We start from the raw sequence: 133,452 nt of genomic DNA, 5'->3' as shown, positions 1-133,452 counted from the left end.
CAACTCGAGCATCGTAACATTCATTCATAACAAGTAGAGGCAGAAAGGAAATTTCTAATTAAAAATTCCGTTACATAAAAGGATGGTTCGAAGTGATGTTGCGCGTTAAAAACAATATTAAATGCAACACGTGTCGCGTTGTCGGCCTAACATTGTGGTGTTGTTTGACCGTTTTCGTTATCTGCTTCACACAACGCATAAACGTGAGGGTTTGACTTGCCGAAAGCCTTCAATTTGGAGGGTTTAACCTCAGATCCAATTGTTGCATTGTTTCTCTCGTGCTTAATGTTGCAAACTGCTAACTGTTTGTAGATTGTCAGCTAATTTCTTTCTTTCGCGGTACTCACACACGTTCCTTTACAACAACAATTGCCTAAATCGTGTGAATTTGGTGAATGAATGACGGTGACGCGTGGCTTCCAAATTTTGGCTTTCGTTCGCCACCATTTTAATGTGCGGTTTATGCCGCTTGATGCAGCTCTCCAAACCAAAACACCGGTAGTTGAGGAAGTTGGACCGTACAGGTAGCCGGCTGGCAGGTTGATAAAGGTCAGGTTGATGCATACTAATTAATTAATTATTTTTTTCCCACGCCACCCAGCAATGGGTGGAGGTGTGGAAGGTGATGTTGGAGAGGAATATGTTATTACATTAATTATTCAACAATACGTAGTGTTTAACTGCACAGCATCGTGCGCCGTTGGAAATTATGTAGAGAAGATCGGTTACAGAATGTTTGTTTCACGCTAGAAAAGGACAATGATGTAACTATATTGTTTGATTTAATTTTAATTACAAAAGCCTTGAAATAAAGCAAAACGATTAAATGATTTGTGTTGTAACTGGCTACCATTAATGCTTGTCATATGTAGCTAATTATAAATTGGGTTCGATCAGTATCTGTTCGTTATATAAATCTCACCACAGTAGAAGGAAATAGTTGATCGAACCAAGCTACAGTCCGTAGCATTAGTATAAGTTCATATCTTTTTTTTTGAGAGAAGAATAATTTGAAAAAAATGCGTAATACCGATATTTGTTAGATTACCAAGTAAATACGATAATTATTTAATGTGTGTCAATAATTGCTGCTTGTAACCTACAAAGACAATTATCAACTTTTTTGTAGTTTTAATCATATTTAATATTCATACAAAAATACTATAAGTAGAAAAAAAACTCAAGTTAATTAAAGAAACTTTCATCTTTCAAGTGAGGTGCCTGTCATGTAGTTATCAGGGTCTCATAGTAAGCTTTAACGTATTCTATTTCTTGGCGTGACAATCCCCTAGGTCGTAGTTACCTTTTTTTTACTTTGACTAAACTTATTTTATAGGGTCGGCCCGGTGACATGATGGTAGAGGTGCCAGTCGTCATACGAACTGAACGGTCCAAAATCCCATCCGACTGATTATCCAGCTACGGGTAAAATAAAGTCACCGAAAGCCAGAAATGGCAGGCCTTTAGACCTCTTGAGGTTTTGTGCCGATAACGAAGAATAAACTTATTTTTAACATAACCGAAAAGCCACGGTCTGGATAGGATTTCGTACTGGTGCTGTCGTGTGAAAGACATGCGCCGCTATCGCGTACATTAAGTAGGTCCAGGTACAACAGCAGTAGTGTATTGCATTTTGTTTTTTTTTGTATCTCACATTTAAGTCCCAATTTTGTTTCTTCATTATGCCGTATAAAAAGCCTTTATAACTATGGATTTACAACGTTTTTTTCTATCCAAACAAAATTTTCTAAGTACTAATCGAATCAGGTATTTTCATAATTCATTAAATACCTATAAAAGTATTGTTTAACTTATCATAAGTTCATTGAATATCCCAAAAAAATAATTCAAAAGACAAATGGTTTGTATAAGTTTTATGGCACGCACTGTACAAACGGTAGCGCTAACCCGTGGTCGAGTGTTTGGAAAATCAATTAAGCTCGAAAAGCCGATTACAATCCATGGATTACATATTGCCCCCGTGTTCGTTTCGAACCAATCGAACTTTCGTAGCGCTAAGAGGTGCAGCTCGATGTGGCAACGCAACCCAGCAAATTGTTCTGCCTTATTGGTTGTGAAAAAACAAAAGAAATACCTCAAACTCATTTGATCAGCTGCAAGACGAAGAGCCGCGACGGGATCTCGTGTCGAATGGGCCACCATGTACGAAGCGCCAGCATGCATTCCATACATCGATCGTGTGCTAAAATGGGTATCAGATGCAAACAGTTTCTTGCACAGTGTTTCTTCCGTTGCTTGCGAAGCGGTGAAACGTGGTTTGCGGCTTACATTGGGTGTATAATCTGTTTAATTACCATCTGCTCGGCTCGCCGAAGTCACCCATTAGCCGGTGCAGAGGGAGGTGAAGGTCTTCTCTGGTTCTCTTGGTGTTGGATGGCGATAGAGTGCGTGGACGAGCTTGAAACAAATCAAGCAGCATGAATATGAATCGCACACGGGGTGAGCATTGACTGATGAGCAGGCACTAGCAGGCAACAGTTGTCACCGTTTCAAGGGGAGATATTTACCACCCGATCGTCATGGTTCGATCACAACGGGTCTGAACTGTCACAAAGACTTTGCGCGGCACCCCGGAGCTTAGTGTTTTCCCCAATCTAGTAGGCGCCGAAGGACGCCCGTTCGTGCAACGCAAAATCGTTGATTAATGATTGTTTCGAAGCGGACAATTGTGGGGATGTGTTGGGGTGAAAATCTGCAATCGGTACACATGTAGCACGCAGATTCATATCAACAATCTCATCATAATTAAATGTGATTTAACCTTATTTTCAACCTCAGCCCCACTAGAACGTGACAGTGCAGGATGGTAAGGGGGTTGTTAAGCTGCATCAGATCCAGATTGGAAGCGTCTTCAAGCGTACTATCTTGGGACCTTGGGAAACATTGATCTTCGCGGCCAAAAAATTATAGATTTTCAATTCGTCTCATTTACTGATGTGTGTGTGTGTGTTGCTTTTTTTTAGAACGCACTTTATTAATGGACTCTCAACCCTCTTGCTGATTGGCTGACGTCAGCTCTGGTCCATTATAGATGATGTTAAGCTGTCGGTCTACAGTTTAATGATTGTTAAACCAAACACCTGTTCAATTTTAATAAAATAATCGACAAGCATTCGTTGCCACTCTCCTCCTCCATTCTTTTTTTAACTAAAGTTCCCACTTCCTGCTGATTTAGTTGGAGCATGCGGAACGTTTTCTCGTACCAATATTTTTTATCTTTTCCTTCCTGATAACCATCCTGATTTTATGATTGAGGGCTTTGTTTGATGTTTAAAATATCTAACTCGTTTTTACAAACGAAGTGATTCCAACATGGCCGGCTTGTAAATTCACATTTTTTTTTGCTTAAACTATATGGTCGATTGATTACGCATGGTGCGCGCACCACGGAACTCTCATCGACTGCGTACATGCCACGAGTTGCGGACACGGAAGAGCTGCAAGGGACCATCGCCAACTGCATGCACACGCCCAAGGTCAAGTTCATACTACGTTCGGCGCGTTTTGCGGGTTCCGTATTGAACATCTTGCTTTGGGATCTTGTGCGTACCAGCTTTTTCGCTGAATCTTTTCAATCGGGGCTCCCCTGCTGTTCGTTTGCGCCTAATGTGCCTCGCGAACGATGCCACAGAAGTTCGCAGGTCGGAACAGAAAATTTAGCAAAAGCGGCAATAAAAGGCTTATTATTCGACCCGAGGTCTTAGGTCTGCACCGCTGCAAACCGGTGTCCACGGTGGGACGTGATGGTGTGGAACTAATGTGATCTCGTGTTGGCTGCCATGACAGTGAAGCTACGAACCGTTCTCTAGTGCCAAACAATACGTTCACGAACGCCTTGAGAAATGAACTTCTCACCGTGCCTGCTCGACGCATTCAAACAGCACGCACCGAATGCAAACGGCACGCTCGTATTGTTTTGTGCGGTGGTTGTTACGTGAATGCATTTTCACTCTCGTTTGCCATTGCCATTGATCTTCAAACGGTCGAAAAGCAACACTAACGACCGTCGGTACAAACCGTACACCGTTGGCACAGCGCGGAACGGTTGAGGTGCAGTAACGTTGTCGATCGTTTCCAAGGCCGTCCTGGGAGGGGGCCGCCCTTGCTTGGAGTCAGTGTGTCACGAGCTGATGATGGCCGGGTGAGTGTGTGAGCTTTGTACCTGCGCTGAGCGTGGTATGTTTTGGATTGGAACCAGTACTTCCTAAAATGATGAACGCGCGCTGAAAGAGCGGTGACTTGCGTACCACGCCACAAAGACGCAACTGGAGCAGGTAAAGGCGTTTATTTATACATTTTTTTTTCTCTGTAATGCTACCGCGTCAATGGTGATGTTGAGTGGAAAAAAATGGCCGTGCCGATCGATAAGTGGTTTGTAATTATTGACATCAATTAGAGAGGTTTGTAGAAGAATGTCGACGGGAATAGAAAGATCAATTTATCAGTGTTGAAATGTTGTATGTCTCGTTGGTCGTTGTTGTTACTTCAATCAGTACTTATATTATAATTTTATGTTAATGTTTTATGTCGTGTCTTATCGTTCAAAATACCTAATTAATTTGCTTCCCGCGTTGCAGAGATTTAGCAGCCATATAGTTGGTGAATGTAAAATCAATAAACCTCAGGATAGGAATGTTCAAAATTACATTAAATGAAGTATGAAAAATGTGGAATATATCGGTAATGTATTGTAACTTTTATATTCTATAATTTTCTTCGTCCTGTGACTTAAGAAATTCTGAATTAAGAATGTAAACCATCAAATTTTATATGCACAATGAATGAGACCACAATGTTGTAAACATGCACTAGAATAATTCAAAAGAACTTGAACTGAAATTTGTTTTCAGATGTTATCGCATATGGTTATTTGAAAAGGAGAAATGGTCAGACCATCAAATTTATTTCCCATTGTGCGCAATGCATTCATTCAAAGCATTTCAATTTAAAATTCCGAAATGTTTCATGCGGTGTTGAAATATTTCATAAATATTTCGGAAACGCTTCAACTTTGGGTCAGTATAATTCAAATCATCGCGTGAAATAATTTATGTCCGCTACATTTGACAGTTGCCAGGTCACTGTGCAGATGAACAATACAACTAATTATAAAATGTTTTCTTTCGATTCTCCGTTAAACTTTTATAATTTTTATTCAATTATTATGCGAACAACAAATGAGTCGTAAATTTTCAACTTTTTTGATATTTTTAATGAACATCTCTCGCGTCTGGAAATTGCCGTGCACAATTTGGAGACTGCACTGAAAGTGTTTGTAAATCAAACCACATTGGAGCCACCAATGGAGTGTTTCAAACAGACAAATTAATATAAAACAAACACATAATGTTGTACAAAACACCATATGCTGCCTGTGTTTCGATCGATTCGATTGTTTATTAAATTTCCATACACAACTACCTATCGATTCAATAATGCAATACACGGTCAACTGAAAGAATTTTCCATCGGGCACGCGATGGAAGAGAAAATGTTTCCACATAAACAGTTTCTGCTCTTGCACGAAGGTCAATTTTTCAGGATTTCCAATTTCACCACCATCGCCGATCGCTCCCGTTTGCTAACTCATCCTTCCATTCAAACAAAACCAATGGCACAGGACCCGAAACATGCTGGACAAGACACAATTTATGCATACATTATTGGCATAAATGTTTTATCTTCGGATTTTCGGTTTTCTTCTGGGGAGTATTGTTGGGGACTTTGGTGGTTTTTTTTCCGGCAAGGACTTTTCGAATCGAAACAGATTGCATGGAAAAGGCGAAAAGATTGACCACAGGAATGGTGGTCCACACATTCAAATAAGGGTGAATGATGATGAAGAAGATATCGGATCTTTTGGAGATTTGCTGGTTTTGTGCGGCCGTTTGTTTTTTGTTGCTGTTTGCCCACACCGTACAATGCCATACCTTTTTATGTGTATTTTTATTTATTTATTTGCAAAAGGGGTTTCCACTGGAAAAAGCGCCCAGCCATGGATGGCGTTGTGGATATTTTTGCAAATTAAGCTGGACATTCTTGAGTTTCCATGATGGGGATGGGACATTTGGTCGGAACAGGAGGATGGTTTCGGGCTTTGGTCTATCCGCTTCCCTCCATTACAGTGCTGTGCGGTAGATCCAATGTCGAGATGTATTTATTCATATATCATTGGATTTTTCCCCCTTTTGCTTTTTATGAGCTGGTGGACAAAAAGGAAAGCACCAGCCAATCTGGAACGGGTGATCATTGTTGGTCCGGGGTTTTCGGGACAAAACAGACCTGACCGGTCGGATGGCATTGGTTATCCCAATCTGGATGATGAAAAATACGATTAGACTTGTAAAATTTATGCTAATTTTGCTAAGCGGTTTGGTGTTCTGAAGTTGGGCAACCCGGACCAAGTACTTGGTGAAACTTGCTGAGTAAGCAATGCGCGCAGTTGATATGGGTTCGCTGAATATAATTGACGAATGAAAGGGATACACAAGGGCAGGTGCACGCTCCTCAGGGGACATCGGCACGAAAGTGGGAGATTTGTTTGATGCCTTTTTGTTAAGAACAGTAAAAATGTGGGATAATAAATGAACGTGGTTTCATCTGGGAGACGGGGAAGGGATGCAAATGTTTATCAAATTTAGTTATAAGAAAGATGGATTACCGTACGATACCATGAATATGGCAAAAACATTTTCTCTCTTTTTGTCATGCCGGACATGGTGACTTGATATTAGTTTAGGAAAATTTGTTGTTTGCAAGCAAATGGATCAATCTCAACAAGTGTGGAGTTATGTTGACGGAAATGACGCGAAGCAAACCTGGTTTTTGATATTTCTAGAATGGATTATTGTTAATTTAATAAAAAAGATTTTGTTTAAATGAAGTATAAACCTCTTCTGTTTTCGACTTTTGCCTTTTTTTAGTGGTACTGCAGCTGAAAGAGTTATGAGTGATAAGGTATAATTACTGTTGTTCCTTTATTTTTTGCTTACTTACTTACTTACTTACTTACTTACTTACTTATTTGCTTACTTACTTACTTACTTACTTACTTACTTACTTACTTACTTACTTACTTACTTACTTACTTACTTACTTACTTACTTACTTTCTTACTTACTTACTTACTTACTTACTTACTTACTTACTTACTTACTTACTTACTTACTTACTTACTTACTTACTTACTTACTTACTTACTTACTTACTTACTTACTTACTTACTTACTTACTTACTTACTTACTTACTTACTTACTTACTTACTTACTTACTTACTTACTTACTTACTTACTTACTTACTTTCTTACTTACTTACGCACTTACTTACTTCCGCACTTACGCTGCTTTCGATCAACCTTTCGTGCTTGTTTCTTGTGTTTGTTTTGTTTGGAGTTTTGTTTTGAGGGTTATTTAGCTAGATTCAAGCATTTTATTTTTTTTATGCCCAGCCCCATGGGTCCATAATTCTTGTTTCAACAACCATTTCCACTATTGAATCTAAGACAAATTAAGCAAAAGATAAACTTTTCTTGCTGTTATTTTACTGCTTGTCGACACTTCCGTTGGTTTTTCCGTTGATTTTTTTTAACCAACATTAAGTGCATCTTATCTTCGATTGTACTCGACCGGGTATTCATGGTTGTAACAGCAAAAGAATTGGATGCTCGAACTAAAATGAACTAATCGACGAACAGTCGATTCCAAGCCGAACAAAGGAAACAGTCGACGTAAAATAATTTAACTTGCATGTGAAATAAAATAAACCCACACAAAAACACAATAAATAACACTAATAGCTAAATTATATGGAAAATTAATATGGCACAAATTAAATCAACTTCGTCGTAGTCTTTATCGACCTCGTTAAAAGCTAGGTCACTCCAGGCAAACAAAAGAGCTTTCGAGACGCGTCCCAACGGACTCCCCTATTTCGGGAGAAAATTGATGCATTTTCTCGTCTAAATCGTGTCCTCATCCGGACAACTCACTTCCCAGTGGAATAATCACAGAAACATCGGTGCGGTGCGTGTTCTTAAAAATGGCTGCTTGTCTTGCTCCCTGAGCGAATTTAACGCATTGTCCCATTCTCCTGGGATTGAATTAGACTACGGGGAGAAAGGGGGAGGATGGGGCGCCTACACACGCAGGTCAAACCACAAATGGGGGCATTTTCCGTAAGGTATAGCAAGCAGCTCACCACAAGAGCGAACACAAAAGATGGAGACGCCAAATACATGAAACTGGCGAATTCTTGAGGAAAGCGAGCGGTCAGGTTCCATGATGCTTTTATGATGATTGGAGCTGCGTTCATTTGTGCCTCTCCTCCTCGCACGCCCACAATCGACCCCGTAGGGAGTTTGGCTTTTGTTTAGCATGTAGTTTTTATTTTATTTTATTGCACGCCTTTTCTTTCACTACCGAGATGGCTGCTGTTGGCTCTTCGCTGAACGCTAATAACATAAAAAGGCTCCCATGCGTACGCACGCTAAATAAAAGCGCACACAGGCAAAGCGGCGGAAGGGCTTTGGTGGACAGTGTCTTGCTGCTTGCGACGGCCATTGACCGGAAAGGGAGAGGAAATTATCGAATTAATTCGTTTGATGAAATTGTTTTCGAAGCGTAAATAAACCGTCCGCCATTGTGCCAACATTCGATGCGTGTCATTCGGGTTTGGTACAATTACCGTGTGCCCGAGGTGAACCTTTTTGTGGTTTGGTTCTTGTGCTTCAGCGGTTCTTTTTTCTTTTAGCGTCCTAGTTTCTTGCGCTTCCTTGGAGGTGTATTTTGCAAGCTCTATTTCATTAGCTCGGTCACGGCGCAGTGCTTTCACCGGGGAGCCATCGATCCAATCAAAAAGGACCCTTGGGGATTGGGAAGCCTCGGACCACCCGGGAACGGGCAGAGGTTCCAAAACCGGAAACGGTCTTACCGGATGGTACGAACAATCAACAGTATCTTCCCGTTGCCGCGGCTAACAACACCCAGAGGCGCTAATTTTAAAGCTTTTCGGGCAGATCGCTAATGATATGTATGGAAAAAATATGGTGTGGCGCGCTTTAGCAGTTCGGGCAGGCATGACCGATCATTAACATATGGGCAGTGCCGGTGGCATGCAATCTCATCAGCAGGTTTCAAAACGCCCGAAGGACTGCGTGCACGCGGTTACGCAAATGGTGTAAATAAAAAAAACAAAAGAGTTGAAGGAAAAAAAAACTAATAGCGAGAAAACAAAGCAAGCCATTTTTGTCATTAAACATAACCAACTGTGGCATTCTGTGTAGCTGGTTGCCATATGTGAAGCGAACGCTCCAAACTAGCACCTCTATTTTTGCAAGGATAAAGGGGCTGACAGCTTCTTATATTTTTATTTTTTTTGCGGTGTGCGAGAAGGACGAGCATGAAAATTATTATAATTAAGAGAAACTCCATTCAATTACAGAAATTTTAGCTTGCTTAGCAAATGGAAAGAAAATCACAAATTATTTTTCCTGTGGTGCCACACATCGCATGTCGGGTTGGTTTTCAGTCACACAACAATCAATTGCGCCTTGGTTAATCAATAAGCTGGTGCAGTTGTGGATAGTGACAACAGGTGACAACTATTGAAGGGTAGTTGTCCCCAGGGATGCAAACGTTCACGGTTGCAGTCAGTGGAAGGTGATTACGTGTATCTGCTTCGAAGCTGCGCTCGTGTCAATTGATTGGTTGCTAGTTTACCATTGCCTGGAAATGAGACACCACAGATTGGTAGTGTTAGCAGATGGTATACAAAAGGTGTACACGAACAATGTAACTCCTTTCAAGAGTACTTACTTAGTACTTAAGTAAAAATTATTATTTAACACTACAATATAGTACTGCTCGAAACCTTCAACTGTTGTTACACGATTTGTTAATTTATTTGATTATTTATTGATGTATTGCTTAAGTGATTGATTGATTTATTTGTTTAAACGTTTACTTATGTATCCATTCATTCATTTACATGTTTATACATTTATTCACTTACTTTTGTGATTACCACAACATGACTATTAAAAATAAAGTTCTAATGCGTTATCTATGTTTTTATAAACAAAAATGTCGTATGGCAAACAAAATATTTAAAACACTTAATAATGTAATATGGACGAACCTCGATATAAAAGCATAACATATGATAGGAATAGAAAAAAACACATGAAACAAAAAACAATACTGAATAGTAGTTCAAATAATAGTAAACTGTAACAAAACATGGCACAGATACCAAAACAACAATAAAAAAAGAAAACTTAAACTAAAGAAACTTTATTGAACATATAAATCTACTGTAACAAGGCATCTGAGTATAATATAATGAGTAAACAAGACAAGATCAAGGCATCTGAGTATAATGTCAATTCAGCCTATGAAGAAGCAAAAAGAATGAAAAAAAATTGATTGAATTGTCCTCATATATTCACGTGTAAAGATATGAATGGTTAATCGAAGAAAGAACACTCCAAATGAGCGGCGATTTTTCATATTGGTTTACTGTTCATTTTTATAATTCATATTACATTTTGTACTCGCAGTATCAATTAGAAAAGCTTATTTTGCCCAAGTGTTACAAAATAAACAGAAGGACCACCACTTTATTCACATAACTACAATTCCAACAGGAACAGTATGAAACTCTGATCCTCTTAGGTCAGAACGATCGTTTGAGGATGTCGAATTAGCGATCCAGCATGGCTTTCTCGTAAATTACCTATTTGTCCGAATGCTTCCTTTTTCCAGCCACCGTCAAATATCGCGTGTCCAATTACATGCACCGAAACGTGGTAATTGAGCTGTAACCTGTGCCCCGGCCGGCACGTTTCCCTTTCATCCTGTGCCGAACCGTCGCTCGTTGCACACAAGTCCTTGGATAATAATACAAACAAGTCGAACAAAACCCCAAGCAGCCTGCTTAATCCGGCTGTCGTTCTGTGCGGAAAAGGTTTTACGGCTCGGCGTTGGCGCAATATTCTAATGCACCCGCTTCTTGGTTGGCCACATGTGGATGCGGCCCTGAAGGAGCGTCTTCAGCAAAAGGTGGCTCATTTCACAGGCCCAAACACTTCAAAAGGGAGTCACTCTTAATTTGCTATCGTAAATTAATACCTCCGGTGTGCCGACTGGCTCCAAACCGATGAGGCCGATGAATTCCGGTGCTTTAGTCAATTGAACAACTGTTGCGCCCCGTGTTTTTTTTGTGTTTTGCCATTTTCGACACACATCGGAAGTAAAACGCGGGTAGCAATGGCCACTTCAAACGTTCCACTCGCACGGTGGTAGTCGGATGGAAGCGAAGGCAGCCGACGTTTGCTAAATAGCTACCACTTAGGCCACACGTTCCATTTCCCCGGTGCTCGGATTAACATTATGTCTACAAAGTGTAGCGCAGGTTGTGTTTTGTTGTGTTTCGGTTTCCTGTTATCCTAATTCTCTCACGCCACATTAGCCCGGTCCCGGTGGATAAAAAAAGTACCAGATGTGCATCGGCACTACGCGGCGGAATTACTGCAGAAGCGTAGTATAAGTATCTTCCAAATGGACCCGAACGAATACTCACACGTAAAGGGTGAAAAGCTTTGCGCGGCACAGAACAACCGGTCGTGCCCTCTCATTCTTTCCCGTTAGCATCGTTCACTTTCTTAGCCATTTTTTTTTTGTTAATTTAAACCAAATCTTCGAACCCGAAAAGAGCGCGGCAGACAAATAAAGCGAAACGTGCGAAAGATAAGGGCGCACCGGGCTCGCGTATGCGCAAGCGCAAAGACCGCGATCCCCGTGGGCCGGCTTGTAATAAAGGAGAAATCCATCTTGATAATGAGGGTAATCAGCGTTTCGCAAACCTACCATTAGCGACCGGCCGGCCATACCGCGTCGGTCAGCTCAAAGGGAATTGCGCGCGCGAAAAATCCACCACCACCGGTCCTACGCCGGCGTCGGAACATCGCGAAATCGTGGTGGAGTTTTTCCGCGATCCAAAATGGGGAAGTGTGTGTGTGTGAGTGCCCCCGGGGTGAAAAGGATCGATGCGGCATCGAACCTCGTGGCTGTGAATGGGCGTTTGGGTTGAAACTGGTCGGGAAACTGTAGCTGTGGCTGAGATGCGCTTGGCGAGGAGTGGAAACATCAAATCGAACATTCGATCGATCGATCGTTCAGTGTGAGGTCCTTTTACAACGGTTTCACACTACTGCACGGTACAGTTGGTACCAAAAAAGAGCATGATTTATTTTTTTTTATGATACGAATGGTAGATTGGGATATCTTTCACAATAGTTATAAATATTTTCCCAATGATCTACAGTAGAATAATTGAATGTATGTTTTGCAGTTGTTTTTGCAGCTGTTTTTCGAGTATAATTATTAATTTAAAAATTCCTCAAATGATCGCACATGATCACAAATCGTTGCTCAAAATAAGTAAAGTAATGGGAAAAGAGGCAGCTTACATCCCCGCATTTTAGAAGCGCACTGTATTCTCACCTCTTTCCAGTGTCAACGTTTCATTCTCTTCTTCAGTTGCAACGAGACATTGCACGAAAGCCGATATCTTCACACCGTGAAGACCCACCACCACCACCGATCGATGCAGTGCGATTGATTTATTGTTTCGTGAGAAGTGCTAATTAAATTATAAAACCTAAAACCATCCCACCGAGAAGCAGTGCGGAGTCGCAAGGGAATTGGCGGAAACACAGATCCCCACCACATCGCCCAACCGTCTTGCACGATGGGACAAAATCACAACCTTGCACACCGAGTCGCATAAATAAAACATAAGCCAAAAAGCTCCCAGCACCACCCGATCAGCCCAGGTCACCAATGGAGGACGGAGAAATGGTGGTTGGATGCAGCGTTTGCTGATTTCGGTCGCACCGCGGTGCGTCCGTTCGACGCAGATCGTTCTGTTAGCGAGGCGCGATCATAATTCGATCATGGGACGATCGTGGCCCCTGTACGTCGGGCCAAACGGGTTCTCGCTCCGTCTTTCCGACGCTTGCTCGACGCTTACAAGTGTTAAGTAAATAACTGCCCGAGACGCGTGGTTTTCTTTGCCCGCGATCGCGATCGTATCCGGTGACCAATCATAATGCTATTCGTTTGGGGATATTTTTTTTATCAGCGAGAGGCAAGCGATTAGAGCGGAAGGTGCACGGGCATCGCTCGGGGTGGCATTGCGCCTGTTTTTGCGTGTATTGCGTGATTTATGGCGACCAGATTGGAGTGTCCCGCAGTTTCCTGTGGACAACGGGTCGATGTAGCGAATGGTTGGCTGGAAAATGTGAGTTTAACTCGAGAGCCACTCGGGGCTAATAACGGAGCACGAACTGTTATGATGCATATTAGAAGTCGTTCGCTGTCGCCTGAACGACGTGCAGGGGTTTAGTGTTGTGAAACAGTTGGGAAATCACCAAAGGATGGTCGATGCTGCATTAAATCAATCAGTTTGCGGACGGCTAGTGGACTGTTATAGACCACAACGATTTAATTTGTCGGAGATGGTTGGAGATTAGGATTTTGATACTTCAAACTTCACATTTTTCTATTTTTTCTATGGAGTAATGTATATAGGAGGAGTTATAATAAAAATGTTGGTGCGCAGTCCTCCTTAAAGCTGTCAAACCATTTTTAAGTGTTTCGTGAAGGTGAAGTAATACAATAGTCTAGATAGTCTCTGGAAGCTTCTTGACCAGAAGAATTCCTTTGAAGGTAGATCATGCTTGTTCGCATGATCTTTAGACGTTTAATAAATTTGCGCTAGGCTTTCATCAACAGCTCCCATTAATCTTACTCCGATGTTACATGTGATAGGATAGTATAGCGCATCATGACACACACTTCGTATTCTTGCTTTGAAAAGAATATGAATAAATGAGGAACCTCAGCAGATGCATTTAAAATCCATAAGCTGGAAGCAGAGAAATAGATATTCGAATTAGAGACATTCCGGTGAACTGGAAGCTGCCTTGTGTGAGAATGTTTTATAAATGCACCATTATAACAGATAACAAATTTGTCCTTGATATAAACTTATAATTACAAGTGCTAATCCGCGGAGAGTCCGTCAATCAGTCCTTATCAATCTTTAGTACCTTTAATACCTCAACATATATCCTAAGTTATCGTTAATATTTCTCATAGCTATTTCAAGAACCTGTAGGACGTATTGAGTATATAATAACTATCAATTATCAATGGAATGATCCAGCGGCAAAATATAAGCATGATACTTGATCAAAGATATCCATGTGTTAAGGAGAAATTATTTCCTCTGCAAAGATATTTTACTACAGTTTATATTAATCGTTGAACAAATTGCTATAAATACACACTCAGTATAGTTATTTTTCGGGAGCATTCACCCCTCAAATAACTGTAAAGTTTCTCATCTCTACTATATCATAAACAATCGGGATTATTTTTTCGGCCTTATTATGAACGGGCAAATTGCTTTTTTTCTCTTATCACTTCCATGTGGCTCAACATTTATGCTTAAGCACTGCAATGTCATCTCGGGAAATAATAACTTCGGCCGCCCACGAAGTATTATCGTGACAGATTTTTTGTTTGCCACTCGAGCTGGCGGTAATACAGGCATTCGGGCGGCTTAACCGAAGCCGAAGGCTAGAAACAAATTATTCCCAGATAAATCAGCCACAGCAGGAGTATCGCTGGATGATTACAAGATGTAGGAAAGAAAAAAAACACCTTGGAAAAAAACACAAAAATCCTTCTTTGACCAGTGCGGTGCGGTGCGCAGTTTCCTGTTTGCAGCTACCAAACCAAAGACACCATACTGTACCAAGGGGAAATACCGCGATCGAGATAATCGCGATGGGCAGGACGAGATAAGGTTAGGCTGGAAGTTTTCCCGCCTGATAATAGACCTCAATTAATCAGTTGTCGTTTTGTAAACATTCACCAGGCAGCGAACCCTAATCCCTTATTCCGTTTGGGGAAAGTGGGAAAACGTACAACGAAAGCGATCCAGGGGACAGACCAAAGTGAGAGAAAAATGAGCTGCATCCTCATCCATCCCAGGCTAATGGGCAGAAGCGAAAGAAATCCTTTCCCCAGGAGCTGTACGCGACGGGCTGTGCTGGGTTTGTGCGATAGAGCCAAAAAAAAAGAAGTCAATTCTCGGACTTGGACCGCAGGTGTAAAAAGGATTTCCAACCTGTGCGATCACAACGACAACGATGGATGGGAGGGCTTCAAGTAAGTAACCGTTTAAGAAAGGATTTCCTCGCTAGTCGCAGCAGTTGAAGGACTTGAAAACTTCCGAAACTCATTCGTGGCCCGTGTCCGGGATGGGTTTTTTTTTGTGTTGCCCTCCTCGTTCACATTCATTTACCGCCAGCGCGAAGGACATTCAAGCGCGAAGGTGGCTTAGAGTCGGATTTATTTGGCCTTCATTCTTTTCCCCGTAGTGTCCCATTCGGTGTCCGGTGAAAAGAACACCTCGGGATAAGGCACAGGACATGACAGTTAATGAGATTTTTTTCATCCTCCTTCCCCTTCAAAATTCCTGCATCTTCCCGGCACGACCTAACGCCTTCGAAAGACACCTTCCACCACGGTAACACCGGGAGGGAGGAAAAAAAGAACAAGCCTGCCCTTAATCTCATGTCTGCCATTCTTTCTTCGTAGAGCCGTTTTCTGTACACTGCCGTCGAGAAGTCCAACCGCTGCGGTCGTTTCGTTGGAGGTTTTGTTCGCTTTTCTTCTTCACCGCAAGCGCAAACACGCAGGGATATGTTTTAGGGGGTGTTTTTGGGCTTTTCTGTTTTGTTCGGTAAACCATTACTGGGCGCATTGTTGGTGAGGTTTGTTGTGGCAACAATTGGTTGGCATTATCCTGATTTGTCGAATGTAAATAAATGTAAATACTGTCCCGATTTTGCTGTTCGGCTGCTTCTTCTTCGGCGTCAATTTGGTTAATTTTTGTGCATGTCACCGACCGACCGACTCGATCCGGTTGTACGGACGGACAACCGAAACGCCCTTCGAGAATGGGTGGATTAGGCCAGCCTGTTCGGATCGGTACCGATACCACCTACAGGTGTGAAATTGAGCTCCAGGAAAACCGATTCCTTCTGGATGCTTCGTGTAGTGCCACCTTCTGCAACACCTAGCGATCGCCCACCGGGAACCACGGGTTTGTTTTGTTCCGCATCCTTCTTGGGTACGGCACGGGGTTTCGAAGGATTTATGGTGATTTAAAAGTCGATTCTTTCGAAAGGCAAAAAATACAACACAAAACAAGGCGTTCTTTTCTAAGCCCTCATGCCCGCAGGACGCTGTTGCAGTTGTCATCAGAAGGCAGCGGGATACGAAGAAGGATCGATTTCAATTGTTTCATGTACTGTTTGCTGGTACACAAGGAAAATGTTGTCAAATGGGTTATGGAATGGGATCTTTTTTTTACAATTGTTATAACAAACTTTGATAGTTTTTAGGAGAGAATGCCACATGTCACGAACATATGTCTTTTGATTAATTATTTGGACAACATTTAGGAAACACTTGGATTATATTGTTTGGTCGTTGTAAAACGAAAAAAGCTATTCAAGGACACTCTTTTCCCGTGATATATGTAGAGAACGTTTCGGCATGTGCAGCACATTCGATGGAGGGGGTTTGTTTATCCTTTTTTGCAATTAAGTTTTAATCACCGCAAAGTTTGTCCCTCGAATGCAACGCGTATTCGCTCGTTCTGCAACACAATAAAAATGTTTGTAGAAGCATGTACTGCGAATAAAACTTTCTATTGCTGGTACGATATCTACCAAAAACTAGATGAACGAAACAAAAAACCTACAACTAATAACAGCAAAAGTGTAAAGTTTTGAAACATTAGAGCCCCGTGGAAAAAGTTTCTCCCCCTTAGCGTGGAACATAAATTCGCCCGAAGGCAAATAAATCATAAAACTTTGCTCTTACCTTTGGCGCTTTAGACCATCGACCATTGGGTGGCTAGTTTGAGGTTGGATCCTGGCAGGTAAAGGGTACCTACGAACGGGTACTCGTGTGTTTGTACGACGAACAAACCTGAACCACCATCCGTCCGCGTGTGTACCCACCAACATGCTGGCTGGAACTTGATATAAATCGTTCATATGTCGCCATTCTCGCTGGGGGTTTGGTTCGGTTACATTTTAATTCCCTTCACCGAGCTTTCTGCGGATGTCGGGTGGTCGGTTTTTATTGCGTGCCAGTGTGGCACTTTTGGGGCAAACTTTCCGTTTACCGGGCGGATCCGACATTTTCCCCAACGGAACGCTGGAAAGCTCATCGAAAGCGTGCATGCATTCCAATAAGCATGGAGGATCGTTTGCGTCTAATTGGTGCGAGAGTTTACATACACGAACCGGTTGGACACTCTGCTGGAAGGATGTAACTTTGCTATTGATAAAATTGTGTAGCATGATTGATGATTACCTTGTCGTTGTTGTTTCGCTGTTTACTGTGCACAAAAAGTCTGACAATGATAAAAATTAGAATGAGGAATTAATTGTCCAATGAAGATAATTTATTTGTTTATTCGGGAGATGTACGAAGTCGTTCATCGATAGGAAAACTAATGCAAATTTCATTTGTTTAGAATTAATTGGCTTTGTTTTGCTTTTGCAACACGATATGTACGAACCATGATGGTTCTTTATTGCTTTTGATCATTTTGATTTATTATGTTATTTTTAAATTCAACTAAGACCGCCATCAGAAGCTAATGTAGCAACGTGTTTAATATGCATAAATAAGTCGAAATAAGTATAAATATGTATAAATAAGTCAAAAATTTTACCTTTCATAGGTCCAAGGTGTGTATCAACAACAGCATTGATGTTAAGATAGAAGATTCCTGTCACGACGAACAGTAAGAGTCGCAAGACTTCGATAGGCAGATCATGTCATTAGAATAACACCGGACGATCCAAGCCTCAATATCCTTTTAGATTGTTCATAAGACAGAGGAAGACATTGTAACAGAGGAGGCATTGTAGGCCCAAATTGAGATGGAGTATGAAGGGGGATGGAGCATAGAATGTGAAAAAGATCGAAATATTGTTCTGGAATATGACAGTGCTTGTCTGTTTGTTGTTCAGAGGACTTCAGCAGCATGGCATGATAGCGACTGTGCCGTAGAACTTCAATATAAAATAACAAGAAATAAAGGTGCGTGTGTTAATATAAAAAAAAAAACAATACAATCTATGTGTGAGGCAAATCGAGGAAGAATTATTGTATTTTGAATTTCTTATAGAACATCTAGCTTAATAAATCTTTTTGCCGAAATGAAATTATCTGTGGTTGCATGTGTGCTCTGCTATGCTATCGAAAATTGCTATCACTAATGAAATAATTTAAATAAAAATTAACAATCGAAACGGAGTTTTGCGCAAGGCGGAACACGAGCAGTTTAGCTAAGAAATGATATAAAAACCTCATTTAATGGGTGATGACTTTTAACTGCTAAGCAGCATTTTTTTTCGCGTGCTAACTGCTGGTGGATGGTTTAATTAACTTTTCTACCCATCACATTTCACGGCCTACCGAGATTCGTATTCGGGGCGAACTTAAATCACTGGTCTGCAATGTACGATCGATCGGCCGGATTTTCACGCATCGCCGCTCGCAAAGATCAGTGGAATGCCCTCATGGCAAAACAATTGGACGACCAGATGACAGACGTCACATATCGGCCGACTCTTGATTTTTGCGCTTTTGTTCTGCGCCCTGCTTTTGGAACGGTTTAATTTGAACGTCAAACATCGGTTCCCTAGCGGTTCGATCGGTGTGGTCCGTGTGCGTGATGAATTGTTAACTTGAGATATTGTTAACTAGAGACCGGGAGATTTGCCTTCGTTTCGGAGACTCCTTTTCTCACCCAACCGATCTGACAGCTCTCATTGATGATCCCGTTCCCGGGAGTGTGCAGCGTAAAAAAATGGCTCTCGTGTTGATTTGTTGTGAGGGAAGGAATTTTTCACACACAATCCTCATGAAATCGGAACAGACTGGAGAACAATAGGGCTAATGGATGTCTCAGCATCGTGACCCAGAAGGTTTCCCTTCGTCCTTCGCACACCTCAATCGTTGTTTTGACATTCCAGATGACGGGTGTGACGGGCACGGTGCCGCAATCTTGTAAGCTCCGTAAACGAGGTCCCGCCATGAAGAACCAGTTTGGCAAGCACAATAGAGCAAGGATCAACCAAAACAGATCCCTTACGGGTAGGGTAAGAAAACACTCTTCTTGTAGCGTGAGGAAACTTTTGCGTAATTAAGAACGTATTTAACAGAACCTCGGCTCGGTTGATCGTACCGTAGAATCTGTTATGTGCTACGGAAATTTGCCCCTTGTTTCCGGTTACCATGGTGCTTGTTCACTCTTGCAACTGCTCTCCATTGACGAAGCCTTATTTATGACATGCATTGTTTATTTACCGTCTTTGAGTGACCCATAAAAAGGCAGCAAGCTGCAGTGCGACTGTTGCACAATGCGGTATGTTACACCTAGATTTGCTGTTCTTGTGGCCAACTATAATGCGGCCGAAGGATACGAGGGTTGTACGCAGTGGACGGGAATGAAACGTGTTCAGCATTTTAATGCAACCCTAATTTAACGGCACTTTGAAGAACGATTGGCAACAATGATAAGCGTGAAATAGAAATTGGCATGTAGCTGTGTAGCTTGCGATTTTAACAAGGCCTTGGGTTTTAAGGATATAAGAAGTTCTCCTGGAAAAGATTCTTTTATATGTATATAAGCTTCTATTATAGCTTCTTATGTATGTGCCGTGGCGTTCGTACCTATGCTACCGATGATACAAGATGGCCTAAGGTTAATTCCAGAGTCAAAATTAAGTTTTCTCAAACAAATTATTAATATGTTTAATGATAAACCTTATAAGAAATAGGCGAATTAGGCACATTGAAATATAATATATCGCCCTACCATAGTTCTCATAATGCCTTACGCCACGGCCATTTTCTAATCCCCTACAAATAGTGTCTTTAATCATTCAATTATGCAACAGATAATGCAATGTTAACGGTCTCACATACACACCGTCTGACCGACCAAAGGTAGTGACATTCGGTGATGAGCTAGATATTTTTTTTCACTCGCGCTGTCCGGTTCGATTGAAAAGTTAAAAAATGGCGTCATTTGGAGTTGCTCGCACGGGTGGCCCAAGCTCGGGTTGAAGTCTCAATTTTCCCTCTTTAGCGATCCACACCGTCATTACGCCCATGCAGACATGATAATTTCCTATATTCAAAAACACAAACGGACCAGACGGACGCACCTGATTCTTACTACGCAGGTAAAACTAGGAAGAAAAAAGCGAGAGAAGAATTGCGGAGTAAGAACTAAAAAATAAAGGATGTAATCAAATAGAGACTCCACCCGGTTTCGAAACGGGGGGAGAACAGACGATAGATACGCAGATCGCGGTCGAGTCGAGGGCCTAGTCTAATGACACGTTTCGACCGTCGGCGTTCGGTTCCAAAACAAACAACGCATGGCCGGAAACCGACCCATGGTACGGCCTCCATTTCGGCCTGAGACCCAATCCAGGTGGTGTACCATAAGGGGCACTGCCCGATGATGGTTAGGATGCTCTAGGGTGGAGCTTGGAGGAGCGAGTGAAGCTACAGACACATAGAAAAGATGTTCCCGCTTTTTTCCGTACGTTCAAACGGCTGGCAAATCAACAGTGTGACACAGTAATTTTGCCAAACCGGGTAGAATCACCTTGTTTTTTTTTCTCGTAAGGAATTGCGGGAAAGGGACCTCGCTATCTAATAACTTAATCAGACAGTAATCGCTGGGAATGGAAGGTGCTTGTCGGGCGCCATTTCCCGCGTTTAGTGACTGACGACTGTGACTCGATAACTGCAGGTTGGTTGGATTGTTAGTAGGTACGGATTGCTTTTGTATACTGGCCAGCCGGACCCAATTGTTTGGCTTTGGTTGTAGAAGATCCGCTTGGATTCGTGCGTCTTGCAAGCGGGGTGAAATTAAATGTAATTAAACGACCTGCTAATTGCCAGGTGGCAAAGGTTCGGACAAAACAAGCGTAATTGTTAATTCTTTGTAGTGGGTCGTGTGGAGTTTTGAGCACTTCTCAGGAGAGATGCATTGAGGGTGGCAATTGAAGTATGGCTATGTTCGAATTGTACAAATTTAGAGTAATGAAGATATTTCCTGGGAAGTTGTTGATTCGAAGACTGAACAAGGGGCTTTTTAACTATTATGTTTTACCTTTAAATAGTCAAATAGTTAAATCAATAGATATAATAAACATTAATTCATAAAATTAGAAAACTATTCTTCATTTTATCTCTACTTTAGTCAGCCCAATTCGAATTAATACAGTATTCCATCAACTTTATCTGCTCAAACTCATTGCAGTGGAATTTGTCCAATGTCCTCCTTCTGTAAAATGGCCTGGGCACTATTGGATCTATTCGTAGCAATAATGGAGACTTTCGGGGTTTGGCGAAGAAAGGAATAGGTTACACAAAATAAAATTTGTGAGCACATTTGAAAAGGGGTTTGTTGCTCAAGTTTCGATCGTGCAAATGTTGAGAGGAACCGAGTACGTTCATCAAGAGGACATGTAAGGTTAAACGCCTGCATTTAATGGAACAAAAACCGCTCAAATGGAGAATGGTTTGTAAATACAGGAATTAAGGAAAATTGAAATTGGAACCGCAAATGGTTAAGTTTTTCCGAAGTATGCGACAGGGATCTGACCGCAAGTGAACTCTCTTAATCTGACAGTAATTTAATTTCGATGGGCTCGTTTCGATTAGCTTCAGTTTAAATTCTTGCAGGCAACTTAATAGCAGTTGTATTTTTTGTTACGAAGTGTTTTGAACGTTGAAAAACGCACCTCGGTACTTATCGTGCACTGTCGGAAGGGTTCCATTCTCTGGTGCCTATTGTTAATAAGACTGTTCGTGCTTGTCTAATACTACTTACAGTGAAATGCATGACGTGTGGTAGCATCTTTCGGAGTTCCGGTTATAAACAACCACGAAACGGTAGCTGATAACAAGCCGATAAAAGTGCATGTGGCTTCAAAATGGCGCTCTCATAAATGGCGTCCATGTAATGCGTTCCATCTCGATTAGTCGATGCTGGCGCAGCAAGGTACAGCCCTGTTTTATGCGAGGTGGTTAATATGTGTGCACTTATGATAACTTTTTGATGCATTTGTGCTTTTTTTGTGCCGGCATGATCGTGACCGGATTGGCGTTGCTGTCGTGCTGTAGGTAGCCGGGGCACTAGTCGTACAGCCGGGGCCCAAAGAGATGGTTTAGCAATTTCGATAAATTAAATCGTAATTAATAGTTTGGCGAGTGAGCATTATTTATGCGTTCTTCGTGCTGGTAGAGGTGCGCGTGAGTTGCGTGGCGGGATGAAAGAAGTGGATTATAGCGAAAAAAATGAACCAATCAACGTGCACGGCCCACGCGAATGGAAATGGCCTCTCGTTGAGGTTCCTTTCATAGACAGGTTTGGATAAGTGGTTTGTTTTTGTTTTACCTTTTGCTTGCGTCTACTTCACTTGGGTGTTTGAGTCATCTTGTTAATAGCACTATCACAGAGAGTGCTACTGCTTTTTTATGTAATTGAGGATTTTTTTTTCAAAATATCACATAGGCATAGTCACAAAAAGCATACTTGGATGTGTTAATCAAAATGTCTTCTTGGATGGTGTTGAATATATTATATGATTTATATATGAGTATAATTTTTATAGCTTTTAACTAAAAAAGACGATACAGGCCGTTTTAACAAAAAATAAAAAAAAAAACAAGAAAAAATTAAAGCCGAATACGACCACTTTGAAAATGTTATCTAAAACGTAATAGAGCAACTAACATTTTTCTATTTGACCTCATCAGTTGTGGTCAGACATCAAGCGAAGTTCTCCAAGGACCACCTCAAAATGGATGTCCTGCATGTTCTTTCAACAGAATATACTTTAATTAGGGTAACGGTTATTTTCTGCGGTTCAAAACGAGATTTGATTTCTATTTCCGGCCAGGGATTGTGCTGTTGGAAAACAATCGTACGAAACAATGGCAAAACGAAATGCCGAAAGGCACCCCTAACTTTGAATGCCAAAGCTACCCGTAAAGAGGATAATTACATTATTTTTCCACTATTCTACGCACAATAGAACGACGGTCAGTTGTTTTGGGTGGGTTTTTTTTCGTTCTTTCTTTGGTTTAAGGACAATTTTTATCGCCCTTGTGTGTAAAAAAGCCCACCAAAGCGACCGATGGACAGCTGAGGCCAAAATGTCCTCGTGCCATCCTAGGGGTTTGTTTAATTGTTCACGCGCAAATGTGCAACTCTCTAGTTTGCTTGAGCGGCAGGAAGGCATCCAACAGCAAATAAGCGTACGTTTGTTTTTCGTGATGAAATTGAGAAGAAATAGAATGAAAGGAGGTGTCCGCTTCTTGGTGTTGTTTAATTGTCCAATCAAGAAGGTTGTCTAAAGGTCAGGCGAATACAAAAAACGTACCAAAAAGTACCAGTTTTTCCGTGTTCTTTGTATACTTCAGTCAAGCAGCCGACCTTTTGTAATCAGCACGTTTGTCTGCATGTGTCCCGTGAAAAGCGAGTGAATACTGAATTAAATAATTACAAAAGATCACTTGAACAATCCTCGAGGTGGCAAGAAACAAAAGGAAAGTCTTTCACAACGGCTACATCAGAGAGCGGTTGCAACGCTGTTGACCAACTTTCCAATTTCCGTGCGTCTTTTCGGTGTCGGTGTCTATTGGTAGCGGCTGAATGGTGCCCTGTAATTTGACAAGGTGTCCACAGTGGCACCTTTGTACGATTGTGTAGCGTTCCCCAGTTCTTTGATTTCCAATTTCCGTGTTGCGTGAAGAATGAATCGGACTTGAGTGTTGTTTGTGAAAAATGCCGCTGCGGTTATTTAATAATATTTAATCAGTTTACTTCCGGGATGGGCCACCCGCAGAGAAGCGTACACGTTTGCCGACAAAGATAAACCTTCACAGTTTGTTCATCATAATTGGTCCAGTCCAGGCGGGCTAAGAATGAGTTGGTGGAAATTATTTGTTTAAAGAATAACACATTTTTAATGTATAAAATGCAACGAAAAATGCAATCTTTTATTATTTGCTATTTCCTCTTCACAACTTAGAGAGGAAGGTGTTGGCTGAATGGCCTTGGCTCAAAAAATGGCCCAATGCTAGATTAAAAACATGTCATACGACATTTGTTAACAATATTTATAGGAAATATGTAAAAAAAAAAATCATGAAAATAGTAAATGTATCTTTCATAAATGTACTATAAAATTTAATCACACATTTAAAAATTGGCATTTTAAAAAAACAATCGAGAGTAAACTATACATGCACCTTAATTGTATGAGTAATGTTAATGAAGTGCACGATTGCAATAGCATGTACGTTAATGGAACCAAACCTGCTTATTACTTTTTCACACTTCGCATACTCCCTTGAAGCTATGTGCTAAAAACTGATCAAAAGAGACGTTGGCAAATTAGCTTGGTGCAGCGAGCGACAATCAAAACCAGGCGTTATGATGATTGACGCATCCCCATCCCCCCAAGAACTACCAGACGTAGCCGGAAGGATCACACAATACGCTCGTTCACCGGTTGCCGATCGCTGGAAGAATATAGATCACGAGAAGAACATGCGTAAATTGATTAGGACACGGTCGAGAGACCGCACAGGAAGCTTACATTCGACGATGGAAAGCGAAAGCGGCTTATCATCAGATAAAGCTTCCCCCCTCCACCATTCAATCGAGGAAAAACGAATGAAATGAGATTGGAAGCAGGACGCAAGACAGCTAATGAAGGTTAAATGCGAAAACATGATAAATTACCTGACCGAAGAAATTGCATCTTTCGCAGCCAATCGAAAGGGAATCGATGCCGGAGCTGAAAAGCGACGTTCGATCGCTGGATTCGATTGAGTTTACGCATTTTCGTACCACTTCCAATAAAGCGGTTTGGAGGTGGGCACGCGTTCGGACGAGGGTTACAAGTTGAAAAGAAACCGACTTAGTTTGCCATCCGGCACTTTCAGTGCTCAGTAATGTGGCATGCTCATTACTTTCATCCGTAAGTCATCCGCCCGGCCCCGCGGTCGTAATTAGTTGGCAGCGCTTCCTTCGGGAGAATTGCGACCGACCGTTGAAGGTCCTCAAGCTATTGCCGTGATGGGCAAGGGACGATCGAAATAGAGTGGGGCAAGCAGTGAACATAGTTTCAATTTCTGGAACGTAACCTAATCGATTGCTTTTTATTGAGCTGGCATGTCATATTACACGCTATTGATGGGATCATGAAGGGAAAAGCCCATTACACGATGACGATCGTGGAAGATGGTTGCAATTTTCCTTTGCCACCCTTACCGATCGCCCGCAGCCCGTAACTGTAGGTGTTTACAGCGTTAGTTGCAATGTTATCGAACGCTCTTTCATCTTCGTGCCGGCAGCGGCACTCTTCAAAGGAGTTCGGGGCCACGGTGCCGATAAGATGAGGTCAGGCAAGGAAAACTCGATCGCCAAAGCAGCATCAACTTGGAGTGGAAGGGAAAATTAAAGATTCGCCAAAGTATGCACTTAAATTTGCGTTTGTTAACAGTGTGGCAACGGCTGCAATGCTCAATCAAGCAAATTATTCGAGAGGTGGTTGGCACAGGAATAGCAAGGATACAACCCAACAGCAAAAAAGTCTGTTCAATGTCTTCTAAAAAGGCTTTTAGTCTTCGGACAGAAAACAGTACATTGAAAAATTGCAAATTAAAGAAAAAGATGATGCTGATTAATTAATGATCATTTGAATTTAGTCCATCATTTAGATACTTAATGTATAATAGATAAAATATTCAAATATTGTGATTATGTAACTCGTCCGGCAGCTTGGCCTTTTTACGCTTAACTGAAAACGAGCGTAGGACAAATTGTATAACAGTCAGAAACTCTATTTATAACTCAGGAAATTGAACATTGAATTGATTGAACATATTTTTAAATTATTTTTAAACATTGTAACCCTTTAACTTCAGTTTTTACTAAAGTAAATGTTATGGGTTTTAAATCACATTCGCAACTAAAAATGTCGCGGAGCGTTATCAAACAACCGAATGCGAACGTCGTCGTGTATAACAGTTCAGCTTGCTGAAACCCACTGAAAAGAAGGCCATGAGCACCAATCTAGGGGAAGATAAACAAAAATAAGAGTGAAAAATCACCCGTGGCGACACTTCCCGGAACGAATGAGTTACATGATCGCACCAATTAACATTTAAAAAGTGAAAATTAACATATTAAAAAGCGTAAAAATAGCAACCTAATACTAATAAAGTAATTTGAGGAAAAAAAGTGATTGTTTTGCAATGAATTGATGATCGAATTATTTGTACATGGAAACTGCCCAGCTTGCTTTGAGTGGAATTTTAAAGACACAAAAGGGGAGATAATTAATTTCTTATCTTCCATTTTGGATCCCCTTGGTGGCGTTAAAGCGTTAAGATGGCGTCTATATTTATAGCAACCTTTACGAGATGTGTTGTGTTTACTGCTACATGCTACTAGAGTATTTATTTTGTTATCGATTGAACAACCTCCGCCCAGCCGCCGTTGCGCACTGGCAGGCCGCGTCCGTGTAGGGTTTGGTGGAAAAATCCACTCGGCCTACGTTCAACCATTTTTGCGCGCCACGTTTCTTCAGAGTGCGCACCGAGTAAGTGCTGCGAGATGCTGCTTCGTGTCAGGGATGGTAATCATCTGGAGATTGAAGTGTTCACGCCGCCCAAGAGGTGTACGCAGGCGAAACCCATCCGGTCAGCGGCTGCTTATTGGGGGAAAAACAAACCAGCACCAGGTCGGGCGGCGGATCGTAAGTGGAACTGAGCCGATGTGGAGTGTGTTCTTGAGAAACGCTGGCCGGGCGTGTATGAGCCGTCGGGTACTGAAGCACTCTGTTTTTAGATAAACGATCGAAAAAGGCAACGGGATTTTGTGTTTTTTTTTCGGGAGGGGAAAGGTTCCAAGCCAAGGAAACCGTATCGCTGGCAGCAAGAATGCAAAACGGAAACGGCGCATGGAAACGGAAATCACGTCATCTGGAGCTTCGTGGCCAGCGTTTAGTGGCCATGTCGTTACCGATAAGCAGCTGTGGGGCTTATTTATTTTCTCCCGTGTTTTTTTTTTTTTTTTGTTGCGGCTCGGCCCATCTCGGTGGCCTGCGGTTGCCGGACTTTATTGATATTGCACCACAGCGCATTTAGCGGCGGCTTAATCTCGAGCGGCATCACAATCGGGCGTGCACTCTGCCGTTCGCTGCCGTGGTGCAATATAAGGAGGCAATAATGGGTTTTGAGGAAGAAATGTCCTACTAAATGGTGCTTCCTCAGCCGTGCCAAAGCCGCACGCTGTGGCCCGGTGGTTGATGTCGAATTTTGGAGCTCGTAGTCAAAAGCAGCTCAAAGAATCACGCCATTCGTGGCTGTTGGTAAAGACACACGCGTGTAAGCAACGCTGCCGTGGGATCAAATGATCCCGTAGCGGCTACCAAATGGTGTTGTTGCGTTCATTGCTTCGGTCGGAAAATGATGAGTGTATTTAACGGCTGGAGCGCAGGGCAAACGTTGGAACGTTTATTTCCTTTACGTCCACCATCTGGAAACTGGGGTTGAAAATGAATTCCTTTCCCCGGTCTACGCTTTCCAAGGTGGGGCAAAGAACATCGCAGTGAAATGGTGAAGCTGCCTGATGCCCGAAAAGAGTTGGTCCCAATAAGAAAATGTATAAATTATGTGAAAAAAGATAAGCCCAATACTGGAGCGCTCGTACCGCCGTTCGATATGGGTTGGGAATCGTTTTTATAGGAAATGTTGCTACATAGAATATGCATTCGTTCCGTAGTCGACTGTAAATTATATGAAAGAAATGAACGAGTTGCAGTTAGAAGATTTGGTTGAATTTGTATTTTAATCGTTTTCTTTCGTGTCAATCCTAGTACAAATCTATGCAAAATTATTATTTGATTAAATATTTTTCAGGTGTTTAAAAATTATATACCATGAAAATGTTAACTGAGTGACAGAATTGGAGAATTCAAACCAATCGTTAAGATTTTGTTTCTGAGAATTTTTTAATAAGTTTTAATAACTCAATGAATATTGTATTCTTTCAGTAATAAACTCTTACTTAAATCATGTTTATAATTACCTTAACTTAACTCCATCCATAAACGTTTGATTAATCGAGGGCAATCTGTGTAAATAGTAATAATCTTGCGTGTGATTTTGTGGATTTCCCCGTTGCTACTGCTGATTTGGTGTTACATAAAGGAACCCTCGTTCTTAGGGTTTCGAGGAATCTTCGCAGAACGTTTCTGTTTGTTCACGTTTTACAGCTACGCACCGGAAAGCGGGCATAAAATCATAAATAGTTTAATTCATTCGTTTATTGTACATTTAGGACTCGGGAACGCTCGGGTACGCATAGTTGCCCTAGCCGCATTGCCCTTCGCTCTGCTCTCCATTTTGCCAACCAGAGCAAAGGGAACCGGGCAACAGTTTCTTAGGCTCGACGACAAAATGGAATCCACGTACTGGGCTTCCACCAAACGAATCTCGTGCCGGGTGTGAATCGGAATCGAGACACATCAACAGTCGAAAATAAGCTAGAGAAACTCCTGTGTTCCAGCGTTCGAGCGATCGTGGCGCGCTGTAGCTGTGAGGAAAACAAAAAGACATTTACAAACACACCGCTACGGAGCCACCGAGAAGGAAGTGGTCGTAAATCTTTCCGGTGAGTGGTTTATGGTCTGAAGTGTAAATAAAGGCACCCCGACCGACCCAACAGATCGGTGGCAACAAAAGGCAGACAGCATCCGTAGGGGCAGTGGCCGCAGAAGGAGATCACACCTTTTCGGGGATTGTTTTCTGGTAGGCTTAAACATTGCCACGGGTGTATGTGTGTGTGGGTAAGGAAAGTTTTGGAACCCACGGGTCATGTTGTGTGTGCAAGGTACAACACGGAGCCATTCTTTCCGTGCCTCGCTGTCAAAGACCTCTCTACAAAGCAAACACAAACCGCACGCTGTTGGGTTGGTGGAGAGCAATGTTTCTTGCGAGCAGTTTGGCATCTTGTTAGGCCCACAAAACAACACGTCTTAGGTGTGTTGAATGTGGCAAGCTTTCGATGCGTCATACAGGACTGCGTGATATTTCTGTCTTCCTGTGTTGTTGTTGTCGCACTCACCGGCATCTGGCGTCGGGCGGAAGCGGGCTGGCCACTGGGGATGGGATTGTTAATTTGATGAAAATGGGCTTGGTAAGTTGTCACTCCTTCGGTTGACTGCGGTTGACTAGCGGTTCCGGCAGAGGTCTAACGAGACTCCACCCGTTGACAGATATTAATGGACCTCATTGGTGTGCATGGTGTGAGGAACTTTGTTTCCAAAGCGCTTAGACTTTGCTCGATGCTGTGGAGGAAAATCAATACTGCATTTGGGTTATTTATGCTGTACTGAGAACTTAGCATGAGCATCAGCATCAAATTACACAGAAAGTAAACGCTTCTTCTGTTAAAATAGGGACAAAATTTGCTAAGAGAATATGTAGCTCGTTGAACTGTTTTAAAAAGTTGCATTATCTGTAAACAATGAAACTATGATAACTGATTAGATTTTTTTTTTGTAATTAGTTATTTATTTATTAATTAGTTTAACAATTTCTGTTCTACTAATATATTTTCACATTGTACCATAACGACTTCTGCGTCGTATTTTCCAATCGCATAGCCTACTTGTGCATGATTGCTATTACATGAATCCTTTATCATTAACTGTAGTTTCAGATGATGCAAGTAGGTGGTCAAAAGACTTTTGAAACTGATTTTTTAATTTTAACATGATTCCGCGGAATGAGAATTTTTGTCGTTATCAGCAAATACCAATACAACATGAAGAAAAAGCCAGATTTGTTCCGTAACACTAAAAGTATAAGCTACCTTTAAATTGCACAGATTATATAAAATTTATACGTGAACTATGAACCACAAAAGATTCCTCTTAGTCTCTTTTTGTAACCAAAAAAACAAGTAAATTTCCCTTCTTTCCCATTTCCCAAAAAAAACGGCGGGAGATTGAATTTTCGGTAACTATACCTAAGAGCAACGTGCTCGAAAGCTTCCCGAAACTAAGTCTACCAGCGGAGAGCGCCAATCGAAATGTTTCGCGCCGTTGCGCCATCACATCGTTTCGCTTGATGTGGCTCGATTTTATCCAGAAAGCTTGTTCACTTTGGTGTTTATTTGCCAATGGTCTCTACCGTTCCGCAAACCATCGCGGCCGTCGTCCTCGTCCTCGCAGTGCCACGCGTTATAATGTTCTACTTCTTTCGCCACTTGCCTGTTGGACCTGTTGGCGCTGGGTAGGTGCTGGGGCTGTGTCAGATGCCTGCCGTGCTGCTGGAGAAATACTTAACGAATGAAGAAATCAGCTTTCGGAAAGCCAAGCACTGGAAAAGGACGCTTGTTAAATGCCTCCTCATCTTCGCACCTCGAAATGAGTTTCAGCAAAGTGACAACCGACTGACGCCATGCTATTTTTCCACTACGTGCGTGTGTGCGCGAGTGTGTGTTTTCATTTTCGCAAAAATGTGATCATTAATATTCCCACCTCTACACGCTTCGTCTAAGTGGTATCTGTATTTTTTTTTTCGTTCTTCTTAGCACCATCTAGCCAAGCACGAGTTCACCTCTGAGCTAGCGAGTCGTTAAAAAGTGTAAAATGTCGATCGAGGCGCTGCGGTACGGAATTTTGTGCACGTACCGGCAGTAAATGAGCGAAGACACCAGTTTACAGAATCCTTCAGCGCATGAATGGCGCAATTGTCTTCCGCCGCAGTAGTAATGCCCGCGAAATGTGAATGTTAATTTTACGAGACGCGAAGACACATTAAAAATGGTTCCGAAATTCCCGCAACAGTCGACAAACGTTTCGACGAAATAATGGGGTGTTAGACGAGGAATGGTTTGCAGACGTTGAGTCGTTTGGAAAATGGTGGTGAAAAATGTGTTTCATAACCTTCGCAACATTATGGTATGGGATGAGAAATAATACACTGAGACACGACAAAACCAAAGCAGATTTGATATTGAGGAATAGGAGAGAGATAACTAAAGAATAATAAAACTTGGATGTTGAAAATCCATGAGATATTCAAATTATTAAGAACAATAAAAAAGGAGATAAACTCTATAAACCAGATCATATAAAAAATACGGGTATGAAAATTAGAATAACTAAACAATGTGCCAAGACTAAAGTCCTTGCCAAGAGAATAAAACAAATTACATTACTCGGTGTCTTTGGTCACAGATTCGAACGTTTTTATTATATTTTAAATAAAGTTGAATCACTCAATTCCTTCATCAACAGTACATCTGAACATCTGAAATTCTAAAGCTTGATTAAAAACAAAGAACAACAGAAAAATGGAAAATCTCTTGGGGTGTCAAACTCACCGAAGGCACTCACCTCCGCATCAGTGAGGAAGTGAGCGGTGAGATGAGATCGATCTCATTTCTCCGCGTGCCGAACTCATCGTGAGAATGCAGGTGAGCAAACGGTTCGCAAAGTAGGTGGAGTTATGAGCGGGAAATGTTTTTTGTTAAATTCTATGAAAAATATGCATGTTTACATTGAGCAAGAAAAGAAAATCAAGAACACATTGTATTTCCTTCGTGTGTTCTTCCCATGCCAATGTGTGCGTGAAGACGGCTTTCTTCCTACGCAACTTTGATGTGCTTCCCTTTAGATGGGGTAGCTGCCTATTGGAACCACCACCACCATTGATATGCACATCTGCGATGGAGCAACATTGCTGGTGTGCTTCGACAGGGGAGAAAAAAAAAAATATCCCACTAGAAATTGTTTGTATGAAGTTGTTTTTTCCCTGTTGTTTTACTTCTCTTGGTGGCGAAAGAGCAACGCGCGCGATTGCGACCCGAATGGCGGCCATGATATGCATTCTCCCTTGCAGTTTGCTTGCTACCGGCGCACGTAAGCGCACGTACGCAAACCCTCCATAGCGCGAAATACCCCGGTGCGAATACGCGAAAAGGCGCGTGTGTTATTTTTCGTCGTCGCTGTCGTTTGCCCACGCTCAAGGGTGCGTTTTTGTCGGGAAAATGTGAAATGTTAGGCACAGGGAAATCCGCACCAGGAGGTTCGTTTTAGCTTCCGGCGTGCCGCAAGTGTACCGCGGGAGTGAAAATAAACACGAAATAAATTAATGAAATCAGGTCTGACAGATTATCGTTCGATAGTGTTCGCTCTCGAAAAGCTCCATTAATTTTATCCCAAAAACTCCGGGAAATGGCTCGCGGATGTGTTGAAACTATTTGCACCGTGGCTGCGCTTGTGCTGGTCCGTTTTCATCGACGGCGGTTCGTTCTGCATTGAATACACACCGATTCGCTTCCGGTTGCAACATTGCGATAGTGTGTGAGCTTTCGGTTGTTTTGAAATAAGTAAAAAAAAAAGAGGTTCCCTGTCGACGTGTAGAGTGGTGCGAGTGAATAGTGAAGAATTGTGTCGAAAACGAGTGAAAAACCAAACACAAAATGTTATTAGGAACGCAAACACACTGTGGCGGTGCAGGAGCGGCCAGCGTTGCAGCGGCAGCCGCAGCTGCAGCACTGGTTGCATCGAAAACGGGAAGCAGCGGGACAGATTTTTCAATCGCCGCCATCATGGCTCGTGGTGGAAACAGTTCGAGTCGGGAACCATCGGAGCGAAGCAGCAGTGAGTTGAATTGTAATACTTGCTATAAGTTCGATCATTTTGGGTTAAACTAGACGCAAAATTGCGTTGTTTAGCAATGAGGGTTTCGCTGTTGTTTTCCAATCAGCAAGGTTAATTCTGTATGATTTCACGTTTGCTGCTATATCGAATGAATGTTTTCCACCAAGGTACAATCAACCGTCGATGTAACACTTTGTAAACAGCAGTTCACCGTGAGCATGAGCTGTGAACACGTGAACACAGTGCTCTAATAAATGTGGTGCGTTGATTAGAGCAGAGTGTACAGTCTGATTTGCTGTGAAAGAAGAATACCTTTGCTGTTATCATGAATTGATTGAATGAAAGACCTCATGAAATTCGGCTATAAATAAGGGTCTAAAATATTTGACTTGATGTATCGAGCTACTGTGATAAGCTTGAGTAATGAAAACTTTGGTAACTATACGAGAGTGACTGTCTTAGCCTTATTCATCAATAAATGACAACTAAAAAGTACTAAAGTATATTTCTCAGTTATCGTGGAATATTGCAACTTAAAAGCTATAATAAAACTGATAATCACAATACCTAATATATTTGCATGAAACTGGTTACTGGTCCCGATCAGATATTTTCCTTTTCTAGAGTTAAAAACATTGTGTAGCGGTTTAATATCTCCATTTTTAAAGAAATGTTGAATCTGTATCAATTTTATATTTTTTTTTAGTACAAACATATTGTACGCAAATAACACACATTTAGATATTTTATTTGCTAAACTTATATCAAGAATGAATACATGAATAACAAAACGTATCTGAATTGCTGTTCCATCACACAATCATCCACCGTGAAGAGTTTGTTTGTTTAACGCTAGTCATCTCACAACCATTAAACAAGTGCACGCACTACATTGTGCGTTGGAAATGAAATTCAAACAGTCATCACCAAACTCGACACCAAAAAGCAGACAAAGGGAATTCCAAAATAGGGCAATCTGTTAAGTTCATAGCATTTAAAGCTATTTACAGCGGGCTAGTGCTTGACATAATTTTCTGTTGGTTCTATAGTACTTTAGTCTATTTACAAATGTTACTAAATTATTGGAGATGAATTTAAATGTTTTAAATAAAATTTCAAAAGGACATATTTTGCTGGTAGCAGAATCGTCGTTAGGTTTTGATTTTTTCTGAGGCTTTAAAATTTTCGTACACAGGGGGATCCTTGAAACATAGCAAAATAACAAAATTTAACTTCCTGGCAATATGGTTAATATTTGGAAATCTTCGAAGCACCTAGCAGACACCTATAAAAAAAGAAATATTAGCTTTTATTAAATTGTGTCGAAAAGTTAAAAACAAACATCATTATTTATATAAGAAACGATGCTCATTGTAGTACTCCTCTGTTTTTCCGTACGATTACAAGCTTCACAACGCTAGCTCATTTTGTTCTCACTCACATTACCCCACGGCTAATCGGTACAAATAATGCTCATCCTAATGCGTTTATATCGAGCAAAAAAAAAATCTTGATGCGAAGCAACAGTTTCTGTCTAATGATATGTTTGCCACTAAGCACTGGAGTTTTGTAGTAGCAATCGATACATCTATCGCATAGAATTACACAGATCACATGCGCGAGATAGCACATTGTCACGACGCGTGGGGTATTTTGTTGCGACAAGCAGTGGATACGTATAATTACTTGGTATTCCGTCTGTTTAACGGTTTGATGGGCAGCTGTTAAGAAAATGGTCACCAAATATCATTATAAATTGTTTGCAATTTTTGAACAAAAATAACCATGAAAATCCTGTATAAAAAACAATTAGAAACAGTTTACTTAGCGTTCAACTTGAGTAGAGCTGTTTCTCAGCTCACAGTAGGCGAGAAACATCATTGCTAAATATAGATCAGGAAAATGTGTGAAGACAAAAAATCGCACTATTTGACTGCACCGATGAGTTATGATTCTACGATGGAGTAAGCTTAAGAAAGCTTCCTGCTTACAGGGAATGGATAATGAATGTAAAAAGCGAATGAATTACAACACTGTCTACGGAAGCGCTGAGAGCGTCGGCATAATATTCAGATGAAGTTCATGGAGATGGGAATAAATATGAGCACACGAGCACTTTAGTGCGCTCGATGGAAAGCGACCTTTAAGCGTTTGGTGAACGTGTTGTTTGTGGTTTCCTATCGGGCGGCATACAATATTTTATCCGTAGCCCTTTCATAGCAGAATGGAAGTGAAGCCATCACGGTTTGGGAAGAAAACGCACCGCTACCGTTGAGAACCGAATTCACACCGGTGCAAAAGCGGCGGTAGAAATCTTCAGCTCACCACATAAAGTGTCATAAAGCGGGATGTGATCCGTTGCGGCTGTGCTGTGTGAATGTAGATGTACGGGGTTTTTTTTGCGATTGAATGAGATCATGATTTACGGCCAGCACTGGCGGCACTGGCCGCATAATGGCGACAGCAGGAACTGGGTGAAAATGAGCTGCTCATGTTTCTCATCACCATCATCAGGTCGGTCAGCGATGGGGTCGGAGCTGGTAAGGCCTGTGGCTCCGCACGAATGGCCACTTTTAGTTGACGGGCTATTTGATTTGCGAGTGTTTCTATTTGCTTGTGTGAAAGCTATTTTGGCGTGGAGACCTTGAGTGCTTATTATAGGTTTTTATAAACTTGTTTTAAACTTGTGCCATAATATACATAAAATCTTTTCTAAAATTTAGTTTACTTTCAATGATGGTTGAACTTGTCCGCCATACATTGGTTTAACAAGTAAATGTTGCTTGTTTCCTAACATCAAAGTGTCCTTAGGACTGAAGGACGGTATCGGCTCGTGCGGGTCTGTACACATTATTTATTATTAAAAAGCTGTACACATTATTTAATTCTCGCGACCAAATGGTCAAATATTAATTTAAATTTAAAATTATTACCGTCTCGTAGTATACAAATTAAGGAAAAGCCGCGTTGGAACATTGAAGGAAGGATCGTTTTCACATAGGCATGAGTCGAATTTTTGTAATATGGCTTAAACATTTGAAAGGGTTCTGAATTCTTAAGTGCTGAAAGAATGAATTAGAAAATTATATTTTTTTTTCCAATACAATACAAGACAGGACAATGGCAATACTTTAAAATCCTCATACTCAAACCACGTTTTAACGATATTTTTACCGTCTTTTGTGAAGGCACAATTAAAATAAAATCAAAAATAAACTGTGCTGTATCCAATTACACGGCAAAATCATACCTATCCGATACAAAGTTGTACGGAGCCATTAATACAACTTTGTTCTTTGCGTTTTTAAATAAATACGTACCCAACTACTGACCAGCAGTCCTGAACGAACCGCTTCTCAACCGTTTCGGAGTAATAAAATTGTATTCTCTGTTAACAAGCTTCTGCCCACACCGAACGCAATAAACCATCCGTTTCGATTGATGACGGATTTTCGCCTGTGCCGAGGCACATAAAAGCTACCCTTTTACGAAACCGAGACCCGAGTAGTGAGTGAGAGAGCCAGCCTCAAAGATACGGTACGTGGGCGAGCGAATATAATACGCCCGAGCGTGTTGTGCGTTTATGTTTGGCAAATTATGCAGAAAAATATCTATCAACTATTCATCACCAGATGCGATCGATGTCGCGGGGTTTTTTTTTTGGGGGGGGGAGGTGGCCGTATATTGGGATGACTTGTTCATCGTGCCTTCAAAAACCGTTTAACTCCAACTAACGCGACGCTTAGATGCGTGCGGCCGCAAGAAATGGTGAAACGTGAGTCAATCTTCCACCCGGTTTCAAGCGATCGTCATTTCCTTCGCGATGGTCGTACGGCCACATTTTGGCAGTAGTCACTCAAGAAAGCCAGTACCAGTTTTCATCGTTTCGCTTCTCACCGAAAACCTCATTTGATTTGAGTGTGAGCGGGTGTGTGTGTGTGTCTGGGACGATCCCTTGTGTTGTGCCGTTGATAATTTACGACAGAAGCCCGGAGTTAATCCGTTAGTTGTCATAAATTTCCGGCCACCATCCGTGACGATTCGGTCGCTCTGTTTCGTCGTCCCGAAATTGCGTTTGCCGCGTTGGGTTGAATTCTGCGATGACGCGTTGATGTCACGCGTGGGATAAAATGTGCGCCTGCCGTTGCGCCATTCGCCGTCGTTGCCTGGTGGTGATCTTCGAGGTCGGGAAATGTGTCGCAGAGATTAATAACCGATCATGTTCGTCCGTGCGCCAGCTACTTACTGAGCGTCAGCCGGTGAGCGTCAGTGGTTGGAATTTGGTTTACGGAAAGCTTTCGGCACGGTGGATTGGCTGGATTGGGGGAAGGGAGCGCCAACTGCACGGCGGCTGGTTTCCATTAGCTAAGACAACAACCTTTCATTGGGTGGAGATAAGAAGCTCTCATGCTCCACATCGATGCACCGGGCGTTTTGCGGTGAAGCTGGAGGCGGGCAGGATAATTTAGATGCGAAGCGGCAGACACGCAAAAATGGCGCTCGTGCACGGCGGTTGCATGCAAACGCGCGCACTAGTTGCAGGGAGGCCGATCTGGTTTGGGTGCGTGCTGATGGTTCGGTGCAACAAATGCATAAATTAATTTAAAATAGATTATCGCCTTCATTAGTGCGTCAGACAGTAATTAGGGTTGATAGTGCTTGGCAGTGCGGCGCACATAGTGAAAGAGCGTAAGTTCATAGTGAAAGAGCGATAATGTGCGCATCCGAAATAGGATTCTCGTTTGAACGTGGTCAAGAAAGAGAGAAAGAGAAAGAGAGAAGAGTAATGCAATTTGCACATTTCTGATTTTTTTCCAATTTTTTGTTGTTAATGTATTAAATTTATTAGGTTTTAAAAATAAATTAGATCGTTTTGAAGACATTTCTTCTCGTTAGTTTCGAATCATCTTTTGTTATAGTGAAAATGTTTTGTTTGCATTAGTTGTTTTCTTTTTATATTTCATGTCGTCGTCAGATTCAAATGTTTATTCAAATGTCGATGGAATACGATTCAACTTTCTGTTGCCTTTAATACCGTTCCCAGCATACACAAATGCGGTTTCGTTACGCGCATTAAAATAATCATCAGCAAACATCCAATCAGGTAATCAAACGAACCTTTTTTAGCGGAGGTTTTTGGTGAGATGCATCAAAACTCCCTCACAGTTTACGCGTTATTTAAATCGCGTTTTGTTAAACCCAATACAACGGCACGGGGGCAGTCATGAGGGAAGGCGCGAAGGTGATTGCCCGGGGGAAGGAGGCAGAAAAATCAACATAAACACATCGGAGTTGTTGTCAGCTCGACGCTGGTCGATTAATTGCAACCACCGAAACCAGCCAAACAGCAGCACCGAACCTGTCGACTTGTCTAATAATTTTCTATTACACGTTTCGCTGCCGTTCTGTTCGGTTGCGGTGGCAGGGAAGGAGGAGGAACCATTTTTTGGGCTTGAGGAAGCGAGCGAGCTTTGTGGTAACTGTGGTACACGTGAGTCGATCGTATGGTAATTACGGTTTCGGTCACATCAGCGATCCAAACCGGTTCCGTCGCGTCCCCCCCTCCGGCAGGGCGATGCTGCGAAATGGTGGCGAAAATCGGGCAATCGCTAAATTGGAAATTGGAATAACGCTCCCGCGGCCACACCGGCTGGCACCAGTCGTCATAGTGGCCGTGTTGATTGAATGACAGCTCGTTTTGGTTTTGGGCTGGCGCGATATTTGGTGCATTGGTACCATCGTTTTGATACCCCGTACACGCTCTTCGGTCAGATTCGGGGTACCTTCGGTTGGGCTGTGGCGGACCATGTCCATCTGTTGTCGCTAGTGTGGTCTACAGGGAGGGGAAAGCGTTAAAAATAGCATGAAGAAAACAAAAAAAAAAGACAACAAACGCATACCCGTACGTTTGTCCTTAGCACGATACGATTGATACCTCACAAGCGTGTGCAAGAGAGGCGGCAGATCCGCTGGCAGCACTGTTATTATCTATCAAGGAGGTTATTATTTTATCATTATCCATGTGTTACTACCGCGCATTTCCCCACACACACACACACACACACTCATCATCCCACAAGGACCTCGGCTCAATCGATCAGCAACCATCAGCCATATCGGAGGCCTTTAAACGGTGCGTGCGTGTCATTCGGTCCTTTATGATTTTGTGTCTAATTTTGATAAATTGTATAATTAAAGGGTCATTTCCTATTCGATCAGTTTGCGGTTGGTTGGACCGCGAGAACCGAGGCAGTGGAAAAACCAGCCTTTTTAAGGAAGCGATAATGGTGAAGCATCCTTTTCCGAGAGGTCTTCGTAGTTCGGCTCAAAACGAGGGACATACGGCTATATAACAAACACGTAGACCTCTCCGGTGAGGTTGAGGTTATTTATGAAGGGTTTGGGAAGCCAAAAAAAAATCACGATTTAGGGAGAATGTACACTTTCTTACCATGGCCAAGGATGTATCTGCTCCTACAGCTGACGTGGTTCAATTGGTGGTTTCGTAAGCAGTTGAAGAGGTTAGCTTCTTCACACTTGATACATCACGAGGTAAAGGACAATAATAATGATACATAGCAATGTATGGTATTAGTGGCGGTTGAGTAACGAAACCAACAAAAAGGAAGAGCAGTTCAACCATCTCATTAGCTGCGCTTTGTTTAAATGAATCGTTTATCGTGCTAAAATTATATACAAGGGTCTGTAGTAGGCCGTTTACGATTCAACCTCTCATTCCCTCATCGAAGCAATAGAAGTAATAAAACCGTATATGCTGTATCTTGAATTCACGTTTGACAGAGAGCGGTGTGTACAATTTGTTGAAAACATGTAAAAAGGATGCTCTAGTTTATGCGCCAATGTAACGCAACCAACTTGAGAGGCGCGCAATATTATTATTCAAATTTATTCTACTTTTTACACACTTTGCGTACAGCTGTATCAAATCCGATGGACACAAAAAATATCGTGAAAGAAATCGCACTGAATATCTTCCCAAGAGGCGAAATGGAACAAACAGCATAAAAGTTATTTTGGAAAAGCAAAGTTTGGTGAGCTTTAAAGTTTTTTCTCGAAGAGCATCCAGTTTTTCCCTCGCCATGAGTATCTCGAGAAGCCTAGCGAAGCACATAAATCATGAAGGATGGCGTTATGATTTACTGCCTCGGTTACGGCCTTGCACAAGTGCTCTCGTATCGAAGCGCAATTCGAACCTTATCGCATTTCCTTCGTTCGGAAGCGATTCTGAAGATGCGCAGACGGAACAAGCGAGAAGTGGAAAAGAATGTTGAAAAAGTGTGTGATTTGGTTAGCGGTGGAAGGGGAACAGTGTGCTTGCGGCTCATTAGAATAGATACAACAAGCGATTGGAAACTGGATGGATGTTACAAGTAGAACACCAGCGCACGAGCAAACGTTTGTTTCACGGTTAATTTAGATGCAAATTTAATTAGCCTCCCTTTGCTAATGCGTTGAGGGCACACGTTTAGTAGGTGGGAGTTTGCGAAGGTGCAGATAGCTGCGTTTGTTCCGAAACAAACTGGATGGGCTTAATTTATTGACCGCAAACAAGTTCTAGGTAGCGTGAGATTAGTAAGATTGTTTAAAAACTGGAATTGAACGTTAAGTTTTGTTTACTTTAGGTCCTCTATCAGTTGATCGGTTCCCCGAAGCTGATGACGATATCGATGTGGACGTGGAGCAATGCAGTGATTCGGAGGTGGCCGCCACCTCTAACCACGGCACATCCAAGAACCGTGGAACCAAATCTCGAAAGGAACCGACATCACCGGCTCGTACTACTGGCAGTCCTTCGGACGAGGAAAGGCTTACACCGGAACCAGCACAGGTGAGTACTGCACCCTCAGTTGATTTTGGAATACCTTCAGTATCTTCTTTCCATTTCATACCTATTTCTAGTCAAAATCGACGATTGTTGGAACGTGTAACTGTGACGAACTGCGGCCTGTACAGTGCCACCTAGAAACGAAGGAGCTCTGGGACAAATTCCACGATCTTGGTACTGAGATGATCATCACTAAAACTGGACGGTAAGCCGAAGATCACCTACACATTTGCTTCTACTGCCCTCTGGTAGCACTCCCCTGACCAGTGCACCACATGACAGTTGCGCGATGTCACAGCACAGTGACCCAGAGGGCGCTGTCAATTGGTTGTTGCCTATGACAGCTGTGTCAATCACTACCGGTGTACTATGGCGGCCTCTTTTGACGTTGTACCCCGACCGCAGCACATCTGTCAACAGCGTAAAAATGGTTGTTGAACAAAACAGGCGTAGTGTGTGTGTGTGTGTGTGTGTGTGTGTGCGCACAGCACAGGGTAAGAAACCGGCGTATGGCCGTTGTATGCTACTGGATGCCATGGTGCGCCCTGACCCGGTGTGTGCATGTGCGGCAACGCAGGCCTAGTAATTGCGGGCAAATGAGTTTGTAATCGGTGGGCAATTAGCACACCCAGCACCTAGGATCGGTTGCGCTCGATGGCGGCCTACACGCGGCATATACCGATGACACGTGTCGAGGTTGGCCGGGGTTGAGAGCGCAGATGGTTGAGCTTGATAGCCGTACCGTGTAGGACGTTGATTATGTTAGCTGTTGGTAGTACTGCTTACGCAGGTTAGTATGAGTTGTCATTTTTATTTACTGAAGTTGCGGTGACCATGGAGTGTCTTGGGTGTTTTGGATTACTGCCTGGACATTAATGATCATAATGATGATAGAGAATTGTTCGCCATTATTTATTTTAAAATGTTTGATGTATTATTTGAACCATTGAGATCGCTTGCTGCAGTGAGCGGAACAGATAAATAAAGAAAGATGTGGTTTATGGTTTGCGTTGCTTGAAAGAGATCATGAACTCCAATCGTAACGAGCGCATTGTACTGGTTTTATCACCTATCGTACAAGGTTAAACAGCCATGGTACATACTTCAGCATAGACGCATAGCGTGGATCGTTCTGCTAGATGGCATTTTCTCACCAAACGACCCCAACCATATTCGTCAACGATCGATCGTTCGTTTTGGCGTGTGTAATCCCTTCCTGCTCGATTGGCCACTTCTCACGCCAAGGTTCGAATTTTCTCAACCGGCTTTGCATGCGCGATGTTTTATTGCTTTACGAGCTCACATCGGGTTCGGGTTGAACCGGTGGAGACTAGCCGCACAAAGCAGCAACGATCCCAAAGCGCGTTATTACCCCATTCATAGCACACGGTACCGGGTTGTCACGATGTCTCGTTGCAGCCTTCGGTCCCGTCCGCCACCCGGATGGGATGCAAACAAGCGACATGTTTACACCCCGGGTGTGTAAGCTCGTTACCGGTGTTCCGCCCGAGAACCAGAACAACCGGTGATCCGGGTTGTTAGGAGGTGTGAAAAACAACGAACCATCGATGCGCTGCGGCCCTGTAGATCGGTACGGGAGATCACGGATCATAATCAGGTTCGATTTGATCCAGGTATTATGATGGCCCGATGCTGGCGCAGAAGGCCAACACTGGCGAAACCTTGGCCTTGCCTTGATCACCTCCAGCCTATATGTGTTTTATAACTTTTCGTCGCCGCAATAAAGCAATAAAATCGCTAATCCACCCGATGAAAGTGATAAATTTTCACGATGTCAATGGCAAGCGAATGGGTGTCCGTGGTACACAGAGGAAGCGACCATCGGAACCTGTCATGCATGGGGTTTTTTTTTTTTAAACTGGTTTATTGTCAGTTGCGGATGCGCAGCACCTTCGGTCACCTTTTGGGCCTGTACTGACACTCGAGAACGGGGCCAGCGTACCCGACCCGAACAGCAAAACAGCCCCAACACACACGAGCGTCCACGGGAAACCAGCGTCCATAGCGTCCTCGCCGTGGGGGTGTGATCCGAAAACAGTGTTCGGCGACCACACACCGGTACCCGATCCCGGGGTTACCGTCACGAACGGAGGACCCCGGGGCTATAGAAATTCCTTTACATTTACGGGGGGTTCGTTTCAATTTCTTCAAATAAAATCATAATTTACGGGCCCCTTCTTCATCACCGGTTTTTTTTACTGGTGGTTCGTGTGTGGAGGAACGTTTAAAGTGGACCATGTCCTGTCAACGAGTGTCTGCTGCCGGGCCTGCTGTTTTGCGAGCGCTAGTACACTACGCTAATCGACGAACCTGGACGGTATGCGGAGGAAAAAGGAAAAAAAAGGCCAGAGATCATGTTCGTTGTGATGTTGTGCTAGCATGAGAAAACATCGACACCGAATGCGGAATAAATCAATAAGCATAAAACCGCGATATAGCGTCGATAGATCGTTGCCCAGTTGTTAGATTTGCGCACGAATGTTCTGCTGCTTTATTATTTTTATCTCACCCTAGCGGATGTGTCCATCCGGTTTGGCGTGAAGCGGTGGGCCGGCTTAGCACACGGAGTGCTGATTTTTAGAGCAGCAGTCCGTGTGCAGTGCCTGGTTTTATGAGTTTAACACGTTGGAGTTTATTGGTTTTTGGTTCGGTTTAACCCACCCGTTATGCTTTGGTACGGTTCGTTTAGCGGACCTTACGCTTCTCATTACAATCCCTCTCATGACTCATTGCGCTTTTCAAAATGCAAGAGTGATTGGTACCACACAGAAGATGATTTTATAAGCTGAACTCGAACGGTCATTGCTGGCATAACCTACGTGATCTCCAGGCAGATTGAACGGGAATTTATTGACTGATATGTGCTTATAGCGGTTTTTGATGCAGTTCACAACGTAAAGTTCCCAATCAATAGAATAGAATGATTCTGTACTTCAACGAAGATGGGTTTAGCTGACATTATACTGTTTACAGGCTATAGTTTGCTAATCGTTTGATTCTTTTGGAATAAACAGATTGACATCAAGTTTAATGTCATTGCTTGTGAGCACAATATCTTTATAACTTATTGTGAGGAGTAATCAACAATATGACCTTCTTTGCGTTGAATACAATCGAATAAAACAACTTGTTGATTGTTCACGTGGAACGCAGCAAGAGTAAAGTAATCTCGTCATTCGGTGAACTATTCTCGAAGCATCGTTAACGTATTGCCTCGTACGTGCTTTCAGTAACCCGCAGTGAGGGAACAAAATCAGTAGTAACCAATCCACAACCGGTAAACCGATAAGTTTCGATCGAAATCGTCCGTTCCGTCGATCAGCATGTAATTAAAATTAAATTTATGTATCAAATTACAAATTAAAAAAAAACACACCGAGATTATCATCGAGTCGGTGTCGTTCGAAAGTGACAAAACAAGATAATAAAAGAATTCCATCTCCATCCGTACCGTAGCCGAGGCTTCTGCCGCTCTCGTGGTGTGGCTGACCATTTTGTACGCACATTCCTTCCGATCACAACTGGCTTTTTGATGATCAGAAGCGATAAAGTGTTTGTTGTCGGGAGGTTTTTTTCTCTCTCTTTCTACCAATCTTTCTCTCGATTCTCTTTGTTTTTGTTGTTGTTCATTTCCTATGTGCTTAAAGCATGGCGCAGATGCTGGGTTCGATCGAGTTGGGCAAACGTGCGTTCGAAGGAATATGGGACAGCGTCGTACTTTACGAGATGATGTGTGTTGGATGTTGTGGCTTTGTTGCCACACGTCATTTGCCCACGGTGTCCAGTTGCTCCGTTCGCTTCTCCGGTCGGGCATCCGAGACGATAATCAGTTCGATGACAGGTTTACTCGTTGTTTCCTGTTAATTTTATTAGTTTAATTTCCTTAATTTCATCGAAGCGTACGATCGGTGTAAGCGCAGTGTTTGGCTGCGATGGAAGCCCTGTCTGCCTACGAAGGCAGATGCTCGCAACACGGGTCGGATTGCGTTCGTTAGGCGTTAAACGCCGTCACGAAATAAACACCTTCATTTGATTGCATTCGACCCACTTTGACCCGAGTCCCGCGTATGGGGTTTGTTGCCTTTCTGGCCATTCGAGGGGGCCACATTCAGCACAAGCAAAATGGAAATTTGATCCAAAAAATCGTTAAACGTCATTGAGTCAGCCGTCGCGTCTCAAGTGATTCCGGTTTCGGCAAGGTTTTTCGCTAAGGGATCGCGCACTAACGGTGCGTGTGTCTCGAGAAGATGACGAAGAGCACCGAGCGCTGGAAAATGATCACCAGCGTGTGCAACGCTCTTGCGCAAATTGCCATCTAGTTTCTAATTAAGACCCTTATTTTTAGACGGCCAACCTACGGTCGCACGTAACGCCTCATCGTTTTGCGAGCGAAAATTACCACCACCCGATAGAAGCGGACTGCCCGGAGGCGGGCTTGTACGATCACACGAGATGTGACACATTTTTCGCCATCCTTTTCCCTGTTGCAACCGAGCGTTACGATCGTGGTAGGCTGTTGCAGGGTGACAGAGGGGCTGTGATGAACGAAAAAGAAGGGAGAGCAAAAAAAAAAGGAACGTTCCACATAACCCGGCGTGATTATGATTTCATAAGATAAATTTCCGATCATGAATGGACCGCAAAATTACACCACATAAACAATTTATATCCTACCGCAGTGGGGTCGTCGCCGTCGTCGAAACAGCAGAGGCTGTGAGAAGGACTTCGCTGCTAGCAGTCGTCGAAGGGTAAGACAGGCTAGCGCGAAAGATATGAAGAAAAACAGAGCATCTTTGAAAGCAACGAGGACCGGGTAGGGTGCAGTCACCAGATCGTTGCGGTGCCCCCTGTCTGAGGAGGTTTTCGGTTTTCCGTTCAGACCAACGGTCGATTGAGCATTCGGTTTTATCCCCTGGCTTCACCTCGCAACCGGTGATGTGCACCGCAAAAATGGCTTTCAGTACATTAAATAAATAAACAGTCATTTAGTTTGATTTATCTTCCGGTGGCAACAGCTTCTTCACGCGGTCCAGTGCAGTCTCGCAGTGCCTTTCATCCCGCTGCGATTGCTTCGATGCCATTTTGGAGGGCATTTTACACTTCCTGGGCATGGTGTGTGTGAGCATGGGGGGGGGGGGGGGGGGGGAAGGTGCAATGAAAGATGGAACGTTCCGCACTCTCGCAACCATGTGTGTGTAAGCGTGTGGCCCAAAGCCTTGGTGGTTGAGAGGCCACAAGATCGAAAGACAGAAGTTATTACACGCTGCTTTTTGTTGTGGATCGGTGCCAAGAAAAAGGATCGGCTGTAAATATTTGCACTCCAGTGTCTCATTCCACCCGGTCGGTCGGGCTGCGCCCTGTTAGCAATAAATAATTGAAGCATTTGAAAGCTCCTGGAGAAAATAAAACAAGAACGCCCGTAACGCATCCGGAATCCGAAGGCGCCGGGTGTTTCTTTAAACGAAAAAAATGAGCAATTGGTGGCAATAGGTTGGGGATTAGAGCAGATATGACAGAGCCAAACGTATTCGAAGGACACGCAATCACCTGCCATTCGATCGACTTTGCATTTGTTGCGTCGGGTTTAAGTCGAGTTAAGCGATTGATCAAACTGTTATCGTCCGAATGGTCGTTTGTTTGATCGTGTCGCTGAAACGGACCCAGACTGCGGTAACGGCGCGAGATTAGCTAGCAGCATGGCAAATCGATCAATGGATCATCGGTGGCCGGGTGTAGCGATAACTTTAATGATCTTTTTTTTTTAGTCCGTATCATTACACGGAGATGAGAAATGTGCCGCCGATCGATCAAACGTTATCCGATGTGTTAATCAGCCAATTTCCTGGCTCGACTCGATCGGTAGCGAAAATGATAACGTGATCATGAATGTTTCTACAGCGGCATTTATGCATGACTTACACGGATGTAAAAGTGATAAGAATCAATTTTGTTATGATAAATTTTAAACAAGAAATAAGCTAGGTATTACGCGGTACAATCGAACTGCTCTTGATCGATGCTTAAAATGGCGATAAAAAAAAAACATCTTGTTGTATGTTACCGTAGAGGTTTTACAATAATGAGACAGATGTTATAAAATTTCAACTCCGCCATAAAATTTCCCTATAAACATGAAATATTTAGTTAATTAAAAGTTGGAATAATCAAACGAATAATCGAATTTTTATTTAGAAAAAAATCGAATCATGTGAATGTCCAGGTACTTGATTTAGATAAAAATACGTATATTTAAAGATTTTATTTAACCATTACTGGTTGATAAGCTGAGTCAATAAAAAATTTACAAATTCCATAAGTCAGGTGGCTATGTACTTGTATTGTCAGTCCTTGGGGCACACTCGACGTCCTGTGGTATATCAAGTACTTGAAGAAAGAGAATTTTGAGATATATATATTTAAATTTGTTTTATATTAGGTCCCCCTACGTCTTGTTTGCTGTTTTGTTTTTAAACATTAATTTGAAATGTTACTTGCCTGATAGTTTTAAATAAGAATTCAGATACCAACATGTTGACTCGCCGCTACTTGAGCTGAAACCAACGCAACATTTTCTATTGTGATAGAAACGATGCTTTGAAAGAGACCCAATTTCGTCTAGTTTTCATCGTCTTGTTCGTTTGTTTGTTAGCTAACTATAACCACGACGGTACCGTTGATAATTCAAAGTGACCACGACCAAAACCGGCAAGCTCATTGTATTTTCCCAGACAAAACTGCGGGCAATCGAAGACAACTCAAAGCCCAAAACTAGAACCTTCAGCTCTTTTCCGGTCCTCTTCAACGCAACTTCCCATGACGACCTGAGCTAGTGTAGAATGCTGTAACAAGAGTAGCCGGAAGATTATGCCGGAATGCCGTTTGAATGTGCTGCTGGTCAAGTATAAACCTGACACTGCTGACCTCCGTGCCGTTTTGTGCAAGAAAAATGAGTTTTCTTCTTGGGCACCATCGAGACATCGGAGTTAGTTACGGCACCTCCTACACATGGTAATAAATTTTCCTAAACAACGTGTGACCTTCTTTGCAGCGCTTCAGTGTGCGAACAAGATCGAAATTGTTTCGCTCTGGAGCACTAGCCGGAAGCGGTTCGGTTCTGGCAAGATGTTGCATCTCTTCGCGCTCTGTAGCGACGCGAGCTCGATCGCGCTTGAAGTTGTGCAGAAGGACCGGCGTTGGTTTTGTATAGCCTCTGGGCGAACGGGTATGACCACCCACAGTGACTAGGATCGTTTGAGTCACCATCAATAGGCTATGCAAATCTTGCGCGATAAGTGGGATCAACCTTCGCGCGTCAGAAGTTTAGACCCTCTCAACACCTCTTTTTCATTCTCGATGAATTAATCCGATAGCCACCGGCTTGCCATGGTAGGAAAAGCCTTTTTTTCCATGGCATTTCTCCATCTTCGCTGTATCGAAACATAAATGCAGCTAACGGTTCCACACCTTTGAACAGGCTCTTATCTTATCGCGCAACCGATAGGAAACATGGTCGTTACATGCTTCTGTGCGTACGGGCCGTGCGCTGACACGTTCCAAAGCTTGAGGAACCGGTTCCGGGCGAACAGGGCTTCCGCTTCGGTAATCGACATCGGTCCCTCGTTCGACGACGATGCGACTTTGTACGACTTATCCGTGGTTAAACGCGTTTCTAGCTGCGTTCATTCTCACCTTCCACCGGTGTAAGCTTCCATCCATGTGTTTATCGAACATGGGTCTCTGCTACGGGTGGTTCGGTAATTTGCTGTCCTATCGGCATGTGATATCGGGCGCGCATTTGTTTCATATTTAACACACCTTTCAGAATGGTTCACGAGACGCAACGAATCGCTCCAGGGAACGCAGAAGGGTGTGTGTGTGTGTAGACAAAAGGGACATCCTTGGGCCACACAGGATTGTAGCCTATGCAGATTGCTATCGTATAAACATGCATTACCCTTGCAAGAATATTACACTTGCTCGCTCAAACGGTTATGCTTTGATTCAACACGAAGCACAAAAGAAAATTTTAAAAGATAGTTAAATAATTAAATGAAAACAGACTTGTAAACTTCGAAGAATAGTACGTAACACTTTTTAAAATTGATTTTAAAATTAATTTTTTTGATGTACCACAACCGGGTTTGAAAATAAGCTTTAAATTATTTACATTTCCAACAAGCGACCCTCTAGGGGGACTTTGTTTTCGTTCGCTTTCTTCGACATCCCATACTGGAGCCATCGGTTTACTTGGTCCTTGCATGAACAGGGTTCGTGCCGGTCGCAAAACGTCAAGGAAGCGAGGAAAATTGAATGTCCGACAGCAAATGGTCATGTTTTTCGGGGTGTAAAATTTATTCGATGCCAGTTAATTGTACCGTACGGACGCCGCACCACCTAACGCCGGTACGGCTTAGCTTTCAAACCCATTACGTCAACCGACTGCATGGTCGTTACTCTGTGTCGCCCTGATTCCGTATCCCTTACGGGCGTTGATGGCTTGCAATTGGTGGCGCTAACATTGTTCTAAAGTATTTTAGGTGAAAAGTTATAATGATTACGATTTTTCTTCCACTCCCGGGAAGAGTTTAAAGTATCGTAAATATGTTTTCAAGCAATTTTACTTCTCCAGAATGCTTGTGGTCTGCGGGAGAATATTGCAGCAACGCTTGGCTGTGCGGCATCGACCCGAACGGTGCGAGGCTAAACGTCGTAAATCTTACCATTTTACACCAGTTTAAAGTGATGATATTTATGCTGGGGTGTCACATTATGCACATTTTTGCGCTCGTTCATTCCCAATACCGAAGGGAGCAGAGGTGATAAAAGATTGGTGCTTTTTTTCTGCGTGCTGCGGCTGCTGCGTGTTGGTGCGTATGGGTGAGCAAATAAATAAATAAATGATCGCGATCGCGCCCTTTGCCTTATCGTGTGCGAGGTAGCAACAAATTGAAGGATGCTGTGCGGGCGTAAAGCAAAGCTTCACCCAGAAACACATGCTGGCAATGGATGGAGACGAGCGGTCGGGCGCTGAACGGGCCAGGCGGTAAGGCACGATTTATGTTTCGGCCGATCATAAATAATACGATTATGGCGCTCGGACGTGGCGTTGGGATGCGAGGGTTTTTTTTTGTTTACTCGCGGCTGACTGCTGCTAATTTTTTCGCCTCGCTGCTGTTTTGGTTTGGCGTCTGCTGAAAAGCGTGTGTGTGTGTTTGACTGCATGAAGCTCTGTGCCTGTTGGGGCGAAGGTGTACATTTACACGCATATGATTCGTGCCCAATCGATGACGTGATCGTGGAGTAACGCGCCACAGTTGTGAAGTTTGAGAAAAATAATAATCACAAAACCGCGGACGCCCGAAACTCGTTCGTGGGGTTTTTTTTCGGACTCCCGCTGTGTGTTGGACCGGGCGAGGGTGCGTAGCTACTAATTGGGCATATTTTGGAGCCGTTGCAGCTCGATGCGGGCAAACATTCGATGATGGTTTTAACGATCCGGTCAACACTTCGGTTAGGTTACTCCCGTGGTTGGTGGTCGGTTATGGGGGTTCTGCCCGGCAGCACTGTACGTCTAATGGGGTTTAGATGTTTTTTGTTCTTCCGAGAAGGTATTTTTGTTTTCGTGCAATTCCTAATGAGCGTAGCATATGTTTGAGTGCAATCAAATTAGGTTCGTACAGGCATACAGCTTAGAAGTCATTTTATCAAAGCATCTTTAATCGGTTGCATGTTGATGATTGAATGTTTTATTCAATAAGACTTTTTTCCAGTTTATTTCAGCTGTTATTTTCTGTTGGTTATAACATATTATTCGAAAAATTTTACGAGTCCCAAATGCGAGTAGTACGTCGTTTTTTTCTGACATCTATTGTGGTTGTTAGTGTCGAATACTTGTTTTTTTCCTTAATCAATAATTGATCAATCAATTCCTTAATTAATATTGTAGTGCTTTAGGCCATTTCAAGTCCGTTTACTGTGATTGTGCCAAGCAATATGCGCAACATTGTCGAAACATAATAAAGTTGTTTCTTTCGTACATTTTTTTTAATTGCGATAGAGAAATTTGTGATTCCCGAGGAAACTACATTGATTGGCACTTGGCCCAGATCAAGTTTATTCTTCTTTTCCCAAATTTGATTATAGAGAATCAGTACGGATATTCGAGTAATTATGACACTAGATTAAATATAGTTATATCTTCATACTTATTTTCACCATAATAAAAGTGAGCATTAAGGTATTGCCGATGGCGAGAAATAATTTATAAGGGCATAATATTTCACAGAACATCCTCACTACAATCCACAAAGATATTTTTATGCTATTTCTATTTCCTGAGCTATAGGAACACGGTAAAAAATGTAAAAAATTCATAATTTTTATGAACAAACCAAATAGCAATATTTCTTACGTGAAAAAAAAAACCATTGTCTGCCATCATCGTCTGCGTCGTTGGAACCGTACATAACAACTTTATACAATCTACTTTTCACACATAAGCACCTCATTGTCGTGTGCGGCAAGCGCACATGCAAAAGGAAGCACCTTTCCGCGTCCTGTTTGAGGCGTATCCGGTTCCATCCGAGCTGGGTTGACCCAGCGCCATTGCTGGAACGAATACCACCCATCACGAGAAAAACCCGCTCTAGGAGGGGGAAGAAAAAATCCAATACTCATCGAAAAACGACGCTGAACCTTCCCGATCGATTGTAACATGCAAATCGATCATTAGCGTCATGGCAGCAAAAAGGGTTGTTTCATAATTTTCGTTTATGTTCTCGTCATCCGTTCCCGGGTCTGCTCGTTGTTCTTGCAGCCCCCGGCCAACTCGGCCAAACTGTGCCCGGCAGAGAACAGTGTTATATTTTTATTACAGCACTTGGAACCGTATTTTGTACTTCATTTACTTTCGGTTACGTTTCACAAGTTACCGCTCAATCAATACAGCGCGCCATGGTCCATGGGTACGGTTGTTTGGGTAGGAGTATTGGTTAATGTATCTGCGGGACCATTGGGCGACGAAATTCAGCGACAATGAATTCATTTCCCACCTATCGCCATTGAAGCGTGGCGAATCGGGCGCCGCGTCAAGCTGACCCACCTTAGGTAATCATAATTTCCGAAATTAATGATCCTTGGAATGACAGTTTCAGAGCATTTCACGGACGGTATGAAGGTTATTTTTTATGTGTGTGTGTTGGGTTCGTTGCGAGGTGGGATTGTTTGAGTTGTTCGTTAAATGATTACCAGTGTTTGGTGTATTATTTTAAAGTGCGCCGTATTTTATGCCCATTCTGGTTTTTATTTGATTGCTGGAAATGAGACAGCTGCATCGCTGTAAGCGACACTTTGCCTTAAATTGAACGATACTTGCTTAACTGATAACGAAGTTTCTCAAAATTTCCATTTGGTATGTCGAGAAAATTACTTCCATCTAGAATCAAATCCTATGCACGGAAAGAATCCTCCTTTAGAGCCATGTTGTCTAACCACGCTCAACGTGATAGACATAACATGGAACAGGAACCGATAGCCACCGCACGCAAATATTGTGCAATTTTTCGTTCATCAAACTGTGCCCAATTTGTGTCATAAAATGCCCGTTCCGTGTTCAAACAAAAGTGCCAAAACATCTGACGAGCAGCGAGTTTTGGGGAACACCACAAACCACAGTGGCCCCGTCAGGCGGCAAGCTTCCCACCGATGTGTGGCTTTTTATTTGGGCAAATATTTTCCCGCCCATTCGAACTGCTAGTCACGGTAACGAAAGGAAAAAATTGATTGAGCACCTACCGAAGCACCGAAGGTGTTTTGGTTTGTGCGATTTTGGGTCGCAAATTAAATTGATTAAGCCAAATGTCAAACAATCGTTCAATCGGTGGCGAACGGGAGAGGACACGCGATGCATGGAATGATGGGGACGACACGATTGGCATGCGAAATTGGCATTCGTCGGGCATTGTTGAATGCCGTATGGCAGTGGTGCGCGCATCCCAACACGGATGACAGTGTGCAGTGAAGTGCATGAAATCCTAGAAAGGTGAGAAAAATGGCACCCTACCAGAGCAAAGCCCGGGGACCAGGGAAGAAAATGTGGTTTTGTTTTGGGTTGTTTTTTTTGTATATTCCGGGTGTGCATTTTTGTCGTTTTCAATCTCGCACCGTAACCGGAAGACTGGTGGTTGGTCGAAAGTGGTCCTCTTGGTGGCATTGGGGAACACCCGACGTGACAGCGGCAATTGCCGGTATCACCGCTGTTCCGGCTACCAGCGCGCTAATCTGTCAATCAAAACATTTGCACCCTCCATGGATGGTCGGGCATTGTGTTTTTCGGGGTTCATTGCCTACGTCAAACTGTCAAAACGGTCACCACTGTAACGCGTGAACTGTCAGTTGATGAGCGCAAGCGAGGACGGGCCACAGGAAATCCTGATGCTGGTATGAAGAGGGAACCATATGTATCTCGTTTTTCCAGGGTATGTTTTTTTTATTTTGTATGTGCATTACATATTCAGAATCTTTCCTTTTCGGCTGAAGCTGATCATCTGCGGGCAGGTGAACCGTGATCTTGTATCACACGATACACGATTTTTTTAGTGTACCATCAATTAAACTGTAATGAAACATTCATACTCAAGTAGGCTGAGTGCGGAATGGGGAATGGCGTTGCGATACACATTGGAAGGCCTTTCTCACATTTTCCAACAATCTAGCGAACCATCCAATTCCGGATGCTGTCCCAGTACAAATACTTTTATCTAATTCGTCGCATTGTTGGCTAGTTTCGATAAAAAGATCTCGTGTCCGTTCGGTGCTTTATTTGCCACCATTTTCATCATCCTCATCAGCGCCGTAAAATTCGGCCCGTCTGCGACCGTTTTGGTACTGGTCGGGCGATGAACCGTGAGATTTATCGCCCATCCCGAAGCGTGTACAGCGCGTTTTTTTTTGCTGTTGTTGTTGTCTCCGCCTCAGCGCAGAGAACGTTTTTTGATCAGCCCTTAATTAATTGCGATTGTTTTCCCCGTCACCAGCAGCATATCGTTTTCCACTCCACCGGCGATCGGAATGTGTTCCATTGTGAGATCTCATAGATTACGGTCGTATGCGAGAGAAAGATGGGCGTTGTTTCATTTGTCCCACCTCAGGGGACTTGGGAGCTCGGGGTTTTATTTTTGCCTTATTCGATTCGGAATCTTTATTGAAATCAAATCAGTCGCATCGTGGTGATGAATTTGATGAATTGTTAAACGATGTTTCGGTGGCGCTGGTTGGGATCGCGCCGTACCCCTGTCGTACGGCGAAGCGCGGAGGTTAATTTGGAGGATTGGTTTCCGGTTACAACGGAGCGTTTATCTGACGAACGGCTGCGGATGCAAATGTTATGTTAATTGAATCGGATCGAATATAGCCGTTTTTTTAAACGAGAGATTAATGATTCATGTTAAAATAAAGTTGAGTTTGTCAATTATTTTATTTTCACGCAATTTAAGATGAAAGCACATAGTTTTGAAAGTGTATAGTTTAGCCTTTAATTGACAACGTACTTTCAACTTGTGAATTACGATTTCACAAAGCTGTATCAAAGGACATTCTCAAGGGCTCAGGAAAATCCGATTCCAATATTTAGTCCACGAACTAACATATAACCAAGTCATCAGATATTTTGTGTTTAATTTATCAGCTTATTGACTTTTCAATCTACTTGAATAAGGATAAAATTTTTAAGGAATCAATGAATATCTTTTATTTTCTTCTATAGATGAAATAGTAACTTTATTGTATTTTGTGATCGTGTGTTTGCCTCTTTTTAATTACTGAGTATATTATTGTTGTTTTTACACTTTTGAGCAATATATGTTGCTGTTTGCTCCTGTCATATAATTATTGTTATATTTCGATGTAAATATAGATTTTATAACACGTTTCGGTTTTTTTTTGTTCTAGTTGCATTCTCAGAAAACATGTGGTCGTTTGCTTGTGTTACGGATTGCAGCTTATTTATATATAAACATATCTAATATATAAGTAAATTATGCTTTTATTGAAAATCATAGAATTTTGAGACATTTCTTAAGTTCTACCCATGTTTTTATGTCATAAGCGTAGATTGCATGGAATGGCAGATAATTTAAATATTGTTTTCATAGCAAAAGATTCGTTTTGTCATCGCTTTCCGCTTGAGCCGCCGCTGTGTACGGTGGCACCCAGGTGTCGGTTGGGGAATTTTGTTTTAATTTCCAACGCGATGAAAAGCATTCGTCTTTCCATTTTCACCGGAAAGCAATGGAAATGGTTTCGGCCACTCGAAAACGTGCCACCGGCAGATAGAGATCTTTACAGTACGATGAATATGATTCGTTTTTCTCACAAAACTGGGTAGTGGAATTCGGTATTTTTCTGTCCTCTCCGCATTGCCCATCAGCATAAAGTTGGATATAATCGGCATGATGAGTTGGCAAAACAAACTATGGCCGACGAATGGTACCGAACGCATTCACCAAACAAACGAATCGTGTCAAAAATATTGTTGTATCATTTTCATTAAAACTAAACCCATCAAGTGGCCACTCATCGGGGGACGCAAGTGCAAAAACACAAAACGTGGCGAACGGTGGAAATCAGTGGGACGGTGGAATAAGTTTTCCGGAACAGTTTCCTTCCAGGTGAAATTGGAATGTGGTATGGACGCGTTCGTCGTGAAATTGAATTTCGTTTCTTAAGCCTTCGTCGTCGGTTGGCTTGCTGCTTATGTTTTAGTTTTTCGTTTTAAAAAACTGTTCCATTTGTTGCTTGTTTTGCACGAGTCATTATGGTTGGTTGCTTTACAATTCTCTCATTGTTTTAGAACTGAATCATCAACCATTCGGTGCATTGTTATGTTTTATTACTGCTCTACAATAGCTTTGCTCTTTGCTCTCCGCGTGATAACTCTCGCCAAAGAACGATAGGAAAGGTACTGCTACGAATAAAATGTAACACCAGTCGTAATGGCGTGTAAAAAGTGCTAACTCACAGTCATCAACCCTACCGGTTGGACGTTCCCGAGGTGCTCCAACATGTGCAGCTGAATTTATGTCAGCATAAAACATAACGTTGAGGGAGGTGATTGGTTTAGTATATTCCGTTGTTGAACGTCATTGCTCCGAAGGCACTTTTGTTTCGTTATTTCAATATTTATTTACATAATTTCAACGATTGCTAATTTCGGTGATGATGCTTCGGGCTTGATAAGCAAACCCCCTGAGAGACTTTTTAACGTTGCCCAAAGATTAAAAAGAAAAAAACGAATTACATCGGTGAGTGGTGACTTGAAAATAGGGTGCTAATTATTAACGTTACTGTGCTTGCTGATCGCAACGATCATCGTGAAGGATCTGGTCGGTTATGAAGGATTTAAAACCGAAAAAAAAAATTCTCGTCATTTTGCTTTAATCAATGGTTCTTGCCTTACTTTTCACCTCATTCCAGGAAAACGTTTCATCAGGAATATCTTAAGTTTATATATGAATGCAAACGAATTAAGCGCCGTGTGTTTGGTTCGCATGATCGTGGCCAAAGCTTTACGACAGTTCGCACACGGGAAAGCGGAACCCATCGGACCGGCCAATCGCGAGGGCTTAAGAAAGGGCGATTTAAGTGCTGCCGGGGAATGATTTACACATTTTTACGCATACCAAATGTTTCAATTCATTCCACGGCTCCTGTGCAACGGTCCCAGTGCTCGCAAGTTTAATGGCAAGCAGTTTAGCCGACTGGAAGAAAACCGATCCAAGCTGGATGAATTTCTCACATGGATCCGGAAACAAACGCTAACAAACCAGTAAACAGAACTATTTTAGAACATCGAGTAGCAGCAGAAAGTTATGAACGACGGGCACCTTTTCCACGTCCATGCTTGGCGCGTTAGGCTGGGCTTTAGCTTAATTAGCATAATACGGATCGTAAAGGAAAGACAAAAAATGTATACACCCGCCGGTTACGATCGTAAAATCAGCTGAAAAACTGCTTGTCCGACATGACCTTAACATAATTCATTTTCGCTTTCAGCGCAGCAGGTCGCATTGTTGTTTGCATTGCGTTTGGGTGCGCATCGAGCTTTTCCTTTCCGGGTACCTTCGTCGATGCGAGGACCCAGCAGAAGACCCGAGCGCACACACCTGTTTCATTAACAAATGAATGTGTGTTACGTTTATCGGTCAGTGTGAATGTTTTGTGTTTCGATTAGCAGTTTAAGATTCCGTGTTGGCTTGCGAAGTGGCATGGGTAACTGAAATTGTTTTTACGTACCAAATATAATTAATAGTTCATTTATTTTATGGGTTATAGCTTGTATGATAGAACATTCTAAGTAACTCAAGCAATGTTTAGTATGGAACTGCCCCAGAGTTGTTATTTTTAATTATTTCGATTAGTTTTTCGATGTGCGAAACTTCTTTCTAATTGATTTTATTAATTGATGAATTGTATTACTAACTTTTGAAGAAAAAAAAAATAGAATGCTTAGGAAGAATATATTTTAAAAATACCTTGAAATAAGTTGCTTCTTTGCTTCTGGGTTGGCGCTTAAAAATCATGTCACTGAAACTAAGCCCAATCTAAAAAAAAATGTCGACAAAGTACGAGCAGCTTGATTAGCTTTTTGAGACATTGTAATTTATTAGCTCTGCCTATCGTAGCAACAAACAGTTAACTCTAAAGGCGGTCCTTTTGTTAACAGTGAACGAGCTGGTCAATGTGTGCCGTAAATTATCGCATTAATTTAATCAACTTGCGGCTGGTCCGATCTGGCTTTGGTAACAGCAACAGCTGATACAACATCGTTGATATTGTTGATTACATGTAAATGGTAAAGATGGTCGATTTCTTCGTTTGTTGACGGGTTGCTCATGTGGTGCTAATCAAAAATTTAAATCTTGCTTGCAGAAAAATGTTTAATTATCATGTTTGCGCAAGGATATTCAAACACATTGTACTGTCAAGTGGCATTTGGTTGGATTGGACTTCTGCAAACGGGCGTTACCCATTAGACATTGAACGGGGGAAAAGAGTACAGTGTAGACATTGTTATGGCAACGCAAACGAATCGCACAACAAGAAAAGAGCAGCGCCCGAAAGCAACCACCCAGCAGAACCAATAAATGATGCTTTGCCCGATGATTCTCTACCGCAAGGGCAGTATCAAACGCTCATCAATCATTTCTCGCGCCTGGCCAAATGTTTTGCAACACTGCAGTGAACCAGCGGAACTGACGTCGAACATGAAGCACTGCCGCGTACACACCGACAATGTTGAAACGGGTGTGGAAAATGTGTGGCTTGACGGTTTGCTGGTTATTCATACACGAACCGCAAGCTGCATTCGGGGAAAATGTGTACGATTTTCAACAAATATTGGTGTGGAAAAAAAAGAACATACCCATACAGAGATGGGCTCTTGCCACTGAATGTTGGGGAAAGGGAAGCAAACAAAAATCGCACACACTGCGGCTGTGTACGATTTATACTTGCATCAACACATAAAACATCACAACAAATGGCAAAAGTATCTGTTTATGCGTTTCACTGTTCGTGATTAATCTGGAGGCATCAATCAAACCGGGCAATGGTGCTGAGTGTGTGTGTAAAAATAAATGGTGCATTCAATGGACGTGTAAAGGACTGAACGCATTAAAGGATGATAAGAAAACAAACTAGCGAAAAGGTAAACAGGCGAGTGGCCAAATATAAACGCTTTGACACGGGAAGGTAACGCATCGGCACCGGGCAAGGAATGCTTGTGTGCCACACCGAACCACAGCAATGCTAAGGGCGCTGGCAGTGAACAAGAATCCGCACGGATCTGGGCCCCATGGTTACCAATCGAGACCGAGTGGCGTTTATTCTCGCATCGCATGTGACTGTGTGTTGATTGCTGCGCTCGTTTGCGGTTGCCCTGTTCGGGGTTCGAGGTCCGAATGGATGGTGCCGCACATGGGTGGGCGTTACAGGCGAAATTGATGCTCACAAGTCAAATAAAGAGCCATCAAAATAAATTTTCTTTGCACATCATAATTCATGTACGGGGTTCTGGGTTGTTTTTGCTGCTTTCATTGAATATTATTCAGTTCTGCATGTTTTTGTCAATTATTTTTAAATTTTATTTACTAATCAATAGGTTTGAAAAATTTATTAAAGTGTTAGCTATTTTTACTGACTTCGATCTTTTTATTTTTGCAACTCCACACACCCCTGATCAGTGTTGGAAGCCTTCGCTACTGGGAAGCTTACCGAAGCAGTAGCTGCGAGCAGAATTGTCTATTTGGGAAACTGTGGCAAGAGAATCCAATTGTTCCGAGCGCTGTAGCGCTTGACGTAAAACGAAAGAAAATAAATGGCAAACCATAATTCATCCGCCGCTTACAGACGGTACACTGGGCCGGCCAGCCGGTGGAAACAAGCTTGGTAATTATTAACAAATTACTCACCCGTAAGCGAGTAAACTTCACGCTAAGCTTTCGTACAAACAAACTCACTTAAAGGTGAATCGGAATCGATTACAGAGCCGGGATAGGCTACGGCTGGCGGGAAACCGGACCACTTTTCCACTGCACCGAAAACCTAACAATGCACGACCGGCAACCAGCGCACCGAATGGCTCGATAGAGCAAGCCAAAAGGCGTTAAATCGACCAGGCTCCGTGTAAAGAAAGGCGTATGAAAAATGGAAATAGTTCTGTCTAAATAGAGAACGAGATTGGAGTGGGGGGGCCAGCGGGGAAGGTGAACGAAATAAAGGGATTTCAATTTTCCACCTCATTTCATACACTCCATTAGGTAGGTAGCGACCATTAATTCATGTGCTTTTCCTCAATGAAACGGGCATGGGCCGTGGTGTACGAGTGTCTTAAGAAAAAGGCAGGTGAAGTGCGGCAGGAAATGAAGAACAGCAAAAAAAAAAGCACCCATACGGGAAAGGTAAAGGAAAGTGAGCCTGTTTCAATTCCGAACGCTGGAGTCGTTTTTTTCTATCCTCTTGCCCATTGCCACCGTGGAGATGTGAAGTGATCCGATCGAGCTGTGCAACATTAATCGCGCGCGAATGCACTTCCTGTCCTTTGGCTTTCGTCGTCCATTTCCCACCGGTACGAGGTGAAATGTTTCCACTGCGGGGGTTTCCTCGCTGGCAGAAGTCATCGGTGGATGCAAAAAGTGAATGATTCCCCTAGTCGCCTTTGGGAGCCGTTGATGTTTTGCTGGCGCAATGTGTGTTTTTTTTTCGTTACCGTGTATACTCTCCCGCACTATTGCATCAGTTTGCAACGGCCACAGCGATACAAAGTAATGACAGATGTTATTAATATCTGTTCCCACCTTTTTTTTTGCCTCATTACGGTGGCGCTTTAGATCGGGCTGGATGTAGATGGGGATGAGTGGAACCACCATCAGGCTGTACTTAAATATTATGATATAGCTCAATTTCCTTCTCGAGTGTGCAATAGACCATTCATGCTTTTTAGTTTTTGTTCTGTTGATGACTTATATCGTTTCGATGCTTCGGTTTATTTTCGTTCGTTTCAGCCATTAGGCATAAAAGAATCATTTCAAACTGATGTATTCTATGTGACAATTTAGCTGATATTTTGCTTAATAAAATAATTTTGAAGAATTTTTAAAATTTTCCAATTATTTTTATGTCTTGATTAGTCCAGTCATATTGCTGTATAGAATCTCCATGATAAAGCTGTATAATTTGTTTAATTGAAACAATTTTTAAATTTTAAAATACTAATAAAAATAGAAAAGAATGAAGCGTTACATAAAACATAGATGCATTTGAAATTGTTCTTAAAGCATGAACCACAAAGTTTCCCTCGATACAGCTCGGGTTAAGGAAGATGATCATTCTCATCAAATTAGAACCAGCAACAAAAGTGTGTTACAATTACGGCTAACTGATGAGGGTACCACCATCGTTTGGAATCCATCATAAGCAGACAGTTGCGAGTGATCCTTTCCAAGATCGATCATTTGTGCTAATGACAGATGTCAAAGATGGACGCTCTTTAGCCGGAATGGGGTGATGCACAGCACAATGCCGGGGATCGTTTTCACACTACAATACATTTCGTGAAGGGCACGAAATGCCAGTTATGTTGCGCTGCTACACAATAGCTCCACAAGTGCAAGAGTCCGACTAGTTATTTCCCAAAAAAAAAAAAACCCCGTGATGTTCCATTTTGTTTTGCTGTCGGTGCCGAATGCTGCTTTTTGTGGAAAATAAAATTATTTCCGATGAATTTGGCTCCAAAAGTAAACAAACCCAAACTTGAAAGACTCCGCCCAGCGGCTTTTTTCATTAGCAAATGTAATTAGTTATGCTAACGATACCACTTTAATGATCGCTTTTATTCAATTTAACGAAGCGAAGGTTTTGTAGCGGGGAAAGATTATTACTGGTTTTGAGCAGTGAATACGTTCGCTCCAGTTAATGCTTCTCTTTCGAACGCTAGAAGCGGGCCAACCAAAGCAAAATGAGATTCTCGTGCTCGTGATGTGAGATATTATCCAGTTATGAGCAACATGGTTTGCAAGAGCGTTTAAAACGTACCGCATTAAGCTAATGAGATGATTTGAAATATTGTTTGGGGTATGTAGAAATGGACTAGGAAATTATCATGTCATTGGAACTGCTCGATAATAAACTCCTGGAGCGTGCTTTCTAATTGTGAAAAATAATGTTTGTAGAAGTTGAGATCTTGTCTATTGCAATGTTTTGGTTTCTTGTGATAATTTGTCTAACGTAGCTCAATTTTTCATACCTAATCTTTTCAGACGCATGTTTCCAACAGTTCGCGTTTCGTTCTCGGGACCATTGCGCCAGACGACTCCTTCCGATCGGTACGTGGTGCTGCTCGATATCATTCCAATGGACAGCCGGCGTTATCGGTACGCCTACCACCGTTCGTCCTGGCTGGTGGCCGGCAAAGCGGATCCACCACCGCCCGCCCGACTTTACGCACACCCGGACACACCGGTCGGATCGGACGCGCTCCGCAAACAGGTCATTTCGTTCGAGAAAGTCAAGCTCACCAACAACGAGATGGACAAGAACGGTCAGGTAAGTGTAACTCGAGAGCTATCGATAGCTCCGGTTGGTCGTTTGTCGTGTGCCTACGATCGTATTACGTTACGGATTGTGGGGGGGAAAAACGTAACCAGGGTGTTTTTTTTTTAGTTTTCTGCGGAGCATATAAAACTCAATCTGGCGCCTGCTGCGCTAACGACCCATTCGCTGACGAGGGGTTGGCAGGGCGTGTGTTAATCTTACACGAACAAATCCGCCCTGCCAAGTGCCAAGGGTCACCCCTTTCCAAAACGTCTACACATTTGGGGAATTTCGGGATGTTTTGGGGAAGAAATTTGATCCACTAGCTTCACGATGGCGCTGCGATGATGTTCGATAACGGAAAACAATATATTATGGTTCCTATTTGTTATAGCAGCGAGATGGAAGCATCCAGGTGGTCTGACAAAATAGTGTTACAGATGGTTAATGGTTGGGTAGAATCTAATTGGTAAGAATTGGAAGATTTTGTGAATCTTACGTGGAGCTCTTCAAATCTGATTGTTTATTCTTAATTCTTCTATCACCTTTTTGATATGTTTTCTTAATTCTTAATTATTAATTTGTAAACAGTCTCTCATGTGAAGCATAGCATAGAGAGTTGGAAAACAATGAGAGTACTTAAAAGGTATAACTCCCATTTTCTAATCCCCCTATAAACACTGTTAAACAACTGCCCAAAAACACATTGCAAAAGAGGAGATGACAAACCCTGCTTCTAGCGCCGAACAAAGTACACCTCGTCTTCGCGGGTGCGTGGCGTTCTGTAGAGAGGCCAGGATGTGAAGAAGGAAAAAAACACTTTTTCATCAGCAAGTTGGAACAACAGCGAAATGTATGTGTGTATGTGGTTTGACATATCTTATTTCCATAATTTTCCAATAATCATAACTTTTTCCCACTCCTCACCACGCACTACAAGGCGCGCGCGTGTATGTGTGATTGAGTGTGTTGCTCTCGCCGTGGCACGTGGAATGAAAGGAAAAAAAGGGCCCCACAGAAAAGCCATTGGTGGCCATCAGCCAACCAATTGGGTAACCCCACCAGGTCGGGCTGCTCAGCGTCGTTTTTTTTTTTGTCACTTTTTACTTCGCAGCCTTACGGAACGATACGGTGGTGGTGGGAAATTATGGAGACAATTAAGCTCGGTGGCTATAAGTTATACTTAATTAATACATTTCCAGCACAGTTTTATCCGGAGACAGCTTGCCCACGGGCGCAGGGTAGCTTTTCCTTGGTTGGTCCGTGCTCAAGAACCGTTCTGTGCCGGGCCCGAGCAAAGAAATGGGATCGAAAGAAAGTGTCAATGATCGTAACTCGCACACTTTATGACACTTTTCCATTTGACACCTTCTTCCAGCGTGGTGTGAGTGCGTGGGTTTTCTTTTACCACTTCCTTCCACTCCACGCGGCCAAAGGATCACAAACGTCGGTGGTGGTAATAATCCTTCGATGTAATGTGGTGCTCGTTTCAGAGCCGTTTTTCCGTCGAAACGCACGGGGAAAGCGATGGAAAAGCTTGATGGTGTTCGGGATACGATTTGCATAATCCTAATTTCGTGATTATTTCGTCGACCTAACACATTCGCACCTTTTTTCTCCTCTTCACCACGGCTCGTCTGCGGTCGCGGTCACATTCCCATTACACCTTTGCTGGTGGTAGCAACAAAAAAAAAAAAAATACAAACGAGGAAGCACTGGCCCAGAAATCGTCCCGAAACACCTTTGCGTATCGTGGTTGGTTATTTTCTCACTGTTATTTTTACGACCACTACTCGGCTCGTTCTCCATCTACATAATTTACTATTATTTCGATGGGATGGATGAATTATTAATGCCCGCAAGGCCCCGCAAAAACGGCCTGACAGGCCCGGTGGCCATATTGGAGGTTTTTGGGGGTCGTTTGCGCTCCCATACCGTCACGTAACTGGACTTTCAGCGAGTTTGGCTAGAGTTGAGTGTGATATTTTGACACCTTATCACGTTCGAGCTTGTTGGCGGGTTTGAGGCGTGGGCAGGGAGAGGGGGGGTTGGGGCAGGTATCGACGCGAAAGAACGATAACCGAAGCTGAAAGGTCAGCCTCATGGGTGTTGGGATTCGATTTGATAGGGGAAAAAAAAATACACATACAGCCCAAGCGAATATGCCGCTGATTTGAATAATTTCGCCAGTGGCGTTTCATGCCCCGTAATGGGATTGGAATACTTAATGTGAAACATTCGGGAGACACGTCGGCTGGAGCGATGTGTTTCGGAGCATCGAATCGGAACCATGCGTCCCTTTGGAGGGCCTTCAACAGCGAAGAGGCTGCTGTGCTGTGGCTCATTAATTACCAGCCCCACTGATTACCGCCGGGTGGGTCTTAAATTAGCCTCCAACGGCAACCCGCCCGTACCCGCGCTACAGCGATTCGCGAGCTTTCGAGAGCATAACTAATTCCGTCGCCATCGTGCTTTGCAATCGATGGCAAAAATTATGACTCCATTTGGGAGCCGGTCCTGAGCCCGTTGACAGGCGTACATCCGCAAACGCTGCAATTGATCGACTGGTTTGTTTGCCGCTGAGACACCAGTGCTCCCAGTGTCCTGGAAAGAACGACGAACGGAAACGGGGAGGGGGATACGAAGGTGTCTACATAAACTTGTACAATTGCAAAGGCGTCGAGTTGGCGACTCGAGGGTGGCTCAGTTCACGAGCGGTTGCATAATTTGCAGATCGTTATCGGAAACACTTAATTAATCTCGGGTTTGCGATCCAGGGCAGGCCTGTACAGCGGTAAAAGATCGACCGGTTTGGTGTTATTGGGTAGGGTTTCGATGAAGAAAACACACTGGTACGTAACAGTGCTACCGCTTCTTTGGCACGTTTACGGCTGCTGATGAACGCTGGGAAAAATAACTCAACAGTACTGTTTACTTATTCAATTATTGATAAAGTAGCGTGATTATTTGTTTACATAAGCTGAATGTGGTCCTTCTGTTATGAAGAATAAAATGTCTTGAAGATTAGCATAGTTACAAAATGAGGGAATTGAGATGATTAAAAAAATACCTAATTTGGCAAATTGAAATACCTGGAACTTACATTTCATTATAACGATGATTTCATAAGCTAGTCGCTCTGCCGCTATGGTCTAGATTTTATGTTTCTAAGTTGTATACAACCTGAGTTGGACGGGTCAATCCATGTGTGGGTCGTATTTTATCAGGCAATAAATCGAAATTCTTCCACCTTTCCGATGCCATGATAAACTTCAAGAACGTTCGTCATCCGATATGAGCCCAAGCGCAGAGACGAGGTGGCTGCGCGTTCCAATCCGTTTTTAAATACGAAGCTCCTTGGTCCCGCGGTGCAGTTTTCGGACCGTTAGAAGGGTGCTTGTGGTGACCGATGGACAGGAGCTGATCGTGCTGTTCCGAGCCACCGTGGAGAGCTTGGAATCGAAGAGACCGCCCGTAGCGCTTCGGAGCGCGTGGTGGGTCACCGCGCTAGGTACGGTCTTCTGGTCTCGGTGGTTTAAAAATTTAGATTCAAGTGGAACGACATACTTTTCAGCTTGTACGAGCCAAACCAAACACAATGCGCGGAAAGTGGGCAGAAAAGAAAGGTAACTGGAATGTGTTTGTCACACGTAACCAAAAACCACACCATGGGTGTGCGCGTGCTGTGGCTGATTTGGTTTTGTTTATCGCTGTGGGCTGAAGTGTTTTAAATACGCAACAAAGATTACAATGATTATTCGCATGTTTTGTATGTAATAGCAAAAGCAAGTACTCGGTATCTTGTTGTTTCTATTGGCAATAACGAGCTTGGGACGTCCACTCGTTGTAAAATTAATCGTAAGATTGTTGTTCCAAATAAACATAAATTTTGACCTGATTTGAATTTCAACGTAATATTCAATATGAACTACAATACCTTATAAGAACGACATAGATAATCTATCACAGACCACAGCATATTACATGAAAATCTTTTGGAGAAATCTCTAAAAAGTTCAGGTTAGCCACAGCATCTTCTCTGTCTCTAAAAAGATTTAAAATAGTATCATAAAAAATAATCGATCTGTGGCTTGGACACAACAATTATTGCTTTATGGTTGTCCAAAGAGTCAGTATGGATCTGCAAAGAAAACCTCAGATTGACGATTAACGAGGAACAACCAACATGACGGTAACTCATCTAACATGATGAAATGTGATGTGAAATACCCCTTCGAAATTCGAAATTGAAAGCTTAATGCTAGGGCGCACTCAGGATAATGAAGGGAAAAAATGCTGGAATAACTAGCACTTTGAGTAGCAGGATGACATATGATAAGAATGATTCCGGAGGACAAAGTCCGTAAAATATTTTTTAATTTCAAGAAGGACGGCCAGACTGTATTGCTTATAATTAAGGATGATTGAAGCTAAGGTACAATTCACATTTGTTTGAAGATTGTTGAGCGACAGAAGACACTTTAAGACACGAGCAGCAGGGTTAATCCGCCTGCTACATTTTGCAAATTAGTTCCTTAAATCTAATCTTTGAAAGTTATTTTAAATTTTCGATTGATTAGTTCAAGTTACGATATCATAATAAGAATCATCACCTTTGCTATATCGCTTTTTTACAGTCTGAAGGAGAGGTCATACTTAAATGGGTAGAAGCAACCCGAATAAGCGGCAAAATATCGTGTATGCGTTCAATCGATGTCCTCGAAATTCCAAAAAAGAGCAAAGAATCCCATCCAACCGTTCACAACATCCGGCGTGACGATAAGATAAAACTTGTAATTAAGAATGTTGAAAATGAACCGTTCTATATGCTGACAAGTTTTTCACGCCAACACTATCCCCGGCCTCTTGTGGCCTGTGGTCTGATGTGGTGGTGTAAGTGTGTGCTGCTCGTGTATCGCATACGTGTTAGTGGTGGAAAAAGGGCACAAGTTGGAGCAAAACGTGGAATGGAGTTAAGCGTTATCTAGAAAGGATGCCTGGGTACCGATCCTAATCAGAAGCATCTGCTAGTTCTCGTTTTGTTCTTTTTGCCCCGGCATGCTGATGTACTACCTTTCCCAAATTTAGTCTTCTTAATCATGGCATACAGACCAGTACCGCTGGGGTGAGACAATGAGTCGCATCCAGGGAAGGGCGAGGAATATTCGTTTTCCTTGCCCGGCTTTGGCGTTCCAAACCACTGAACCGAAGCGCACCCGGCCACCGAACGAGGAGACGATCTGTGAAAAGCTGTTAGAAGAATCGATTTGTCGTCGAGTTTAGCAGTTCCTCCGTCCTCGGTCGTCCCACTGGGTGCAGTCCCGTTCCGATGGGGCCCACAAGTCCCGGGGTGTTAAAGTGGGCAAAGCAGCGACTACTACCACTACAGCCAAAGCTAACACTCTTGCAAGAGGTTGTCGCCGTTTGGTGGACAGTTAATCCGCCGTGTTCGCCTGCGCTCCCCAGTTTTCTGTGATGGTGGAGCGGTCGCCATGGTAATATGCTCTGCTGAAACCACCACACACTCTGTCTTCGAAGCAGAACCTTGAGCCCGTGCAAGGAAATGCTACTCACACAAACGCCCGGTGTGGTGTGTGATTGTGTAAGTAAGCTCCCACCAACAGCACGCACCGTTGATTTGTGTTGGTGCCGGACGTTCGTCCTTTTCCCCGTCCTGGCGGGGTGTGACGTAGCGAATGGGGGATGCAATACAGGGGACGCAAATTTAGAAAAGCTGATAAAGCGCGCATGTCTTCGGTACGGTTGTGTAAAGCAGCCAAACTAGTGAGCAAACACTGGCACGGTAGTATACGGTGGTGGTGCTCCATTCCTTCGTCCCTTCGTGCGGCTGTCCGCTTCCCAGGTGCTTGTTAAGTTGGTCCCGGTGAGCGTTCAGTCTATCTGATGGTGCTTAGCATAAAAATGGCTCCATCCAGCAGTGGCGGTGGTGAAGTGTACGCCAACACCATGAAAGAGCCAACCTCTCGGTGTTCCATGGTGGCGAGGTGTTAGCTTGATAAATTAGGTACGAAACATCAGACCCTCTGTCCGGGCTCTGTCCCCACTGCCTGCCAGGGCGTCGCTGCTCCGAAGCTGGAAACTGTTGAAGTGTGATGGGTTTCCCGTTCGGTGAGCAGTTTTTTTCTGCTTTCTGTAGCAGAGCTGGAAAATGCGCGCGCCTGTCTGTGTGCATTGCGTTTGTGTGGGTGCTTCGGAAAAGTGAATCCATTTTCCAGCAGGAATTTGGCTGATGAGCTCTCGCTGCGTTGAATGTACGTTGCTTGTTTCAGTTCGATAAAATAGTCAACCAAACATGGTAAAGTATTGATTGATCGCATCCCAAGCTATTAGTCACAACCTGGATAAGTTCTCGATCATAATAAGCATGCAGACGGTACGTACAAATCGACAAGCGGTACATAAGGTCGTGAAGTTGTGCTCTGGAGCCACAGCTGGTTTTAATAGTGATGTAAATCCACCCATTCACCCATCCGAACGCGCCTAGAACGTGTCGATAAATTATGTTGATTAGTACTGTCACCGGCGAAACGGGTAGATTTTGCGGCTCACACACAGTCCGAGCATTGTTTACAGTCGATTTGTCGATTGCACGTGTGCTCGGGATGTCTGTCGCACCGTGGCGAGATCGAAGCTGTTCCGCAGCACTGGGAAGGTTGTAACGTTGCGCCTTCGTAACACTAATTACCGGGGAAATGTCTCTATAAAACATCGTCCATAAATTATGTGGGTTATCTGCTGTCATGGTGGTCCGAAGTCGACATTCCCTGCTGCCAGCATCGAAACCGCTTGGTTGGTCCTCAAGCCGAATGGTTTGAGGTTTGCTTTAATACCTGTACCAGACATATATTCCACGGATTTCCACGGAGTATTCTGTTGTGCTGTTTGGGTTGATTGTCCGAATTCTCTTCGTTTCTGATATAAGACTTGGTAGAACAGATATTTTTTCCAAGTTTTCTCATGGTTTTTTTCCATAACTTCCTTGCCTCACTGTACAATTCTTCCGCATGGTTATGATCATTCATCACAACAAAATGGAGCTTATGTATTACATAACCGCTGTATTATTATGTACCAGAAAACGAGTCCTTCCATAGTCAGTCTGCAAAATTCGCTAACTATCACGTGTATGTATTTCAACTTCAAGGTGATGATGTTCCTTTGTCACCCCCCTCCGAGTTGGAAAGCTTTTAAGCGTGCAGGAATAGGAATCGTTCCCGGTGCATTCCACTCCGTCCGACCGGTCGTTGGAAAATATCGATTTTTTGTGTTTATCTCTTTATTATTGATATTTGCTTTAACGATTCCTCTAGCACACGGAACAGTTTGTCCGGGTGCCCTCGGGGGGAGGGAAACATAAACCGACGGACCGGCCGTTACCGTCTCGCCCGACATTGAACGCCATTTTTGCCCGATGTCCACCACCATTGGTGGCCATTATGGGTCGGTTTGTTGCGGCGGATGCGGTGCGAGCCGTGCGGTGGAGCTCGATTTTCTCTCGCCGTATCTCGTGGGGGTGATATCAATTTCATCAAATCATAATTTATGGATTGCCATTCCCCTTATAAATGGTTTATTCTCTGCTCGTCGCCGTGGACGTTGTTGGGGCCCAGTGTTTCTTGAGCCGTGGGCCGTGATGATGGTGGTGGTAGTTGTCGGTTGTCAAATTCATGGCCCTTTCGTCTCTGGAATATCATATTTCCTTTCATGGTGTTAGCGCCCGTCCACTTATGGTGATTGTGTGGGTGTAGCCCCGGCCGATGGAAGGATGCTGTAGCCGACTGTGTTTCTCCTTCTTTGGCGCAGTACGTGACTCGATGACGATATTCGGTGCTAGCTCGTTTTAGCCTGTTGGGGAGGTTTGGTTGTTTTTTTTTTATTTCACCCTTATTTCCTTTTGAGGAAATGGCAACAACACATTCTTCACGCAAGTGCGCAAACACCCATTTTACGGAGGTTCGGATGAGTGAATATCCGAGCAGAGCAGTTATCTCCCTTTGCAAAATATTTTCTACTACTGCTGCAGCCATCATTTTCCTGGTTGTAGCTTCAACGTGAAGTTTCTTTGGCACTGTGCTTAGTGCTTGTGTTGAGTTGTTTACTACGCATTAAACTTTCAGGATTCAACTGGCACTAAAAAGGGGAAAAGCGCTAGTACACGATGAATGCATGCCGTCTTTGTATTAGTAGTTCGTTTTTTTTTATTTGTAAATTATTTCTATTCTTAAAGTTTGTTTAAAGTGCGTTGGTAAAATGGAAGGACAAGCCTTTAGCATATTGCTTCAATTTAAACTTGCTTTAGTTTCGATTTCTTTTAAATTTAAATTTAAACAATTTAACACAGCACATAAATCATAACATTCTGAAGTCTTTGAAATTGAAATTACATTAATTAAATTATTATTTTATAAATTTTCAATTCTACAAAATATTTCAGATTCTACAAACAATGAAATATATTAGCAACACATTAAATATTATATAAGTTGTATAGTTTAGAAATAGTGTAATTGCCATTTACTATCGAGTTTAACCATTTTTGCTTTCCAGATTGTACTCAACTCGATGCACCGCTACCAGCCAAGGGTTCATCTCGTTCGTCTTGGACCGGGACAAAACATCCCCAACACACCAAAGGAGCTACAGGAGGTGGACCACAAAACGTATGTCTTTCCCGAAACTGTATTCACAGCGGTAACCGCCTATCAGAATCAGCTGATAACGAAGCTAAAAATCGATTCCAACCCATTCGCGAAGGGATTTCGGGACTCCTCGCGATTGACCGACTTTGATAGGTAAGTTGCAGTAATGGCTCCATCTTATACACCTGTTTTAATGTTTATCTTGTGTGTTATTGATTGGAAGTTTGTACAATTAAGTTGAGCACTTCTGATCCATGCTAAGGCTCTTCTGGTCATGCAAATAAGAAACACCCTTATGCTTTGTGGCAACTTAAAACCATAATATTTACTGTACTGGTGGACTCATCACATAGCAAGAAATGAAAATCTCTTAATACTTATTCCTTGTATAATTTCAGTTACTGTGGCATGTAAGTATTGATACAGCGGTAAATACAATCCTTTTCATAAATACATTTAATTAGCAATCTCTCCATTAATGGCGACATTGTTGAAATGGGTTGAGAAATATCGCGTCGTAAGTTGAACATTTTCTCTACGTAACCTTTTAGTCGATTATGCACTCGTTTACCGTTGGCTCAATTGTACTTGCTTGTTGTTGGTTTGGTTTTGTTTCTGCGCTCTGTGACAAGTGTGAGCCACAGTCCGAGCCCGGTTTGCCTTGGGGGAATCTCCCTGGAAGGTCCCGGTGCGTTCGCGAGATTGAGATGAGAAATAAAATGACGACGTTTTTCTCAGCCCGTTGTCGCTCGCCGCTGCGCCGCTCGTCAGGCCCTGCAGCACGGTTTCGTTTTCGTTTCACTAAAGTGTTGATTACAGAGCGGCACATTCGGCACCTTCGTAAAGCGTTCGAGCAGCACAAATCGCGCGTTGCATGAAGGCGTTGCGCAAAAACAAAAAAAAAACATCGACTAAAGGAAGGCAAAACGGGGCTAAATGACTGTTAAAAGTGGTCGTAATTATTCTGACAACTGTGCTGCGCTGGCCCCCGGGCACGGCGACGCGAAGCTTGGTCTGTACCTTCCCATTGTGCCGCTTCCCGTGCCGGACCGCGGACGAAACGTTTACTGAGCTTTCCGGGGAGAAGGAGGAGGACGCTTCCATTGGTTGGAGTTTTGGGGCGTTGATTGCCGCCTCTTTGCAGCCGCGAACGGATACGGCGTCCGATTGTGTTGCGTCAAAGGACGCGGCAAAAATTAAAGGCGAACGTTGGCAAACCCTTCGATGCGCGTAATGATTGATAAAATCCTTACAACACCTTCCAGGGGTGTACCGAGCAGAACCGACGAAAAAGTAAACCGAAGGTGTTTGCCGGCGGCGGTACGGGCGAGAATGGCACAAAGAAAGATCTACCCGGCGCTCGGCATTCGAATGAAGCAGCCCGAGTGCGTTCTGCGGGCTGCGTAGTAATTTACACGGAAATTGATGAACTTCGAGCCGTAAAGCGTAACATGCCGGGCGATAATAATTTATGACTGCCGACCGATGTGTTGGGGAGCATTTGTGCAAAAGGGATGCCCGCAAGTCTGCGCGGCTTGTGACAAGAAACGTCCCCGGCAGATGAGGCATCTTCAAGCCCATTCGAAGGGTTTCGATCGGGTGCATTTGAAACTGACAGACAGCGAGACGCAATGTTGGCCGCTAGTGTGTTGCAGTTTGGAGAAATATTTTTCAAGGGAAGAATCAAAATAAATGGCCGCTGGAATCGTTAGCACATTCTTTGGACGGGAAGATTGATGTTTCAGTTGTGTGATCCTGTGTCATGATGTTCGTCCAGTCGTCCTAAAGGGGTTTGCTTTAATCACCTGCCATTCGTCAAACATAGTGAACACAATCATATCGATCATTATTTTTTGGTTGTCGCTAGAATTCAGTTTTAGAAATATTCAACACAACACAGTGGGAGTGCATCAGGTTAGAGAAAGTGATTGATTTTTATGCCAAATAGTGATGAAAATGAAGAACGACAACTTAAAGAAGTCCAAAAATTAATAACTCATAGGCTATCTTTACAACTGGAAAAGGTTACCCATTACGCCACCATTGACGCAGCAAATGATCTGTTGCATAAGATCACTCTACTCAAGCTGATTGAAAAAATTAAACAAAAATACCCATACCCTTCCGTTTAGGAGTACTTCACATCAGAATGCATCGGCTTCGTTTCATTGCATCTTACCTTTGGTCAAAAATTGAACCATAACATGGGCAATAAGATCGAGGTGATCGGGTGCGGTATCGGCAAAACCCTTTTGCCTTAATTAAAGGACCATCCACCGATCGGGAGTTGCAACGGGATGCCGTTACAGCCACCGTGCTGTTTCTGTTTTGTAATGCATCGCAATGCGAAGAATGTGAGGCGTGAAACCGGAAGATGATTAGCGGTTAAAGTGCATCTCGATATGGACACCGAAAGCAACAGGGAAAAGAAAAGCAACCGTCCGATTATGAGGTGGGCAACGTTGGGTCAGTGATTGGCAAAGAATGAACTTCGATCGTGGTTTTGGATTCGCATCTTGCCCACTAAAGCGAGAAATAAAAGAAATTTGATGATTTTTGGCCACTCATTTTTGAAGACCTGTCAATCTAGAACGCGGCGATCTTGCAATCGTTCCGTTTGTTGCGAAACTGAAAGCTTCTTCAATATGCATTTACATACATACAAGGCAACAAGTGCAAACGAGAGGGACAATGTGGTGGGAAATGAAACAAAAAAAGGAAAACCCCGAGAATGGTACAATTGGTCAGATTTTTCATAATTACACCCGATGATAGCAGCTAATAATTGAAGGCTCTAATTTGTTGTACGCGAGGTGTGAAGGAATCTCCGACGGTGGACCAGATCACGGTCGGTCCGTTTGCGTGCTTGCTCTCTTCCTTTTCGCAAGTCCTTCGCCGTGGGTGCTTATCCGCAAGCGAGCGAAGCAAGCATAAACATTGGCCCTGCGCGACCGCGTAGCTGACCGGCGAACAAAAAAGGAGCGAACAGCCCTTCAGGCTAATATCATCACCAGAGCGGCATTCGAAAATTACAGGGCGGCAGATCGTGCGATCGCGGCTCGAGTGTCGTTTCATGCGCGCCTTCCTTTCTGCCGCTTCATTTCGACCGTTCCCACTGATTGGGCACCGTCTCGCTCGCTGTGAGGCTGCTCCGAAGGGAAGCGATCCTGTTTCGTGACTGCCAAAGTTTTCAATCCGTTTCCACCGCGGTTTTGGACCAAGGTGTGGAAGCACTCGGGAGTGATTTGGTCTTGGGACGATCGTTGCGAGCCTTCATGGAGCCGCTCGTCGGAGGCAGTGCTGTTTCATCTTCCGCTGGCACCCAAGAACCAAGAGTGCCGGAAGAAAGAGGAATGCTTCTCCTCTTGCAAGAAGCCAATCTACCAAAGTTTTGCCCAGAAAACTAGTCAGTAAACGATGGTTGGGTGGGTCGCTTGGTGCGATCCAGTACCTTCGCTTATATTCAACCTATTTTTTTCCAACCTGATATCTGGTGGCAGACGGAATTGTGAGTGCAGGTTTCTTTTCTGCAAGCCTCTTTTTTTGCGGGCCGCAAAGAAAGATCGAAATTGATCGCTCCGAAGGCACCTCATCGTCGTAGTCAAACCGATCACGTGAATTGGTTTATGGTCGTGTGAAATTGAAAATGAAGCGAAGTTTATAGTTATTTAATAACTGATCGTTGCCGGGACAAGTCCTTTGTTGGTTGCGGTGGCAGGCCGATGTTGTTCTACCTCGTGTCCAGGGAATATTAGTTGGGAAAAGATGCTGATGATGATGATGATGATTATGATGAGCACCACAATTCTTGGTATGCTGTGGGTGTGTCAGTGCCTGAAATTACTTGCGAAGAATTTGTTACAACGTTGCACGAACGGATTTCTTTTGAAGTGGAATCGGAAGGCAAATTCGTCCTGCAACATGCAGGGATTGGGAAATACAAAACAAATTAATTCAATAAAGTTCCCTACAAAATAATGGCTTACTTTACTTTTCTGAATCCTTAATCCTAGATGTCGTATAACTTTCTTTATTTCTCAGGGACCCAATGGATGCTCTCCTGCTAGAACAACATCTCCGCTCACCGATGCGCCTCTTCCCAGACCCGATGGCGATGGCACAGTTTGCGTCCAGCCAGGATCCAGACGGTTCAGCGCAGGCCGCACTCTTTGAGAAAGCTCGTCAGCATCTGCAGCTCTGGGGTCGGTCACCCTACAGCGAGCTGCTCCTGCCCCAGATGTACCAGCGTCCTCCGGCAAGCATTGGCGCACTCAATCTCGGACTGTGGCAGGCAACCGGTGGCCAGTGGCCACCACAATTACCACCCGGATTTCTGCAGCAACAAGCATCCCTTGCCGTAGCGGCTGCCGCAGGACAGAGTCCTCGCACTCCACCTCCGGCACCGCCAGTTTCAAGCCCCTCGCCAAACCCTGGATCACCGACGCCCGGTGAAATGCGTGCAAGACAACTGGGGAATCGGTTCAGTCCCTATCAGATACCCCCACAGCATGTTCAGCATCCACCGACAGCCTCCAGAACACCACCAAACTAGCCTTCGGACGTAAAGAGCACAATTGTTTGCGGAAGCGGAAAGAATAGGCTGTAAATAGATGCAGTTGTAAATAGTTGTTCATGTAATGTCACAGTGTTGTTAAGCTGTTAAGCAAACATCTGTCTCACGTATTGTTATTTATTTTAACCACCGGTTAGCATTTCGTTGCATACTAACGATGGCTTCATCAGAAGCTGTGCGTAAGATTCATTTAAATAAATGTATGAGTATTTAGCAAATGAAAACTATTCCATAAAATAGCCTTCTGTTTCTTTAAGCTGCAATTATTTTTGAATCTGTATTTTGTTATCTAAATCGACACAAATTTTTTCGCCTTCGTTGGTAGCGACAAGTATTGTAAAAGGTGATGTTTTTGTGACTTGATAATTTGAGTGAGTAAATAAAAACATGACGACATTCGATACACTAAATTTTGATTTTGTGGTATTGTTTTGTGCAACCAATCACTAGAGAAAGAACAAATTCGTTTTTTCTTGTCCTTTGATATCGATTGAAGGCGCCGGTTCAACACGACAGGTCTATATGGCTTGTGCGTTATCACGAAGAAAGAAATCCAATTGAACGGAAAGAACCGAAGCTAGTCCGTGAAAAGAAGAACAAAAAGTAAGAAAAATATAACAAAAATAATAAATAGAATACGGATAAGTTGATGTATCAAGTTCAGCTTCAATTTGTTTATTAACTTACAGCATTCAGCTCTTTGTTCTTCGGCTACTATGATTACAGCGGGGAATTCCGCTCAGGATGCACAATGTGAGTGAAACAAAGCAGGAACAGCATGAAGAAATCTCATCATCGATTGAGTGAATAATTTACTACGTCTGTTACTAGCGTCCATAAATCATAACTTTGACCAAAATGTACGTCATGCTTCGTGAGTGTTTTTTTTACTGCACTCTCTGTGTGATTCTATTTCTTTTTTTCCGAATTCTGTCTTTCTTTGCGAGCCTCTAAGGTATTGCTTAGCTCTCACTGTTGAAGGATGATGTAGAGTTTTGTTTTCTGACAGGATTGCGCATACCTCACCCGAAGTATCGCACGCTAGCTAGAGCCGGCAGACGAGCATCAAATGACGCATATCATCTTGGCCACGCGACCCAAAGCTGGTGCATCAGTGCGCATCCCCGAAGGGTTTCCCGTACATGCACATACGGAGCGAGGAGTTGTGCCCTTTCGCAAATTAATCGTAAGGGGCTGATGTGGCTTGTGCCGTGTCCAATAAATATCATTCGATACGCGTTCGATCTGGTAGCGAGTAGCTGCTTCGTTTTGTTGAAATTCAATTTAACAGTCTTAAGGGATTATACGGCCCGATGGGAGTGAACATCTTCCCCGATGATTAGTCGTGTCTCCGGTGTGCACGTGCACGGATAACAGTGGATGAGACACAAAATCTACCAAAAAAAAAAAAAAAACTAACGCTGTCTATGCTGTGGTGGCGTGAAATTGCATCCACCTCATCTGTCGCTGCAAGTGGTGCAACGCGTTGGCGCATCATTATTGCATACCCGCACGTGCTGGCATACGTACGTAAGGTAATGGCTTTCTTTTAGAACACCAAACCATCACAACGAAAGTGCACGGAATGGTGCGAATGGTCACAGTGCAATCAGCGAACAGATTCACTTTCATCCTGCAACCGCGATGCTAGCACGAAATGGGATTGGGCATTGTTAATTGTCACCTTCGTCAAGCGGCGGGGCCTGGGTAATGTCCTGCAGCAATCACGAATCGCCAACGAAAACGCGACCCGGATGAGCCATTAGCACCGCGTTGCAGCACTGATGAAGATGACGCGTAAATGGACACGCGGTAAAATGGTGAGAGAATGTACAAAAAACACAACAAACAACGATGCAATTGCAACTCGCACGGAATGCGACCGGTGTGGGGCCCGCGAGTCAATTTATCATTTTTCCCCCACCATTTAACAGCGCAACTGACCGCACAATACTTTGTGTGTGAATTGGCTTTGTGGGGCGAAATTGTGCGAATAGCGTGCATTTTCACTCACTTGAGAACTCAATTAAAATTGGCAGTAGCGTGCCCGCGTGGTTCATGAAGCTTTTATGCAGGAATGGGAATTCTTCAGATAAAGATGCAGAATTTTAAGCAATCAGAATAGCTATTTAATTGCTCTAAATGAGGTGTACAGATTGTATTCTGATGTTTAAACGCTAATTAGATTATCTTTGTTTTGCAATCACTACTGCAAGAGTGCGAAGTGAATATCTTAATTTCAGCTTGTAATAAGGCTTGATCAACGAAGATCAAGCAATAATGTTGGTAAATAGTTTACCGATACTTTAATTATTTTCTAAAACATAGATTGCACAAGGCTTCATCAATGTTTATTCTATCATTTGTATAGAAATTTACATAATTCAAAGATGGTAGGTCGACAATATCTCATAACCCTCTCCGAACAATCTCACCACACACTCTCAATGAATCCATCCTGAAACAAGCAGTGGGAATTATTTCAAAACCAATCAAACCCATCCACTTGGCTGGACTGCTGGCTTTAGTTCTGTCGCCGTCAATAATTCTTGACGAAATGGCAACCGTCAAAGTTGGTGCAATGTTTTCCCCGACTACACTTCCATCACGCTCCGGCATATTCCGAATCCCTTTACGGCACTCATAAACTATCAAAGTCAAACAGTGACCTCCGCTAATCCACCATCCACCGCTTCCGGCGTTAAAGTTGGCGCGGTGAAGAATGGGATTCCATTTCGTTGCGCCCAAAATTCAAACCTAATTCGATTGACATTTCATCCCGTCTGCTTTTAACGAATTGACACGTCCGAAGCGTGAGGGAACAGTGCACACGTCGAGCTTAAGTGGATATTTTGGGGATGCATTTTTGCCACTCCACACAAAACAATCACGCCCCAGCCATAGCTTATGGAGGCTGTTAATTGACGGTACATCATGAGTGTTTTTTTGTGAGTTGCTGGTTGTGCAACGAATTTTGCTGGCATTTTCTCACCGGACGGTCATGTGGGAGGTATTAGATAAAAAATGTACATCAAAGACAGAAGACAAAATGCCACCACGCATTGATGCATGGGCAAGAGGAAAAAGTGCTTCATAATTCGAAACAAAACACACAAAAAACAGGACTAAATTGCGGCTAGTTTGTGTGACAGAATGGCTCTCCCAAAACATGGAGTGTTTCGTTTTTCTTTGATGGCCGGTGGATGGATGGTGGAAACGGATACGAGACACATGCTGCACAAGTGTCAAGTTTGGGTCGGTGCATCGTCAAAGCTCAACTTCACATTAGGGCAAGGGTGGTGCGTTGGTGTGGTGCGAGGAGCAGAGGAGCGGGACCTGTTTAGGTCGACCGCCAGCGAGACAGACAGGTGTGGAGATTTGAGTTGTTTCGATTAAACCGAACCAAAAACGCTGTTTGCTGCTGGCTTTTCTCGGACGGAAGGTGCGGAAGAAGGGGCTGCGAGTGCGAGCGAAAGGGCAGTGGACAACGGGACAAAACGATCCATGTCCGTTAGGATTAATTGATATAGATTAAAAGGCCCCGATCCCGAACCTGAGCGATAGACACTTTTGGAGTGGTTTGACCGTTCCCGTGCACCCGGTCCCGGTGTAGTTGTCAAGTGTCGGAGCAAACGTTTTGTCCAGCTTCAGGTGCCATTTTTTGTCAGCTTCATTATCCAAATAATGTGACAGTTTTAATGGATCCCGAGATCATCCTTTGGCAGGACTTTGTATAGGTATGGGGCAGGGAGGTACCGCTAAACAGGGGCCCAAAGTGGAAGGGATAAATGATTTGCTTTGCTTTGAAACCAGACCTGTCACGATTAGGATGCGATTGACGTGACCTCGGTGGCCTTTGCAGGAATGTGTACATTAAAGACAACGCAAGGATCAAGGCCCATGTAGGTATGCCCCGTGTTCCAAGATTTTTTGTTGTTAAAGAGGATAAGGATTATTGTTTGTTTAAATGTTTTTTAACAAAATCCTTTCTGAGATTTTGTTGGAAAGCAAAACAAACACTCATCACTGGTTCATGGTTGCTTGGTAAGGAAACTTCAGATTTTGTATATTCTTTTCGGCATTTCTAACACCAATATTTGAGGTCATCCTCTATGTAATGTTTCTATAGCTTAGTACTTAGTTTTACGGATAAGGATACTGTAGAGATACTCTATGGAACTTATATAGCTCCGGCGGACCTTTCAAATTTTATCCTCAGTTTCATATTCTTTGAAGGGTTTTATTATCCTTTTTAAAAGTCCTTACCAAGAAAGGAATAACGATTGTTTATCGTACTAAAAAAAAAATATCTTCCGACACGATTGATTATTGCAAGAGGGGGCCCCTATTTCACTTGTGTACGATTTAACTTCCAAAGCACTTTAACCGGAACAAAACAAATCAAAACAGAGTTGAACTCGTTCGTGGGACATGCAATTGCTAAATAGGTTGATTTTATTTGTGTGAAGAAGAAATGTGTCACGCAGATTAGGTTTGCAGATCCGAGCATAAAAAAACGCACGAAAGTGAACTAGAGAAGTTTTTGTAAATAAAATACATTTCGCTGGAAGATTCTCGTTGTTCAAGAATGAGTAAAATTTACTGTACGTAGAGCAACGATGAGATTGGATTGTTTCGACTTCGTCATAAAGTAGAGCGAATTTTTGTATTCCATCCTTTATAAGCGCCATGCGTTTGAAGGGTAATATGACTTGAGCTACATCAGGATTTCTTTCGTATCCCATGAGATTCGCTCGGGTAGATGGGTAGCAAAGGGGTTGAAAATAAGATGTTCCGCTAGATAAATCAGGTCGCATCCGCAGGGTCGACTTGACACCCTCAGCCGAAGGTAAGGGTTTAGCTACTGTTTAACCCTTCCCTTCGGCCGCTTCTCCACTTCTCCGTGACCAATCGTGCCCGCTCGTGATAACAATCGTTGTCGCGCCCGTTAAATAGCTACCGAATTGTTGGCGTACGCCTTCCCACAACCGTTCGGCAGGGAAATCAGGAGGAAAATCCTTTTTTCCGGTCTCGATCTAAACCTCCGGGGTAAGGTCGTTTTTTTTTTCTCGAGAGCGAGTTTTACGAGCGCCGGATTCCACACCCGACTGCAAACGCATTTTACGGATCCGGCGGATCTCCACGCACGGTATATCGCGTTGCGTTGCGTGTGTTGCTGTTTTGCGCTTTAACACACTAGCCGCGGGGGAAAATCCTATTCTACGCGGATCAGCCCGACCCGGGCAACCCTTTTTCGGGGCGGGTGGTTGAAGCTTTACGGCCGGGTCGAAGCCTTTCTGCTTCGAAGGTGTGACACACGCACGCTCGGCACGCACCCGAGGCTACCCGTTGTTGACCGGGCAACGTGTCAATTGGAGTGAGAAAGTGCGAAAATCATCACACCAATCCGATATCCGATCGGTCACGGAAGCTTGAAGGGTTATTTTTTCTCTACATGAATAGGGGTGTGAAATTATGGTAAATGTGTATCTCGACCCGGGTGTTGCATAACGTGGTGCTACAATTTCATGTATTTAAGCGACGTATTGATGAGCGTGAGATGAGTCAAAATGTGGTGATATGTCTGCTATGATGAGTAAAATTAAAATATCGGTACATCACTTTTCATACAATAAAGTTGTTTTCTACCGAAATCATCGTTAACATTGTCATCCCGAATTATTGGAATAGAATCAACTCAGAAAATGTTTTCCATCTAAAATTATTTAAAATCTACAGTGCATTTTTCACCCAGACTAGTTTTTGTTGCGGAATGTTATCTTTATATTTACACTATGATATCCATTACATTTTTTAAAATTTAAGATTTCATGTGATCTAACCACCACAAACTCAACGCTGGAGACTTGCTAGAACAACCGCTTACAAACACCTGGATCTTCAAGACAAAAAATAATTGCGAAAAATGAGTTGTTTCTAGCAATATCTTTTCCTCATCATTCGTACACAGTTGGACGTGTGCACAAGTTGTACTGAGCCCATTATTTTTGAATATTCTTTTAGTCAGATATTCAAGTTTTCTCCATCGCCAAGAAAGCATCAACCAAGAAGTGTTTTAATCCCAGCGACGGATTGTAACCGTTTGCTGAATCCATATGCTGAACAGTTCCGTTTCTTTATGACGGTGTTGGATTGACTGCGAAAAGGAAGCTGACTATCAACCTCGCGAATGTCGACAGCTGCTCCCTGATGAGCTCCGGTTGATGGCTGTTTGGTGTTCCTATTTGGCGCTTCCTTTCGCAACATGCGCAAATGAAGCAGACGATTTATCTTCGTTCTGCGGCATCTCCGTCAGCTTGCTCTTCGTCCATCGACGAGCCGGGAAAGTTAAACGTTTGCCACGGTTTAATGAAGGAGGGAGGTTCATTTTAATAGATAATCATACAGGGCAGCTAATTAAGAAATCAGAAATAGATTAAACATGCGGTTGGGGCCATCGATATATCTCTTCTCTAGATGTGGTTGATACCGTTTCACAATTTTGCTATTTTAAAGGTTTTTAGTAAAGTATTGGTTTCTTTTCTACTAAAGCAAAGTGAAGCAATATCAGCAGTAGGACGGCTTAGTGTGCCGTAAGCATCATAATTGCTGATCCAGTTTCAAGCCATCTCCAAATCTCCTCCTACCAAAACCTTCCATCCATTGTTGTTTAATTTTAGGGAAGGCATGTTTGGATCGCCAGATCCCCCGGCCGAGTCAATGATTTGACCTGCATGGCGCTTATTGGCCGGTGGGTCGGTCACACGTAAAGAGGTTTGATGACTGTGGGAAATTATTTTTTCTCGCCAAAAGCCGAAACCAATGGAGTGAGCTTTTCTGAAGATACCTTACCGAAACCGTAGCGGGAGGTGGTTTCGACTCCCGTGTCATGTTTGAAACGGAGTCAATGGTTTAGCTGAACAGTTAATCGAAAGCGTTTGGCACCTTTCGAACGTTTTGGTCCGCTTTACAAGAGCGGGCAATGCAAACAAATTCGAATAACTTCGGGACGGCCATGAGACGAACGGGTGAAATAATAGTACGGGGATCCTTGCGTAAGGTGCGTTTGATGGCGTGAGAATTCGTTTGATCGTGGCTGAAGCAACGGCATTATTGTTGAATGCTGCTAATTATACACAGAAGGTGTGAGAAGGAAAGAGCTTTAGCTTTCTGTCTTGAGAGGAACACTCTGTCGTTTTGAACAGTAGCATAGAAAAATGTGAGGCAAAGAAAATTTGACTTGATGTTGTCAATGTTTTAGTAAAATTCAATGAATGTAAAATGCATGAATACAAATTACGTGTCATATGATTTTTTTTTGAAAAAGGTGATTTTAATTAATTTGAAATGGAAGAACTTGAGTGAAACAACAAAGTAAATATTTTCAAATTGATAAAACGAATTCAAGATTTTTATTGTTTAAATTTGATGTTAGCTGTTAGGTGTCTAGATCAATAAAGACCCTTGTCTACTTGTTTTGTGAATGAATTTTGAGTGGCTTATGTCCAAAAAAACTCCATTAATGATTCAGATAATTTCCTTTCCCCGAACTTTGCACATAAGTACAGCTATTTAAAACAGCATATTTTTGCGTTAAAATTTCATCTTCAAATGCTCTGGGATGTGATGGGTTAAATATTTATATTCATTTTATTATGGTCATCGTCGACCAAACCAAACCAAAGCAATCGATCGAAATGGATGTCTTTCATGGTTGAATATGTAAGCGGTTTAAAGCGATTTGCAACCCCAACCACCGGGAAGGCCGAATTATTCCTAGAAAACAGTTCCGTTGGTCGCATTCCCGATCGCATTCCTTTGCCGTCGCTAACTGACAGTGATAAAAGTTAAAACGCTCCTTCTTTCAAGCATCCGTCCGTCAACGGGCAGCGGCAAAGATTGACATAACCCTACTGAGTTTTTGGCTGCGTTCGTGTCCATTTAGGACGCACACATCAAATGTTTGTCTGTCCGTACGTGTTGAAACGGTCGAACGGGAGGGTTATATTTGGGATATCTGAAGAAACTACAAAACATGCAGCTCTACATGCAGAGCCGGGGTTGGACGGTTTGATGGACGGGTATGAGACGAAAGGGACAGCTAAGATAGGAATATTTTTAATATTTTCAACACATCACCCATCAATTCGTAGTGGACGTGCGCGAGCCTTAATCACAATCTACCAGTGCGGTCGGGGCTTGAATAGCTCGACCCCACTTTACGAGAAGCTCGCATCGTCTGGAAATGGGGGGAGAATCGTTCGTTTCATCTTAGTGGGGGTTTTAGTCTCTTTTTTTTTGGTTGTATCTATCACTAATCTATCTCCGATCCAAGTCGCAGGAGGGGGCTCGTGGTTGATGTTTGAAACGATTTCCGCAGAAGCTGCCGTTAGCTCAACGATCAAGATCAGGTTCTCGATCGGCTGCTGGATCGAATCCTGTCGCTGATGTGGGTATGACTACCGTGAAATGATTCATTCCCGCTCTCAGTCACACTGCCATTCACATGCACGTTCCGTTGGTTTGATAAAATTTGAAACGAATGATGCCCGTACGCTCGAGTCGCCGGTGCTGTTGCTTGACAGTTGAAAAGATTCTTGACAAGAATTTAAATTTTTAATCAACCATCGTTCCGCGCGCGGGTTGGAAGGAATCCTTCGGCAAGGAAACAAACCAACAGCCGGAAGGTGCGGGCCTGTCGAGGCAAGTGCTTCACTCAGATGAACGGTGAGGATTAATCAAATGGGTTGGCCAAATCATGTAAATGAGCGCAATTCCGCTGACTCAGAGGGAATCGACGAAGCAACCGGACGCAGCCGGGGACGGTTTCCGTTGCGGTTTGGTGGTGATTTGAGCGACATGACATTTCTACATGGTTTCTTACGCTGCGTTGTGGTGAAACAGCGGCGCGCTCCGTCTCGTACAGGAAGTGAAGAGCCCAAAACAAATCCACAACTTCAGACCCAACACAGTAGTTAGTTAGCTACCGGCTTAATGATGTTTTCATCGCACCGTTTCGGATTGTGGATCGAGTTCGGGAGATAATGATAGCGAGCAGACCAACGAGAGACGAGATCTCAATGTGCATAATTTGCAATACAGCGGCCAGGGGTAGGAACGGAATAATCGCAGTTTACAAGATCACCTTCTTGTCACAAATGTTTTCGGCGTCAGCAAGCAATGCTTGTGGTGAGCAAGCCGAGACTAGCAGTGGTTTGTTTCGTAATTTAAGCTTATTCGAGTGACCCGAACCCCTCATTATGCCTTCGCGTTTGTATGTGCCAGAGGATGTATGTATCGCATGGGTTATCATTTGTCGGTCGTTATAACTGTGTCGAAAAAGGCTTTCTTTTGAATGGCTGTATGAATAGCATTTGAAAAAAAGTGGCTTTTTTAATCGGAGTTGTTGAATGTAATATAAAAATAAAATTTAAGTACTTAATTCGTTACATAAAGAGGAACCTATTGCAATGTACAATCAAATTAATTGATGTACATGTTATGTGTGCTGTAAAAAAGACTTTCTATAAAACTACTTATTGTTGTCGCTAAGTGCGGTTATGCCATAAAAATGAATTTTGCACACTCTATAGTAAATGTAAATGATATAAACAAAAATTATTCAAAATAAATCAATAACGATCAATCGATTGCTGCAAATTAGCAAAAAAATACAAAAGATTCGAATTTGTACGAAAAAAAAGCCCTTCTTGTGCGGTCAGTATTGACCTATCGCTTGATGATTCGATTGTTTAATCGCTACATTTAGCAGCACCTGACCTGATTTTGATTTGATCAATGAATTTCCACTTACCCGACCAGCAAAAGCGAATTCATTCATAACCCGTTCAAGCAACAGCAAAAAGGAAACAAAATTAGCCACATCATCATGGACATCATCTACTAGCTGTTACTGGCCGGACCGGACGGTCAATGTAAAATCCCGAACCATTGTGCCTCGCCAACGTGAGGGGTATTTTTTCTTGCTTAGCCGAAGCTTCCCATGGACGTTCCGTTGCTGGTTGCGTTTTCGGTACGCCCCGCGCGGCCAACACATGATTGACATGCGTTGGGCACTAATCTTAATGCATATATTTAAATTTTAATTTTCACACCAACCACAAGCGTTAGATTCGGTTTTTCTCTTTTGGATGGTCGAAAATAGATACTGATACGGAAAGACACCGTGCCAGAAGGAGGAGGCCGAAGTGGGTAACGATTTTTTTGTTGTGAATATGTCAGAGTCAGCAGCTAAAGCAGGGACGATTATTCCCAACTCCCTTGGCAGTTTGTCCGGTGATTCAATAATAGTTTTATTTCTCAACGCATTTTTACTCGACGCTCACGGAGACGGGATGACTTTGCACTCGATATACTGAAAGCAATCGAATCAGAACTGATCGATCTTCCAACGGTCATAGCAGATTCCCTAACTTAAGGCTCGCTGGGTCTCTGATGTCTTTATCGCACGAATGCATCTAACACAAAGGTGCGCATAGGATGCGTGAGACTGCAGCGATGGGGGTAGCAGGCCCAGTCGATGTTTCCAAGGCGACGGCTTGTCTACCCTGTTTGGTAAGATTGCTGTTAAGATTCGAATGGTGCATCGGCCGAGCGTAGACAAATTGTCGCTGTGATTTCTTTGTTGGGTAAGGTGAAATTCGTGGAAATGGATTTACACTCCATCACTGGACGAATCGATTGAAAACCATTTACCTCGTGTGTGTTCTTGAAATGTTGGAAATTGCTTTGTGTCTTTGATTGTTTAACTTTTGACAAAATTTACACCTGCTTGCCTAGCCTGTAAGACAGAATAAGGATTTAGTTTTTTATGGGAAATTGATTGATTGTAGAAGGAAAAATCTTCCTTTGTGCATCGCAGCCCATTCGGTGTTGGGATTAGCTGTTAATATAAAATTGACAGATAGCACAACTTTACCTTCAATCTAACAAACGACTGATTTTGATGTTACCCCACCTCTCCTCTTATTCTCTAACCCTGCTATATGTCACTTGTTAGATTCTATCGTTACATACATCCAATGGTTATTGTTATCATTTTGAATAGTTGAATTAAATTGTATTTAAAATTGCATTTAGCATTTAAGACATAGTTCTTAAGTTAATTAAGTATAAAGGCAAACCACACAATAACAAAATGAAATGAATATAATTTATGCATTTCACGAAACTTGAAGATTTGTTTATAAACCTCAGCAAATCTGTCGTTGCTAGACGACCCCGTTAAGGATGGATTAGACAAGCTGCCGAGACGGTCCCAGTGGCAAACAAGTTTAACTGATCTTTCTCAAAATAGAAACGATAGCTTTGATTCGCATGTTGACGGCTGCAACTTACTGACACATTTATAATGTTTTTTTCCAAAAGTGTAGTATGATTATACGGTTACCGTCATATCATTTACTTCATAATATTAAGTTGTCCACCATGATCACATGTCGTAGACGAATGGGTGAGGATAGATTTCCCGTCTTTGTGTTGTCCGAAAATAAAATGCAAAGGTTGTCAAATTTAGAATATTTGGCTCGTTTTTCAATTCGATTCACTTTTCATAAACGGTGATTGGTGGAGTCCTTGTATCTGTTTGTTTGTAAATTATACATTCCATTGAATTCGTCAAACTTGAACCGACCTTCAATTCCTGCCTGTCAAGAGAAATCATTCACACCATCTGGTTTCATAACATACGAGCAGTTGATAGATCGGAATATTTTCGTAGGCCGTGCAGCCAAACTTTAAAGTTGCTAAACCAGGAGAAATGTATATGGTAAGAATACAAAGCGTATCGTGTTAGAACTGTGTTGAATATAAAATTCTTGTAAATTTATCATGTAAGTAATTTTATATACCACATGCTAAATCATATTCTGCTTATTACAAATTATCATTTTTTTTTTTTATATAAAAACCAATCAGGAAAAATAAATGTTGTCATAAGCTTAATGACATTCGTGATAAATGGAAAAGTGCATCCCTTTCTTCCACAGTATCCACAGCGTTGTGCATTATTTTAAAAAAGGCGAATTGGCATAAAGTAGCAGAACGAAAATGGCCGTACGTCAAATAAACTTTTATGAACATCGAATGCATCTGAACCGTTAAAGTGATCCATTCCGGTTGTCGTTGACGGATAAACGAGGTGAGCAAAAGGGTGGCTCATTTTCACCGTGCGTTCTCATTAATTTACACCGAGTAGACTGAAATTAAATGGAAACAATAAATAGAAGACGAAATGCAGTTGAATGGTAATGTGTGAAATGAATTTTATTTTAAATATTGGTACAGCATCTATCGGAGTTATTTTTCTTTGACTTGATGTGAGCCTGTTTAGTTCCATTTTAACATTTGGTTTCTTAACTCTGTAGGACTCAAGTATTTTTTTTTATAATAATTATTTATCAATACTTTTTTACTTTGATATCTTAGACATTTTCGAAAAATTTTCACACTGATAAAATTTTCATTAATTATTCTTAATCAGCGAATGAAAAGATATTCTGTCTGCAACCTGTACACTGTAAAATTACAACAAATAAACGCCAAACCAAACGTCACCAGTTTACAGTATCGGCTTTATATCTCTTTTCGTTTATTTTCTTTGACTCGAATTAGCTCTGATTTATTTGCATACCGCCTTTGATCTGCTCAACTACTTTCTTACCGACGGTAACACCAACGCCAGGGCAGGGAATTAAATTGCGCGTCGAGTGAAGCTCATGGGTGGTTGTAAAGCGTTCTTGTTTGATGAAAACGAACTCATAAACTGTAGTTTACGATTCTTCCATACATCTTCAGCATCTAGCTTCAAAGAAAACTGGGGTTGTTTACTGTTAAAAGGTATAAATAGTTTGCGCAGGGATGCAGCAATCAGCACCGACCAACACTGCTAGGATGTTGAACTTTCAGATTTTTTAAACCTGTTTTTTTATTACAAATAATTTGATCGATATAATTACATTAAATCATATCCCTAGAGTGTTACATAATGTAGCCACTAGCTGTTTTAAGTGCTTTGTAAACGTTTGCTGGAAAAAGAACATATGCCACGGGGTTTTTTGTTTTAATGATAAATAGCTCAGGTCGGACAGTTTCAAATTACGGATTAGGGTTTATCAATTTTTAAACCACATTCTCATCCAGCGATTACACACTCTAACAGGATTAGGCTGGATGCGCTATAGATTTCGGATCGTGCCTTTCCGTAATGGTCCATCAGCATGATGTTTCTAATCCAAATTTATGAAATGACGAACAAATGGTCTCAACCATCCCTTCATTCGTTGGATAAACTTTGCGGTATGAGTGTGTGGCGTGAGAGTGTTCCTGTGAGTGCAGAATCTTCTATTCTATTCACCCATATTCCCATAAAAATCACTGCCCCAGAAGTAACCATAAAACAATTCCCGACGATATGACTAATGAAGGGTAGCGCAGAACGAATTCTTAGGTTTAAGCCGTGGCAGTCGCTTTTATTATCTCGCTTAACGAGAGGGTGGTGTAATTTCTCATCACATTGTTGTCCCCTTGGATGACACGTTTCTAACTTCCAGTTCTTTTTTTTTACTCATCCTAGTCACCCCTCGACGAGGTCAGGTTGTTCGACTGGCTCGATGTGCTGAGATTGCGCAAAACCATGTTCCTGCCAGCGGGATGCTGGAAGAGACTTCGGGAAAAAAGGATACCGCAAGGGGGAAGCAAAAGGAAAGTCAAATCTTCCGTAGATAATAGAATTATGATAACTTTTATGATAATCACTTTAACAGGATCATCATAAAGGCGAGCGGGACACTGTTTGCATTGCACTGTCAGTTTTGCGGTCTGGATCGCCCACCGGCACTTGTTCGGAAGGGTGTCCGACGTGAAAGGGAGTGGCTTCATGGTAGCAAAGGGGCCAGATTCCACCCACCGGCGATTATGATGGTCCATTTTTATATGGTGACGCATGTGGCCACCGTCGGGTTCAAGCCGGAGGATGGAACGTAACCGACAAATTTGTTTCCAATTATCCGAGTTGGTGCGACGGGACTGGACAAAGGGGTTGGTGAATTGGTAAGCTGTTGGAAGGGAAACTTTGTATAACTGTTATCTCTTTTTACTTGGGTTTTTGTTATGGTGCTAGCATTGTTTTTTGCAAGAGAAAAGCTGAAAGTAAATATTGTTTTTTTTTTTCGGGGGCCATTGACATTGTGTGGTGCGTCCATGGGGATAACATTTAGCTGACTATTAGATATCTTATTAGCAGAAAGGGAATTTTGTTGTATGCGATTGAATCATAGTACTTTTCAATAAAAAAAAAACAGTTTTAATGTATTTTGCAGATGCTTCCAAACTTTATCCACATTGTTTTTCAACAAGCAAGTTTTAATTGAAATCTTCCAGCGGTGAGAATTTACAAACACTAACCCGCCGTTGTGCGGGTGCAAGAAGGTTGAACGATATTTTGACAGTTGAAAATATTAATGCCATTAGTCAGCCCGGGTTTCGTAACGACTCAGCAGAACGGCCACCATCATGGTGCCATGTTGATTCGTAAAACTAGACTAGTTTGATCGCCTATTACGCAGATGCGCATGGACGATACCTGATTAAGGGCACCCAAGCAGACTAGAATAAATAATCGGCCATTTGTGATCGTTATTGACTTACGACCCTTTTTCTATTTTTTTTTAAATATCCCACAGCCTGTTGGAGGCGTAATGAAATGTGAGGCACCCTGGAATAAAAAAACGCCAACGAACGCATGCAATGCTCTTAATGTGAGCCAATTAATTAAATTTCCAAGCTCTGTGGCTTCTGGCCTACTTGACGACTAGTACGTTTTATGCTGTTTGAGAACTCAACGGTGGCTTTGTGTTAACTGGGCTACTTTTGCTGCTCCCAATGTTTTGTAACCGCTGAAATAAGGAAACAAATTCCCGCCATAATACCACCAACAGTGTGGTGGATTCCGCTCCGACATGTTGTGCAGGGCGCATAACGTGGCTCAATTTGCCACGGACATTTGTCTAGTCGCGGGCTTCATCCATCGTTCTCGTGGCGTGTCGAGAGCAGATTTGGACACGGGATAAACCGATAAGCCGATGCAGCGGACTTCAAAGCGGGGGCTTTCGAGCTGTCATGAGAACCTGCCGAAGCTCAAGTGCGGCGTGGTGAACAATTTTACGATTTTGGAATAATAAATTTTCCAATGCAAACTCATACGAGAGCAGCATCATAAATTTGGGATTCACATTTACATTTTATGCCGCCAGTGAGTGCGTGTGTGTGTGTGTGTGTCCATATGCGTCACGGTGGCGACAGGACGGTTGTCCTTGCGATTGCCCCATTTGCAACCATCGAAAGTCATTCAGCGAAGAGGGATGCCAGGAACAGGGAACGTTTTATGACTTACCGAACCGAACCGATACCATGGTGGGTAATGTCTAATTTTAATTAGAATGGTAGCTAAACAAATAAAATCATTAATACATTTATGGTGCCACTCCGTTCGGGACCAAGTGAGCCGAGCGACCTTTTTCTGGCCGTAAGGATCTTGATTTCATTCAGGGACCTTCTGTAGGATAGCATCCGCAACATTAGACGCCAAACGGGCATCTGCTGCATGGGGCTGGAACTGAACTTGTTTTCGGTTGAAACCGTTGGATGAAATTGGGGTGATTGATCTTTTCGGAACGGGTTGAACGCAATCGTGGCCCAGTTTTGGAATAGTTTTACGATCGAAGGGTTAGTTGTAAATGCGTAGTAAAGAAATAATTAAAACTAGGACATAGGCTCTCTTGTCCGGTATTGTAAATGCTTTGTAAATGCAAGCCATGACTTTTGTGAAGGTGCAGATGATATAATAGTTTAATTATTCTGCTACTATTAACTAAAGAAAACAGCTATAGCTATTTAAATAGTAAAAGCAATTTTTAACAGGTGGTTATGTAGGTCAGAATGAAGGAAATGGATCAATAACACGGGTGTGCATCATTTATATCAAGCTCACTAAGATTATTCATCTAAAACGTACAGATGTTTTGCTCTGGAACAATATATAAATTTCCAAATAAAAACTGAGTTTCACATAAAACGCGTACTTGACGGTGCCTTTCACGACGGGCTCGTTGGTCTAGGGGTATGATTTTCGCTTAGGGTGCGAGAGGTCCCGGGTTCAAATCCCGGACGAGCCCACATGTCATTCTTTTTTTTCACTCAATTGTAGTATCCTAAAACTGTCAAACAGCGATATGAAAACGATTAAAAAAATTGCATCAATGACTATTACAAATTATTTCATTTTTATGAAAACTAATAGAGTAATTATATTGTTGTTGATATTAATTAAAATAGATGATATTTTATCTGCTCTCCCATTATGCACGAGCGTGGAAATATTGGGCTTACATTTGATACGGTTACATTTACGGTATTTAGCAAACTTCCCATCTACTCCAGGTGTGGCAAAAGCTTAAAACGTTCGATCTCGAGCATAGTTTCTCAACTCCCATCAACAGCTTAGAAGGCACTTATTCTCATAATTGTTAACACTTTCACAGAGCAGTTTGTTACTCCGGGTATCGGGGCCGTTGATTGCCGGCTACGGCAGGAGACCGTTCTATCCGGCACCTACCGAAACGTACGTACCGACGCTCGGTCTATTAGAAAAAGAGTAATGTGTAGTGAGTGTTTCGGGGGGGGTTGATGAGGGGATTTTTTGGCAGCCCTTCCGATAAATAGCGGAGACACAAAACTTTACACCTTCTCATCGAAAGCCACCACTAGCACACTATCGTCACGCCAACACATACTTATGCTAAACCCGCACCATCGGGTGCGGGCAGATTCGTTGCAGTGAGCGGTGAAACAGGCGGACGGTTGTTATCTGGATCTAATTTTGAGAAATCTTCCCTGCTCATGGCACTCGGTCATTCTTCGCCTTTGGGGTCTTTTTTGGGAGATGAAGTTTCGTTCGTTTGGATTGTTTGCGAAACTTTTCTCGCCCATGATGTAGCGCAAAGGGAAGAATCGTGACCTATGCGGGGAGACCAAGCGGAATGGAGAGCAGATATCCTGCGAGAAGTTGAAGTGGAGTATACCAACAATTCTTGGCCAACGGGCTTTTACGAGTATGTGTCTGTGTGGGTAAGTATCTGTGGAGATGGTGGTTTTCCTGGGTATCTCCTAGAATACAACAGCCAGAAGTCGCTCGAAGTGAGCTCCGAGGGATAGTCGTCCATTTTGGCAACGGATAGTCACCCTTGGTGTTTTCCGGTTCGATGTTTTCATCGTTGGGCACATTTTATGTGCCGAAAAGTTTACCGTGGAAAGCCAATCTGCCGTTCCAGTTCACTGCGAACCGGTGGAGAGGATATTCTTGGTCCGAGGTGGTCCTTTTGTTTCGGGCGAAACTTCCGGTCATATCCCCGCCGCTCGAGCGTTCCGTGCTGGTGTAACTTTGAGGTAACCACTTCGTGCTCGAGTTTTCCGGTTATAAAAGTCAAAAGATAAATTATACAGATTAGTGAAGATTAACAACCGGGAAATTCGTAAGTCAGCGTCAAAGAAACCGATGAAGGATTTTACCCTTGTTTCGGTTGCTTTCCGACCGTAGCAGTGGTTCTGTTTCTCGATTGTCTAAGGAACGATATTTCAAGCGCACTGAAGACAACTTGAGTCGAAAAGGACCGTGGAGCGGGACACGTTTGCTTCAGAATTGCTGAGTAAGATTCCTATCTAAATGTTTTCGTTTTGACAATTTTCTCCTTTTCGGGGTGAAGATTTCTCATTCAACACTCGTGAAAGACGACAGATTAAGATGAAGCTAATGGAGAACCTTGTAGGGTCCTTGGGCCGATTGCACAAGTGGTAGTTGTGCCAAATCAGAGCAGGCTTTGTGTATGTGTTGGAGTACACAAGAGATCCGCAACACATTTCCAGTGCATCCAAAATGGAACCTGTTTGTTTCGGAGTCGGGTTTACGTATGTTATTTAAGATGAATGAGTAATTAAAGTATGGAAGCACAATTGGACGATCTGGTGATGAATCGAAGCGTTAAGAAATGCTACGGCCATAATAATCTCATCCAACCGGTGTTGATGCTGCACAGACACATGAGTTATGAATCTTCCCGCTTGGTTTGATTTGAAAGGATGTTTAATTTAGCTTCCAACCGAGATGGAGGATATGCTGTTAAGAATTAACGAACAGTCTGTGTGCGGTAGTATAGCCATCCCAAGCTCAACAATATTTTCTCGAAATAAAAGCATACATGTTTATGGGACAGCAATGGAGGCACATTTTTATGGAAGTAAACCATCACCTTCCGTGGCTCATTTCACGTACGCTCGTTACTTATTACACTCGACAGTGCTGGAATTTGTTGTTCGGTGGTAAAATTTCTCTAACCCCTTTCACAACGCGGGGCACAAGATTTATCTTCCAAATGGAAAACATTCGTGTTTAAGGCACGAAGAAATGAATCAAACGACTCCCATTTGCCACCCGGTGGGGTGTCTCATTCAACACCCTAGCGTGCCCGTTTCCAAACTTCCAAACCCAACAGCCAACCGAAACGATACCAACTTGAGCAGCATCAGCCAGGCAAGAAATTCAACCCGACACCCGCGAACGATACGTGCATGAATTATAATTTAATAATCATAATCGAGCCGTAATACGATATTCCGGCCCGGTCAGAAGAGGCCTCACATGGATTCCGAACCCGAGCGCGCGAAGGTGCCAAAAATAGTGCGAGAATATAACTTAACTGCAGTTGTCACTCGGTTGGAAGTGGATGGTCAACGAATTTAGTGCACAATACAGCAAACAGTCTCTGTTAAAGGTGTTTTGGTGATAAACAGCAAAAGTTCAGTTTTTTTCTCTTGGTTTTTGTTTTGTTTCAATAAAGAGGTGGGAAAAATAAAATAGCAAAAAACGTGAATTTAAAAAAGAAAAATATTTTACCCATTTGCCTTTTGGCCAAGCTTTAATCTTTTACTTCTGACCATGTTTTCCCCTTGCCAAACACAAACACCCCAGGGTCTCAAATCGTGACAAAAACGGAAGACATATTTTAACCAAACGAATAGCCCCAAATTATGAAAATTGTTATAAAATATGACATTAAAATAAAATATCTACACTACGCCGAGAAACAGGCCGAGTGAAGAGGAACGCACGAAACATGCAAATCTTCAGCGTGGCAGGAAGCGGAGCTGTATCGGACGTTGTAGCAATCGGTCGGTAAAAAGGAAGGTCTTTCTCTCCGGGGTGGGCAAACACTCCCGTTGTCCAAACGTGCTTTTGAGGGCCGTTTTGGGTCGATCGGTTTATGAATTCTTGATCATTCTCCAGAAATCGTTGAGATCATTTTCTGTTTGGATATTTTAATCCATTCATAAATAATAACGCACACCGAACCGGTTCCAGCAGCCGATCCATTCATGAAAATTGTCCCTAAAAGAAACGAAAACAAAATCACGCACATTACGGTTTTAGCCCGGCCGGGAGCCGAACACCGTACGGCCTTTTGGGACAGATTTTCGGTGGATCGAAAAATGACTAAATTTCTTTACCACGGCGTGAAACATTCCACCCGATAACGGGCATCGACAAACGATTAGATTCACACTTCGACAAATGGGAATCACGGATGAGCGAAAGGCGAAATGCGACGTGGTGCTTTACGTTCCAATCGCCCATTGATGGCCATAAATGGAAGCTTACGTTTTTTCGGATGAATGAATCGGTCCGTTTGCAACGAGGAACGGTTTTACAGCTGGTGGAGATACTTTCTAAAAAGAAGAAGAAGGTTATGAATGTTAGACACGACATTCATTGAGGAACAGCAATTCCGATGATAATGAGAGAAGATGAGTATACAATCTCTATTACGGCACTCCCCGAAATATTTAAAATGTTTGAAACGCTTTCTTAGTGAGTTTGAAGATAAAATTGGCCTTTTTTGGAGAACGCTTGCGACACATGCTGTGCGGCAGATGGACGGTGGGTGTCAATTTAGTAAACGAACAGGGAAACACAGCGTGCATACGTTCATCACATGCAATCTGGTTTTATAGGTAAAGATATATTTTCAGTCTTAAAAATCACAGATTAATATAATAATCCAGTAGGCAATGAAAATAATATGCCATTTGATTCGAATATTTATTTTTGTACAATAATTATTGCAACATATCACTTAAGAAATACTGTCAACTTTTACCTTTCCACAGATTAATAAAGTAATACACCAAAAAGTTCAACTTTCATTTACTTTCTAGGCTTTCATTTACAGAGGTTGAGATGAGGCCTCCTTCAACGAGCTACTGCTAGTCTATTTAATCACACTCCTAACCAGCCGGCCAGAAACATCAAATTAATATCAACGATCTCCCGCGACAGCTCCACTCGACTCGAAATATTACCAAATTGATTCCGATTAGCCAGTGCCGCACTACTTCATCAGCTAATTGACTATCAAATGATATCTTCCTTCGTCTTTCTGCTCCCACTTACTCGTACCTGGTAAGTTCGAATCCCTATCCCCATCCAGCCCGAAGGATCACGGTCTCTAAATCCTGTCTGCCCATCATCGAGGTAGCATCCGTGCCTCGGGAGTCTCGGGAGAGCATTCAATAAACAAACGAGCAATTATGTAAAGTTTATCGCTGATAGAGCACCGGCACGCTATTCCCTAGTTATGCAGGCCGAAACCGTCATCAGCTCAGTGATGGGCAACGGGTCTAGAACCGCACCGGAGCCGGCAAACGTACCACAAACCGTACCACCGTATCGAAGGTAATCGCAAGGGGAAGATAATTTTCAAATTAGTCAAAATCCAAAAGCAGACACAAGCGATCATTGCACGCAGTGGCTCGAGTTTCTAGTGCTACAGGGCTAAACTCTGTACAAAAAGCAGAAAACGGAAGCACAGAAGTACATGTTTACTAGACAAATGACTTTTTATCTGGGGTGATACGTTCCGCTGGTTCTGGTTTAGATGATTGGTTCTGTTTTTTGAAAAATTCTTTTGATTCATTTGTGGCGGAGCTATTCTTAGTTACACACTACAGACCTTGAACAGTACGTTTCTACTATCGGACAAAAAAACACATCACAACCTTCTTTATTGAACGCATTGTATCTTGGCGGCAGATGAAGAGGCAACTTCCGCCCGGTGGCTTAGATAAGTAGATCGCCTAGTCACATTCTCGAATGTCAATGTAACTCCTCAACTGGTTCGGCACAGACTGAACTCCCAACAGTTGAATAAGGGTGCGCGAAGCAACACTCGAGATAACGTATGCACGTTCTATCGATGTAAGACAAAACAGACGGTAGACAGGTAACAGCACGATTGTGTCTAAGTTCGCTTACTGCAGCCTCCAAACGCATGTTAATACGTCATCAGTCGCAGCAGCAGATTTGTGTAGAACCAGCTGAACTTAACCGCTTCTAGATCCAGCTTTGATTCCATTCCATACGGATAGCTCCACGTAGCTCAACGGTGGATTTGTGGTGGTTTGCACGTTAATATGTTCTATGATATTTTTTATTAACAACGCAATAAAGCAACAATGATTGAAGATTGACGTAGTCTTTTTTATTGGTAATTAATTGACATGAATAAAAGTCGTATTACTGGCTTTGTTCAATTATCCCATCCTTTTAATGATGTTTATCAAATAAGCGGTTCCATATCCTTTTCTCTTGTTTTGGTTGGTTGGATTTTGGCCCTCTGGTTGAGTTCCTTCAGATTGCGGTTGAGGGGCGGCTTGACAGATGCAAAGAACCGCCAAAATGACGAATAAAGCGCGAACGAACTTCATGCCAGTTGCGAAATGGATTGTGCGTAATTCCGATGAATTTACTCGTCACGCGTGGTGCTGGTTTTATACTGTTTTTTTTTTTTTTTTTGCAGCAAACACCTTGAAACACAAGTGCGAAATACACCCAGTTCTGTTGACCATACAAATCAAACAAATCGATCAACACGATCTAGATGATGTAGATGACGATCCATGAATAGTTGTCTCTAGAAGATTAGCAAAACACATCCTTGGGATATGAAAATGTATTTTAACGTCTATCAAATTTGTATTAGAATTGATGATTGATTTGATATTTGAGCGCATTTCTAGATGCTAGTGTCATAACGCGTACAACTATTGGTTAAATACGTTTGTAATTTTTTATGATTGTTTATAATTCCTTAGCGAACTACAGTGAGTAGAACCATCGTTGTCAATAGGAGTAGGAGATTAAATTAACTCATCTGAGAACATTAATTTGTTAATTAGTTATCAGTCCTACTAACAACATGCTTCTCGTACATACAGAAACAAATGCTGTCTGCCGCTTTGTCGGGATATCTGTTGTGTATTGTATTGACCATTGAGTTGAGTTGCACAGTTGGCTTTGAAAATTCGTTATAGATGGAAATATCTTCTATAAGATAAGCGACTTCAATTTTGAACGCAATTATTGCACCCAAATCCATGGCTGCTGCTTTATATAGATTTCTTCCAGTTAGCATCGTTCAATAACAAGTGTGAAATTAGCTTGTTTACAGGTCATGCAATGCTGTTGTCTGTTTACCGTACAAATTAAACAAACCGAACATTTCGATGCGGTTGTTGGAGTCTCTACCACGTAATTTTTTATTTGTGCATCTCACATCTACATATAACATGTTTTTAGATTGATGAAATTTAACTTCGGTCATTTCGATCAAACCAAACTGATATCTTTATTCGAAACGAGTACTTTGAGTGCGAGCGGAGTGATGCGAGCACTAAAACTCGTCCCGTCTCCTCGATATTTGGATGGAAAAGAGAACGATCGCACGACGCAGCGCACGTACAATCCTTCAAACGGAAGCGTGTCCTGAGGTTTTTAGCCATCCAATCCACGTGTACATGCGTAGGCACAAGCTTTAGCGCTAACACTGTCCTTTTTGTTGTAGTACATAGTGAATTATAAATTGTGTTAAATTTGTTAGAAAGTTTTCGAACGTTGCCTAAAGTAACAATAAAAAATATTCAATAGATAAAACTATACATTGCTTCCATATACGACCATATATTGTGTTAATAATAGCCCACAATTATCAGTTATTTTAATAAGCAATAAAAAATAAACTCAATTCATTCAAAGTGCGACCTAACAACTTGTATTGGTTAACTTTTTTTACAATAAAAACACATTTTTCAAAAGCGGTCCTGGTACTGGAACAATTTTTATTTTTAATGTAGAAAAGCTTTGGAACAATGATAACAATGTGCATTTGTCATACTTATCCCCATTTTTTATAAAAATTTGCAATCCAACCATTCAAATTTAAATTAGGCAGGAACTGATCACCGTTTCGTTTGGCTCCTACGTCGGTTTTGGTCTGACTATTCTGCGTTCCACCGTTCACTTCAGGTCGAGGCACTGCTTGACATAAGCAAAGAACTGCCAACAAGGCGAACAGGGTGAACACGGCCTTCATGCTGGATGCGAAATGATGAACTTTGTATGGTAAGAGCTGCTCATTTCTGTGCATACATCTTTTATACTGTTTCCATCCTATCGTAACGCAAGTGTGAAATAAAGCTGTTTATAGCTCTATTTACCATACAAATCAAACAAATCGATTAGATCTATAATGGTAATAAAATCCATGTGTAGCATTTTGTCATTGAAATACGTTACCTTACAGCTCACTTTAGTTATATTTGATCGATTTTAGTGCTTCAATATTTTAAGTATTGATTTACGTCTTTTGAAGCTAGGACAGCTAAGGGTGCAACAAGAGCGGACTAATGAAATATTATTGCCAAAACAGCAATCATGAAATTAAACCTTTCTGGTAGTGATAAAACCTCGTTCAAAAATTGAAGTTGTTATTCGATTTTATTCAAATGAACATACAAATTCAAACACTTTGTATGTTCAAACAATTGTATTGATTACGCAACAAGGTTGATAGTTGAACAAACATGGATTAAATCGGGTTTCTTCACGGTACAACGATTCGGTTTACTACTTTTTTAAATTGTTCTACTTATCACCATGTGTAAGCAAAGTTTCCATGCGGATTACAACATTAGAAGCCTTGTGAAACATACCTATTCAACTGGTTTGTATGGCTCCCGAATCGGTTTTGGTCTCCTGGATTAAAGAACATGGAGGGCTCCTGCCCCAGGCTAAGACCGCGAAGCGGTTGAAAATAGTGATTGGTTTGTGATAGTGATAACATCCAGTTCTTTCAATTGCAGTTAATAACGAATTCAATTGAGATGAAACTAATTTTGTATTTTTTTTAACACATTTGTATTGATAACACAACAAAATTCATAGTTAAATAAACTCTGATGAAACGAGTGCCAAGCAATTTTTACACTTTTATCGTTGGTTCCATATGTCTTCTTTGGGTCGCTCAATTTCCAAGCTCATGAAGACTCTAATTTTGTCATGTAGGGCTTGTTCCAAACCTGCCGTTTTACACGTATTCCGGGCAGCGCTTGACACATGCACAGAACTGCCACCGTGGCGAATAGAACGAAGAGCATCTTCATGCTGGATATGCGAAATAATAAACTTTGCTCGATTAGAATAATTCCTTTCGGTGCGTACATCTTTTATACCGTTTCCATCCCAGTCTAGCCTTGTAACACAAGTGAAAAATAAATCTGTTTATAGACCTGTTAACCATACATATCAAATAAATCGATTGTCTCACTAAAACTGATGGAGTTTAAATCATGTACATTTTTTTATTCGTTTTTAATTTTGCCTTTTTTACAGAAGAAATTGGTGTTGATGCATTCGTGCGTGTTGACAACTATTGATGGTTCAGCTGTACCCCGGGAATGCGTGTTTATTTGCGTATGTTTCATAACTGCAATGTGGATAAATTCCATTGTATTTCAGATGGAATACATGTTCGAACATTATTCGGATGTGATTAATATGGCACATTTGTTAACTTCTGTTAAGTCTGCCGACACTGAGCTAGGTAGCTGAACGGAAAAAATGTACACTAAACGTTCGTTCTACTTATCCCCATCTTTTTTTTATAAGTTTCAAAAGCCAGCTGAAATCATCGTTTCCAGTGGGCAGAATCTGTCTACCGCTTTGTTCAGCTCCCTGGTTGTTATTAGAACTGTTGAAATTTTGTGCTTCGCCGTTGCTTTCGTCGGTTTGAGGATTAGGAATTGCTAGACAGCTACAAATAACCGCCAAAATGGCGAATAGAACGAAGACGACCTTCATGCTGGTTGCAAAATCAGGCGAAATTGTTTTAATTTCACACTGCTGTTTGCAGCTTTTATACTGATATTTAACGCAGTACACTTGTTCAAAATAGCCTATTGATACATCTGTTGGCCATACACAGCAAACAAATATAAGCAACACAATGCAGGTATTTTCCAGAAATGTTTGATTTATTTTCATTTTAACCCAGGAAATGGCAACTAAGCCGTGAGGCAACAATAACACAACATACACTCACAACCAAACATGTCCGGGTAAGGGTAAGACAAGGAGGAAAAGCCTTAAGCATGACTAACACAATAACAACCATTAGTTGTTGTTTTTTTATGATTAACCATTACGTATGATTGTCATAATAAACGAATCTAAAACCCCACTTGATAAGCTGCATAATGAATCTTTCGCTTTGTTTCACCTCCTGGTAGCTAGCCCAAGAAAGGTAACCTATCGTTACTCGCCAAACAACCTTGAAACACATTGGTGAAGTAAAACAGTGAGGTGGTAAACATTGTTTCATCTTTACTTCACTAGAAACAGGAACATGTATGCGTCGTGAGTCGTAGTCGTTCCCTTGAGCCAGACATGTTAAACAGATTGTATCGAACCACAAAAAAAAAAAACATAGAACAGTGGTTTCAAACAGTATTTTGAAAAGAAAAATAAGATACTGAAGATACTGAAGTATCATATTTTGGTATAGCTATAAGATGTCGTCATATTAATGGTAAATGATTAGTTGTGGAAGATTGAGTTTGAATTTCTCCGTGTTTTATTGTATATTTCAGCTACAGTACCACCCTTTTCATTACGGATTTAACTGTTTAGAAGAACCGTTTTAACATGTATAAAGCAACGTCAGACAGGCCTACATAAATCCTTAACACACTTTACGATAGGCGTAGATAGACTATGATTTTTAGAGTAAAATAATGTTTTCTTTTTCAGTTATAAGAAAGGTGGCCTTGAAACACATGTGTACATTGAATCGCTGGAAAAGATTTTTTTTTTGTACAGTCGTCGACTGTGTCGTACAGACTGCAAATGTTTCGTGAATTGTTTGTTACTTTCAGACCGAGTAAACAAATAAGTAGCTAGAGTGATACGTATATGATCGTTAGCAGGGGTGCCAAACATTCTTGCTAGCCTAACGAGAATGTAATTCATGTTTTTTTCCAAATTTCGTTAAAAGTTATTACCAAGTTTTGTGTAAATATAACATTTTTTCAATCAGTGTACTCTCAAATTCATAACTTTGGAGCCACATTTCAATAGATTGAGAAATTATTGTACGTTTGAATAAAGCTTACCTCGGTTCATGCTTCTGTCCCATCATCATACATGATACTCACGATTGGTACGAGCATAATCAAGGAGTACCGTTTCCCGTGGTGCTCCGGCTGGCTGAACACAGCGGGTGTAGGAAATTCCTATCGCGCAACCGAATCAAAACCAGAAGCCAACTCGTCAGCGGAGTGATGAATCCCTGAAGGCAAAACAGCTTCAAGCAGAGCATATGCCCTGGTAACGATGGGAGGCCCGTTTGAGGATGTGGATACAGTGCACAAATTCTTCTCCACCCAGGAAATCTTCCTGGAAACCAAGGGCCAAACGTCAAATGCTCGCGCGCGTGATGGCTTAAGAAAATCAAAATGTCTCTCTTGTTGGCTCGCGGTAGCAAAGGACGAGGAACCAAATGGAAAAGGCGGGCACAGCAATGTAGGAAGGCACGCTTTAAATGGTAGCTCCAAACTGAGAAGACTAACCTGTCATTAAATTATGGATCGTCGGTTGTCATTCCCTTCAGCCAATCCGAGCCAGCCCGCCTGTGTCCCTGCAACGAACCAGCTCGTTCGTGGAAAGAAAACATGATTTATCACCAACCAAACAGCGACGCTCAATGATCTTTTCGAGTGGCAAATACTGTTGTGTTACTCCCGCTGCGGCTAAATTTCCTTTGCAGGCTCTCGAAGAGTACGTTTCTGCGGGAACGAATCCCCCAGCCACTGGCGCTCTTCTGGGCCAACCAAGTCGTGAAGTTGGAAGCGACAAACATCGATCGCACGCAACGAACACTCATTCTGCGCAGTGAACGAAGATCGAAACGCGCTGATAACAATTAATTCCAACGCCCTGCGCAGGAGTTGACGTCTCGTTCCCCGCGATCTGGCTGACGGATTCCGGGTGGTTTCTGCGATCTCAACGGTCGTCACTGGGGTTGATCTTCCCCAGCAGCAGCCCGTCCCCAGGAGCCGCCGGTTCTTCGGCTCGGGCTCCACATATTTTGAACTTTCCCTCGCAGGGCCCGTGCAACACACCGCGGGATTAGGCAGGAGGCTATATGTTAGCATAGGTGCGCACGTATTCATATTCTGCTTGGTGGCATAAGCTGCCACCCCGATCCCCAATCGGATAAATACCTAATCAATCAATGGCCATCTTGCGATCGCATACGCACTCCACGGTGGTGGTCCGAGTCGAGCCCAGAAGAAATATCTTCAATAATAATAATATTAATAAAACCAACAACGAACTGACAAACTCCAACCCGCTCAGTCGACACAATCGCAGAAGAAGGGAAAATCAATCTTCGAGAATTATTGTTACTCCGCCACAGAACATCCATTCGCCACCGATTGATTGTGACCAGTGGGATTAAATTTTCGTTAGTTTTTGAAATCGGTTTTCGGCCATTAGGAGAGGCAGCTCAACGAAGGTGAAGATATTCTTCACCTCGCTATGAATCCGAACAATTGCAAGGCGTTTGAAATCCGGAGGAAATGTAAGGCCAACATAAGAATCATATGTGTGAACGGTCCGGAACGCGTTTGACTACCTGTAGATTGAGCATATTTTCGTGCGCACGCAATTTAAACGACACGCTGAGTTGGTGGCTATCAGTGGTAACTGGTGGCTTTAAAATGGTGGATCGCTAGCGATTCGATTGGCAATCTCCAGCGCATCGTGAATGATCGATTTTGTGTTTAATCTATTCACCGGAGTGACAATGTGCGGTAGAATCTGAACGACTCGGTGGTGGTGGTGTTGCCAGGGCTTCCTTTTATTTTCAGAGAAGATTGATCGTGATCGAGTGGATCACGACAGTTGGGATGCTTTTCGATTTATAGTCAGCAAACGTTGGAAACTTATTCCGGTAAATGTTTCAATACAGTTTTTCGACTGACAATTCTTTGTTCGATGTAGATCAGTATGGTGGTGTCGATTGTTAGGTTCTGTGTTGGAAGATTGATAGATTTAGAAGAGTCACTTTTTTGCTGTTGATAGCAAAATTTTCACAGCAAATTATTTTGATTAAAATGATTAAAAGTTTATTGAAAAATCACTTTAGTACAACAACGCAAACGAACCTCAAAACAGCTTAGAAAAGCTTACTTACGCAGGATCAACCTGGTAGCACGACCGTTCTCTACAAGCGGCGAAAATTATGTTTTTTTTTAAGGACTAATTCAATTTTTTATTAAACATTGTTTTAGTTTGCATTATGCCTATATTGAAATCTAATATTGGCTGATTCCGATGTGTATATTATCATGCATTTAAATTTTTGAATAAAGTAATACGGTTTATTTGCAGAATTTGTTTTAGCTATTTAATTTTATTGCATTCAATTACAGAAGAAAAACACAAGAAAATTCAAGAAAGTACACCAATAGGTTTGTGTGCATATGATCAATCACATTCGACTGTCTTCTGAAAGGCGTTCATCTGCAGTCTGTTTGCAAACATGTCACTCCTTATTTTTTGTGTAACAGATTTACATGTTCAACACCTTTAAACCATACAAATCTGAAAAAGGACCATGTTGAAGATCGGTAATAGTTTCAGGTAAGGTTGACAACGATGCAGGCACTGAAAGCGGAAACAACAGCTAATCAACGTTACAAAAATGGGTGTTCTTTCACACAGAGAAGGCAGCACACACTATGTACGTGATATGTGAAATATACCCAAATGTGCGACACAAAATTTAACGCCAAAATCGAAAAAAGAAAGGATCAGTGCCCCGCAAAGCCCACACACAGCGCATGATGCTGTCAGGCAAAATTGTTAACAAGCTTTTCATCTCACAAGTTGAAGCTTCATCGAGTCCTTTTTTTACTTCGGACGTTATTTTTGTTGTTGTTATTCTCATTCTGTTCTTCACTTCTGCCACACTCAGGTTCGTTAGTTTGCATCGTGTTTCATTTCATTTCTCTCTAATAACACCAACAAGGGGAACAACAACAAAAAAACGCCCGTCCTGATCCTTTCCCAATTCGATCGTTGACTTCCTGCCAGATAAGAGGGTATTGAAGAACCGCGGAGAAATGTCGAGACACGAGTAGCAGCAAGTCAGGAAGTGTTCAAAAGTGCTCACGCGAAAGGATATCCTGAAAAGTGAGACGGGAAGCGAAAATGCCACACCCATGGAAAACGGATTTTCAAGGATCTGCCGCCACTCGTCCCACCGTCCCACCGAGACACGCAGAAGCCGCATACACCCGCTGGTGACAGTTTGTCTTCCAGATGAAACAAATACCCCGCAACTTCTCGGGCCGCATCTATCCTTTTCACCGTAGCACATCCACACGCATACAGAACCGAATCGAATCTCTACCCCCTTAAGCCCATCAAAGCGTGAGCAGCATTTCGGGATTTCTTTTGCCTTGTTCGTCCTTTTTCATCTTGCTGTGTTTTCCATCTTTGGCTCTTGCTCTCTCTCCTGCTACCACAATGTCACGGTTGATCCTTACGGAGGGAAAACTGCAATCTCGACAAACGGAACGGTTTATTAGAGAACCATTAGATCAACCTGACATATGTCACATGTGTCGCTGGGCAAAGCATTTTTCATGAACGATGAACTGCTTTTCCGCCTGGGTTGCTCGCTGAGTTGAGACCGACTTCCACGCTCGGTCTGCCAGACCGCTTTCGCTGGTGTGCCCGGTGTGCGGTGCCCGTGCAGCCGGTTCACTCAATTTCACCCGGAAATGTGTGGAAAAAGGCAAAGCCAATCGAAACGAATGTCTTTCCGCCTGTGTCGACCAGGCATTCGGTTCGGTTTCCGTGTACCATTCGGAGCAACGTGTGTGTGCGCGGATATGTGTGATCCTTTCCACTTGTTTGTGTGGCTATGGTTGACATTCTGGTATTTTATTTTTCTGATAGAAAAGCAATTCTTTCCCCAAAGCAAGTTGGGAGTTCTAACTCTTTTCTCTTTTGCAACGTTTTTTTCTTCCTTTTTCGCAATTCCAATTTAGCAGAAATACCAACGGGCTACAAAAAGACCTTCAACCAGCACAACCATCACAAATGTCACAAACAAACAAACAAACAAATTTGGTTCTCCTTCCTTTGTGCATATGGGCGATATGTAAAGGCCAGTGCTTCAAGCCGGCCTCTTTCTTTTAATCTTCACATGAAGTAAGTATGGTGGGCAGCATTGTTTGTTTTCTTTTTTTGTAGCTCACTTCTAACCATGATGAACTCCAAAACATCTAGCATTCCGCTCAGTTTGCTCGATCACTACCCCTTTTTGTCAATGGCACCCCGTGCCAGTAACATCCCCTGTTCCAGTCCTCCGTTTCCTTTATTTATTTGTCTAATATGCCACATCGAATCAACATTGTACACAAACAACGTAACAGATTGCCTAAAGCTGGTGACCCACGCGGAGATGTGTTGGTCGGTGAGTTCCAGCAAATTTGGGAACACATTTACAGCTCAAAAGGTACAGCAGAAATAAACGAAGGAAGATTCGTCCTATTATCCACGGTCCCGGTTGGGTAGTTCGCATTTTACAGGGGGCGTTTTGTTATGTTTGTTTTTAGGGTTGTAAATGGAAGGAATTTGTACTTAATTTATGTATTTACTAGAATTTGGACACTACAAGAGCTGATGCTGATTATTCTCTCTGCCAACGATTATATTTCAACGCACAGCTACGCCAAACTAATCTGAAACATATTTCCGATAACCCATTAATGGCATAATATTTGTTAGTCAATGATCTAAAGAAAACAGATACTAATTTGCATACTAATCGCGCCGCCACATCAAGATTTGCCATACTTACTAGAAAACAATCTGGATTTTATAGTTTCTACTGGCGTCGAACCCCTTCTCAGCTATAATACCTCCCTTGCTGTACTGAGTCTCGAACGTACGATTTGCATGCTTCGCGTCAACCACACGGCAGTATCCGAGATCAACATCAATATCCTGCAATCTGCAAAACTGACGACCTTCTACGGTAGGCGCTAGTGCTTTCCACTTACTATCCTGGCAGATTTTATGCACTACACCATTCTGATCACGTGCGTAGAAGCAGATTCTACCGCCCGGGCTTATTGAACAGTTGGCAGGCGGAGCGTTGGGACGTTTGGCTCTTAATGAAAATTGGCCATGTCATAATTTTATGACACGATTCCACGTTTCACGATGGTGCTGCGCTGAGTGAACGGGAAACCGAGGTTACATTTAATCGTGCGCAGGATATTTCTCTTTCTCGCTCGCTAGCATCGAACGAAAGAGCATGCCAGTTTGTCATTCATGCTGTAGGAGAAAATGTTTGGCATCTTTCCGCACCGTTCATCGCGTTGGGGACGGAAAGGCATGATACTTGCGTGATGCAAAGACTTGCAACACGAGCGCTCCATCATTTATCGGTGGTGCGAGTTGGGGACACAAACAGCTAAGGTTGATAAATTTCAACTTCAAAACTCATAAACCAACGCTGTGTCGAATGAATCGACCGTAAACGTGGTGGCCCAGTAGAATCATAGCACATCTCAGCTCCATTCCAGGATGGATGCCTGTCGAAGGTCCCTGCCATCTGGTGCAATGACGAATTCTGCACTCAACGGCTCTGGTGATGCGCTAAGCAGCCAAATGAATGCGTTGAGCACGCTGCAGAACGGACCGAACAATATGATTTGTCGTAAAACGGTAGCGAGCGACGGTTGCAGCGAACGTCCTCTCGGTAGACTGATTTGTGCTAAAACAGATATTAAACCATAAATAGTACGCCTCATCCATCACTGGATCTCTTGTCAGCCGTTTGGTGTGCATCATGAATTTGGAAGTTTCTGTCAGCGCCGGGTGCCCATTTTCTGCCGCCTTCTCCAAAGCAATTGAATGATACCCGGCAAGATGCAGTGTGTAATTTGGGTTTATTAAAATCTTCTAGGTCAACGAGCGCTTCGACGGTACGGCAAGGAAAGCAACTTTCGTAACAAGAATCAGCTAACCTGTGGGAAGTATAGTTTGGACAACCGACTTATTTGAACTCGGAACTGCACCGCAGATGTTTGTCCGTAATGCGATTGTGACCAGGGTGGATTATTTGGTCATAAAGCTGGGATGATGTAATGGTCCATGTTCATATGCATGATGGCTTGCTTCATCTTTCTCGTCCAAAGGTTGGTGACAGGTTGCTGTAATTGAAGCGTCGGACGTGATGCGCTAGTACTTGCATAAAGGTAGACTACATTTCAGGTATGGTTTTAGAGAGAGTTGCAATTTTGAGTTTTGGAAATGTGTACCGGAATGTGTACGAGAAGTAATTTTATTTTTAATTTCATTATTTCTCTTAAGTTACATCGAGTTTTTTTTAACATTAACTTCATATGAGCAATTAACGTTCGACTAATATTGTTGTGATATCTATCAGTATTCATGCTCGCTTTGGACTTTTCTTGTCGAAAACATTTCCTTAAAACAATTTTCACAAGCGTAGAAAGAGTGCTTGAACTTTCCACAACAGTCCGTCGCATTCGACAATTCCATTACATTCATTTCCTTCCAACTATCTCCTCTTATGCAACCGGATACGAAGGCAGTAAATAATATTTATGCTCCCGCAGAATGAGGAAAACAGCCGTTGAGTTTACCCCCACACATGTATCAACAGTGACACGTATGCATCGAGCTTCATCGTGCACTAACAGGTACGGTAAATTAAAATACCTCCCGGTTAGAGCGCCATTAATTTGACTTCTCGGTGCTGCGAGCCGCTGCGGTTCGTTTGGTTACTGTCGGAAATAACGCATAACGATGCTACCGGGCTTTAGCGTACAGGGCCCTGTCACAATGGGTGCTGCGATGGGTCAGGGCCACACCGAGCCCTACCGAAGCAAAGCTGGAGGGCAGTATATGGCGCGAAGGAAAAGGAATTTCGCAAAAGTTCACAGCGTCCCATTCATGTGGCTATCAATTTTTCTCGGCCACAGCGTGAAACGTTTCACGTTCGATTTGGACGGGCGGAAACAGTTGAAAACCATGAATTATTCAGCGGTGCCCCTAGGGTTGGCACAGGTTCGGGCAGAAGAAACCGAACCGAATGATACTAACTATCGACGGGTAAGCAATGTCATTTGCTGCTCCTGCAGCGGATTTGCGCAGCATCCTTCCGTCAAGGGAAGATGGCGCAACAGTTAATGCAGTGGTGGACATTTCTTAATTAACATAAATGTCAACCACATCATAAAAAGAACACACAATTTGTGAATGGTGATGTGTGTCGCTAAATGATGCTCATAGCTCGATGCTTATTTTGTTTCTTTGTTCGATGAGTTAAATTGTTCTTTTTTTATTATTATCTTTCTACAGTTTTCAAGTTGAGCGCAGGTTTAAACTATCTCTCTTCTTGGAATTACCTTTGCGTGCAATTATTATGTTTCCAAGATCAAGTAAAATGCACAACAAGTGACGCATGTTCAATAAAATTATTTCCTAACATTTGCTCAACAAATTTGATATTACAACAGAATAACGATACACTCGAGTACGGTACATTCCAAAGGAAGTCTAGACGATTTGAATCAGACCATCAAAAGTCACACTAAAGCGATGTTTTTTTTTCACTGGTTATTCTCTTTACGCCTTTGGATATTAATCCCTTTCGGAAGTTCTTATCCCAATTAGCTTCTGTGTAGGCCATCAACGGCGACCAATTCTTTGTACGGTGTCAGACAATCTACCAACAGCTTTCCATCCGCAGGCTTCGGTTCGCTTTGTAATTATCCAACTTCCCTACATTTCAGTAAGTATTTTCACACGTTAAATATGTGCCCCCGAGGGGTGACAGTGAACGGAAGAAAGCTAATCCACCTGCGATGGTGGATAGATGAGATGAAGTTTTGTTTGCCCACCGTTGATCGACCGTAGTTACCGCCGGTGGGTGTGCACCTCAAACCGCAAATGATGATAAAACTCTTGCTTCCGATTTGTTCGCTAGCACGTTGTGTGATTGCTTTCGAGGAAATGCTTTCGGTAAACCCATTTACGTTGGCAGGGTTAAACATCTTTTTCCGAGCTGGAGCATTTTTCCCCCCCTGAGACAAACAGTCTTAGAGTGATCCCGTTTTCGTTCATCGGTATCGTCTTCGTACGTTTAAGTAGAGGAACGTACAGAACCCTATGATTATCACCATTTTGATGGGTCGAAGAAATGAAGATGATACAGCGCAATGGAATTACTTTTCCCAGGCATTATTTTTCCTCTAGTGCGGTTCACACCCTGTGGCAGGTTAATAAAGCTCGGAAAAAAACCGGAAATTAAGCTTCACTCTATTGCGGAAAGAGGTTCGTTGGCCAGCAAGTGGAGATTTCCGACGCAGAACTGAACCATTTCATTCTCATCGCACAATTAGGGCTGTAAAATGATGTGAGTGGGACAAACCAATTGATTGCAATAAAAGCTTAGATGTGTGCTCCTGTCCCGTAAACACAGGAAGTTTAAATAACCTTTCTACTACTGCTTCTCCTTTATCGGTACGGAAACCTCAAGAGACCGTGGCCTGTCAATTTTTGCTCACAATATTACCCCCCAATACACTACTGGGTCGGTTCTACTACAGTCGATAAATAATAGTTTATTTTTGTAATTTTTGAAATAAATTATTAGAAATCAACCACTAGCCTGATTTGAATCAGAAGAAACCAATTCAATTTAGCAGTCTGCTTTTAAGGATTAAATTACCATTACATGTCGTTAGGACACTCAACCAAAAACTGATGCTGCTAGAGAACGCTTTGGACATTTGAAAATCTGGACCGAAGGTTCGCAATTTCACCAGAGAGATTACATCTGAATCCCGTCTGTCGTCCATCGTTGGCAGACGAGCTTAGGGAGCTTTGCTTCAGCTCGGGTTTCACTGTGATGGTTAACACGTTTGGTCAGTGGCAGTACTCACATGTATTTAATGAGAGTAAACTCTATTACAAATACGGAAAAGGTATGATTGTACTCTGATGTGTTTACAATTATAATGCATGACTTGGTTTACAAATCTGTATGTTGAAAATAGAACATAAAACAAAGGTTTTATTTGATATGTTATTATACCAGTTGAGTATATTTGTGCAATAATTCCATGGTGAACGTCAGCATAATATTTACCAGCTCCATAAGTAAAAATACTCGACTTTGATGTGCACCTTCAGCTTTCACGAGTTGTTTGTAAAATCAATTCCGAGCTTAGTGCATATGAAAAACACAAACCATTACCCTTTGGTAGGGTGGCCAGAGTGTCTTTTATTCATGCACCGTACATCAGCGTAAGCATTTCTTCCACCTGGTTCGAAATAAGAATTTCCACCGAACGATTACACCGTTTGCTTCGTACTAACCGTTGTTCACAACCAGGGCAAATCATATTTCTAAATCATCCAGCAACGCAAAGAACAAAACACAGAAACCTGGATGAAATTATAAATCAAACATAACCGTAAAATTCAATTGCCTTCATATTGTTCAGATACGAAGATACGAGTGGCCCGTATGCGCTCTGCAGATAATAACGATAAAAGCGAATGGTAGCTCGTATGGAGAAATGGCTTTCGGAGATCGCTTTGCAAAATGCGTTGGTGCTTTCTTTTTCTGGTTTGCCCACCGCCGCATAAGGAGCACCGACTGTTTGTGCACGCAATTTAGTCAACCATCTTAACCGTTTGGAAGGTAATGACCAACAACCGGAGGCTTTTAGTTGATTTTTTGTCCCTTCGTTTGCCGTCGACAGATTGCGATTCATAATCGTTCTTCCGTAGTATCGTTTAATGGGAGCCTTAGAGGGAACACAATTGTTTGTGGGTACAATTTTCTAGCAAAACGCGCTTCTAAACTGTTTGCCAACATTCATCGGAAATCGGTAGGATTTGTCTGCTTAAAATAAATTAAATGGACAGTAGTAGATATTTGATCTGTAAACTTTGTACAGCCATAAAAATCAACTGGTTGTTTGACGATTGCATTCAATCGGAAACAATAATCTACGCTACATAACGAGGACTTTCAATAATCACTCATTTGATCTTCAGTCCTCTCTACAATACACCGTCCCGTCTAGCATCGGCATCGATAAATCAAGTTGGGTCGCACAGTTCTGGCCGCTTCCACATGTGCGCGCCTGCACGCAGCAAACGTCTCATCGAAACTGAGCTATGTTGGCTAATTAAGATTTTCAGAGACCTCAAACCCCGGTCGGTGCAAAAAGCAAGGAATGTGCAAAAAATAGTACAACAACACACCAGACCATTGCCACCCGCAGACGAGCAGCTGATGAAGATGAGCATGTTTACAACTTCACCCGTGCACTCGCCGACGAATAAGAGTGCGCGATCGCGAAGGATCGCGGGTCGCAGGGCGCTGCAACATCCGCAAATATCGCGCTAATTAAATTCCGCGAATGATTTTTCAAATTCTCACTCACTCCCATTATTTTGTGTACGCTTGGGTGTGGGTTGGGATGGGCACAAAATGGTGTGCTGATATTCGGCAAAGGACCCTCCCTCCCATGCACCTCTCGCATCTTCTGCCGCGGTTCCGGCCTTTCGGCCCACTAACAACGCTGACGGCCGATTGGCAGCAGAAGGCGGCGGCCAGCGGGACCGATTGCGCGAACCTTTCCGCCTTAATGTCAGCCTAATTAAGCGAAACTGGCCGTTTTCCACTTGTCATTTCACAAGTCGTCAAATGGTGTTTAGAAATAAATGACGTTTGACAAATTATGCTACCGTGGCGTTGGGGGTTCGGGAAAGCTGTGGACCCGGGAAATCATCGGCTCGTTTTTCGACAACACTTGGTTGAAGGGTTTGCGCATTCGGTGCCAACCAGTTCGACACTTATCATTGCAACCGTCCAACGCACGAAGGATCGACAGATTTCGTTAAAATGCTTTTCGGGACATGGACTGGTTTTTTTTTTCGTTGTACCCTCGGCATAGCTTTCGTTTGCCGTTAATTGAGTGCATCCTCACCGGGGGATCATAGGGAACAGAGATTTTCTTAACCGAGCTCTGTCCGTTTGATGGGCGTGGAACGGAAATCACCGCGTAATGAACCCCCAAGTAGGAGGGTTCGCGGCGTGGAAAATAATTTATCAATGCCACCGTTTGACGGTCGGGGACATTTTTCACTTGGGGAGCATCCGATGTTGATCTGGAGTGCAGATGGATGATGGTGAACGATCCGACGGTTCAGTCAATAAGGAGGATTTAAACTTTTGGTGCTGAAAGAAGGGCAATTTTTGCGAGGAACGTGTTGATTGCAATGTTATTTACAATGATAGAAGTGTATTCGCCACTACAGTCCGAGATTAATGCTTTTTAGCTTTTGTCTTCCTTCTTGTGACTTAGGTGATTTAAAATATACATGGTTCTGAGCACTGATATGATACAAAGTATTCCATTTTTAAGAGGATTTTCAATATCTATTTTCAAATTTCTCTTAAAATCTTTCTTTCTAAGCAGCAATTTTAACTCAAGTGACATAACACGCTTGAGGTATTAAGTTAAATAACACTTAAAATTGAATTTAAAAGTATTGATTTGTTCTTCTGAATTAACATTGATCACGAGCAATTCAACAGAACCTCTAATAATTATTCATATCGCTGTAGCTTATTGAAAGTTGTGTACCGAATTTTATCTACCCATTTTTAGGACCTACTATCTGCATGATATTTTTCATTCATATCCTTATCCAACACTCACGCTCAAACATAGTAACGATCGTCAAACAAACTTTAAGAGTAATTTAGTCCGTCAGTTGTTGTGATGTCATAAGTTAAAGAGCCAACATAAATCACGTCCGAAGTGCGTGTCAGACCGATGTCACTTAGCGTAGTCAACCGCAGTGAAACACGACGAACTCTCCGCCGCAGACCGTCCCATGCCTGGTGTACGCGTTTGATTGTATGTTGCTGTGTATCTAAAGTATGTTTTCTAGTTATTTGTAAATAGTGCCCGAGCATGGTTTGTTCCATTCTCGGGCGTGATCGTAGCGCAGCGTGGACATCGTTGGCGGTGGGCTGGGTGGAATATGCCTTCACCGCAGTATAACGATCACTGGCAAGATCAAGCTAGGCACGTTAGAAAAGTATTTTCCTTTGAGCACGAGAATCCGGAAAATCTCATAAATTATCTTTCAGTCCTCACTCGCATCCCAAAACCCCCTCGAACCCGCGCAGTTTAACCGCACAATTTGTGCTGGTGTAAATATGAACAACACATCTAACACATCACTTTGTCGAGTTGTCAAAATTTTCGAGCGAATTTCAGGTGCCATCGTTGCGGCTCGGGGCAACTCATGGGCTCGTTACGCTGCAACCGAGCCGGATCTGTCTACCCTTCTCGGTTGGATCATTCATCTCGGCTGGTCGGGCCGGGTGGGATGTCTGCGATGGCGTTCTGACGAAAGAAAAATCTCGTCGCCAGTGGCTCGGTGTAACAACCAAAGCAAAAAAAAAAGGAAGAACGTGTGGGGAAAAACCCTTGGGATGGAAAACCGGGAATGGTGTGGGTTTTGCTCCGTTAACATTAGTGGCATCAGCGAAACATTTCGTGCCTGAGAAATGCTCCGTTAAATTATGAGCATAGCTGTTGTTTCGTACTCGTATGACAAACGGAGAGTGAGAGAAAAAAAGATCAGAATGAAACACAATGCAGTACACTATGGCCACCCAGAGCAATGGATGTCGCCGTCGGTGAGTGGGACAGACGTGGGACACCGATGACGATCAGGACGACGACGATGTGAATAATTAACTATGAAATTATGTGTCTTAATTACTTCGAAAATAATTTTTCTACGTTTGAGCTGACGGGCTAACGTCGTGGAAAAAGGTTGTTTGGAACAAGAGTTTGAACGCGGAAGAAAAATTAGCTCCATGTTCGGTATATGATCTTGTAGTTGAGGATGTCCTAAAGAAGTTTTGGCAAATGTAACTACATACTAATGCACCGTTTTGAAAAACTGGTCTGCATTTCATATAAATAAAAATAAACTAGTGGTTTACATTAATATAGTTCCACTACTATTATCGAAATCATGAACTGTTAATGTTAATTGATTTACAGTCTCAAAAGCATTTGTGAATTTTATTCAACTTTCCTAAAGGACCTCCTGCGAAGAACCAGAAGCTCCCACAAAAATACCACAGCGAGGACAGCAGCAAAGAAAAGCCATCACCCTACTGAGCAGAAAAAAACCCCCCAACACGACGATATCTCCGGTGATTGCTTGACACTGACATCCGTGGAATGTGTTTCGCGGCTCCAACGGATTTACGCACCCAAATCCCGCCACGGAAGCACGTCGTGGGCGAACGAGACCGACACGCGAAGGTATCACTCTTCAGCTGTTTCCATTTTCATTTCGGCGACTCCACGGCGACAGGCCAACATGTCAGGCTCGATGGCGACGCACGATGAAGACAAGAATTCACAGTTCGCAAACGGTGGACCACACACACAGCTCCAACACTCCCCGAAACCAGTAGTGAAGGTGATCGTGACGGACGGGGGGGAAGAAGGTGTAGCGGGTTTCGTTTTCGGTTACAGTCGTGAGTGACTTTGTGACATAATTATTGTTAAAACCTACCACCGAGCAATGTTTTTCAATCATTGGTTTTCTGCCTGCCTCCCTAGTCGAGTCTACCCGAACCAGTGGAGATCGTTTTGGTTCAGGAGACAAAATCATTTTTCGTGGAAGTCTCCATGGTAAAGCAAGATTTACACCCATCAGCCGTACAGATTTTGTTACCGGCAGCAATGGCCGTTTGACGCGAAAGGAAGGGTCGACGATTTCGGTAGCATTGCATCCCGCAGGAGAAAGTTATAATTTGAATGTTAACAAGCGCACAAATTTGTGCCAGGAATTACGGGACTTCACAGGACTTCGCGGCGGGTGACGTGTCTGACAGTGAAGCGATGCGGCTAGAACCGACGCTCCGAAGTGGGGTTGATTCAGCGAAGGGGCGGGTGAGTTGAGCCCTGTCCGCTCGTCTGCCACTTTACTGTCACTAAGTTGACAACTCTTTACGTAGCTGACTAACGCATGCGACGTCGGAGTTCGGTGAAGCGACACGGCAGGATAATGCAATTCGGTTGCAAAAAAAAAGGAAAGAAAACGCTTTCCTCGTAGATTGGCGGAGAAGAGTTTAACAGTCCTTTTTCTTTTTCGACACGACCGGGATTTTCCTCTCGTTTTTTTTTCTGTAATGAGCACATAAATGACAAACATTATAATCCCCGGTGGAGAATAATTTATTGCTCTATGAAACATTCATTAGCTGTGAATGTTTCATGCGTGGTGTGATTTCGATTTCATGCTTTCGTTTTATTTATTTTTTCCATGCGCTTTTCGTGTGTTTTCGTTCGTCTAATTCAATTTCTATGTTTCGTGTATGACAAGTGTGATTTATGAACTTTTCGTTTTCACATTAGCGAGCAATTTGGGCAGAGTTGATTGAAATGACATTTGATGTACTGGATTGTGTAATTAGTCTAGAATTCTCAGGCTAATTCCGTGGCTAGAGATTTGAAAGAAATCTTAAGTTATAATTATTAAAACTTTGATATTGAGATGCAATAAATAGTATCCAATTAGGATACTTAGCAAAATTTGATTTGAACAGGTAGCATAAACTTAGACTTCTATCTTTTTTTGGTGTACGTTTATCTGCAAACATTATTGTTTTTATTGTCTTAAGAAACGATCAGTTAATGATGTTTTCGTGAATGATTTTTCCAGCACAAAAAAATATGTTCTTGCTTGAAGATGTGTGGCTTTCATCCACTAAAAAAACCTAACACTCCCACACAATGCTTCGTACATTATCACTAAAGACCAATGCATACCATTGGCCCACGCTCATATCGTTCGCCTGTGGTCATTATTATCATACAGATTCGATCTTGTTTCGTTCGGTTCATGCAGAGGTTTATAATTTTCCACTTCATGACCTTATCAATCGGCCATCCGTCACACATCGTCCGAAACAGGCCAGGCTCGGAAGCGCAGGCCAGCGTGCCGCAAAATTCAATTAAACTTTCTCACTCCTCTCCCGCGGGAGAACTAATCGGAGCTTTCGAAGCATCTCATCCAATCGGTCGAAATGCGGTTGTTTCCTCAACCCTCAAAGAAGAAGCTTACCACAGCTCGGTCCGGCGAATTCGCCTTCACTCGTCGCGATTCGCCACGCCTGTCATTTGCGCTTCATTAGAGCCTCCGAAACGGTTGAGAACCTCGCCCGTTCGCCTCCGGTTGCGCGGAAATCTTCATTTTCGATCGTTTCGTATCCTGACCGTGTCCTGAGCTGGTAGAAGAAGTTGAAGCACCTTAAGGCGATAAAGCTGCCTGACATTTTTCAACATTAATTCCGCGGCCATGCTCCAGATGATGGGGCTTGATTGCGCACACAAACTTAGCCCTGTTGCATTTGCATTCCAGCCCTTTTGTACAGCAAGTGGCAGCAAAGCGGTGCGTGGCTTTATGCGGCGCGCTCCTGATCCTGGATCCGCGGGTGTAGAGATGATTGACAGGCTCAAAGGAGCGGCTGAAAGCAGGCATCAGAACTAATTGAAAAATACTTCAACGAAACGGTGCAGTCCAGTGCATCCCGTCCCCGGTCGCACGGCGGTTGGTCGCGTACCGAGAGGCCATTCGGGGCAGATCCTTCCAAATTCCCGCAACGAACGGAACTACCAGCCATGTCGGTTTGATCGGGTGCAGTTGTGTGCTGGTGCGTACGCGTGAAGGTGCTTTGTTCCGATGTCAAAACATGTCTCGGGCTCATGGCTTTGCATCGCACCGGTGCAAATACAGTGCAGCGGTCAGGCCGCCCACGACGGTCAGCAATGGATGGAAATCTCTGGCTGGCAGCAGGAACGAATGGAACACGATTTTGAACAAACCATTTTCAAGCCCATACCGTCCTGTAGTTGTATTCTATCGAAATGTTTTTAAACCTAGATGGACTCCGATGGAAATATTTATATTTGATATGCTTTTATGTAACGTAACAAAAATTCATTTGGTCTACACAACATATTTAACAACATCAGTGACGAAGACGTCAGAAGAAGCACAAACAATAATTTGATCATAAAATAAAGCTAGAATGAAAGATTTTAAAGCTTATCATTTAGCTGAAATAATAATTTTCATTAAACGCGTGACGTTTCAAAAGCAATGAATTGTAAATTAAACCAGTTAACGATAATAAGCTAACAGTTCAGTTAATTTCTTTTTTTAAAACCATTTTTTACAATCCAGACCTGATATTAAAACAAAAATATTCTTAATAGTTGTCATTTACATGCTAAGTATTTCATACGTATATCATGAACTAATTGTAAAAAAACAAAACTAATTAGACAGTGGTTTCCTTCTCTCAACTTCACAAACCTTAGCTGGGCCACAATTTCCCATTAGTTGCGCTCGCTGTCTCTGTCCGTGCTGGTTCTGATGGACTTGTGACATTGTCACTGATGCTTGCCGTCAGATACATCGTCATGATGATGATGTTGCTGATGTTCATGAGCTTGCGCATGATCCGATGTACAATTTCACCCGAAAAGGTGAAATAAACCACAAGCCGATTTCACTCGCTCACCGTGCTGCCTCGTAATGACAATTAACGATTATAATGTGCGGTATCCGTAGCAGCGCATCAAGGGTGCTCCGAATGCCATCAAACACCCGCAAAGCCTTGTGTGGCGGTAGCGAGGGAAAAAAAGGTTGGTGGCCACCACGCGGTACCCTGATGATTGTCAGCTTTTGGGTTTTGGGCAAATTGTATCTGATGGTTGTACTCGCACCCGATATCATAATTATCTGATAACGATCTTTCCATACGACCTGCGTCCATTCGTTCGTCGATATGGATTCACTCTCCAAAGCACACAGTTTTGTTTACCGATGGCGAGCAGTGAGTGAGAACGCGCTGGGACCATTTTCCAGCCGGAAGCCACTGTTTGCTGTGAGGCAGGTGTGTGAGGAAAGGAGGTTGAGTATTTGTCTCGCCAATTTGACAAATTTCTGTCCACAGCAGAGTGACTGTCCACCTCCATCATTACGGGCCATCAAAATCGGCTAATGGTACCATTATGATATGCTTTTCCCCCGACAAGACCCTGTGCACGGTTCGGCTTTTTGTAATCTTCGTTTTGTTTTTTTTTATTCTTATGACTAGTCGTTGTTTATGAATCGTTTTGTAACCGATCCCCTAAACGGGGGCCACATCTTGCGGATGGAGTAATTTTTGGACTTCCTGAAGCAATTTGTTAACCATTTAAAATTTAGAAAAGCATAAATAGAAGTATGAGCGGGACATGAGTGACGGAAACAAAGGTCAGTTCTGTTTTATCAGCAAAACATCTTGTGTGGATAGTATAATGATAGCATTTTGATGGAATTTTAAATGATCGTTTTGATGTGAATTTATCAATAAAACATTTGTAGCTAAAAATCAATAATTAAGTCTAAGGGAAATTCCAGAAATGCCACTCTACCGGCTGCATCAACAGCACATGCATGCCACCCACATGCTACTGGCAGTGTCGAGGCTTAACATCTTAACACGTGTATCAATATATCACGTGACAAACATAACAAGAAGCCCGTGCTGGCGTCAAATGTCGTTGAGCGTAACGAGCAACCGAAACCTCCCTCGTGTTTATTTTCCCGTAAAGATCCTTTACGTTCATTAAGTGGCCTTTAGGGTGTCTTAGCGATTTGTTTTAAAATTCTTCTTAATGATTGGTACTGGCGGTTCCTATTTCAAATCCAAAGGCCATACTTCAATTTGATGAAAGTACAATAATTAGCTGTTCAATATAAAAATTTGAAAAAAAAAATGACAGAAATTGCAAAACTTAATCTTTGCCGCCAATAATAACAGATTTCACTATTTAAATCAATCAAGATCAAGTGTGTGACCTTTTCAATCCCTTAAATGTATTATAGTTCTGTCAGATATTCAGCTATCCAAGCTGATGTAATTGATAAAACTATTAGATTTTGAGTAATTTTACTAAGTTATGATTGACTGATGTTAAAATGATAATTTATTAATTTTTTTTTACAATTTTTAGCACCACAAATCATCCCTTTTGTAACACAGGCTCATACCTGCGGGTTTCGAACATGTGACCTGAACTGCCGTTGCATGGGTGGTTGTTTTCTCGCAACCATAACTCATCTGGAAGCGTCAAAACGCAGCAAGTGATCATTTAACGAAAAAACGCTTCAACACGCCCAACCCCAAACCGGTAACGGACGCCATGGGTTGCATAGTTGCATTTGAATGCTAATGTTTCCGCGCGGTGTGTGCGCCACGGTGCGGAGACAGACAGACAACAACAAGAAAAAAAAGTCTGTCCAACAAACACACCACCGATCTGCATCACAAGAAAGTCTCGCGCAAAACACACCAAATTCGACATCGTCCTCGATTCAGGCAGGATTTTCTCCCGGTCCCGGGTTGTTCTGAAGCGAACGTGAACCAGTTCATGTTCGGGGCCCGGTTAGTTCTGGGCCGTGTATCAATAGCACTGGGATCGCATCAGCAGAGAAGTGCCACGGTAAAGGACATGCAGAGATAAAACCGAAATTAAATATTCATAAATGAAAAAGCCCCATCGAAAGCTGCGGCCATCATTTAACTCGCGGCTGACAAAATAAAAACGGTACAGCTAAACCGCGGGACCACACTGTACTAGCCGAAGCGAACGGCGAAATGCGAGACGGCCCTGGATCGGGTGCATGCGAAGGCACGAAAGAGAGGGCACCGATATGTGTGTGTGTGCATTCTGGCAGCGGAACAGGACCCGGGATCATTAATCATTTTGTAATTAATGAAAACAAACATATATCATCCTCATTAGTTAAAAAACATATTAATAAGAATTATTGATGATACTCGGGCATTCGATTTCGATCGAACGAGGCACAACTGGACCGTGCACAATTCAGCACTGGCGTGGATATGTCCAATGGCAACGTGAATACCTCCACGCTCTGTCACCGAGTTGGCCAAGTGGATTGGGTGGCGTACCTTGGACGAACTGGGCGCCGTTCTTTCCCTCGCTCAGTTCGCCGAATGATTTTTAACAGTCCTATTAAGCACCGTTGAAAGACGTTTTCAGGAAGGAGGAAGAGTGGCAACGTACTGAACCGCTCTGAACGATCGGATGTCTGAACTAAATGAAAGATCTGACATGAGTTCTCTTGAACGTTAGGCGGTATGGATTAGACGTCAATTTTTCGTCACCTTGCCTGATCTAAGAGAGTACTTTTGTTGAATTATGTACGTACAATACTTTTTAATATTTGATTATAAAATAAACGGAATAATTAGGTGGACAAATGCTGAGGTAACTGAATGAATAATAATAAAAAAACGATAGAATTGTGTTGATAATTTCCGTTGTTCTGTGGATACCCAAATCGGAAAATAAGCTTTCAATTAATTCAATCGCATTACGTTTCAAATCGATTCACTGTCTCTGTCAAAACCAGCTGTCCATCCGAAAACACCCGCATCGTGCACCTTCCATGAAGCAATCATTAATCAATTCGATTGCTCTCTCGGTCAAAAGCACATCATCCCCCAGCAACAGCTCAATAACGGGCGCAAGATTCGTTCGGTTCCGTTTCGGCGATCATGCGCTGGCGGAGCATATTTGTTTTGTCCATCCTTCAACAAGTTCTCGAGTCACAGCGAATGCATTAGAACTTCCTGGCTTTTCCCGAACAATCACACAAACGCTTCCCGGCAGGAGGTCGCTGGTGGTTCAGATTTTCCCAGACCCACTGTTGCCCATCCGTGCAGAACATCATTAGCCTTCGTCGGGTTTCCGACGGTTTGTCGTATCCTTCTCAGTAGCTCAGCAGGGTGGCCTGCTAGCGGACAGTCACATGCGGAACCTGTCGGGATAATAGTTTGCTGGGCAATAGTTACCTGCTACAATGAGCTATTATTTTGCACCAATAGGGCTGTATGTGGCTGTTTGTATTTTTTGTTGTTGTTTGCTCTACACTTGAAGAAGATAAATGATGGTTACTGTTGTTCCAGAGACTTATCGACGCAATCGTGCGTTTTGTCCACTTTCCAAACGGTAGTCAAACTGCTCACACATCGAGCAAAGTTGTCGAAAGTACCTGTCAGAGGAACAGCTGGACAATATCTTTCTTCGCCAAAGGTCAGCAGTAGGTGCGCTATTCCCCGTCGTTGTTGGCCAACCAACGCAAAGCAATCGGCGAATCTTTGCGCCTGTCGTCACTTAGTGCAATAAAAATGGCCATCCATCACAGCGCAGCTGGTGGCGGTGCAATGGTTGAAAAAGGCCGCGCGTAATGCCACGACCTCAAATTAACTTATCTCGCAAAGCAAAGCAAGACACAAGCGTTCTAACGAACTATTTCGCCACATTCCGTTCGCATTTTCGCTTGCTTCATTTAGCGTACGGAGCAATCTCACCCGGTCTCGCAGTTGCGATACGCGCAAGACGCGTTCCGCAATTAGAGACCGACGACGGGTGTCCCACCGTCGGACGGTGCACTGTGCCAGCGTCCGAGCGATATACGTGGACGTGTTGAAATGCAGCTCGCTAGCGTCGCGAGATTTTCCACGAGGATGCGCCAGGTTTTGGGCGCGGTGTTGGTAATTGGGCGTAAAATTCGCTCAAAAACCATTTCACTGCGCTGATGTTACCCGAGCCGATGATTGATTGAAGAATGGATTACAATTCTTCAGCCCAACCTCGCTGTGTCTTTCGTTTTGCAGTTTCTTCTACAGGAAATGCCAAATTGGAATGTCATCTCAGTATCTCCTTTCGTGCGCACCCCAACCTCACGACCACGTTCGGTCGCTAAAATAAATCTACTTGCGATAGTAGTTTTCGCCCCCCATCTTTCGATGTGTGCAATTCCAAGGTTCATCACTCACGTCTGTCACACCTTCACGCACCGCTGAAGGTTGCACAAAATCACTTCGAGACCCATCCCTCCGGTTTCTTTTCTTTCGCCCTGGTTGCCCCTTGCACGAGGCCACCAGTCGTGAAGATGTCTCTTTGCCCGATCCGGTGCCAACGAAGCAAATAATTTGCAAACCTGCCTGCTAAACCGGGGCGAAAAACAACGTAACGAAACAAAACAAAAAAATCATCCACACAATGCACAATGCGCAAAGGCGACAGAAAAATGCAAACATCAAGTGCGATTTGTGATTGATTTGCTAATTGGGCGCCTACGCGTTGGACGCAGCCCTTCGGCTGGGCAGTGAAGGCAACGCGAAGGAAAAAAAAAATCAGAGGAAAGAAATGATTCGCCGGAAGGTCTTCCTGGGCGTGCGCAGTAAAGCGACAAATTGGTTTCAGCCATTGTCTTTGGCTGCTTACGGTTGAGAGTTCCTCGCGAATAATAGGGAATAGGGTGTGAATAAATGGTTGTACAAGCTTGGATCGCAATGCCATCCGCTAGAATGGTACTGTTTGGCTATGGTTTAAAATTGTTTGCATAACCGACGCATGTCTGTTGTTGCCTTCGTTTAGCGAAAGACTTACACGTTTGATAATCGGGTATAAAATCAGATAATACCTATTTTAAATTTCAATTTTAATTCATTGATTTCAATGTTTAGTTAAGAATCTTAATTTGAATAACATTGCCAGATGCACTTTTGGAAAATGAAAATGCTTAATCAAAACAAAATTAAAAAGACATAAAAAGCTTGGCCTACTAACAATTGTCTCGTTGTCACTGAATCTATTTTAAAACATGATTATTCCATCAATAAGGAGAAAGACTTTTAAACGAAAAAGGAGAGAAAAATAGAATTTGTGAATATATGAAAAAAAATATATAAAATGGTAAATAATGGGATAAATAAAAATGGTAAACTATTCATACAATTAAAAAGGCGATCAATCAGCAATAATAAGGCTTTCCTATTTAGAGTTTAGTAATCAAAATTAATATGAAAGTTAAAAAAAGTATCCATAAGGTGTGAATAAAATGTACCAAAAACTACAAATTATACGCCACTTTCCAATACAACCATGATATTTATTGTAGAATTTGTAATTGTCTAAGATTCTGTAATAGTAGAATTGGTTTCGGTTTTTGCTTCAGTTTCAGAAGTAATTTATTAACTCCAATCCCGCCTACACTTGAGTATCTTCACCTTCGCTGGTGGTGATTGTTTCGTGTAAAATTAACTTCTGACAGAATCCGGCACAACAAGCGAATCTTCGATGCCGTTCATTAGTTCCATCGAAACGCGATTTTAAATCACTTCTCAACTTCTCTCCTTATCTCCACTTCCTTTAGCTGACTTATCCAGCGCGTATCAGTGATGTTCACTTTCCTTCGCCTTCGCCTTTTGCAAGATAAACGTCGGTTGGGAAAACTTTGAAACCCCTCTGCCGATAGAAAGGGTTATTTGCTAAACGGTGGTCGAAATGGGTGGAAAATCATAAGGCCCAAATAAATCGTAAGGGTTCCGTACAGTGGAGGGAAAAGAGCAACCAATCCTATTACCCTTTGACTGTTGGAAACATAGACAGAGATGAGGAAATGAGCCAAACATTAAGCGAAAACGAGAACAACCGTCGGTTCCAGCACAGCAAAACGGAAACAGTTGCGAAAGCAATTCATTTTTAAATAACTTTGTCGCCAAGGGAATCGAAGGATTTTCCGGGACTCCAGCAACCCTTTGCACTACCCCGGCACCCAATCTGTGGAAAATTTCGTCGCAAAAGATCGATGCGTTTAGCTGAGGCGGACCCGTCAGCAGAAAAAAGGGACGAAACTGGCTGCTGACTCGGTGGAAATGAAGTGATCCATTTGGAACGATGTTATTTAAATGATAATTTCGATGTCAACATTTTATTTTATTGTCGTTTGCTCACAGCCCGAGCCGAAAAGGGCTGGGATGGATTAGAGCTGGAAGGGTAAGGTTCGAACTCGAGTGTGAGATGGATAGAGCTATATTTGAAACATACCGTAGCGGACGGTCGGTTGGGCTTCGGGGAGGAAAATCCGAAACACCACCGTAAAGTGAGACGATACGGCTCGAAGAGGTTGATTTCTGTGGCGGCAGCCGAATAGTACATTACGAACATCTGGTTTTGATTGTTGAAGTTTTGAAGGAAAAGTTATTCGGAGACCCGGGCTCCCCGGTCCGGTTTCAGCAGTTGATGAAAGGTTCAACGCAGGGTGTCAAACGATCAACTTTTCGGTCAACGTTGCGAAAACTTGTGGCGATGCGAACGCGTCAACGCAGCAAGCGGTAGGTGGACGAGTGCGAGACGTACGAGGAAACCATCTGGAGGTCATCGAAGGGGTCTAAATCTGCCATCATTAAGTGGATGTTGTCGTTTTTTCGGTGGGTTTGACATCTTACTCCGTGACGCGATGGAGGTCAATTAGTTTTCATGGGGTTTATTTCGGGTTTGATGGTGGTTATTGAAAGTAAAATTTGATATACCCTTGCAGCGAGTGAAGCATACCGTTCAGTTGCTTAATGATTATGCCGATGAAAGATAAATGACATTTTGAGCATTTCAGTATTTCGGACCGACGTACTTTGTTCCTTTTCGTTTGAAGCTAGCAATTCCTTCACGGAACGCTTCTACGACGAGCTCTTCGTGTAATTTGTAAGTGTCTTATTTGATGTTTAATTTAGTAAAATTATGTAGAATATTTTGCTAACTTATTGAACAATAAAAATATGAATGTTCTATTTTGAGTTTCACCTTGAAAATTTGACATCATTAATATAAATCTGACCTGAATAGTTTTGTATGATCACCAATTTTTCATTTTCCAAGATAACAAAACAACAACATTTATTCCAACCATATTACGAACAGGAAAGACTAGTTTGCTCACTCCCTACCCATTTCCAACATGATGACTGGACTGGACGAAACAAGCCTCACATTGGGTGAAAAATTAATCGCTTTCAAATATTTTACCTCCAACCATTGATTGGTGATAGATAGCGCAAATTGTAGCTACCGATTCTCGCCCCCTGAATTGCTTCATCAGAATCGAACAACGAACCGTACTGGCGACCCTTGGACGACGCAGCCGAGATGAAGAAATAGCTAAAATATTTCGAAAAATTCAAATTCCATTCACCCACCGCCCACGTGTGCCGGCCAGTGCCAGAAATGGCCAAAATATATATTTTGGTTCGTTGCTTTTAAACGGTTTCTTCTGCTGCTCCAAAAGACTGCGGGCATTCTTGTCCAGAGGAATGTCTGCAACACTTTCGATGAACATCGTGCTAGCGGGCCAGCAAGCGGAGAGATTGACCATCGTAAAAAAAAACCACCCGCCGTGACGATATTTCATCGCGTTGAACGGAACGGACCACTGTCCAGTACAGTCCGAGTCCAAGTATTTCTGAAGTTGCTTCATAGACATACAATGCAGTGCACATGTGCGCGTGCAATAAATACCTTACGAGTGACTGTAACGCGCAGGGGTCCCAAAATTATACAACACGGCAAGGCCACAATTTAAACACGCTTCGATTGCCCAACATTTGCCTCATGAAGGTAGTGGGAAGAAACGGTCCCGAGTGTCTAAACTCATCAAAAGGACTCATCTCATTACCAACTCATTCCTCATCGCAACCTGTCCGCGGGTCCGCGCAACAGCCTTCGTGTAAGACAGGGTTCTAAACAAGTCCAACCGAAGCTTGCATTCGAGCTGTATAGAGATGAAAAATCAACTCGAACCTTTCAACGGGTAGGCGACAGACGGGACGAAAGACCTTCGGCTAGCAGACTACACCGATTCTTCTTGGACCCCTGCCGATTTGTTTCGGGTGTCCAACGAATCTTCAGCGATCCGTCACTATTACCCGCACGGAGATAATTTTGGTGCGGGTTGATAAAATTCAATTTCGGGAACCCAATACACGACCCGGCCGATCCAGCCGTTCGTCAAGCGCTGGGTAAAGCAAATGATCTCCAAAGCGATCCGATCCGAATCAAGCACCTTACATGCGCAAGAAATGTTCCTTGTTTCAACGGAGCTGAGTGACGTTTATCAATCTGTCAGACTGCAGGTCTTCACTGAACCGGTGTGCGCAGCAAGTACACTCCACAACATCGGACCCGCACGCGTACGCCATCGTTCGTAGCAGGACGAAACACTTGGGCGAAATAAATGTGCGTTAATAAATTACTCGGTTTGTTCGATTGTTTGTTTTCAATTTGTTTCCGTTTGACGTGTTTGTTTTGTTTGTGAGCCAGCGTGTCTGTTTTGAAACGATCGCTTTTGTGTGGTTGCCACGTTTTTTTTTATCCAAGATACCTTCGTGTTTTTCACAAAGGATGTAACTGGTCACAACGCAATTCCCGAACCGTCGGCTGATGGATGGCCACGCTCGATCGATCGATGGATGGACGAATTTGGAATGGTTCGTTCTGGTTGTTCCAGGAATGAATGCTGAAAAATGGGACCAATTTACAGGAATTTGTTCCACGTGAGCGATTGCCACCCTGTACAACCTGTTCGCGGGTACCCGTGGGTCACTTGCGGGGTCAAAGGGCGGCTTCAGAAGGCGCTACATAGGCGGCAGGTTGTGGATGATGGGTATGGTAACCGTTGAAAATCTTTTAAATGAAGGTGATGAACCGAGCACAAAGCACATGTGCGTCACCGCGAGGATTTAGGCGAGTGTAAACGATGATTGGTGAGGAGTCAATTCCTTCCATAAGTCATCATTTACATCAGCGCTTCAATCCATGTTCTACGACAAGGGCATACGCGCTTGTGTGAATAGTAAACTGTTTAAGCTGCAATACTCCTTGAAGAATACATTTTAATCGATTGCTCAGACATAACATAATGCTGCTTAACTTTTTTGTAAATGTTTTGGAGAACTAGAATTAATTTAAATTCTTGGAGAATTTTGGATAATTAAACATCGAATTTGTATTCTAACCTTTTTGAAGGGAAATTTCATAATTTCTTTGAAAAACAGAAGCCAACAGGAATAAAATTCATTTCATTTTTAGAGTTTTTATTCTAATAATTCTTTTCTTCTACGAAAAAATAACTTTCCAAAGTCAACCTGATCACCTTACTCATATTTCTTCCGACAAGGATACTGAAAATAGGATTGTACAATGAAGAATTACTGTCACGCCTCTCGTTGAAGCTTGAGAATCAAAAATCCAAAGCATAAAAATGTAACTTTTGCAAGCAGTCATATCATTTTCAAGCACATAAAAAACCAAGAAGCGAGCATCCAGGGAAAGTAACCAAACACCGAAAAACACCAAACTTCATCGCGCTTCATCGCTCTCGGTGCACATAAATCTTACCCTCCGGAGGATCCTTCCGTCCGCTGTTCGGCTCGACAGTTGGCTGCTTATCACGAACGCCTACGCACACGCCTACCCTTAGGCCGGTGTAAGGACACACACGAAGCGACAGTGCATATATATATCCCAAATCCGGAGAAAGTTTATCCCAAAACTTACTCCCCGAATTTGGTAGTAAAGTGCACACATCCTGTAATGTCCCCGTTTATCGAGCGGCTTCCAGGGCGTCGTATTTCACAACCAGATGCGAATCGTCACCATCTCACTGGCTTGTTACCAATTTCTTTCATTTAACAACCTATTGATTTATTTACAAAAAAAAATTAAACATTTAACCGCACATTGGTAAAGAACTGCGAATTCAAAATCATTGCTCACGGGCCTCAGCAAAACTGTGTCAAACGAAGTAAGTCAATCTGCCAGGCAGCCTTTCATGTTAATAATATCCGACCAACCTCAACGTGCATAATTTCCCATTTTTCATCTTCTAAGCTACTCCCCTGACACGCGGTGCTTTCCTTCCAACCTTCCAATGTACGGATGCTGGGCACAGTGCGCCAAGCGAGAGGTCGACGTGCAATCGCATAAATATTTCCGTTTCGGTGGAGTGTAAAATTTTAATAAGATCGCGTTTTTCAACAGCTTCTCTCGTTCGGTTTTGTTTGTGTGTGTGTGTTTTTTTTTGTATTCTTTTGCATGGACATTTTTTTGTTTGTTTACAAACGCTATTGCCGTTGGAATGTGCCCTCACAAGCTCGTATGTTTTTATCACGTTCGTGTGTGTTTCTCGCCTTGTTTCGCTTCCTATTTTTTTTCTGGTTTCAGCCATTCCGTTTTACTCTGACGCGCCAGATTTTGGATGCCGTAGTTTTATTTTGTACGAACCATTTCTAGTTGCGGCCACACACGTCCTCACGCTCTCACGGATGCACGCGCCCACCGACCTGCGCCCGACCGTCGCACTTTATGCTCCAGTAGCAAAGGAACGCATAAATTATGCCGATGAAGGGAATCCTGGGCACAATGTTTTGGGTGCGTTGGTTTCGTGTTTCGGTGTTGCACTTGCGCTACGGTTCTATTTTTTTCCTTTCGGTTAGGATCTGCTGCATAGTTTAGTGTTTTTTTTCTTACATCTTCTGTTCTTAATATGCAATTAGAACGGAGCGCTTGCCTCTGCAGCTCCTCTTTCGCATATTTCTCGCACCCTATGTGACACTAGTTCTCATGTTCGATGAGGTTCTTCTTGCTTTTCACAATTGCGTTCGCGCTAGTTTCGTTCCCACTTCCAGCTTAGCCGCATCGATCGCCGACTGATCGTTACTGCCTCAGATTTGTTTGTTTGTTTGGTTGTCGTACGGCGGCTAATAAATGTTCCTATTGTCGGGTGAACATGCCCTTTTCGGTGTTTCGGCTTGGGTGGTACGTCGAGGGTGGCCCGATGAACGTGAGGTTGGAATGTGAGGTTCGTGATAATTATGACGTGCGATGTGTGATGCGAAATCTGGTCGTTAACTATTGGGCTGAAGCGGGAACGAAATTGTTGCTTTGTACGATTTGATCATTTGACAGTCCGTGGCATTTTTGGTTCGTTCATTTCGTAGTATTATTTTGAGTTAGTTAAGACATACACTCCATTCGAACTTTTCCGATACGTCCAAAGTAACACACTATATTTGTAAGCCGCCTAAAAAGCCATCAAACAATGCTAACACAAACTCAATAAGCTTCATAATGATGGTTTCCCACGCAAAAAAAATAACTACTCTTGTATTACAACAAATTATTCCCCAGACAAACCATGCAGCTTGATTCAATAGAAAACCTGTCCTTGCTGGTTGGATAGCCGATAAATCAATCTATACTAGCCGACGACAAATGTACCGCGCCCAGCGTCGAATCAATTGATTCCGGTTCCCTCACCGACACTTGTCGGTTTTCCCTGGCCGCTTGGTGTTTGGTTGATCGTTCCCATCAAATTTGCTGGCCGCAGTGTGTCGAATTTAAGAACCGGAGAGTGGTGGGAAATTCTCGCAAAAATCGATCTCGCTGTTGGGAAATAAAGTTTCCCTCGAGAGAACATGTCCCATTTGCCAAGAAGCGCACGTCATCTCTGCCGATGCGTCCTGCAAAACTAGCACGTGGAAAAATCGAAGTTCGATAGGAGGAAGCGAGTACGAAAGGAAAACAATCATTCCCCTCAAGCGTCTGTAAAGGGTGCGACACACACACACACACATGCACACCCCCAGATCGAACAAAAAGAAATCGAGCTCAATTACGAAGTGCCACTTTACCGCTTAATCCTCGCAGAACAAGTGTTAGACATTAGCTAAATTGATATAATTTATCGCTTTCCGTTCGGGTGTGTCTTGGGTTCATTTTTCCTGTACGCCCCGCACCGGCTCTCGGCACACCCCTTGCCGGTAGTGTCCCTTTTCCACAAACGGCGGCAATCTTTTCTGCACCGAGGGATTCCACAATTGCTCTTTCAATCTTCCACTACCGCATCCTGTACCATGTGCTATGGCTCTGCGCTATTGTAGCTTTTCCAATTTTCTCACCCATCGTCGATCGGAATGGGCGCTTGGTTTTTGTGTCGTTTCCGTCGTCCTTGCGCGTCGGTCCCTTCGGTTTGGTATCATTTCACGCTTGTTACGACACCCGTGATTCGAGGACACACGCGAGGGTTGCATCGATGCCCCGTCGAGTTTTGGTGTGATTTTTGGCTTTTCCTTTGGTAAAACAGTTGATTTTATGTTTCCATTCGCTGTCGGATTTGTTGGGACGTTCGCGATGCTGAACCATCTGTAAAGAGGTGTCTGTTTGTTCTTTGCATCATTGTTTGCGAGGAGGAATTTATAAAGGCTGGCGTGGCGTTGGTGATGGTGGGTACTTGATAGGGATTAATTGTTGGCTTATCTGTTAGCAATTGTTTGTTGATCTCTAGGATAGCTGCTTCGGTTATTAAATTGGGGATTACAGTATTCTCTAGGAAGGGAAAAGCACCAAAAATATAAAGTATTATTTCAAAAAGTGGAATTACCGATTGCCATATTACCTGTTAGTAAACTTATTTTTAGGAATAAAGCTGTAGATTTCTGTTAACCCTAAGGTGGTTAAACATTTGAAATAAAAATAGCAAAATCATTTGATTCAATTGCAGCGTAACAGTAAGCAACATTTGCTGAATTAAAACTAATTTAATTTAGTTGAATCAATGAATGAGTTGTTTGAAATACGAAACAAAACAAGCAAAATCTGAAGCAAAAACGTGCATGTACGTCATCCTTTTTGATTCAATCATTTACCCTATACATAAACATTTGCCGTCAACGGGTGCTAGCTGAAGATAGTTCGTTCGCGCCAATGTGTTCACACTACAGACAATACGGACGACAGTCTTAGCCCACGAAAAACGCACATTCAGCGGACGGATGCGTTCGTACGTTCGTTCGTTCGTCCCATTGCTGGTACATACATTCGCTGGCCTACCATTTTTGTCACCTCATACCATCCAATTTGCTCGTCGGGTGCTAAAATGCACTTACCGAACCGCGACACGCTACACTGCCACGCTCCAGATTCGCCAAACGCTGCCAAAGATTGCGCTCCAAAGGCATCGTCCAATGCGACCGACCGGTAGCGATAAAATCTCAATTTCAGCAAATTCAACGCGTTTCAACGGCGACAAAATCGAGACGGCAGCGCTGTGGACACCATCCCTTACAAAAACAGCTCGCTTCATAGCTAAACTGGAGCCTTTCCACCGTACCAGGACGAAATCGCGCCCGGCCCGGGATGCGCCTTTACGCATTGTCGACGCAATTTCTCTCCGGTCCTTTCTGGTGTCGCGACGACAAGTAAAGCAATTGCCCTTCGTGGACTGGCGCAGACAATGGCCGTGGACCGTGGTATCGGCCACGTCATCATAAAACTGCATGCACTTGCACCTTCTGCGCGAAGAATGCTTTTTTCGGGGGTGTTGCACGGTGGATGACGCGAACGATCGTATGACTTTCAAAGCACAATCGTTTCCTATCGTCGTGGTCGTTGGTCTTCTTCCAAGCGCGTATTCCGGCCGAGTAATCTCTGCGACACATTTGCACTGCAATGACACGGCGGTAGGATGTTTGGTCGCTTTTCAGGGAATACTATTTCCAACCCATTGCGGTAAAAAGCACCAATCACTGCAACATTGTGAAGCCAACGAAAATGGTTAGACTCACGCCTGTAAAATTTATGACAATCAGCGCAATGGTGAAAACTAACCTTTTAAGTTCAGCAGACCAAGGCGATACTTGCTCCAGATTTCCCTTTTGTTTAATAATCCTTAAAGAAAGTAACTAAATCCCAATTATAAACATATTCTACCATGTCCATCATTAGACGGTTATGGCAGCGAAAGCTAATAATCACATTAAGATAATAATCATTTTATGCTGTATTATAGGAAACAAATTCAGCCAGTCGTTTTTGGATTGCCTATAACACAATTATTGGCAACTCTTACTTACTTTGCTGTGTTTAAAACATTAAACTATGGTTTGTTGAAAGTTAAACTTCTTAATGTCACTATACTTACCACCATTTATCTGAGTCAAACACCTTATCGGATGGACATTACCTTGGCCACGACCATGATGATGACGATGCTGATGATGTTCATTTCGTTCCTTTCTAGCAACGTTCGAGTTCCAGGTGGAACAAAAGCGCTAGGGTAGTGATGTGTCACACGTTCCACGAAAAAGAATGTCCCAAACACAGGGACGAACGCACGCGGACTCACATCAAGGGCAACGCCCGGCCAATTATCTCGCAGCCGAAGATACCAAACTACTTCACGCTAGAATCATGAGCCAGATAAATTGGCAAGGACGGGCCGGAGGATGCTCGAGGTCGCCAGAAAACGACACGTGACCAGACAAATTGCGGATAACTACGCGTACGTTGCTTTGCTGCCCAAGGATGCCCGTCAAACCCGCGGCGGGAAATTTTGCGGATGTAAAGCTGACATTACCGATGCGACCCTGACGAAATGGACGACAAGCCCGCACAGCAACTGCACAGGGAAGGTCGCAACCGTGCCGAGGAAAGGTGCATCGAATCGGAATTATTTCTCCGGCCCCGTACATCGGACCATGAGATAGCTTCACGCCCAATATTATCCTCAAACGCATTGTCATAGGATAGGTGAAGGATAGTGTTGTTATGTTTTTCCACTCTGCTATTTTTTCCCTTTTCGTGCGACGGGCATGATGGTCCCATAAAAATGTCCACGAGCCGGAGGATGGAACCGGCACAAGGCTGTGCCACGTGCCACCGTGGGTGAGTTTTATGGTGAGTATGCCAGTCCGGTCTGTGTGTACCGAGAAAGGACAGGTTATACCAATGGGAGAGTTTAAAATTAATGTCTCGTCTCGGTTACGGTTTTATCTCTTTCGCGTAGAAAGTCATTTTGAGCTAGAAGAAGCAAT

General features: G+C 42.8%; 1 protein-coding gene and 1 non-coding gene across 2 annotated transcripts; both read left to right on the top strand.

The window, feature by feature from the left end:
• The first annotated feature begins 32,717 nt into the window (after window positions 1–32,717).
• Window positions 32,718–75,064, top strand: LOC128715426 (T-box protein H15-like). The gene is made up of 7 exons (XM_053810322.1): window positions 32,718–32,898; window positions 40,542–40,747; window positions 40,819–40,949; window positions 61,579–61,864; window positions 70,421–70,665; window positions 70,911–70,922; window positions 74,554–75,064. Exons 1-7 carry the CDS (start codon window positions 32,718–32,720, stop codon window positions 75,062–75,064), a joined length of 1,572 nt encoding a protein of 523 aa, XP_053666297.1.
• Window positions 75,065–91,206: 16,142 nt separating this feature from the next.
• Window positions 91,207–91,278, top strand: Trnap-agg (transfer RNA proline (anticodon AGG)). The gene has a single exon. It is a non-coding gene; the product is annotated as a tRNA-Pro (tRNA).
• The last annotated feature ends 42,174 nt before the right edge of the window (window positions 91,279–133,452 follow it).

This window comes from Anopheles marshallii, chromosome 3 (genome assembly GCF_943734725.1).
Source record: "Anopheles marshallii chromosome 3, idAnoMarsDA_429_01, whole genome shotgun sequence".
Taxonomy (NCBI): Eukaryota; Metazoa; Arthropoda; class Insecta; order Diptera; family Culicidae; genus Anopheles; species Anopheles marshallii.
This window is presented reverse-complemented; position numbering and strand designations above follow the sequence as displayed.

Excerpts from the sequence above, each read along its gene's own strand:
- LOC128715426 (XM_053810322.1), top strand. The coding sequence starts at position 32,718 with ATGTTATTAGGAACGCAAACACACTGTGGCGGTGCAGGAGCGGCCAGC. Across the intron at positions 32,899-40,541 it reads ACCATCGGAGCGAAGCAGCA|GTCCTCTATCAGTTGATCGG; the intron begins GTGAGTTGAATT and ends TGTTTACTTTAG. Across the intron at positions 40,950-61,578 it reads ATCATCACTAAAACTGGACG|ACGCATGTTTCCAACAGTTC; the intron begins GTAAGCCGAAGA and ends TAATCTTTTCAG.